This window comes from Taudactylus pleione, unplaced genomic scaffold, assembly GCF_031769625.1.
Source record: "Taudactylus pleione unplaced genomic scaffold, aTauple2 ptg000302l, whole genome shotgun sequence".
Classification (NCBI taxonomy): Eukaryota; Metazoa; Chordata; class Amphibia; order Anura; family Myobatrachidae; genus Taudactylus; species Taudactylus pleione.
The window spans coordinates 5,783,623-5,927,801 of NW_028284703.1; positions in this window are offsets into that span (position 1 = coordinate 5,783,623).

Consider the following 144,179-nt stretch of genomic DNA (forward strand, 5'->3'; position numbering starts at 1 on the left):
AGACCTAGAGGCGTGAACAGACCGCAAACAGCGAACGGTTCATTTGAATAGCCACCCCTATTTTCTGGACGAGCAAGCGCAAATAGCGTCCGGCTCTGAATCAGGCCCAAGGTCTGTAAACTACTCAGTAGACACTTCACAGCATCATTCTGCTACAGCATGTCAGGCAGAAACACTATATTAAGAGTTCAGGAGCAACTACTCATTCCCCTATATATGTGACTGTTCATTAAATGAACAGTACAAAGTGCTTTGAAAATTCTGAGTGAGCTCATAACTTAGCTGTTCTAAGGTAGGAATCTGCCCCACTAAGTTTGAACATCTTGCAGCTCAAAAGTAGAGGAAGTTATTAGAAATTGCTAAGTTTACCTGATTTACTATTTGCTTTGAACATCTGTATAGACTGCAATTCTGCAGGCAGGGACTGCCCTTGCCTCAGTGGCGTTACAAGGGGGGTGCAGTCCGCACCCAAGTGTCACCTGTTGAGGAGTGACACCAAAGTGCTAACTCCCCCTCAGTGACAGGAGCCGGGTGCTGCACTGTAGCATTACATGCAGCACTCGGCTTATGACACAGTGAGGGAGCCAGCACTGCACACAAACTGGTTCCAGTAGTTACTAAAATGGGGGATTTGGGCTGCTAGGCCACGCCCCATACACACAAGGCCACTCCTCCTTTTTAACAGTGTGCTGCTCAGCTGCGCGGATTACTGTACTCTCCGGACTCAGGGCCTGATTAAGAGTCGGACGCTATTTGCGCTCGCTCGTTCAGAAAAAGGGGCCGGCTATTTAAATTGAGCGCTCGCTCTTTGCGGTCTGTTGACGCCTCTATGTCTGAGCGAGCGAGCGAAACGAAACATGTGCTCGCTATTTTGTTAATAGACACCCCCTGGCCGCTCGCATCATACGTCATCTCCGCTATTTATTTGATTAATCGAGTACATCGAAAGGTGTCTGAACTGCTCGCAGTGCTTGTGGTTGGATTTTCCTACCGCAATCATGCGAACAGTTCAGGCTAAGAAACAACCCAGTGACGTGGTCGATGACGCTGCTTTGTTAATTATGCACTCCCTTAAAACGCCCGTTTTGACCGTTTGGCATGCCTGCGTTCGGATCTCCACTCCCCGTTTTCAAGCACCTTCCCCTGTTACCACCCACAAACGCCTCATCCTGTCACTCAAATTAGCAGGCACTCGCAATTTTGCAAACACACGTTTTCCGACCGCACTGACTGGTTGGCGCATGTACATTATGACCCATACGCATTCGCAGATGTGCAAACATCGCTCAGAGCGAACGAGCGGCCGCTTACGAGCGGCTCTGAATCAGGCCCTCAGTCCGCATCGGCTGTCACCAAGATGAGTGACGCCACTGCTTTGCCTGGATGTAAAGCAGGATTTAGAGACCCACACTTAGGTCTATGTGATCTTCAGTAAAGCAAATCTGCTATCAGGCCCGAGCTTGCCCAGCATAGAAATACCAAGTTAGCTACTGTCAGGATACAATGACAGAGTATAACTTACATTAGCTTTACCTTAGTAATTCCTAGAAGGAGGAGCTAATTCACCTCACCTATGTGCACCAAAGAAAGGATCTGGCCAGGACATTCAGTTATAATTTAAAGACTGTTCAGGAAAACATTTAGTATTAAGTTTAAGTACAGTGTTAGGTAAATTGAAATAGTATTTTTGTTTTCTAGTATTGCAGGGGAGTATAACAGGGAAAAGGTTATTATAGTTAAAATAAGGAAGTAAACAAACGGTAATCTACTGTGGAAGGGTGGAAACATGTTATGAATATGTAATTTGTGTGTGCAATTTAAATAGGAACCGTTAACAATATTCACTCCTATAGCACCAGAAGTGAAGAAGTTCCCATACAATAAAATTAGCTTTTTTGTACAGCGTGTGTGTCACCTAATGTGAAAACAATCATTCCTACTTGTCATTGTTTTGCAAAGGAAAACTATTGTTAAGAGAATATCAGGACACATATTGTATTCCTGTTAAGAAACTATATTGCCTTTAAATAAAATAAAATTGTCTTAAGGAAATCTGTAGTTTACTGTGTTTGGGGAAATTATTTTACCTTCACCTCTCACCTCTCTGCCTGAAAAGAAAAATATAGCATTGTCCAGACAACTCCATCCCTCCCATCGGTGAGTGTGACAACTGGGCTTCACATCACCAAGGTTCAACTCAAAGGACTACTTGAGCCCAATACCAAGCTGCACTAATTTGTAAGATGGCACAAATGTGTGTGTGTGGGGGGGTGTTGCACTTTTGGTTGCCTTGGTGATGGTGCAGTCACTGTTACATGGTAACTTTATTTGTTACTGAGGTTACATCCAGCTCTCCATCTGCTGGAGTGCGCATCAGGGGAAGAAGAGACACAGATGTCTGCAATCACATTTGTGGTGGTGTTCTTATTTAAGGTAGGAATTTTGTATTTGTTTTATGTTCCTGATGAAGGTTGTAATAAATCGAAACTATTGAGTAGAATAATGCTTTCTGCCTGACCTTCATTTACAAGTCCGTGAGTGCCGCCGGTTACAATAACATCTCTAACAGAGACATTGCTCATAGAAAACCAACACTGCCTTACTGAAATACCAAAATTATTTTATAACTCAAAGGACCTGATATCAGTCCTCACCAAAGAACTTGAACAGGACTTACCTGGCCACTTCAGAATCCAGTTAAGCAAACAAAGAAGAGACATGCCAGCCTTGACCCTGAAGATGCATAAATCTTCTACTGTTTAATCAGTCTATTCTCAATGTTCAACTGTTTTATTCACCCACACTGTTGCCCAGTTAATTGTTTATTCATTAAAAATAGTTTAAATGAAACAGCCTATTCCAAACTATTTTTATCTACTATTCTTTATTTGTTTCCCCTACATCATTCTCCACACAGAACTATTGAGTCACAACATGGACCATTTTATAAGATAGGCTTACCACCCTTGGGTTTGCAGTCATGCTCTGATATGCACATGCCTTGGGCGGTTTAATGCACAACACCAAGTCCTGCATATATCAGAACGTGACTGTACACACTCTCTCTCTCTCTACCACTCAAGTATCACATTAATCATTCACCTCTTTAGTGAATGCCTTCACTTCTATTGTAAGACATTACCCTCACCTGTGTACTAGCACATTCCACTCCCTCACCTCTGTAGTAAAACATTGTCCTCACTAACCTCTGTAGTAACACATTTCCCTCTCTCACCTTGTAACACATTCAACATTCCCCTCCCTTACCTGTGTATAAATACAACTGGTGTGAGGGAGGGATAATATTTCTACACAGTTGAGGGAGGGGAATATTGAATGTGTTACAACATGGGCAAGAGAGGGAAATGTGTTTCTACAGAGGCGAGCAAGGATAATGTGTTACTACAGGTGTGAGGGAGGGATTGTAACACATTACCCTTACTCACCCCTGTAGTAACTTGTTCCCCTCCCTCACCTCTGGAGTAACATATTCCCCTCCCTCACCTCTTTAGTAACACATTACCCCTACTAGTCCCTGTAGTACCACATTCCCCTGCCTCATCCATGTTCCTTTACCTCACCTTATAGTAACACATTTAACACTCCCCTCCCTCACCTGTGTAATATCACATTACCCTCCTCACCTGTGTATTAACAATTCCCCTCCCATACCTGTGTAGTTACACATTCCATTCCCATACCTGTGTAGTAACACATTCCCTTCCCTCACCTCTATAGTAGCACATTTTCTTCCCTCATCTGTATAGTAACACATTCCCCTCTCTCACCTATGTAGTAACACATTCCCTTCTCACTGCTGTTGTAACACATTTTCCTCCCTTGCCTATATAGCAACACATTTTCTCTCTCACCTCTGAAGGAAGGAGGGGAATGTGTTAATACACCTGTATTAACACATTCCCCTCCCTCATCTGTGTAGAAATATAATCACTCCCTCACACCTGTAGTAACAAATTTTCCAAAACACATTTTACCCATTTGCAGTGCTGTCTGCCTCATAAGCCACATAATGATCATGCAGCTAGTGGTGGCTGCAGAGATGGGGCTACAGTGCAGTCCAGTATTCAAATAGGGGAGCCACACTAACTTCCAGTGATGTTCGGCAACATTTGTGGTGATAGTGTGGCTCCCCCATTTTAATACTGAACTGTGCTGCAGCTATGATGAGTCAGTCAGTCAGGACACTGCACAGGGGGAGAAATCTTTTTTAGCTCTTTTCACCCCTTAAGAGTCGAATATCGAAATGCTCTGCTTAGTGGGCACCTACCTCATAGAAGGAATATACTCCCCAAATTACATGTTTCTAGGTCCAGAGGTTTGGGCTGGTCATTGATGAGTCAGTCAGTCAGGCCATTTGATATTATATATATAGATATATAACATTTACTGGTATATTGAGACCAATCTCACCAACATGATTAGACACACTAGATCATATAACCATGCATTATTTCCCAAAGACTGCAGACCTAACACCTGATCTTCTTCTCACTGTTATAAAACCTCATCACAAAGCAACAGCTGTATCACTCCACAAGTGTAAACAATAACATTTCTCACAGAGACACTGCTCACAGAAAAGCAGCACATTGCTGCCTCACTGAAATACACATTTATGACAGAAAAATTTCAACAAATGCCAAAATTACTTCATAACTCAAAGGACCTGGCAACAATGGTGGGTACAAATGATGATGACTTACCGAGCAGCCACTGTAGAATCCAGCACAGAAAAAAGTGAGTAGGCATGTCAGCCTTGATCATAAATAAGCATTAAGCACTTCCTTCCAGTTCAATTCATTGTTCAACGCATGTTTTCTTTACAAAATGAACCAATCTTACAGTGACAGTAGTTATTAACTGTTTAAACAGCTTTTTCTTAATGTTCAACTGTTTTATTCACTTACACTGTTATCCAGTTAAATTTGTATTCATTAAAAATAATTTAAATGAAACAGCCTTTTTCTGAACTATTTTAATATCCTATTCTATATCTGTTTCACCCTACTCTATCTATCTATCTATCTATCTATCTATCTATCTATCTATCTATCTATCTATCTATCTATCTATATGTTCCAGGAATGGAACTCCACTATACATTAAGCAGTTCTGCCTGACTGCCCACTTACGTAATATCACAACTAGTCCAAAATAGCGGCACTCACGGGACTGTTGGTAAATTAATTTACAGACACATACTGAAGATCCAACGTTTCAGATATAATTCCTGATCTATATACTATTAGTCATCATCTTCTAAAGAATTTGTGATAAAGTACAGTATACAAAGCCATAAACAGTCAGTTGCTAATCTTTATCTAGTTTTGAGGTTATCTGTTTGCGAGGAGCTTGTTAATGATAATTCAGATTATGAACTTTTGCAGAAATGTAAGCACACATGCAAATCAAATCAAAGTGCAAACACAATTGTGCACCATGGAGTGGCCGTTTTGTACATCATAAATAACAATAAGATTATGTACATTTCTTATTAATAGAATGAAATGCAATGTACAATATTTCCATTTTTTATTAAATAAACCGCTAACTATATGTCTTAGAGACACAATAAACATGGCAAGTATTTAACTTGGTGAAATGCATTTCATGCCTTTACAAGTGTCAGAATTTTTCAGTGAGTACTATTCATGAATTTTCAATATTCTAACTTCAATTACTTTATGGGAAACCGACTGGAACTTATTAGCTGCAAAGTGGAGATGTGAATTTTGATTTATTAAATAATTTATGCTTTGCTGATTTAGATTAGGTAGTGTAATTTAATTAAACTAATTCAATTGAAAAGTCAACACTCTTTCCATACAGGAACTCAGCAAAGGCACAGGTACTGTACTTGCATGTTTAAACAGAAATATCTTCATTTTTAATACTTAATAAATGGTGTGTAACTGTGTACATGCAACACTACTCTGTGCGCATAATGCATACAATAAGTACAAAACGCATACTGGTCCATGCAAACCAATGAGACAGATAACAGCAAGGCTTTTATAGAGATGTAGCCAGGGTTACTGTAACTTTTGTTATACATTACCAGAAATGCTTGTTAGTTGCTTTACAGTTCATTAAAGATCCTTAGTGAACTGATTTCTTTCTACAGATAAGAAGCTACGGTTGAAAACTATTGCAAAATAGAAATATACTTAAAAAATAAGTACAAAATCTAAATAATGAAGCCCCACTGATATATTTATAATTCTAAGGTATAACTTGCCTACCTGCTGCATTAGCTGGAATTGCTCTCTGATGCTCCCAAAAAGTTGGCTGCAGTTCTAAGGACAAATAACCACTAGTGTTTAATTAGCATTTTTAATGTTATAAAAACCACGTACAGATTGCAAATGTTTCTGCTAGCATTTTAGAGATCACAGTAGGCTTCCAATGCACTTGCACATGTTTAAAAGCAAACAAAAAGTAATAAATAAAGTAACAGGTAGCATTCCAGAAAACATTAGTGCAACACTATATAATACAAATTACACGACACTGTTTGCATGCATTTTATTTTTAATATTAATTCATGTATAAAACTTTTAAGAAACCCCAGTGGGTATTCACCATTATATTATGATTACGACCAGTGACAACACTTATCAGCACAGAGTAGCATGAACTCAAATCTGTTTGCAGTTCACAGTGTTGGAACAAAATGGGTCCTACCCTAGGGATGGACATTGGAAGCACAGCATTTAATGGTAGCCGGGCTTTCGACATCAGATCATGTGATGTGATGGCTACTAGCTATCAATTCAAATCCATTTGATGGTTTAACTATTGATGTTTACTATGTGCGCATCAGCAGGAGCAGTCGGAGCTTTACACTTGTGCACATACTGTAAGTTGAGCTGCGGACATCACTTCTGGTTGCTCACAGCTTCATACAAGCCTTCCTAGCCATCTAATAGGCATCAAAAGCTGCAACTGATGGGTGGCAACCATTCAAACCCCACAATTATATGGGAAAAGTATTTCAATTAGATTAGGAACAGCGATGGTTGCTAACCATCAGTTTCCAATGTTCAACCCTACCCCACCATATATGTCTAAACCCCACCCAATCCATACAGAAATTTAAAATTCTTATAAACATTTCACCCCAATCAAGGCTGGCGTATTGGTACTGCCCCACCAAAATTGGGACAAATGAGAGGTATGAGTAACCCGAAAATACATGTAACAACTGTTATTTAAATATAAGTAAATTGTATAATGTATAGTAATAGGGTGATGCTGAAAAATAGAAATTTAACTTGTGAATAGGAAACATATACTGTATGTACATGGATAAACATATACACGCGTGTACACATATACACCTGTACATATATATAGGACTGCGCCAAGGTGGTGAATACATGCATCAATTTTTTTTGTGTGGATGTAAAGTTATTGGTTGACTGATAGCAACTTAATATAAGAAGGCTTCTCTTAATAAAATAATAATATATTTAATATCAACATAATACACATAAAAACACAAAAAAACAATACAATACAATTGTTAAGTATATGCAATGAGATAAAAACTATTGCTAGTACCACTTGTGGTTCAGTGTGTATAAGTGGAATAATAATCCTTATTAGTCCAAGAAACCTTTGATCAGGGCCCGATTAAGGGGGGGGGGGCGACAGGGGCAGTCATCCCTGGGCCCCCACACACAGAGGGGCCCCCACTAGCAGCGGTGTGCTGTCTGCGCCCGCCACTAGTGTCCCCTCCACTAGTGTAGACCACGCAGGGAGCGTGGCGACACTACACAGTGACATACACACAGCCGCCGGTGGCAGCTGTGTGTATGTCACAGCAGCCGATGAATGTCAGACTCTTTTAGGTTGTTTCGTTAGCTGTAGGGAGCTGGCTGGAGCTCGCTCATGAGCTCCGCCTTCCGGCTCCCCCCCGCAGCTGGTGATGATGGGAGAGACGTCATGATGCTGAGTCTCTCCCATCTGTGTAACAGAAGAGCCAGGACTAGTGTCAAAAGCGGGGATTCAAGTACGTTTTTTTTGTGTGTGTGTGGGGCAGCACAGTCACTGCATAGGGGCGAGCGCTACGGGCGTCCCTGTATACGGAGGCCACTTCATGAGGGCACTGTATAGGGGTGTGTGCTACTAGGGGCAATGCATAGGGGGGGCTACTACTGGGGGCACTGTATACCGGGGGACTACTACTGGGGGCAGAGCTTGGGGGACTACTACTGGGGGCACTGTATAGGGGACTGCATAGGGGAGATTACTACTGGGGCACTGTATAGGGGTGGACTACTACTGGGGGCAATGCATAAGGGGGAACTACTACTGATGGCAATGCATAGGGGGAACTACTACTGAGGGCAATGCATAGGGGGGACAACTACTGCGGGCACTGTATAGGGGGGACCACTACTGCGGGCATTATATAAGGGGCACTGCATAGGGAAGACCAATACTGGGGGCACTGCATAAGGGGCACTGCATAGGGAGGACTACTACAGGGGGCACTGCATAAGGAGCACTGCATAGGGGGGACCATTACTGGGGACATTGCATAAGGGGCACTTCTACAGTGGGCATTGCAAGAGGGGCATTAAGGTGAATAGAAAGAAAAAAAAACCTAGGGTGATGAGAAACGGTGGTATATAGGGGCCCCCACAAGTTTGTTGCCCAGGGGCCCCCAAAGACCTTAATCCTGCCCTGCCTTTGATCCTTAAAAGTGTTGAGAGTCTCTCATAATAATAGATATGAAGGTATCACAAAGTTTTCAATGTGCTCATTGGCTAAGGTACCTAAATAGTATTGTTCTCTTACCCGGAAGTATACTTGTAAATTGGCAGAGTCTGTTGTATGGTGAGCTGAAACAGCCTGTGTGTACGCTGCACTGGGTAACCCGAGCTGGCTTTATACCATATGCTCCGTGCTCCCATTGGCTGTGTGTTATGTGAAGAGACAGCAGAAATAGGAGCGCCCTCACAGCACAGTTTAATAAAACCTGAAAGAGCATGCACTGGCACTGACGTGTTTTGCTGCTGCTCTTTCAATCCTTGAGTTTGAATAACAAAGTATCACAGCAACAGAATCCATTCATATGTGCAAGATGAGCTCTACTGAAGGTTTCTTCTGTGAGAGTCAAGAAACAAAGCACCACAGAAGTACTCAGTGAGCTCTGTCTGTAGTTGCTGTAAGACTTTGACCCTGGGATCTAGTGTCCAGTCTTTTGTAACATAATTCAAATGTGGCACCAGATCTTGATGCTGTAATGATAGATCATATTGCCAAAGTCTCTGTAGCAGAGAAAATCCAGAGACATGACCAAGAAATGACATCTCAGCAAATGATTTAATGTCCCATTTTGTCATGAATCTAGATTGCAAAGGAGCTACACCAAGTTCACTAATCTAAGGCCACATACACACTGGAAGATATCCATGAAAGATATGAACAATAATGATATCATTGAAATTATATATCATTCAAACCATCCAGTGTGTATGTACTCATGTACGAATGATGCATGCTCCCGCGGGATGATAACGATATCCCCAGTCAGCTGTGCATGCAGCTCAATCTGAGGATATCGTTAATGATGCCATGCTGCCGAATGTAGCATGGCGCCACCCCCTCCCCCACCGTAGTTCATTGTGGCCAGCATCGGCAAGTATGGATGCATTTGGTGATGCCGGCATGCCCGCCGCTGCCTTTAGATACTGAACCAGCCATATGCCCATTAAAGCCTGCCACTCTCTAACAGTAATGCTTCCGAGCAGCTCAGGTTGTGGTGTTGGAACCCAATCATGTTGGAATGCCCAGAGAAGTGCTTGCCCTTATTAGGAAGCCAATTCCAATGGTAAGAGTTCACAAACACAGAGATGACAAACATGTGTCTGACACCACCCTTATAGATCCTAGTCATGTAGTACAATTTGATAGCATTGATTTGCACCAATGAACCTAATACAGTATACTGTATAAACACTCTAAGGGCATACCATGAACATATGTAGCTGTTGGTGGTGGTGGTGGTTTTCTGACTTTTCCTGAAGTTGAACAAATCTGACATACCGTACTACCTAAAAAGGGCATACAAAAAAAATTGCTACACAATCCACCAATAAATTACTAATAATAGTCAACAAAAAATGCTGACTAGATGTCAAATACAACAAAGAGCTATTTAGCTGTCAATTAGTTCAGTTTCTCCCCGGAATGATTATTCTTATGTATTAGATGTGTCTTGAACTGCTATCAGAGCTTTGATATTAAGGAGAGAAGGCATAGCAAGATAATTGCATGAAAGTCAAGTATCTTAAAAATCTTTTCCACAATACTGTAATTGTGTCTTGCATTTGAAGCAAGTAGATTTGTTAGCACAATGTTTTTGTGTTTCAGAAAAAATATCCTGCCCGTGTGTTCGATGCCAATGTACTGATCCTAAGCAGAAATCTTTGTAATATTTGAATGTCAGTGGTAGTTAAATGGCTCATTACAAATGCAATAATTCCTACACAATTCATTGTACAGGAATTAAAGTGGTCTGGAACGGAAGGAATTGCATTTCGTCAGTTCTATTTGGAGGCGGAAGGAGTTCTGCCTCCTTCAGCCCACCTTACATGGCTAGTCAGCCCTGTGCCACAGGGAGGTGCCGGGCTGGAGTCCATTTGCTGGGCGGCCACTGAAATTTTGCTACCAGCAGGTGCCCGGCTCCCAACCTACAGTGGCAGCCGGAGGCTGGAGTTCATTACTGAGCTCCGCCCTCCGGGTCCTGTGGTAGTTGAAGGGAGAAATGTTAGACCTCCCTCCCAAAGTTCCGAGGAGCACTGCATTTGGATGGCAGCGGATGCAAGAGTGGGGCTTAAGGTAAGTATTGTGTGTTTTCTTTTTTGTGTAAGGGGCACTACTACTGGGGGTACTATTAATGGAGGCATTACTACTGGGAGCATTGCCACTGGAGGCATTACTACTGGGGGCACTACTAATGAGGGCACTACTACTGTGGCATTCTACTGGGGGTATTACTACTGGGGCAAAACTACTGGAGCATTACTACTTGGGCACTACTACTTGGGTGCATTACTAATGGGGCACTACTACAGGGGGCATTACTACTTGGGGCACTAGTAATGGGGGGTACTACTTCTAAGGCCACTGCATAGTGGGCACTGCATAAGAGGCACCACTCCCAGGGGCACTGCATAATGGGCACCACTACTGGGGGCACTGCATAAGGGGCACCACTACTGGGGGCTCTGCATAAGGAGCACTACCACTGGGGGCACAGCATAAGTGGTACTTCCACTGGGGGCACTACAAAAGGAGGAACTGAATAAGTGGCACTACTAATGGAGGCACTAATACTGTGGGCACTGCATAATGGGCACCACTACTGGGGGCACTGCATAAGGGGCACCACTACTGGGGCACTGCATAAGGGGCACCACTACAATGGGCATTGCATAATGGGCACTACTGCTGTGGGAATTATGTGTAAAGGGCACTACTGCTGTGGGCATTGTATAAGGGGCACTAATGTGGGCATTGTGTAAAAGGGGCACTTCTGTTTGTTATAACATGAATAAGGGACACAACTATGTGGTGTAATGAATCAGGGATACTATGTGCGGTGTAATGTGAATAAGATTGTGCTACTATGTGGCATAATTTGAATTTGTGACACTATTGTGTGACCATGCCCCTTTCTTTTGAGACCATGCCCCTTTTTTGCCTTATGTGTCTATGCCATGTGCTGTCTATTTATTGAAAAAAGGAGAAAGGGCACATATTTATATATTTATAGTCTGCAGGGGGGCGTTGAGGATGGGGGGAAGTTCCACCATGTCTCTAGGACCTCGTTAAGCACTATTATTGTGTCAATGATTTCAACAGGGCAGTGTAGTGTCACTGATATAGGTGTTGAACACTCCAAGAGATTGTACTCTGAAACACGAAAGCAGTATTTTTACAGGAGGTGTGGAAAACCCTTGTATCTACAGATTCCACAAAGACCAGTTAGTTTGCCCATTGAACAGGTTTCACCAGAAATTAGGAAAATATGCACATAGTCCTAGGGAATACAAAATGTTCAACTGGGTGCTTGCTGGTGTTGGGCCACTTCTTCTCTGGCCCTTTCAGTAGTGTTGCATGGGTTCCACTAATTCTGGAAGGTATGTGGTCTCCTGGAAGTCAGTAAATGAGCTTTATCTGCTGGTGCTTCACATCTGTGGCCCAATGATCTGGCTTCTAGAATTAAAGGCCTAATTCAGCTTTGGGAATAGAGTAGGATATTGCAAGTAACTGTGAACCTGGACAAATCATGTTGAAATGGAAGGGGTGCAAATACATTAAAAAAAATTGTATGTAGGGTAAATACTGCCTGCTTTTGCATGTAGCCCACAAATACTGCACAGCTTTATTTTTACACTACAACTTAGATTTCAGTTTGAACACACCCCTCCCGAATCTAAATCTCTCTGCACATTTTAAATCTGCCCCACCTGCAGTGCAGCATGGTTTTACCAAAATTACTTGCTACAGTTTATCTTACTCTATTCCCAAAGCTGAATCAGGCCCTAAGTCCAGAATAGAGATCAGACATGTTGCTAAATTCTAGTTAGTTAGCAGAGAAGCAAAAGAACAAATAGAGTCTTACTGGTGGACTCTTGATCAAATATTGTAAATAGTCAAAAAAGTGGATAATGAGAAGAATAATACTTAACCTTCAATGTAATTAATGAATAAAATAAAAAGGGGGTGTTTAAAAATACAGTGGGCGAAAATATTTAACTCTAAAGCTGATTCTCCTGTATGAACCATACATTTTTAATTGGATTGATTTTGTAGGAGAATAGAGTTTGTACCCACCTAGTATGATGTGCAATATTTAAATATAATCCTGAATATATAAAAATTCAAATTTAATACATCAATGTCAAAACAGCTGCACCTTGTTGTTTCTGCATATATTTGGAGGTGATTCAGCACATAGGTAAGTAGAAGGGCATGTTTAATTGTTTATCATTCAGTCTAATCGCTCTACCACTTGAAGAATCACTATTCAAAAAACTTTCAGCAGTAATGTAAGCCTTATTGGTCACCATATAAGTATAGAAAAAATTATTCAATGAAGATAAATGTACAGATATGCTGGTCCTACTAGACCATCTTATATGGGCTTATAAACATATAGCAAAAGTAGCCCATACATACAACATATAGATGCCATATATCATCTTAATCATCAGATTGTACTTGAGAAATAAAGATCTAAATCTGATGGATGTCTAGTATTCCAGTACATTCATAGAAAAAATAGGTACACATATATTCATAAGAGGAAGTAATTGCTTCAAAATATCTCCACTGTGATAAGTTCAAACAAATTGGATACCTTCCAATGGTATAAAAAAATCAGATAATGTATCCTTGGAAGGTTAGACACTGTATAGTAATCAATAGTAGTGTTCCCTTTGGATATGGGTGACTATCACAGGGCTGAATAATAGTGTAATGGAATCTAGAAAAGTGTGGAGAAAAGGAATATCACACTCCTTCTGCTTTCCCTTGCCTTGGAATCAAACAAGGGATGAGAGAGGAGTGAATAATATCTCCAGAGAAACAACAGACAAAACACTTCTACTGTCCCCGCTCCTGACAGTGTCTCCCCTCTGTTACTGTACAAGCATTGCAGAGGGAGAGTATCAGTCCAGCTTGGATGAGAGAGCGCTGGAAATAGAAAGGAAAGATACCTTGTTGTTGAGAGTAGAAGTGCAGCTGCCAGTGGTATATCAGCTGGGCTGTTTGAAAACAAACAGACCCATCGAGTGGATGCACATTTCGCCTCAGCAGGCTTGGTCACCTAGTCCTCGTAAGGTAAACCCCTCTCTGGTTCCCTCTTTCTAAGTTAGCTGATCCAATCAGCTACTCTCCTTACTGATTGACACACATAACTGCCAATCCGGGAGCACATCTGCAAAGTCCAAACAGCACAAGTCCCTAAATCACATGGGTGTGGATTCCCTTGTTATTACCATATGTAAACACTGGAGATATGATCATTCAGCAGAACTGTTATATGGATATACCTAAATACATAGATTGGTATGAAAGCAATATAATAATAACAGTGACAGCACTGGTTTCATTCCTGTTAGAGAGCATCTGATTCCAATAAATACAATCCTTGAGACACAGTATGTGTCATTAAGTCATCAATGTACTTAGGTTCCTTCTTTTTATGTTAGCTGGTCCAATCAGCTTCTCACCTCACTGATTGACACACATAACAGCCAATCCGGAAGCGTGTCTACAATGCCCAATCAGCACATGTCCCTATATCACATGGGTGTGGATTCCCTTGCTATTATCATTTGTAAACACTGACTATTTGTAAACAGCAGGACTATTAGAAGGTTGTATATAAATATACAGGTTAGTATGAAAAAATTATGTAGTGATAACAGTAACAGCACTGAATTTCTTCCTATTAGAGTACAGCTGATTAAAATAAATAGATATTATTCTTGAAACACATAATGGTGCAGATGTATGAAGCTCTGGAAAGTGATAAAGTGCAGAGTGATAACCGTCCAGCCACTCAGCTCCCTACTGTCATGTTAAAGGCTGTGTTTGAAAAATGTCAGTTGGGAGCTGATTGGCTGATCATTTATCACTCTCCACTTTATCACTTCACAGACCTTCATACATCTGCCCCAATGTGTCATAACGTCGTCGTTGTACATAAGATCATTACACATAAGATATCAAAACTGTATTCTTGAGAAGCCGAGCACCTAATATCAAATTAGGACCCTCCATTGGTGATAATAAAAATGGTAATATTAAAATATCCAAAAACTATATATTAACCTTGTGCATTAATTGAATCATGTGGGTACCACACTGGATATCAAAATAATTCCTAAAAAAATAAAAAAATATTATATTGGTCTTGTGTTATGTATGCACCCATAGAAAAAAAATGCAGAATGTAAGTCATAGGATCATGTAAAAATATATACATGGTGCATAAGTATAGTGCATGAATAAAAACAAGTACTGTGGTGAACCCAAATCCTCCAATATGTATCATATTAATTTTTTAACCAAGGAACATAGTGCAAGAGTGATTGTGTGATAATTATAAGGACAACAAGAAAAAAGTGACTAAAATACATATCATATATATAATATAATTATATGTACCTAGAAAAAGTTACAGTAGGTATTATTACTGATAAAGGTGAACATTTATGAAAAGTGTAATGTGAAAAATATAATGATGTAATATATTTAATTAAAATAGAGGTGGAAAAATGTATTGTGAGGAAATTATTCAATTTTGGTGAATAGGTGAATATGACAGGATACATACCTGTCAAAGGTGAATATCACAAATACTTGTGAAAAGAAACACAAGAAAGTGTGACCAAACAAAAAAAATAACTAAAGCAAAACAAGAGTGAATATGAATAATGAAAACCTATTCCGTAAAGAAACATAAAAAGTAGAAAATAGAGATATATACTTCAAAATTTGTAGATAAGAAAATATATATTGTATGTTTCTCATAAACTATAGAAAGAAGCACAATTGGTGTCTCTCACAAATATACCATCATAGAGGGTTCTGTCCATAATATCATAATATATATATATAAAGTAATACACATTAGTAGCAAATTGGAATATAAGATGAAAACTAGTCCTCCCTCAATGCTATATATATATATATATATATATATATATACATATACATGTACACAGAAAAAAACATGATAAAAGGTAGCCAGAAATGTGAAAGAGTTGGAAGAAAAGAAAAAAACTCCGTGTAATAACCTCATGAAATAGGGTAAAAAAAAACTCTTAAAGTTGAGTCTGATTGAATTAGTGTTCTTTCATAATGGCACTGTAATTAATATTCTCATTGAGCCCCATAGGCATTAGGGTCCCGAGTTTGAATATCCATTCACTCTCTTTTTTGAGTAATGCTTTATTGAGCCTCTAAGTCCTAGTTTCTCTTTTTCTAGTCCACATATTAGGAATTCCTGTGTTTGTCCTGAATGTTTGTGAAGAAAATGTCTGGCGACTGTAGTGATCTGTTTCATTCTCATTAGATTGCTTGAAGCATTACATATATTGCCGAGATGTTCAATGGCTCTGACCTTTAGCATCCTCGTTGTCATTCCAATATATCGTTGTGGGCAATTACACATGATGCAATAAACCACATTGGTTGTTCGACGGTTAAATAAGTCCTATATTTCTATTTCTTGTCCATATTTATTTGTGATTTTCTGTATATTCGTGATGTGATAGCAGATTTTGCAACTCCCACAAGAATAACTTCCAACTGTGTGGGGATGTTTCTTCCCAGTCTGAAAAAATTGACTTTTCACTACAGAGGCTCTAAGATTGAGAGCTCTTCGCCAGCTGATATTAATTTGTTTATCCAGATCTTTAGCCAGATCTGCATCGGTTAGTAAAATTGGCAAGTGTTATTGTAGAATAGCTCTTGCTTCTTTCCAAATGTTGCAAAAATGCCCTATAAACCTGATAACATTGGTTTGTTATTTCTCATGTTTATCTCGAAAGATAAGGGATTCACGTGGTTTTTTTATCTACCTCATATTTGGCCTTTTTAATGATCTGATTACTATACCCCCTTTCATATAGTCTGAGTGATAGATCTATACATTGATCTTTATAAATTTCTCTGCTGGAGCAATTGCGATGTATTCTCAAAAATTCACCCTTCGGGATATTGAGGATGGTTGGAGGGAAATGTGAACTGCTGCTATGTAGCAGACTGATGGAGGATATCTCATTACAGAAGATTTCTGTATCTATGGTATTGTTAATTACTCTATAAATCCTGAAATCTAGAAAATAAATACTCGTCTTGCTGCTATCATATGTTAGCCTCAGGTTCAATTGATTGTTGTTAAGGGAATTGACAAAATTCTTTAGTTCTTCTTGAGTCCCATCCCAGATAATGATGATGTCGTCAACATAACGCATCCATAGGAGCACATGTTGTGTCTGATCTTCTCTTAATACAACCTCCATCTCCTACCATCCAAGGAAGAGGTTTGCATATGTGGGAGCGCAGGCTGCTCCCATTGCAGTACCTCTCCCTTGGATGTGAAAATGATTGTTAAAGATGAAGTAATTGTGGTGTAACACAAACTTCAAAGGCTCCAGCAGAAATTCTTCAAATGGACCTATTTCTTCCATGGTGAGAAAATATTTCACCGCTTTGATGTCTAAATCATGGATGATAGATGTATACAAAGATTCGACATCTAGGCTTACAAGGAGATATTCTTCATGCAGAACTACATTGTGTACCTTGCGAAGTACATCTGTCGTATCCTTCACATAAGACGGTAGACTCAGAACGTGGTATCTGAGATGTACATCCAGAAAACAGCTGGCTTTCTCCAAGATTCCACCATTTCCAGAGACTATGGGCCTCCCAGGGGGGTTCAATAGTTCTTTATGAACCTTGGTTAGTAAATAGAAAGTTGGGGTTCTGGGATGGGGTGTATCGAGATAATCATATTCTGTTTTGGTAATACTCCTATTGTTCAAACCCTTAGTTATTGTCTTGGAATAGAGATTCTAGAAGTTTTCAGTGGGATCGAAAAGTGTGGTATGGTAGCATGATGTATCGCTCAATTGTCTTTTTGCTTCTTGAAGATACAGATTGAGTGGCCAAATTACAATATTACCACCTTTGTCTGATGGCTTGATCAGTACATCATCCCAACTCCTAATGTCTTACATTGCTTGTCTTTGGATATAATTTAAATTTATATAGGGTTTACGCCATTTCTGCTGTTTGTATAAAATGTCAAAGTCATGTGACACTATGTTCAAAAAACTTTGATTTCTCAACATATCCTCTTAGGTGGAAAGAAGGAGAGCGTTTTTTACAAATGGGATATTGAGGACATGTCCTATCATCTCTTTCCTCAGCCAAATCTTCTAAGGCTGAGAGGGCTTCTTCTTCCATAAGTGACAAGGAGACAGAATCAGATTCTGAAATTGGACATTCAGATTCTCTGGTTTTGGAATTGTGAAATTTAGTTAATAATAATTTTCACCCAAAAAGGTGCAAATTGGTTTCCCACTTGAATCTGTCAAACCTGTGACAATGTGAGAATGATAAACCTCTACCTAGAACCTCTGTCTGTTCTCAAGTTAGAATATGTTCAGACAGATTAATGATTTTTAAAGTAGAGGATGAAGTTGCTACAGTCTGTTTCTTCTTATTGAATATCGTTTGGGCAATAGGGATTCTCATCTTTTTCTTCCTCCCCCATCTCATTTGTTTCTTATGGGGCATCCGTGTGTACCCCTGGTCTCCTCTAAAAAAAATGGAAAATATGAGGGATTTTTTCCTCTATGTGATGATAAATTCCTAAAGTAAGGGGTGGAACTACTGTATTCCTCGGTATCTGAAGCTTCTGTTTCAGAAAAGAATGGTGTGCCTTTCCATTCCAGTAGTGATGTCATTCCTTTGGGGTTGGTTCCAATGGAAAACGTGCCCAGATATGAAATCCTGTTTGTCTCTGGTAAATTTGTTATGCTTGTGCTCAATGATGGTATTTTCATATTCTTCCAGTTCTTTTTTTATTTTAGTGAAACCTGTTTGAAATCCAGAGTTCTGTTCCCATTGTTCTAATTTGGCCCCTAATTGTTCAATATCCTTAGTACAGTCATCTAGAACCAGGTTGTTATGTTTTATTAGAATACTTATAAGTTCATGGGAACATTTGAGCAGGCTATTTTCCCATTCCTTTTTTAGGTTGTCAGTATAGAGATCAAATGTGGTGAAAACTTTGGGTCTTAAACCATGGGTTGTAATCTTTTGTTCGTAATACTTTTCAAGACTGGTCAGATCCCAGTTTATTCTTGTTTGTCTCTGAAGAGTCCATTTCAATTCAATCAGATCTTCTTCCCAGCTTGTATCTGTTGTTTGACTCCCTAACTCCTTGGGGAATATAATGTCAAGGTTGTCTAAACGTCTCCTATTGGTTAATTCTGTCTTTAAATTGAAGTTAGTCATAATAAAATTGCCAACACTGTGGTGGACTCAAGGACAGGGGGAGAGACTAAAAAAGATCCACCAGAGAATAAGGAAATCCTGATACAGTATGTACAAATCAATACCTCAAATGTAAAGAAAGAGGGGGGAAAGAGAGTAAGAATGGAAAGGAGCTAGACGAAGGATTCAAAAATATAGAAATACAGAAGTAAAAGAAAGATTGGTTTGATGTTGCTGTGCAGAGTCCCTATCTGAGAAAACTCAGTTAAGCAATGCTGTAAAAGAAAGTTTTGGTAGAGTCCACACTAGTCAATCAGATTTCTTAATATAGATAAACAAAAATAGTAATGAAAAAATAAGAATCCAAACCAACATAATGGTCTCAGTATGAGACCATTATGTTGGTTTGGATTATTATTTTTCATTTATTATTTTTTCATTACTATTTTTGTTTACCTATATTAACAAATCTGATTGACTAGTGTGGACTCTACCAAAACTTTCTTTTTCATGTTGCTAAACTCCAAAGATGAAGTCCAGAAGTTTAATTGAAAGATACCAGCCCCAGCCTACTGTATTAGTTCTAGACTGACTTGCAGAAAGCTGAGAAGGAGCTAAGCTCACCTGCTCTGGTTGCACATGGACAACATTTTAACCTCTGGATTGATTCTCAAAATTCTTAATCTTCATCCTGATGTCCTCTGTAGAGCCCAGCTCCAGCTGTCCTGATTCAGAGAAATGTACCAGTAGGATTCACTCAGAGCAACCAGAAGACTGGTATAGTATTATAGCAGCTAGACAGTAATCTTTACTGTTAGTAGTACTACTGTAGGTCCTGATGAAATGAGTTTGGTTGTTTTGTTGACATTCATCATGTTGACATGGTTCTAGTGTTGAAATGGTTTGGTTGTTTTGTTGACATTCATCATGTTGACATGGTTCTAGTGTTGACACTGATGAATCTGAACATGCTCAGAATGTTGACAATACACAGCTGTGTCTTCTGGGTCCAGCAGTGTTAGGTGATGCAGAAGTCTGCCAATGTCATCTGATCCAGCAGTTCCAGTGGTGAGTATGCTAACTTCTAACCCTCATCATAACCCTGTTTTTAACCCTTACTCTAACGCTAACCTAAACTTAACTCTAACCCTCCCCCCTCATCTATCCCTCCCCCTACAGTCTAACAATAATATAAGTTCTCTGTTGAATGTCAATATTAATCATGTTGATATTCCAGAAATATCAACTACATAACTGTCAACATCCTGTTGTTGACATTATAACTGTCAACATTTTGAATGTTAACATGGTGAGTGCATTCCTATGAAAGGGCCTGATGATAGCAGCAATACTGTCCTAAAACTGATAATACATTTGTGGGCAATTGACACTTACAGTCAGTGAGAGACTCTTCTGGCCATACATCAATAGCTTAACTCAACACTGTCAGGATGTGGCCTGGGATCGGATGCTACTCACCTCTGCGCTGGCATCCTTGGGCTTAGGTATTCAGTCACTGGCAGTGGAGGTGAGTGGTGACTGAGTATTCTCCCTGGGGTCTGCTAGGGCTTCTGTGCGTGCATCCTGGTGTCCATGGTAGCGGGCATGGGTACAGCCATGTTGGTCCAAATTACCTGACTAGTCTCTCCCAATGGTAATCCTGCGGTCACTCAGCTGATCCTCAGATCCAATGACCAACTTCCTAGGGGTATTTAGGTCTGACTTGTGGAACAGAAAGTTGCCTGATCCACTTCATTTCCTCATTTACTTCAAGTCTTCAGTGTTCCAGTGACTGAGTACTTTTACTTCACTCCAGGCTCCCTGTTGTTTTCAACTTCCAGTGAATTCCAATGATTCCTTCTCCAGTGTGCAGTTCAGCTTTTCTTGCTGAATGCCTGTGTTAAATGTATTTGCTCTCATGCTAAATTCAGGTGTGCTGTCCAGCTCTCTCCCTGTATTACATGCTTTAGTTGTTAAGCTGATTACCAGTATTCTGAGTTTCCCTTCTCATGCTGATTTTCTTGTGTTACATGTCCAGCTCTTTTCCTGTGTTTCTCAGAGCAAGTCAGTGTCTGGATTTCTAGGCACTCTCGGTACAAGCCTGTGTTCACAATTCTCTGTGTTTCTCAGTGCAAGTCAGCATCTGGATCTCTTGTAATTCTCAGTCCATCCCTGTGTCCACATTTCTATGTGTTTCTCAGTGCAATTCAGCATCTGGATCTCTAACAATTCCCAGTACATACCTGTGTCTACATTTTTCTGTGTTTCTCAGTGCAATTCAGCATCTGGATCTCTAGTAATTCTCAGTACACTCCTGTTTCCACATCTCTGTTTCATTACAGCAAGTCAGCCCCAGGATCTCCCATGTCTCACAGAGCAAGCATGCATCTGGTTCATTTCCAGCATTTCCAGTACCACTTTATTTCCAGTGTTTCCCAGTGCCAGCCCATATCCATTAAATCCCAGTTTTGTCTCATTGCTAGTAATCTCCAGTGTTACAACAGCTTTTGTAACTCCCAGTGTTATTACATTTTCCAATAATTCTCAATGTGATTTTCTAGTATTATGTACCTGTCTTCTGCCATTCCCAGATACCTGTCTAGAGGACCGCAACCTGCCCACTTGGTGCAGCAACACCCAAACCCCAATAGGAGGGGTCACTGGTAAAGAGCACCATGTGGCTTAGACTCTGCGCCTCTTTGCCACAATAGGAAGACATTTGCACTGTCACTTCCATCAGTTGCTGCTCCACCACCTTAACCCCCCGGTTCTTGCCCTCAACAGAGGTGTCCCTAGTGGCCGGTTGTGACAAGCACTTCTATTTCTTTCCTTTTTTGCACCAGTGGAAGCAGTCAGTAGCAATCCAGTGAAACCCAATAAAGGGATTGATTCAGAGTTGAAGGCAAGTATGTTTTGTGGATGGATCAACTATGGGCAATTTTGTATCATACGCATCTCAGCTGCTATTCCACTTGTGGCTAAATGGGTGTAAATTTGCAGCAATGGGACATTCATATGTAGGTTAGATGTTCTGAGGTCATGTTGTAAGCATTCAGGCATTGTTGTGGGCTATGTAGATTTGATCATATGCAGCATTTCAGCTTATTTTGGACTGATCTCTTGCAGCAGGTATAAGCTGCAACAAATGTGCACTGAATGGATGATATGTGAAGCACATGGATGAAGGTGAAACAGCTGCATACTATAGGCACATGCATTTCTGCAAATAGGACTGAATTGTTGCTGCCCTTGCAGGATATTTGCTTGCAACTCCGAGTCAGTCCTTAAGTGCATTAGTGAGCAATGGGCCTGATTCAGCATGGATCACTATTGCAATCGCTGCAGCGATTACTCATGGGGGTCTGCTGTGAAAATATACTAATTAATAAAATTGCAAAGCTGTCGCACAGCCAGCATAGAGACGCCCACTACCACTATCTCACATCCATTATACCTTGCAGTCCTGCTTGTACATCAGTAACATTGAGTATGATCGGCAACCTCACGTACAATTACAGCAGGTCTGACCTGCTGCAGAAATTGCAAGTCTTGTTGAACGCAGTGAGTGCTCAAGCTGCATGTGCCGTCTCAGTGGTTAATTTATGCATGCTCAGGAAATGGCATTCAAACGGATAGGCATGACTGCATTTAACCTGACCACTCCCCTGTCACCACCCTCAAATGCTCATAGCCTGTCAGTCACTCTGCGATGGCATTTATTCTGCTTGAGTAATCGCAAAGCGATTGCAATGCTGATTTGTGCACGAGCACTGCTCTGCATATGCATGCGCAGTATGCACCATCGACCAATCTGCGTATGCTGTTGCAATTGAGATCCAGGCTGAATCAGGCCCAATGGGTGTAAGAGTGTAAGTCATCTCATAGAAATAGGTCTCTATTATTTAGATTTAGTTATTGCTGAACTAATCTTTTAACTCAGCAACCCTTCTGAACTATGACAATTTTTTTTTAAAAAACAGCATGACAAGTGATACACATAAGTGATACACATAATAGGTTTTGGCAAATTTATTTCTAACACAACTACCTCAAAAGTCAAAAATAACAATGTGTACTGTATGTTAGTCTAGGTATTCAAATGTTGTTATTTACACTTAATGTATTAGTACATACTGTACATTTCTTTTCCGATATGTAGTTAAGGGACCGGAGGCCGCAGGTGAGGATTTGAACCGGCAGCATTACAATCCCATTTCATCTGTTGTAAATAAATAATGGCCCTATAATTTGAACTACAGCTATTAGAAGTCACCTGGTCCATAGCTCTGTACTTTTTATGGCCTTGAAACTCCTTGGGCATGTCTAGTTCTTATAATTTACATGAAGCATAACATTATTACTGTTTTCTTCCAATTGCTATAACAATGTGTTGCTTCCATTTTTCTACTAAAAGGCAAGAAGGTAAACAAGTAAGTGAAGGAGGGATGCAAAGAGGAAAAAGGAAATATAGACAAAACACACCAAACATGCTTTTGCGGAAACTTTTATACTGAGAAGATGGGGATAATAATATATTTTTTAAAAAATATACACCCTTGTAGGTGGTAGTTGAAGAAAGAAAAAAATTACCTTCGACCAAATTAATTTATCTTGATCCAGAAGTCAAACAAAGAGATTTAAAAAAACACTATCAAAGCACTACAAATAAATGTAAGTAAAATAAGAGTTAATATTTTGTCCAGAGCTAAAGAAACATGTTATCGGGCTGGTGGTTGGTTGCAATGAAAAAGCTCCACCTACAAGGATTTTTTTATAACGTTCAAAGAATCACATGCCAAATATATAGATAACTAACATCCACAGTACTTCCCTCCATTAACAGCCAGTTTGAGATGCCAATTGTGATTGCCTGGCTACTGTTATCATGTAGTAGTAGGCAATTGTAATAAGCAAGGGTATTGTAATGTACTCTTTATTTTTTTATTTTTCACACATGGATTATTCAATTAAAGTTTTTTTTATTTAAATATTGTTTGATTATTTATTTGTATTAAATTCTATTATGGACTTAGGATCACTGAGCTGGAAAATATGCAACTATAGTGGTCCCAATCTTCTCAATTAACCTAGACCCAACAGCCCAGGTGGTCTGGAAGAAACACATCATTATCAGTGCATGGCTGGTAGTCAGAGTGGGGGAGAAGTGGTGTGATGTTTGTGTGTACATTGCCAGAACTGGCCATCTTTGATCTAGAGTCAGCTTTTCCCTATAACAGGAGGACCCCACTCTGTTTAGTGGAATTAGTGAAAACCAGCCAAAATCTTTTTGCTCCTCATCTATATTCTTATTTATTATTTAGAAATGGAGCTTTCCCAATTTTTTCACAGGCCCATACATTTTAAAGATGTTTCCAGCATCTGTTTTATATGTAGAAGCCCCACTGAAATGAGTAGACTATTGAAATGAATAGGAAAAGCAATGCACACATATAACATTCAATTTTTTTGTTCTTTTCACTTATCTTACTGATTTTGGAGTGCCTCAAACCAGTGAATATAAACAAGAAAAAGGGTTTACTTTACTACATATAGGTTAGACATGCTGTTTGTACTGTAAGTATGTTTTAAATGGGATGAAGTTATCATGCTGGCGGACGGGATGCCAGCAGTTGAAATACAGACACCGCTATCCTGCCATGTGGGAATAATGATGATGGTGATATCCCGATGGACATCAGGATACCGGCATCGGCATCCTGACCGACGGAAACCCGAACGTCCGGACAGCAGGTAAGAATGAGTTGAAGTCAGGAATGGGGGTGGTTAGGATTAGGTACCCCCGGGGGGAAGGTTAGAGTTAGGCACCCCCCTGGGAGACTTAGGTTTAGGGTGCTGGGAGGGGGGTTAGGATTAGGCACCACTGGGGGGGATAGGGTTAGGCAATCCCAAGAGAGGCACCATAGGCACCATAGGGCACCCCAGGCACCATAGGGACCATAGGGTTAGGCAATCCCCAGAGAGGTTAGGGTTAGGCACCACTATGGGTGGGTTAGGGTTAGGTGGGGCAGGGTAAGGTTAGATTACTTACCTTAGCTTGTCGGGATTTTGTACTGTCGGGCTTCCGGAAGTGGTATTTGAACCAGCAGCTAAAGAGCCGTTGGCATTTCAATACCATTCAGTTTTAAACATATCATGGCTGTTAATGACACGGGTACAGAGGCATGATATGTTCCTGCTACCTGAATTCTATTGTTTGCAAATCTACATTCTTATCTCACATAAGTTACCCATTTAGTTGTGCATAAACAATAACATTTAAATAGTACTGTATATGTGTACATTACATACACTGTACAGTATAGTCAGCAATATGTTGTATTATGTGTGATGTTGTGTGTGCTTTTTAATCTTTTGTGATGATTACTTATACAGTTGTTGATGTTATGTGATATCATTGCTTGGTGATCTAATAAAGTTTGATTCAAACCATCTTTATCATGGCATCAGTTAATGTTAATATGATCAAAATAGCCTTTGAATAGGTTGTAGTAAGGTTTCACACAACCTTAACAGCCCAATATTAAATAAGACAAAAATGTAATTGTGTTTTAAAATAATTTGTTCAGTGGGCATTTTAATAAAGTGTTGTGAGCTTGTCAATGGAAACAGCTGCATTCACAGATGCACAGCCGCAAGCAAAGAAGGCCATACTGTAGTCATATGGAGAAACTGTCCCTGCCATAGGGTTGGTGTACATTTCCATGGTGTGACCGACGGTGGCATCTAAGAACGTGCCAATTGTTATTGCAGCATGCACGGGCTGAAAGTAGGCATCTCAGGCCTCGCACATTCGGACGCAGGGATATACACAAGGGAAGGATTTTGTAGCGGCATCAGCATAAAGTTGCAAAAGGGCGACCACCAATAACACTGAATAGAAAGAGAGACAGAAGGAAGAGTCTTTATACAAGCTATCATGTCTGGGCAATAGTTAGTGTTAATTGTACAAAGCCAAACTGTTACTATTGCTTTTAAAACCTCAGTTGCTTTTACTTATGCTCTCATCCAGATGGAAAGTTACCATGGCAATGATCTGAAAGGAAGCCGCCAAAGTATAGGCTTGTTGTCTTTTTGCTTGCAGGGGAAGGGATGTAGACAGAATATAAGGGTGAAGTGCATCATCAATGAAATCATTGTATATTTATACATGTTTTCAATATATTTAATAGGGGTTTGTTAAGGTTTATTGTAAGAAAAGATATTTAGCTGAATTAAGATTTGTCATTTAGACAATGGTTAATTATTTACTATGCTTTTGTTACATGCTTTTCTTTGTCTTGACCCTAATTTCTTTCATATTGGAGACATAAGCTACGGGTCACCGATCCCAAATACAAAACTATAGGCTTTTAAGTAGAGGTGAGCAGGTTCAGATTTCAGAGATCCAAACCCACCCGAACTTAGGGGTTCCGAGTCATATCCGAGTCGGCTCGAGTATTCCCGCCTGACTCGGATCAGAAAACAAGGCAAAATGTCATCATCCCGCTGTCGGATTCTCACGGGTTTTGGATTCTATAAAAGGTATTGCGCTCGCCGCTATTTTTAATTCCAGCTGTGGGGATTGAAGAAGAAGGGAGCTGGGAGCTGTGCTGAGGGAGCTGGGAGCTGTGCTGTTCTGCTGTGTATAGGGGCTGGCTACTGTTGTGTCAGGGGCCGGCTGCCTATTATGTCCATATGTGCATAGGGGCTGGCTAGGCTACTGTTGTGTCAGGGGCTTATGTCCACAGGGGGCAGGCAGGGTTGTTGTTTATATACTGGGGCTGGCTAGATTCTGTCCTGTCCACTCCATAGGGGCTGGCTGTTGTCCATAATATCCATATATAGTTATATACTGGGGCTGGCTGGCTGTTCTCCTGTCCACTCCATAGGGGCAGGCTGGCTGTTGTCTATAGAGGCTGGCTGTGCTGCTGTGTTGTCCAGGGGATGTTCTGTCCATCAGGGGTGCTATTAACCCCCAGTGTGAAAAAAATAAAGTATTGTTATTTTTATTTCTGTTTCTGTGTGTGTGTGCGCGCCTGTTATCAGCAATGAAGGTGCACAGGGGTGCTGTGCTGCCTGTGGCTCATTTATAAAGGAGCTGCTACCTCATTCAGGGGTGCTTTTTGTCCCCAGTGTGAAAAAAATAAAATCAATATTTTTGTGTGTGAGTGTTAGCATGCCACACACCACTGGTGTTCAAATAAAATAATTTTTTTGTGTGTATGTGTTAGCCTGCCACACACCACCAGTGTTCAAATAAAAACAATTTTTTTGTGTGTATGTTAGCCTGCCACACCACCAGTGTTCAAATAAAAACAATTTTTTTGTGTGTATGTTAGCCTGCCACACCACCAGTGTTCAAATAAAAGCAATTTTTTTGTGTGTGGTTGGTTGTGTGCATTAGCTGCAACTTAGCTACACTATATTTGCTTGGTGACACTGCAGTAAGACCGCAGTGAGTATGGAGGACAGTCACATGATAGTAGAGCAGGATCCACATGCTAGTCTTGTAGCTGCCGGCAGCAGTCATGATGACGATGCAGGGCTGTCAATGTCATCTATGAAGACCGATGTATCAGGGGTGAAGTCAGGCCAAAAAGTCAGGCTAAAAAAATCAACTTGTACCCTGTTAAAGAAAAAAAATCTAAAGCTAAGTCAGCTTTAGAGAAACAAAAAATTGGCAATATGCTGTTGATGTTAAATAAAAATGGATATGGGTTAAAATGTCTTTTATGATCAGAAAATAAGTCATAAAACTGTCTTTTACTGTGGAATACGTGATATGTGAAGTTGGACGCCTGTCAGACTGTGGTGTGATACATTAGAGCCTATTTTCATGTTTTCTTGAAGAGATAACCCCAACCTTTCAAGAAGATTTCATCTAAGATGTCATGATGACCAGAGCATAAGATGTCAAAGATCACAGACTCATCATCTGATATTAATTACTAATTCACTAAGAAACCCAACCCCGTTACATGCATTATTGTATATTGTCACAACCCTTTCCCTATGCATCAACCAATCAAATATCTTGATTGTAATATACATGTAAACACCCTCTTGTTAATGATTTTGTAATTTATGCAACTATTGTGTCTACCCATATTCTCTGGTAAATTGCCAGAGGGATCTGACTGATACTCCATGTGCTAACTTCCACGTTACTCTGCGCAGAATAGTGGAGGTATTGCTTTAATTAAACCTATAACTGTTTTATCACAAACTGATGGTCTAAGAATTTTCCTTATCAGATGAGTTTGTGTCTGTGTCCAACAATCTGAAGCCACGGAAGCTGGAGATGAAAGCATTGCTGAACTGGTCACGATGAGAGAGTACAGTCCCACGGCTTAAGGTAATATACCTTTCTTTTTTATGTATATTTTTTATAAACAGCATATTACATTATGTTACATAATACGGGTTAAAGGGTTAAGTTAAATTGTTAAGTTAATGGTAAGCTAAACTTTAAGCGTTTAAGTTTGTACTAACCAATCATCAATCATCTGTTTTATGTGTTGTTATATATTAGATATGATTGAAGTATGAGAGATATTCTGTCTGTATGAATTTATCTGTCAGAACTGTGTCTCTATAATAGAGTGTTGTCCTTCGGCTATTGTGAACAAACTGGGACGGACCTTGACTTATTAGCGTGGTGTATACTAGACTGAGTCTTGGTGCGGTCTTTAGGTTCCTTGTGCTGAGTGACGCACAGACGTGTTTCAGGTGCGGAAGAAGTGACACAGGATAAAACCTGGGCCCCCTGATTGTGTAGGTTTTCTACATTTCCTGTCTCGTAACCTCAAGAGATACGGCGGGTCAGAAGGCATGTCTTGTTTGTTATTTGTTTGTCAAAATCATGATACTAACTTGTCCTACTGTAAATGTGTTTGCATAGTCACTTTAAAGTCACATCACTGGGCAAATTTATATTAGGATTAGATGCTTTATGTTCAGGCACACTCAGATGAGGAAAAAAAATAATAATATTGCATTTACAGAACTATAAAATAGAGAGGAAGTCTTCAGTGTCTCTGATATATATCTCTGCCAACATACTGTAATGTTTGTTATTTAGGTAATCATTAATTGTGTATTGCGTTGTCTGTAGTTAGGATCTATTCTGCCGTTGCCATCTGGTGGTAGAAGTGGAGGATTTTTTGTGTATATTGTGTTTTATTTTAATAAGGGGATTTTAAATAGTTTAAAAGTGAGTTAAGAATAGTCCTGTGGATGCACAGGTGGGCTGCTCGGGGAAGCAGCGAGTGCTGTGAGAGACAGCAGGCTAGTAGATTGCTGATTGAGGCAACTAGTCGGAGGAACCTTGTGATTAGGGTTTGAGGCTCTGAGGAAGCCAGACATCCGGCGAAATGTACATAGGTTTTGATTATACAGTGTCATGAAAATGTCAAACAATTGCATGTGAATACTGTATGAAAAAAGAATAGCAACAAAGTATTAATTTCGGAAGTACACGCATCTCAGCTGGACTCGAGCGGCAGAGATCGGGCACTGATTAAATTGTAGTAACGCTGAAGCCCGATCAGTGACTAAGGGTACAGCAGAAAACACACAGGCACAAGTCTGACTAAGGGACTTGGATCCTGTGTTTACAAGCCACATACACAGTAGTTACTGGAGGCGGCCGAGACTCTGGACTCACATGGATACATGGCAGCAGCTCCATGCATAGCCCCAATATAGAGAACTGCATTAAAGCCGAGATTCATACTGGCAGGCAAATAAGGGGAGAATATAAGAGCTGCGAGCAGTATATACAGACGGGACACATCTCCCAGCATTAAAAAAGCAGCCTATATCATATATATATGCACTCCATGCAAAGCGCGAATTCAGAAATCTGTATCAAAGCCACATGTTTTACTGACGGGCAGTAATAGTGAAAAGCACCAGTACTGCTAATACTATCTACAGACGGGACTTATATCCCAGCATTATATTAGTAGCCCATACAATATATAAGACTTAAACAATAAACAAGATCTGATTTATTAACATCACGATTAGAAGGTAAAATACTATTCCTAGCTGCTACAACTCAATATACCTGACTACAATAGTATCCAATAGATAAGAAGAGAAAAACTCTCCCCTAACATTGTTACTATATAACTTGGATACAAACACAGGTGACCAGTCTGAGAGAATAACAGACCGTAAAAAGGAATAAAATAATAAAAAATAAATAAAAAATACAAGTCAGAGGAGATATAAGACTGCTTTGTTGTAATAGAAACAAGAAGAATAATAACAAATAACAAACATATGTATCACATTGCAGTATGATATAAACAAGGACTGAATTATCTTTTTTCTCTAGATTGTTATATCTGTTAATACAAAACACAAGATATAGAAAAAGATTCCAGCAATAGAAATAATGACAAGACACAGTGATCATTGATTTTAAAACGTCACTTTACTTCTTTACTTTCTGTCACAATCTTTACCATTGTCTTTAGTGTTTTCAGTTTGTAATGATTGTAAACTGTTTTAAATTAATACCGAAATAAAGGTTATATTTTATATGGAATAGAAACAGTAAGCTTTTTTCAATCAATCCCCTGAGTGCACCTAGTGTTCTCATCTATTTCTCTTCCTTTTTTCTTTAAGGATAAAATATTTTTGTTATTAGTATATAATGATGAGCATGGTAGCACCACTGAGATTTTCCCAACAAATAGATATAGAACACAAATAAATACAAACTAAAAGCCCACATAAGGGCAATAAAGGGAAACAAGGGGATTTCTATAAATAATAAGTAAAAAGAAATACTAATTAATAAAATAAGATTCTGGCCCTGATTCAGAGCCGGACGCTCTGACAGAGCGCTCGCTCTGAATCAGGGCCGTCCCTGCTCCTTTTTGGAGCGGCCTCCTATAGCGAGCGGCCAAAATGATGGTCGCGATGGTCTTGACCATCGGGCTTGCGACGAGACCCTGCAGTAGGGTCTTGCTGCCGCAAGCCCAGGAGTGCTTTTGGCTCTATCAGAGTCAAAAGCACTCCCACTGACATCACTAGTGATGTCAGTGGGGCCGGACCCAGACGGTAGGCGTTCCCATAGGAACGCCTCCGTCTGGGCAGCAACGCCCCCGGCACGCCCACCAAAGGGGGTGTGCTGTCAATCACCATCAACAGCACGCCCCCTTTGGTGCGAGACCCTTAACGACGGCTTGGCCATCATCATTCGGGTCTCACGCATGCGCACGACGGAGTTGCCTCCATCGTGCGCATGTGCACTTGTGCACCATCGACCCGCTTGCGAGCGCTCAGCGCTCGCAAGCGGGTCGGAATCAGGCCCTCTGTGTGGAACAACCACAACCATATGGTTTGAGTTGTATACAGATTCGGCCAGGAGAGAGGCAGTATATGTGAGGTATTTCATTTGTTGAACAATATGGGTACAGATAATTCTAAATACCCTGAAAATTATGTTGTTTAATACATGGTAGAAAGATATGGAGATAACTGTGTTAAGTACTTAGGTGAATGGATTGATATTGCCAGAGACACTGAATGTCCATTTGCAGAGACTGGGTCATTTGAACCCTTGATAGTAAAGTTCCTTGAAAACCAGATTTTGGAAAAAATTACACCTAAGGACAAGGCAAGCATTGCAGATTCTAGATTTGTGGAAGCGAGAGGGGGATAAATGGAGACCTGAGAGTGCTTCTAGCTTTGTTCCTTCTCCGTACAATATAAGCATTATAAGTGATACACTTCTTCTACCTCCTGTACCTCATACCTCCTTAAATCCTGTGATTTCAAAAGGGGAGATTGAGGTAAGGGACACAGAACCAAGTATAGGGAATCAGGAGCTAATTGATGACATTGAAGATGATGCCTGGTGTTACCATATGGCATCTATGCTCACCATACCTCCTGAAAGTAATGTACAGGGTGGTGACTTGAGTATTGCTCAACCGCAACCTACCTCTACCATTACTCAGCCTAGCATACTTGCTGATGCTGCTACTACTTACACACAAACTCCTACTGACACCGCTCATATTCTATATTCCCCTAGTGATACATCAGCCTCACCACATACACCAAAGCCAAATATATCACAAAAGTTATTTACCCCGGGGATTTTCTCCCCCATTTTGGGTTTGGGGAAATCCCAACGCTACATAATACAAGTACATTATCCCCTATTTCACTTAAAAGTGACACCCTAGTTTGGAATGCAGAGGCAATTTTGGACGACCAAGCCGTGATTGATGATACCTTGGTAACCCAGGAGACATCTATACCAACTTTAAAAGCTTCCCAAACTGGTGTCTTGGCAATGAATTCATGTGTTACTTTCAGATGGTGTGATAGAAAAAAAGACACTACTGAACTTGCAGATCCACAATGTCACAGGTTGTACACACCACTTGCCAGTTTAAAATTCTGCTCAGTTGCAGACATTATGGAGAAGCCAAGCAATATGTAATTAGCAGGTACAGACACAAGGAGCAGCATCAACAAAGGGTGCAGGAACATTTTCAAATATTAGAGTTACAAATGCACAAGTGCAACAACTTATATGTTTCTGAGCATGCGCCTCCCAAGATTCCAATATAATGGACCCCATGAGCAACTAAGTTCTGCTATTATAGAGAGAAACCCAAAAATGGATTTTAAGGAGAAACCAAATGTATGGAAACTTTTACAGAACCACATTTCCTGCTGGGATCTTTTAATCTTATGAGCATTAATATAAATCCAAATTTGACACCGTATCAGAGAATACATAGAAGTAACTACATTATGCCAGCGCTTATTCCAGCCCCAGGCACAATGATTACCAGTGTGCCTGTACCTAGTAAACATAAATATAAGGAAAATAATCAAGAATTAACAACAGGTGTGAGTTGGTATGGGACTAAGTGGTATGCAATTATTAAACATATTCCTCAGAAATTAATATTAGCGTTTGTCAGAAATTAGCCAGTGAGCTAACGCGAGTACACCCCTCATGCTCATCTACCATTAGCACATGATATGGTCTTTAAATCTTGGTTCATATTATTATTATCATATGTCCTCATGTTAAATAACTGTATTTTGTATTTTACAGGTACCTATAGTTGAAAACTATTTAAAAGACTCCATGGAGTATTATAAACCAAAGCACTTCATTTTTCCTTTTTTCTCATTTTTTTTTCTTTTTTCATTTTAAATGATCATGATCAGTTTTTCTAAATGTATGTAGAAAAATATATATTTATCTGTTTTATGAAAATGATGATAACATGAGTGTTTATTTCCCCAGAATTGAAGTAACTATCACTATTTTTTTCCTGGATGATCTCTAATGCTTTCAAAGGGTATCTGGTCTTTAGGTCTACATTGTCTAGATAGACAGTGCTTAGGTAGTCAATGGAAGATAGACAGGCAATAGGTCGACAGGTACTGAAGGTCGACATGGCCTGAAGGTCGATACACTAAAGGTCGACTGGTAACAAGGTCGAAAGGGACTGAAGGTCGACAGGCAATAGGTCGACAGGGATTGAAGGTCGACAGGCAATAGGTCGACAGGGTCAGAAGGTCGACAGGCAATAGGTTGACTGGTAACAAGGCCGACATGTATAAAGGTCGACATGCAGAAGGTCGACATGGTCATTTGGCCGACACACATATAGTCGACATGTAAATGGTCAACACTCATATAGTCAGCATATGAATTGCTGACACATATCGACACATAGTCAACATGCAAATGGTCGCCACATGTCAACACATAGTTGACATGTGAATGGTCGACACATGTTTTTGTTTGTTTTTTTGCCCTAATCTTTATTCCTAACCCTCCTCTTGGTGCCTAACCCAAAGTGCCTAACCCTAACCGTCGGGGTAAGTGCCTAACTCCAACCATTGTGTTAAATGCCTAAAACTAACTATTGGGGTAAGTGCCTAACCCTAACCGTCGGGTAAGTGACTAACCCTAACCGTTGGGATAAGTGCCTAACCCTGACACTGACCCTAAAAAAAATAAAAGTCTGACTATATGGGTGTCGACCTACTGCCTGTCGACCTTCATACCTGTCGACCTTGTTACCAGTCAAACTTTAGTGTGTCGACCTTCTGCCTGTCAACCTTCATACCTGTCGACCGTGTTACCAGTCGACCTTTAGTATGTCAACCTTCTGACCCTGTCGACCTATTGCCTGTCAACTTTTAGTACCTGTCGACCTATTGCCTGTCAACCTTTAGTACCTGTTGACCTATTGCCTTTCGACCTTCAGTACCTGTTGACCTTGTTACCAGTCGACCTTTAGTGTGTCGACCTTCAGACCCTGTCGACATTCAGTCCCTGTCTATTGCCTGTCTATCTTCCCTTGTCTACCAAATCACTGTCTATCTAGAAATTGTAGACCCATTGAACCATACCCCTTTCAAAGTACAGTCTTAAAATTGCATTTCTTGTATCTGAATCACAGAAAAGCCCTTGTCATTACTAATATATTAGATATGAACAAAGAAGTACATCTACATAGTGTGTAACACTTCCCTGCTAAAAAAAGACTTTGAGCATATTATATATTTATTGAACAAGAACGTTTTCTTTGCTTGTACTGTTTACATACAGTTAATGTTTCACATGGTTCCAATATGATTTTTTTTTTTGTCTCTAACAATGACCTATAAGCTAACGGGTTCTCTGCTCCTAAAGGAATGACTTTATCACCCTGTTATAACTCAATAATAAACAAATCCTATCACACTTATACAACACTAGAGATTCAAAGTATAAGGCAAAAAGTATACAATATCCTATTTAAAGTGAGTGTATGCTCTGTAACCCAGTCCTCTTTTGTCAGTGCACATAGATTTATGAATATTCCCTTTTCATGAGTACTACAAATAGCTATGTCACCTCTGTAGTCTAATAAAGGAGGTGGATATATAGTTGTCACTAGTAAGCACAATAACTACTGTCACCTAGACAAGATAAAATAGAAGCAGGCGGTTAGCCGTAACTGAGGGAATGGTGCAATCCTGGGTTTGTCAGTAGCTCTGTTACCTGACATACTTGTATACTGACTGCGTTCTTATACAGGCTCCATTATTATATATAGGCTCCAAGCAGATGCAGGTAAACAGGTTATAATGAACTAAATGTTATGTTATTCATCTGACAGGAATTATCTCCTAATCTGCTGTACTCAATGTGTCCCTGTATGGTTTAGCTGCAGCTCAGCACCTCTCTCAGGTGGGCAGCTCCAGCTGTCGGTGTATGGCAGCCAAGCCCCTCTCCTCACTTATCACTCTCCGGCCAGGAGGAGACACCTCAGCAGCACAGGTCTGTAAACAAAATGGACACCTCAGGAACCCCTTCAAGGGCTGGTCTGTGGCTCCTCTCTCCTCCTCCATGTCCAGGCTCATTAACACAGTGCCACCTGTCACAGCCGCTGGTTCCTGTCAGGGGTCTATTACCAGCACCAACATCCGGCTCTCAGACCGTTACCTCAGACTCACTTTGCCTGACCAACTGCTACATGTCTGACCACCTGACTCCTGACCTCTTCAGCATCTGCAGAGGCTGCTGGGAATTGTAGTCTGTCTGTGTAATGACAATACACATGTGTGTCAGATGTAATACCTGATCTTAAAAGTATATAGCATATTGTGTAGACAGTCTTTAATATCTTAGTTGATGTTCAGAAATATTTTCTAAGTTTTATGTAGTTTAATATATTTACTTTGGGATATGATATAGGAAAGGGATGCTGTGTTTGTTTTGTTTGTGTGTGACAGGATTGTCACAAGGGGTGGGAAGAGTTTAAATAAGAAAAATAGGTTATTTCTAACAAAAGTGAAGTAAGTATGTAGAAGTATAAAGATGTTCTATAGCGTGAAGATGATTGGATCCTGGAATGTGAAGAGTTTTCCTGGGAAAAAAAAATATTTTCAGGGACACTTGTAGAGTTGGAGAGAGGATGAGGAAACTCTGATTCTGAGTAGGATACTTTAATAGAGGCATATTCTGGATATGTTTAGATGTATGTAATATAAATGTGTTTGAATTTAGGTAACACATGACAGCTCAGACTTCAGGGATATTGAATTATTTAATGTATTTGAAACCTTACTCAACACTACTGTACTCTGCAGGTATAGTCCAATGCTTAAGAAAATTTCAAGCTGCCTAAAGAAATGTATCATTGACATGATCCACTCTGATGAAACAGCAAAGCAGGCTGCAATAAGGAGAATTTTAAACTCCTGAAAATAAAAATGTGTGGGTCACGGCAAGGTTTACATCTGTAACTTGTGAAAAATATATTAGTCTTATTTTAAGTAAGAAATCTCCTGGTGGAAGGTATCTGGGAAAATGAGAGGGGATGACCAGTAATGCCACAATCACTACTACCTGGCCTGGAAGAGACAGCCCATAGGTTTATTCACAATGTAAGGGAAGGTATGGTGAGGTATATTGGTGTGATCCAGACTTCTCCTCCTATGGAGATACAGCCCATAGGCTTACTCACAATGTAATGGATGGTATGGTGAGGTATATTGGTGTGATCCAGACTTCTCCTCCTATGCAGGGACAGCCCATAGGCTTACTCACAATGTAAGGGATGGTATGGTGAGGTATATTGGTGTGATCCAGACTTCTTCTCCTATGCAGTGACAGCCCATAGGCTTACTCACAATGTAAGGGATGGTATGGTGAGGTATATTGGTGTGATCCAGACTTCTCCTCTTATGAAGTGACAGCCCAAAGGCTTGCTCACAATGTAAGGGAAGGTATTGTGAGGTATATTGGTGTGCTCCCAACTTCTCCTCCTATGCAGTGAAATAGCAGTTGTCTCACTTGATTAGGAGGAGAACCAAGAAAGAATTGTTCCTGCACCCATTTGACACATCCCGAGTTCACAAGGACCGTTCCTGGCAATACAGACTGACTTCATACAGTTTCCACCCAGTAGAGATGTAAAATATGTATTAGATATTGTGGTGTAAAGTATTAATTATACAGATGAAGGTTTTCAAGCTATTGTAATTTGAGGGTACACATGTCACAGGACAAGTATTTTAGGGTGCACTGTACCTATAAGCCACTAGAAACGTATCATGAATTCTCAAAAGTCACATAGGATATAGGAATGAATTGGGTGAATGTCCTACCCAAGTCTTGCATAGCATCTGAGTTATTCCCAGGTCTCCATATAATTAGTCTCCATATGAGATATTGCTCAGGAAATGCCAACATTTAATCTTAGGTCCAGAGGACAGCCATGATAAACTACTACTACTGTTAAACAAGCAGGTTTTATTTTTACAGCAGAGCATTGTCGCCTCCCATGTCACAACAGGCCATGACATGATGCCTGGTGAGTGTGTGTATAGTAAGTAATTTTCTATGTTTAGGATCATTTATAGATCATACCAGGTGTTCCTAACCACCTCCACTGCAGTAAAGGTTGCTGAGAAGCCTACCTGGATCCATGCTTCAAGAGAGTAGCCGACCTGGCATTTTCCAGCTCTCGAGCAAGAGGCACCTATGAGGAGGCTGATCTGACCCCAGCTTTGGAGGCACTGTTCAAACAGTGAATAAGTAAATAGCTTGGTATGGTAAGGGGGTTATAGAGGAGAGTGGGGCAGGTGAGGCTGTCCTGCTCAACCCAGAACCACAAAGAAGGAATATAATAAATGTTTAGAACTTAGAATGCTTCTAATAAAGTTGTTTTTAGAAAATTAACAGTGGGAATTTTAACTTTCCAACTGGCTGGAGACTTGGAGTCAAGTGCTGTGGTAAGCAGGTAGCAACACCCACCTATGGTTCCTATGTGACACTGCCCATTACCTCATTATCATGAAATAAAAGAATAATAATACATGGCATAATCATTACAGATGCCAGTTGTTATCTGAAGTTCACTGTTGTATATGTAAATATTGAATTAAACTGTATCGCTTCTATAGTTTCTTACGTAAATAGAAGAAACCATTTTCATATTGTGATGTTGTGGGGTAATTAGCTCAGTAGATTAGGGTCAGCGGTGCTGTGATTAGGCGCAGAATTAGAGTCCACACATCGCGTTCCAGTAAAAATAAATGAAACTGGTGCTTTACTGCCAGTATGGAAACCAGTAACAGAAATAAAATAAACAACCTAGCCCTCTCTTAGGGCACTAGTTCACTTCTTGAACCCTCTCTATAGAAGCAGCTAATCTGCATGAAAGTCTCTCACAGTCTCTGAGATTGGTGGTCCTTCCTGCCACATGCAGGACTGGACACTGGCCTCCTGGCCTGGTATAGCTTCCTCAGCTTGTTGGCTGCTGCTTCTAACAAGGACAGTGTCAGAGGTATAGGGATCTCCCTGCCTCCTTTCAGGTATGATCCTGACCACCTGGTCTGCTTCACTCACACTGCAGCCCCACCTGGACTGTCTGACTGTATCCACCAGCAGCCTCCCTCGGGCTCTGGTCATATGGCAGCCATCACACATCTACCCACAATGCTTTTGTACTCTGTGTAGGTGGATCTCTCCTGCCACACACAGAATCTGCTGCTCACCAGCGCCATCTCTGGTGATACTGCCACAATAGTTAGAGATGGTAAATTTAAACCTATACAGATAAATCTGAAAGTTTTCATGTAACAAAATATAAGATATAAGCACAGCCAGAAACAGGGTTGGAATATTACTGAGAGGCTTCTACATCAGCCTTTGGGAAATACTGATAATTGTATAGAGGAGGTCCAAGTTGAATTCATATATTTTACAGATATTTACCAAAGGGTATATTTTTGGTATGTGGGAATAGTGCTTATTGTTACTTTCCATCTAATTCTTCTGGGGTTTGCTATCTAGGACGATTGACATTTCTTGCAGCTCACATCAGCAAAACCTCTTTAATATCTTCAAAATGAGGGAAAAGGTCATTACCTCCAGATTGTAGGCCAGATTTGCCTCTGCTATATGACACACAGTATAAAGCTTTGGGTTTCTCTTTATTGGGGATGCCAGGTCTTAGTGTGTACAATACCAGGGTCATAAATAGTATTGCTTGTGGAATGGCAAAAACTATAAATGCCACTAGCATTGGTATTTCTCTGATTAATCATGAATTAAGAGAAGTTAGAGAAGGAATGTTAGAAAACACAGTAGCCATAGATTACTTGTTACTAAAAGCAGGTAGTGGATGTGAACATCTCAAAGGCATGTGCTGTTTTAATATTTTGGATAATTATAATCCGATTGAGAAGAAAATAAAACAGATACAAGACATACAAGAAAGCATGCACCAATATCAAGGCTGGGATGCTTTCGGATGGATAGGAAAAGGTATAACTAATTGGTTTATGCAAATATCGCATTTCGTCATGATGAGTTTGTTAACAATTGCTATACTATATGTATAAAGTGTTTTCCCACAATGATACATGGATTCAAGAACGTGTGCACCCCAATACCAGGATTCTCAACTACCTATCTTATGACCAGAAAGCCTGTTCTGTATGTACCCGCAATATAAACTCAGCTTATTCATATTACTTTCCCCCCAATATTTTCTGCTTAAATACTTGCATGCACACAAACCAGTTGCTGAAATATATATGGTAACAAGGCTTGTGCCTCAATCCAATGAAGGACTGACGAATCTCTTTACTGTCGCAATTCTCCAGGTTTTCACTAACTCTGGTGTGGGTGGTGCACTCCACACCATTACCAATAGTCCTGCATGACGAAACCAGAGCATGTACTATTTCCCTATATCCTTATTTCCTTTTCCTATCTCACTTATATTTAGAACTGTGTAATTAGCACCATTTTGATTTAAGTATTTTAGGTTTTAATTAGCATTAACAAGTGGTGGAATTGTTGATGTTAAATAAAAATGGAGTCAGTATTGCCTGAAATAAAGGAATTATTAAGGTTTTATATTAATATATGTGTTTGTAGCTTTTACAGTGAATCGGATTGATATGGGTTAAAATGTCTTTTATAATCAGAAAATAAGTCATAAAACTGTTTTTACTGTGGACTATGTGATATGTGAAGTTGGACGCCTGTCAGACTATGGCATGATATATTTGAGCCTATTTTCATGTTTGCTTGAAGAAATAACCCCAACCTTTCGAGAAGATTTCATCTAAGATGTCATGATAACCAGAGCATAAGATGTCAAAGATCACAGACTCATCATCTGATATTAATTTCTCATTCACTAAGAAACCCAACCCCTTTACATGCATTATTGTATATTGTCACAACCCTTTCCCTATGCATCAACCAATCAAATATCTCAAATGTAATATACATGTAAACAACCTCTTGTTAATGATTTTGTAATTTATGCAACTATTGTGTATATGGCAGCACAGACGGTGTAATGGTTAGCATTACTGCCTCACAGCACTGAGGTCGTGGGTTCAATTCCCACCACGGCCCTAACTGTGTGGAGTTTGTATATTCTCCCTGTGCTTGCGTGGGTTTCCTCCGGGTACTCCGCTTTCCTCCCACACTCCAAAAATATACTGGTAGGTTAATTGGCTCCCAACTAAAAAAAAAAAAATTAACCCTAGTGTGTATGTGTGTGTGCATGTGATAGGGAATATAGATTGTAAGCTCCACTGGGGCAGGGACTGATGTGAATGGTCAACTATTCTCTGTAAAGCGCTGCGGAATATGTGTGCGCTATATAAATAACTGATAATAAATAAATAAATAAAATAAAATAAAAACCCATACTCTCTGGTACATTGTCAGAGGGATCTGACTGATACTCCATGTGCTAACACCCATGTTACTCTGTGCAGAATAGTGGAGGTATAGTTTTAATAAAACCTATATCTTTTTTATCACCAACTGACGGTCTAAGAATTCTTCGTTATCAATGCCATTCACAACACAAAGTGGTAAGGAAAAAAGGAAAATATAATGCCTTGGCCTTTACTATTTATGACTGGTGGTTCTAGTGATGATTTAAACCCCTCTGCTTGTAGGATGATCCTCATTATCCTTGTTGTTATTGCCAACTACATAAGTATCCTCATCATCCTCCTCATGCAATTTCACAGAAGTTTTCTTGATTTCTACATCAGCATGTTGACATGTGCTGCTCATTTCCACATTTGCAAATGGTGGAAGGAGGATCCAAAAGGTCAGGCTCACACATGGCAACAGCGGACACACTTGGACTCTCCTTGGGGATTTGTGATTTTTCAGAGCACACAGTTGATGATGATGAGGATGTTTGTGTAAAAACTGTAAATCAGGCAACAGTTGTTACCCATGGTGGGAAAAATCCCATTGTTGCCATGCCTGGGCAAAGGACCAAAAAATCCACATCTCATGTGTGGAATCATTTCCTCCCAAATCTGGACAACTTTTGCCAAGCCATTTGTAACCATTGCCATGTAACAGCAAGTAGAGGAAAGGACCTTAACCATCTTCGAACCTCCTCCCTGTTACGTCACTTGCAACACATTTATCAAATTGGAAAGGGTATAGGAACTTTGTGGTCAAAAAAAGCGAACAACAATCAGTCCAGTGTCACCTAGCTGCTCCCTTCTATCTGGATCCAAGCCCCTGCAATCTCCACCACCAACACCTGGATCATCATCAACACCATCATTCATGATCGGAAGTAGTTCTGCATACAATATCATATGGAATGACTGCTCTCCAGTCCGTTGTTCCTTAGAAGGATCCTTGAGTGTTATGCCTGCTGCTGCTATGACTGGATCTTCATCCCAGGAAGGGGACCAGGAAGAAGACTACTTGTTGTAGTTCAAGTTCAACCAAACAATTGACTATCACACAATCCATTGCTTTGGCAAACAAGTATGACAGCAAACACCCAGTTGCACAGCGGATTATTGATGCCATAACAGCTATGCTGGTATTTGATGTGTGTTCAGTATCTGCCATTAGTGCACTGGGTTTTAGACAGTTAATGGAGGTCTTGTGTCCCTGCTATCATGTCCCTTCTAGATTCCACTTCTCTAGAACAGCAATTCCCAATCTGTACAAGGACATTAAAAAAAACATTATTAATGTCCTCCGAAATGCCATTGTGCCCACTGTCCATTTAACAACAGATATGTGGACAAGTGGGACATGGTAAACTAAAGATTCCATGACTGTGACAGCCCACTGGGTAGATGTATTGCCTCCAACAGTGCAAACAGCAGCAGCAGCAGCATCTAACAAATACCAGCTCATTCAGAGGCAGACTACTCTGTGTATCACCGGTTTCACTAAGAGGCATACCGCTGAGAACCTCAGGGAAATCATTGCAAAATGGCTTACCCCACTTGGACTCTCCACGTGATTTGTGATTTCTGACAATGCCAGCAATATTGTGCGAGCATTACATGTGGGCAAATTCGAACACATCCCATGTTTTGCTCACACAATGAATTTGGTGGTGCAACATTTTTAAAACAATGACAGGGGCATGCAGGAGATGCTCTTGGTGTCCCGAAAGATTTCTGGACATTTCCAGCATTCAGCAACTGTGTGTCGAAGATTGCAGCACCAGCAAGAACTGTTGAATTTGCCCTGCCATCAGCTGAAGCAAGAGGTAGTAACTAGGTGGAATTCTACCTTCTATTTGCTTCAGCGGATGGAGGAGCAGAAAAAGGCCATCCAAGGCTACACTGCGGCTTATGACATAGGGAGAGGAGCGGGAATGCACCTTAGTCAAGCGCAGTGGAAAATAATTTCCGTGCTGTGCAAGGTTCTCAAACCCTTTGAACTTGCCACATGTGTAGTTAGTTCAGACATTGCCAGCTTGAGACAGTTCATTCCCCTAATCAGACTTTTGCAAAAGCAGCAGGAGAAAATGAAGGAGGAGCTGAAATGGAGTGATTCTGCTAAGTATGTCAGACTTGTAGATCAAGCCTTTCATTTGCTTTGACAGGATTAAAGGGTCGTCAATCTCATTAAATCAGATCACTATATTTTGGTCACCATACTTGATCCTAGGTTTAAGTCATACCTTGTATCTTTATTTTCATCGGACATAAATCTGAAAAGATGCAAATTGTCAGCTCAAGCAGAACGTGACACAGCAGCATCTCCTCCTTCATTTTCAACAGCTGCCAGGAAAAAACTAAACTTTCCTAATAGACCCACTGCTGGTGGTGATGCAGATCATTCAGCAAAACCGCATGACATCTGGTTGGGTCTGAAAGAACTGGCTACAATGAGTGACATGTCTACCGTGACTTTGTTTGATATTGTCCCCATTCAGAGAATGGTGGATGATTATTTTAGGGATAGCATCCAAATAGGCATGTCACTCAGTCCCTGTCACTACTGGCAGGAAAAAGAGGCAATTTGGAGTCCCCTACACAAACTGGCATTGCTGTACTTAAGTTGCCCACCCTCCAGTGTGTACTCTGAAAGAGTTTTCAGCGCAGCTGGGAACCTTGTCAGTGATCATCATAGGATGTTATTTCCCCAAAATGTGGAAAAGATGATGTTCATCAAAATGAATTACAAATTCCACGAGGAATACCTTTACCAGCACTTATGTCCAAAAAATACAGAAGTGTCAGTAATGGTGGATTCCAGCGGGGGCGAATTAATATTGTGTGAAGAAGAGGAGGATGCACACACTGATGGGGATGACAATGACAATGACAACATCTAATCTAATGTATTGTAAAGCCAGTTTGTGTATGGGATCATTGCCACCAATGTCCACTGTGCATTGGCAGCTTGTTTTGTGGGGGGTCCAAACAAACCAATAATTTCACAAGTAGCAGTCTCTCCTGCTGAAGTGATTGGTTTGTTAAACTGTGAATGTACTGTTTCATATATACAACATAAGGGTGGGTTGGAGGACCCAAGGACAGTTCCATCTTGCACCTTTTTCCTTTCCATTATGTTCTGGTTGGTGCATTGCTGCCTGACATTTTTAATGTTGTGTTTATGAATGTCCAGAAATTGTAATGGCCACAGACAGCATCTCCTGCATGCCCCTTTTATTTTTTTTAAGAATAATTCTGAACCGATTGCTGCTTGTTGTGTCAACCCGATGGCACAAGTCGCACAACAGTGATATTCAGCCATGGGTTCTCAGCCCTTAAGGCTGCTACACAGCCCAAAGGCTGCATCCTACTTCACGGTCCAAAGGCCACCTGTCATCACTCCTCACCAGCCCTCAAGGCTGTAACAGCCGCAACTTGCCAAGAGTTCTAGGCCTCAAGGCTGTTGCAGGACCGGTTCCTTCCTAATCATAGCTCTGTATTCCACTACTACTCAGCCCGGAAGCTGCATCAACAATTAACTATCAACTATCAATTCTTCAGCCAGTGGCTGCATCAATTATCCAGTGTCAACTCTTTTTACTTCAGCCAGTGTCTGCACCAACCATCAATTCTTCAGTCAGTGGCTGCACCAATTATTCAGTGTCAACTCTTATTACTTCAACCAGTGGCTGCACCAAATATAAATTCTTCAGCCAGTGGCTGCACCAACTATCAATTATTCAGCGAAGGGCTCCGCCAATTTATCAAGTATCAACTCTTCTTATTTCAGCCAGTGGCTGCACCAATTATTAATTCTTCAGCCAGGGGCTGCACCAATTATCATGTATCAACTCTTCTTACTTCAGCCAGTGGCTGCACCAACTATCAACTATTAATTCTTCAGCTAGTGGCTGCACCAAATATCAAGTATCAACTCTTCTTTCTTCAGGTGGTGTCTGTACCAACTATCAATTCTTCAGACAGCGGCTGCACCAATTATCAAGTATCAACTCTTTTTACTTCAGCCAGTGGCTGCACCAACTATCAACTATCAATTCTTCAATCCCCAAGGGGCACCCCAACCATCATCTTTACACAGTCCTCAACTGTATTTATCAATCAGTTTTGAGTCAGCTAGCTGGATGCAACCTTTTGGCCTTAAGTAGATGAAAAAATCAATACAGTGAGCTGTGAGGTGGTGGGCTGGAAATAATGTTATTGCGGTTAATAATACTGTAGGAACAAAAAAAAAGCCTAAGTTATGTGATTTTAGCAGTTTTTATCAATTTAAAAAAAATACAGATCCAAAACCAAAACACACAAGGGCAGTTTTGGCAAAACAAAATCCAGATCCAAAACATGACGGAGATACAGATCCAAAACCAAAACACTGGGGTCGGCTCACATCCGTAGTTTCAACCTACATATGAAAATGATTATCATTATCACCTGTTTGGTGTGATTGTTTAATCATACACCTGAGTACAATCCTACAAAATCCCTGACTTTGTGTAAGTGTACCTAGAAGAATTAATGCTGTTTTGAAGGAAAAGTGTGGTCACACCAAATATTGATTTGATTTAGATTTCTCTTCTGTTCATTCACTTTGCATTTTGTTAATTTATAACAATAAACTATTGACACTAATATTTTTGAAAGCATTCTTACTTTGCAGCATTTTTTCCACAACTGCCTAAAACTTTTGCACAGTATTGTATATCTCTACCTTTGATCTAATGAAGGGGTATTGGCAAATTGAGTTGACAGAGGAAGCTAGAAAGAAAATGGTCCTTTCCATAATTGCAAATTCCTACACTTTCTCCAGGAGTGAGTAGTGTGAACTACAAATAATAAATATTAATAGGTGTTGATTGATTCAAATATGTTATATTGTTTTAATAAAAAATGGTTAGACCTCACATAGGAATATTGTCTGTAAAATTTGGAGGAACCCTAGATAAGCTATAGTTATTGATAAAATATAGATATTTTAAAATGAAAATTGTCTGTTGACCTTAGCAGAGCCAGAAGTATTTTTGCTCCCTAAAGTTTGCCAGAGTAAAAAGATTTCCTGATTATTAATTACTAGTAAAAATAAATATACAAGTATAAGCAGCAATACACAGACTGAATGTTTGTTTTCCTAAAATATCAATTAAAAAGTTATCCCAAACTGGATCTTTTATCCACAAATTAAGCAATTTTATTATTATGTGCTTTAAAGTGAATTTCAAATAAAGTTGATTTTCTTGCAATAACTGCACATTATGTTTAATTAATTTCCCTCTTGTATTTGTCCTTGGTTACTATTAATCGTAAATATTTGCATGTTGGTTTGCCAAAATGTTTAGATTGAATAACTTTTTTATTTACATTTTTATTTCAGTGTTCATTAAAAAATGTATTTGTTCATCCCTGGTTTATATTATGCTGCTGGTGGTCTCTCTCAAGAGTTTTCTATTGGTTTAAAATACACTGGTTCAAATAGAGAGAGTGAGAGACATTTGGTGAAAGATGAGTGATTTATTTCACAGCATGACCATGGGAGACACAGGGCATTAGAGAGAAATGCCCAGATCCAAAACCAAAACCGAAAAATAAAACAATGGAGGTGATGTTTTGGCAAAACCAATCCAGATCCAAAACCAACACCAAAACCAAAACATGGGGGTCAGCGCACATCTCTACTTTTAAGTAACAATTTTGACTGTTACTTCAAAACCAAAATTATATAAATCTTGACATGTGGAAAATTACTTCACTCACCTCTCATCACAAGTGCATTGATTGTCATCTGTATATTTAAAAAAATGTCACCTGGCTTGAGGTGAGTGTGACAAATTATACATTCTAAATTATTTAAAATATGTCTGATTTAAAGTAGGGGTGAGCGGGTTCGGATTTCTGAAATCCAAACCCCCCCGATCCGAGGCCGATCCAAGTCAGGCTCGACTTTTCCCGCCTGACTCGGATCTGAAATCGAGGCAAAACGTCATCATCCCGTCTTCCGGGTCTCGCCGGTTTTGGATCCTATATAAGGTACCCGTGTCGGCGGCATTTTCTCACTCGACTGTGGACAGTGAAGAGGGAGGGTGGGGGTTAGGGCTGGCTGGGCTGTGTAGTGTAGTGTAGTGTAGTGCAGTGTAGTGTTGTGCTGTGCTGAGCTGTGCTGTGCTGCTGTTGTCCATAGGGGCTGTGTCCACTCCTTCAAAGTCCATAGGGACTGGCTGGACTGTGTTGTGCAGTCAGTTGTCCATAGGGGCTGTGTCCACTCCAAAGTCTTGTGCAGTGTCCCAATCCTAAAGGGGTGCGGTAGTGTTGTCCAGGGGGTGCTCTGTCCATCAGGGGTGCTCCCCCCAAGTGCAAAAAATATATATTTTTTTTCTGTGCTTGTGAATTGTGTGCACTGTGGCTGCACGTGCATCAACAAAGGAGCAGTGCCAAGCATGCGCCTGTGACGCATAGGTAAAGGGCCGGCTGGCTTGACCGCTAAAGGGTGCTGTAACCCCCAAAGGGCACTCCAAACAAAAAAATATATATATTTTTTTGTGTTTGTGAATTGTGGGGGTCATTCAGACCCACTCGCGAGCGGAAGTACACTTGGAAGCGGGTCGATGTTCCCCACTGCGCATGACCATGACGGAGGGAGCTTCGTCGTGCGCATGCACGAGACCCGGTGTTGATTGACAGCACGCCCCCTTTGGTGGGCGTGCCGGAGGCATGCCTGCCAGATGGAGGCATTCCCATGGGAACGCCTACCGTCTCAAGCCGGCCCCACTGACATCACTAGTGATGTCAGTGGGAGTGATTTTGGATCTGATAGAGCCAAAATAACTCCAGGGCTTGCGGCAGCGAGACCCTACCACAGGGTCTCCGTAGAAAGCCCGATGGTCATGATGGTCAAGACCACCGTGACCATCATCATGGATGCTCGCTATAGCTGTGGGTGGTCACCCACAGCTATACGAGCGTCCAGGAGGCTGCTCCATTTTCATGGAGGAGGACCCTGATTCAGAGCAAGCACTCTGGTCAGAGCATTCAGCTCTGAATCAGGCCCTGTGTGCGCAGTAGCCGCACGTGCATCAACAAAGTAGTGCCAAGCGTGCGCCTGTGTCCCATAATTAAAGGGCCGGCTGGATTGACTGCTATAGGGTGCTGTAGCCCCCAAAGGGCACTCCAAACCAAATAAAAAAATATTATCTGTGTTTGTGAATTGTGTGGGCTGTAGCTGCATGTGCATCAACAAAGGAGCAGCGCCAAGCGTGCGCCTGTGTCCCATAAGTAAAGGGCCGGCTGGCTCATTTCTTAAAGGGTGGTGTAATCCACAAAGTGCACTAGTCTCCAACAAAAGTAAAAAATTATTTTCTGTGTTTGTGTGCGCCTTAGCAGCACGTATATATCATTATAACATAAATGGAGGACCGAACTTTCTCCGATAAAAATAAAATAGGGAAAGATCAAGAACCACTTCCTCCTAGTGCTGAAGCTGCTGCCACTAGTCATGACATAGCCGATAACATGCCATCAATGTCGTCTGCCATGGCCGATGGCCAATGTCATAGTAGTGGGCACATACAATCCCAAATGACAAAGTTCAGGAAAATGACCTTGAAAAAACATTTAAATCATCTGAAGAGAAACGTAAACTTGCCAATATGCCATTTACGACACGGAGTGGCAAGGAATGGCTAAGGTCTTTCCCTATGTTCATGACTAGTGGTTCAGTTTCACATGACGATGGAAACCCTCCTCCCACTAAAAAAATCAAACAACTTAAGCTGGCAAAAGCACAGCGAAGAATTGTGCATTCTAAGAAGATATCACAAATCCCCAAGGAGAGTCCAAGTGTGGTGGTGGTTGCAATGCCTGACCTTCCCAGCACTGGACGGGAAGAGGTGGCTCTTTCCACCATTTACACGCCCCCTGCAAGTGCTGAAAGGAGCACCGACAGTCCACTTGCTGAAATGCAAATTGAAGATGTCACTGTTGAAGTACAACAGGATGAGGATACTGGTGTAGCTGGCGCAGAGGAGGAAGTTGGCAATGAGGATTCTGATGGTGATGTGGTTTGTTTAAATCAGGCTCCGGGGGAGACAGTTGTTGTCAGTGGGATGAAAAAGCCCATCACGTTCATGCCTGGGCAGAAGACCAAACATTCCACCTCTTTGGTCTGGCAATATTTCTATCCAAATCCGGACAACAACTGTCTTGCCATATGTAAAGGTGAAATAAGTAGGGGTAGGGATGTTAACCACCTAGGAACATCCTCCCTTTTACGGCACCTGCAGCGCATTCATAAAATGTTACTGTCAAGTTCAGAAACTTTGGCTAAGACCGTAAGCAGTCCAGGGACACCTAAATCCCATTGTCCTGTTGTATCCAAGCGCCTGCAAACCACACCGTCAACTCCCTCCTCGTCAATTTCCTCCTTAGTCAGGATCGGAAGTAGTCCTGCAGGCCATGTCACTGGCATGACTGACTCTCCTATCCCGGATTCCTCCAGAGGATCCTGCATTGCTACGCCTCCTGCTGCCGCTGCTGCTGTTGCTGCTGCTGGGAGTCATTCATCATCCCAGAGAGGAAGTAGGAACACCACTACTTTTACTAAACAATTGACCCTCCAACAGTCCTTAGCAAGGAGGATGAAGTACAACAGCAGTCATCCTGAAGCAAAACGTATAACTGAGGCCTTGACTGCTATGTTGGTGTTAGACGTGCGTCCGGTATCCGCCATTAGTGCAGTGGGATTTAGACAATTGATGGAGGTAGTGTGTCCCCGGTTCCAAATCCCATCTAGATTCCACTTCACTAGGCAGGCGATACCGAGACTGTACAGAAACATCAGAAAAAGTGTCCTCAGTGTCCTGAAAAATGCCATTGTACCCAATGTCCACATAACCACGGACATATGGACAAGTGGAACAGGGCAGACTAAGGACTATATGACTGTGACAGCCCACTGGGTAGATGTATCACCTTAAGCAGCAACAGCAGCAGCATCACCAGTAGCAGCATCTCAGAAATGCCAGCTCGTTCCAAGGCAGGCTACGCTGTGTATCACCGGTTTCAGTAAGAGGCACACCGCCGACAACCTCTTAGAGAAACTGAGGGAAATCATCGCCCAGTGGCTTACTCCAATTAGACTCTCCTGGGGATTTGTGATATCTGACAACGCCACCAATATTGTACGGGCATTACATCTGGGCAAATTCCAGCACATCCCATGTTTTGCTCACACAATAAACTTGGTGGTGAAGAATTTTCTGAAAAGCGACAGGGGCATGCAGGAGATGCTTTGGGTGGCCCGAAAAATTTCTGCCCACTTTCGCCATTCAGCGACTGCGTGCCAAAGACTGGAGCGCCAGCAAACACTCTTGAACCTGCCCCGCCATCACCTGAAACAAGAGGTTGTGATGCGGTGGAACTCAACCCTCTATATGCTTCAGAGGATGGAGGAGCAGCAAAAGGCCATTCAAGCCTATACAACCACCTATGACATAGGCAAAGGAGGGGGTATGCACCTGACTCAAGCGCAGTGGAGAATGATTTCCGTGTTGTGCAAGGTTCTCCAACCCTTCGAACTTGCCACACGTGAAGTCAGTTCAGACACTGCCAGCTCGAGTCAGGTCATTCCCCTCATCAGGCTTTTGCAGAAGCAGCTGCAGAAAGTGAAGGAGGAGCTAAGATGGAGCGATTCCGCTCGGCATGTGGGACTTGTGGATGAAGCCCTTTATTCGCTTTGCCAGGATTCTAGGGTGGTCAATCTGTTGAAATCAGACCACTACATTTTGGCCATCGTGCTCGATCCTAGGTTTAAAGCCTATGTGGTGTCTCATTTCCGGCTGACACAAGCCTGCAGAGATGCAAAGACCTGCTGGTGAAAACACTGTCAGCTGAAGCGGAACGTGACACGTCAACAGCTCCTTCTTCATTATCTCCAGCAACTGGGGCTGCCAGGAAAAAACTTAGGTACCCTAAGCAACCTGCTGGCAGTGATGCAGGGCAGGCAAGATCAAGTTTGGACATCTGGTCCGGACTGAAGGACCCGGCAACAATTTCTGACATGTCTACTGTCACTGCATATGATACTGTCATCATTGACAGAATGGTGGAGGTTTACATCAGTGACAGCATCCAAGTAAGCATGTCAGACAGTCCGTACCTGTACTGGCAGGAAAAAGAGGCAATTTGGAGGCCCCTGTACAAACTGGCTCTATTTTACCTGAGTTGCCCCTACAGTGTGTACTCCGAAAGAGTGTTTAGTGCAGCCGGGAACCTTGTCAGTGAAAGGCGTAGGAGGTTGCTTCCACAAAATGTGGAGAAGATGATGTTCATAAAAATGAATTATCAACTCTTCCAGGAAGACCAGCCTCCAGAACGTACAGAGAGACCTGTGGTGGTGGATTCCAGCGGGGACGATTTAATACTCTGTGAGGATGAGGATGTACACAACACTGAAGAGGGTGAGGAATCGGTGGATGAGGAGGATGAGGAGGACATCTTGCCTCCATAGAGCCAGTTTGTGCAGGGACAGATTAATTGCCAGCTTGTTTTGTGGGGGCCCAAACGAACCAATCATTTCAGCCACAGTCGTGTGGCAGACCCTGGCGCTGAAATGATTGGTTTGTTAAAGTGTGCATTTTCCTGTTTATACAACAATTCCAACTTGCACCTCTTTTTTTTCTTTGCATTTGCATTATGTACAGTTTGGGGCCTAGTTTTTCAAACTGCCATCCTGTCTGCCACTGCAGTGCCACTACTAGATGGGCCACGTGTTTGTGCCGCCCACTTGTATCGCTTAGCATAGTCATCCAGCTACCTCGGTGCAGCCTTTTGGACATAAAAACACTATTGTGAGGTTTTCAGAATAGACTGGAAATGAGTGGAAATTAAGGTTAATGAGGTTAATAATAGCATAGGAGCATAAAAACCCACAAATTCTGTGATTTTAGCTGTTTTTATGCTTTCTTTAAAAAAAAATACAGATCCAAAACACAAAACCCAGAACCCAAAACACAGAAGGGTGGTTTTGGCAAAACCAATCCAGATCCAAAACACGAAGAAAGATCCAGATCCAAAACCAAAACACAAAACACGAAAAGTGGCCGGTGCACACCCCTAATATAAAGACATCCACAATGATTGGGAACATCTGTCCTTTTTTCTGAAAACTCTGCTTCTGTGCCCATCAAAGGTTTTCACAACTTGTAGTATATTCGTTAAAACTTGAAACAGTTGGCCGCTTCATCATCACTAAATGACCATTATACATGTGGAAATGCTAGTTACTGCATATTTAAGGTAATGGGCCATTCATCATCAGGGGTCCGATAGGACCACCTGATATTCAGCAATCTCCTAAAACCTAAATATTTAGTAGTCTCCCTGCAAGAACAAACACTATCTCCAGATGACGTTTGTTGATGGAGCCCCACTCCTTCCTATGGGAAGTAGTTCCGGGAATGCAAGGAGGTGTCCAAGCAGATCCCTGTGCCACCTCCTCACTGCCTCCCCAGCGGCTGTGCACATGTGTGACCTCTGGTCACACATGCACAGAAGCTGGCCACAGGGTAGGTAAGTAATGCTGATACTTCTGTAGCAGTTTTACTAATCATAGGAAAGCTGCTTTTAGGAGCAGCTGTCTCCATACCGGAGCAATGCTGAATTGCTCCAGTGATAAGTATACCCAATGATGGTGTATCCCCAACATCCCCCGATGATGAATAGACCGCTTAGTATCCACATTGGAGCCACTAAGCTAATGCCTAAAAATCTAAGTATCACACACACTGGCTAACAACATCTACCTCAGCCCTAATCTTCTGCCTACTTGCTTACAAAATGAAAGTGAAAAAAGAGCATAATTTAGGTAATCAACTTCTCGATGTATTAGTTACAAATAGAATATAAAAAGTCCCTGTCCTCTGCAAGCAGAACATATACATTTAGAAGGAATAACTTACATGTGGTTCAATGTTCTCTTACTATAAACACTTTAAAGGCTCTGAAAAGTGCAGCTTTAGGGGGAGATGTCCTAAGCTCTGGAAAGTGGAAAACTGCCAGCCACTCAGCTCCAAACTGCCATGTTACATACCTCTGTCAATCAGGCAGAAGCATAGCAGGGGCTGCGTGTGATCATGCAGGACCCGCTCTGCACATGTGCAGAATGGGTCCTGTGCATATGCAGATTCCCGATAATCAGGAATCTGCGCTCAGCATTGCACTTACGTGCATTGCTAAATCAGGCCCTATGTACAGTTATAGTTAAAGAGAAAGAGTAGTTTCCCTTAATTTACAAAATAAATAAAATATACCCTAAAATATACCCTCATAGGAATGTATGTTCACCTTGCCTTTCTGATAATCTATGTCATATTGCTGATTGCCTAATTATGAAGAAATCATGGGTACTACCAAGAATGCTACATACTAGAAAAGAGGTTATTCATTAGAATTAGGGGTGTGCACCGGCCACTTTTCGTGTTTTGGTTTTGGATCTGGATCTTTCTTCGTGTTTTGGATCTGGATTGGTTTTGCCAAAACCACCCTTCGGTGTTTTGGGTTCTGGGTTTTGTGTTTTGGATCTGTATTTTTTTTTTAAATAAAGCATAAAAACAGCTAAAATCACAGAATTTGTGGGTTTTTCTACTCCTATGCTATTATTAACCTCAATAAACTTAATTTCCACTCATTTCAAGTCTATTCTGAACACCTCACACCTCACAATAGTGTTATGTCCAAAAGGTTGCACCAAGGTAGCTTGATGACTATGCTAAGCGACACGAGTGGCCGGCACAAACACGTGGCCCATCTAGGAGTGACACTGCAGTGGCAGACAGGATGGCAGTTTGAAAAACTAGGCCCCAAACAGTACATAATGCAAAGAAAAAAAAGAGGTGCAAGATGGAATTGTCCTTGGGCCCTCCCACCCACCCTTATGTTGTATAAACAGGACATGCACACTTTAACAAACCAATCATTTCAGCACCAGGGTCTGCCACACGACTGTGGCTGAAATGATTGGTTCGTTTGGGCCCCCACAAAACAAGCTGGCAATTAATCTGTCCCTGCACAAACTGGCTCTATGGAGGCAAGATGTCATCCTCATCCTCCTCATGCACTGATTCTCACCCTCTTCAGTGTTGTGTACATCCTCATCCTCACAGAGTATTAATTTGTCCCCGCTGGAATCCACCACCACAGGTACCTCTGTACGTTTTGGAGGCTGGTCTCCCTGGAAGAGTTGATAATTCATTTTTATGAACATCATCTTCTCCACATTTTGTGGAAGCAACCTCCTACGCCTTTTGCTGACAAGGTTCCCGGCTGCACTAAACACTCTTTCGGTGTACACACTGGAGGGGGGCAACTCAGATAAAATAGAGCCAGTTTGTACAGGGCCTCCAAATTGCCTCTTTTTCCTGCCAGTACAGGTACGGACTGTCTGACATGCTTACTTGAATGCTGTCACCGATGTAATCCTTTAACAGACAGACGCATGCTTGTAGCTGCTGCTTTGAGGATGCAGGTGCTGCTACAGCCCACACAATTCACAAAGACAGAAAAAAAAGAAGAATTTTTTTATTGTTTGTGGAGCGCACTTTGAGGGTTACACCACCCTTTAACAGACAGGCGCACGCTTGTCGCTGCTGCTTTGAGGATGCAGGTGCGGCTACAGCGCATACATTTCACACACAAACACAGAAAAAAAGAAGATTATTTTATTTTGGTTGGAGCGCACTTTGGGGGTTCACCACCCTTTAACAGACAGATGCACGCTTGGCACTGCTGCTTTGAGGATGCAGCTGCAGCTACTGCACATACATTTCACACACAAACAGAAAAAAAGAAGATTATTTTATTTTGTTGGGGCGCACTTTGGGGGTAACACCACCCTTTAACAGACAGAAGCACGCTTGTCGCTGCTGCTTTGAGGACAGTATCATATGCTGGTACAGTTGACTTGCCAGAAATTGTTGGCACGTCCTTCAGTCCGGACCAGATGTCCAAACCGGCCCTTGACTTATGACACAGGCGCACGCTTGGCGCTGCTACTGTGTTGATGCATGTGCGGCTACATCACACACAAGTCACAAACACAGAAAAAAAAATTGTTTTTTATTTTTTGGAGCACTTTGGGGGTTACACCATCCTTTAACAGACTTATGGGACACAGGCGCATGGTTGGCGCTGCTCCTTTGTATGATGCACGTGCAGCTACAGTGCACACAATTCACAAAGACAGAAAAAAGAAGGATTTTTCCATTGTTTGTGGAGCGCACTTTGAGGGTTACACCACCTTTTAACAGACAGACGCACGCTTGTCGATGATGCTTTGAGGATGCAGGTGCGGCTACAGCCCACACAATGCACAAAGACAGAAAAAAAAAGAAGAAAGTTTTTATTGTTTGTGGAGCGCACTTTGGGGGTTACAGCACCCTTTAGTGGACAAGTCAGCTGGCCCTTTACTTATGACACAGACGCATGCAGTCGCTGAATGGCAAAAGTGGGCAGAAATTTTTTGGGCCACCAAAAGCATCTCCTGCACGCCCCTGTCGCTTGACAGAATATTCTGTACCACCAAGTTTATTGTGTGAGCAAAAAATGGGACGTGCTGGAATTTGCCCAGATGTAATGCCCGCACGATATTGGTGGCATTGTCAGATATCACAAATCCCCAGGAGAGACTAAGTGGGGTAAGCCACTGAGCGATGATTTCCCTCAGTTTCTCTAAGAGGTTGTCGGTGGTGTGCCTCTTACTGAAACTGGTGATGCACAGTGTAGCCTGCCTTGGAACGAGCTGGCGTTTCTGAGATGCTACTACTGGTGATGCTGCTGTTGTTGCTGCGTAAGGTGATACATCTACCCAGTGGGCTGTCACAGTCATATAGTCCTTAGTCTGCCCTGTTCCACTTGTGCACATGTCCGTGGTTAAGTGGACATTGGGTACATTTTTCAGGACACTGAGGACACTTTTTCTGACATTTCTGTACAGTCTCGGTATCACCTGCCTAGTGAAGTGGAATCTAGATGGGATTTGGAACCGGGGACACACTACCTCCATCAATTGTCTAAATCCCACTGCACTAATGGCGGATACCGGATGCACGTCTAACACCAACATAGCAGTCAAGGCCTCAGTTATACGTTTTGCTTCAGGATGACTGCTGTCGTACTTCATCCTCCTCGCTAAGGACTGTTGGAGGGTCAATTGTTTAGTAAAAGTAGTGGTGTTCCTACTTCCTCTCTGGGATGATGAACAACTCCCAGCAGCAGCAACAGCACAAGGTAGAAAGTTTGGTCCTCCATTTATGTTATATTGATATATACGTGCGGCTAAAAATATTTTTTTTATTTTTGTTGGAGAATAGTGCACTTTGTGGGTTACACCACCCTTTAAGAAATGAGCCAGCCGGCTCTTTACTTATCAGACATAGGCGCACGCTTAGCGCTGCTCCTTTGTTGATGCACGTGCAGCTACAGTGCACATAATTCACAAAGACAGAGAAAAAATAAGTTTTTATTCTTTGTGGAGCGCACTTTGAGGGTTACACCACCCTTTAACAGACAGACGCACGCTTGGCGCTACTGCTATGAGGATGCACGTACAGTGCACACAATTCGCAAACACAGAAGAAAATATTTTATTTTTGTTGGAGTGCACTTTGGGGGTTACACCACCCTTTCACAGACAGACGCACGCTTGTCGCTGCTGCTTTGAGGATGCAGGTGCGGCTATAGCCCACACAATTCACAAAGACAGAAAAAAAAGAAAAATGTTTATTCTTTGTGGAGCACACTTTGAGGGTTACACCACCCTTTAATGGACAAGCCAGCCGGCCCTTTACTTATTACACAGGTGCACGCTTGGCGCTGTTCCTTTATTGATGCACGTGCAGCCACAGTGCACACAATTCACAAACACAGAAAATATATATTTTTTTTGTTTGGAGTGTACTTTGGGGGTTACAGCACCCTTTAACGGACAAGCCAGCCGGCCCTTTACTTATGGGACACAGGCGCACGCTTGGCACTATTTTGTTGATGCACGTGAGGCTACTGCGCACACAATTCACAAACACAAAAAAATATATATTTTTATTTTGTTTGGAGTGCCCTTTGGGGGTTACAGCACCCTTTAATGGTCAAGCCAGCCGGCCCTTTACCTACGACACAGGCGCTATGCTTGGCACTACTTTGTTGATGCACGTGCGGCTACTTCGCACACAATTCACAAACACAAAAAAATATATTTTTGTATTTTGTTTGGAGTGCCCTTTGAGGGGTACAGCACCCTTTAAAGGACAAGCCAGCTGGCCCTTTTTTTATGAGACACAGGCGCACGCTTGGCACTGCTCCTTTGTTGATGCACGTGCAGCCACAGTGCACACAATTCATAAACACAGAATTTTTTTTTTTCTTTTCGCACTTGGGGGTAGCACCCCTGATGGACAGAGCACCCCCTGGACAACACTACAGCACCCCTTTGGGACTGGGACACTGCACAGGACTTTGGAGTGGACACAGCCCCTATGGACATCTGACTGCACAACACAGTCCAGCCAGCCCCTATGGACTTTGAAGGAGTGGACACAGCCCCTATGGACAACAGCAGCACAGCGCAGCACAGCACAACACTACACTGCACTACACTACACTACACTACACAGCCCAGCCAGCCCTAACTCCCACCCTCCCTCTTCACTGTCCACAGCCGAGTGAGAAAATGGCGCCGATGCAGGTACCTTATATAGGGTTCAAAACACGCGAGACTCAGAAGATGGGATGATGACGTTTTGCCTCGAATGTCAGATCCGAGTCAGGCGGGAAAAGTCGAGCCTGACTCGGATCGGCCTCAGATCGGGGGAGGCTCGGGGGGGTCGGATTTAAGAAATCTAAACCCGCTCACCCCTAATTAGAATTAAAATGTTTCCTGTTCCAAAACATTGATTTAATTAATTCCCTGTGGTATTGTAGCTATAGCATGCAGAAATTAAGCAATGAAGTAATAATAATGCTGTTGTGTCAACAAAAGTCTTTCCTCAGCCAATAGCAAACTAATAACCTGTCTGATGCATTACAGGAATGCTCCTACTATGCAGTTTAGGGTATCCGGACTATAGATTGACAGTAAAAAGGTCGACAATGTCTAGAAAGACACCACATGTTAGACAGTCAATAGGTCAACAGGGACAAAAGGTTGACACACTTAAGGTCGACATGGAAGAAGGTCGACAGCTACATATGGTCGACATCTGGTGTCTATCTAGACATTGTTGACCTTTTTATTGTCTATCTTTTATCCCATAACCGCAGTTTAGTACCCAGCATGCGGTCTGGCATTAGATGCACAGGAATGTCAACTTAAGTCAGTGGTGGTATTGCAGTGTGCATGTGGATCATAAGCTCAAGTTTCAATGATGATGTGAGGTAGAAGCCTAAAAAGGCTCTGGGCCTGATTCAGAGCCGTACACTCTGACCAGAGCACTCGCTCTGAATCAGGGCCCTCCTACCTAATATTGGAGCGGCCTCCTGGCCGCTCGTGTAGCTGTGGGTGACCACCCACAGCTTATGCGAGTGGCCAAAAAGATCACGAAGATCACGACCATCGGGCTTGCGACGAGACCCTTGTGGTAGGGTCTTACTGCCGCAAGCCTGGAGTGCTTTTGGCTCTATCAAAAACACTCCCACTGACATCACTAGTGATGTCAGTGGGGCCGGACCCATACGGTAGGCGTCCCCATGGGAACGTTTCCGTCTGGGCAGCCATGCCCCCGGCACGCCCACTCGTCGCTCGCCGGGTCTCGCGCATGCGCACGACGGAGCAGCCTCCGTCGTGCACATGCGCATTTGGGTAACATCGACCCGCTTGCGAGCGTACAGCGCTCGCGAGCGGGTCTGAATGAGACCCTATGTGTCAAACATCCCAAAGTGGCTTACACATGACATGAACACATGCTCACTGTGCCTTTGTATCTGCCATGGTTGTTGCTACTGCAGGCAGTGCAGGTGGGTGATGGCAAAGTATTACAAGCAGTGCCACTTGGGCAAAAGAATTCTATTTGTCAGTAAAATGAGGGAGGAGGAAACACAATTGCAGTTTTTTTTTAGTTGTCGTCTTTAATCTTGTTTAATGTTAGTGAAAAGTGTATAATTGTATTCATGTCATATCAAGAATAATTATTTAATTCTAATAAGATAAAATAAAGTAAAACTATTGTAGACATCATGGTATAAAATTACAGTACTAATTGTTAAAGTGTCAATCACAATAATAAAAGTCATAAGCCGAGGCTTTTGTTTATATTCATTTTGAATGTGAAGCACACATTTGCTGTTCGGTGCAATTAACAAAAAGTAGATTAAATATACCTCTATAGAACTGCTGCATTAATCTTCTTTATTTTTGTACTATGACTGTAAATACAAGGCTTGTAGAATTTTGGAAGCCGTGACGCTGCCCTGCAAGCTTAAACGTTGTAGCCAAAATATGAACTAATTTCTCATGCTTGCCCCTTGCTAGACACACAGATGTGTAATGGTGTAACGGTGACCAGTGCAGACAATTATTTCGGTTTTGTATTAACAAATGGCATTATCGCCATGCAGCTGATATTATGTATAATGCAGATAATACAGGCTTATCTCTTTCATCACAGTAAATAGCACATAACTCACCCTAATATACGGCTAAAATGACATAATGAAACCACAACAAAGGAAAGAAGCATTATTAGCTGGAGAAGTCAGTCCTCATAAAGGGAAATATGTACTAAGCCTTGAAGAGAGATAAAGTGGACAGAGATAAAGTACCAACCAATCATCTCCTAACTGTCACAATTTAAATGCAGCCTGTAAATTGACAGTTAGGAGCTGATTGTTTGGTACTTTAACGCTGTCCACTTTATCTCTATGGCTTAGTACATAAACCCCTAAATCTGAAATGTTTAGTTCAGACTGAGTTTCCCAAACTCTGCCTTAACAGTGCAGGTTTTAAGGCTAACCATGCTTGAGCACAGGTGACTTAATAGCACCTCATTCAATCTGATTTAACCATGTGGACTATCATGGATATCCTTAAAACCTGGACTGTAAAGGTGGAGTATGGGAAACTCTGATCTATTTGTTAGTGCCAAATGCCATATTCATCATCAATGCATTTCATCGCACCAGCTCTCCTGCACCTGCAACAGTTACTGTATGGCTCCTGACATATTCATCTCCATGCCACAAACACAGCCATACTGTTTACCTGGACCTTCCCTCCCGAGTTCTGCTACCAGCTCTGCATATGGAAGTCATTTTTTCTGTGGCAATGAGCAGAAACAATTTGCATAATTTATCCTAAACAAATGGATGTAGGTACAATACAGTGGCGGATACGAGGGGGGGGGGGAGCAATCAGGGTGATCGTGCCCCCGTATCTCCTGCACCTTCTCCTTGGGGGTGACTGTGACCTCCCTCTCCTCTCCTCACAGGCACTTGGACAGCCTAGCATCAGTCTCTGGGGTAGATGATCTAAGCCTAGTAGAGAGATAAAGTGTAGAGAGATAAAGTACCAACCTATCAGCTCCTAGCTGTCATTTTTCAAACACAGCCTGTAAAGTGACAGTTAGGAACTGATTGGTTGATACTTTATTTCTCACTACTTCATCTCTCTCCAAGTCTTAGTACATCTCCTCCAGAGTCTTTTGGTGGCATTTCGATATTTCAAATCCCAAGCACAAGGGACATAACAAGCCTATTCTATACATATAACGTATTTACTTACATTTTCTTTTACGAGTAAACATCTTACAGAGTTCCTTTTTTTAATCTATTAATGTATTAATCTAATTATTTTGCAGTGGCAATGATTCTGTAATCAGGGATTTTAGTAGGCGAAAATGCTGTGTATGAATATTACATTCCGCATAAATAGTTCATGTGTAATATATATTTAATAAATAAGACATGGAAATATTTAACTGATATATTGTGCAAAAATATCTGCCTAATAAATAATTTACATGTTGCAGCATCACTTAAAATTGTAAATTTTGTTATGCAGAGTATGTGTGTAAAGCAATGCTGGTAAGCATTTAACTAATTTAGCAGGATCTGAAATTATCCTAACTATCCCTTTAAGGAGGATCTACAAATCATAGTGTACTGCTAGGTAAATACTATTAACAATGAAAGCTTACAGATGTTGCTGCTGCACAAAAGTTCTGTCTCAGCTACAGTAATAAAGCTGAATTGAGTGTGTTTCCGTATGCAATGAATTTGTAGGTATGCCTTAAAACAAGGAAATATAATAGTATGTGACGTGAGTGAAGTGAAAATAATGGGTTGCTACAGGCAACCAAAAGTCTCCATTAAGACTGCATTAACCAGATGAATTTATGTTCTTATTCAGTCTGAAGCTTTAATAAATAAAACTTGTAATGCATGGTACAGTATACTCTTGCTAGTTGTAGTTCAAGCAAATGTGTATGGCAATTCTTTATTTCATGCGATATAATGCCGGATATTATTACCATATACTTAAATTTAGCTACAACAAACAAATACAGTAGTTGAACTGTATTTTATTAAAAAAAAAACCCCTGTGTTCTAAAGACAGTTGTTTTTTTGTTCAAAAATTCAATAAATTAAATAAAAAAGTAACAGCATGATGCCTGATATTCGTCCCGCTGTGCCATGCAGGGATGAAACAATAATTTCAAGCTCTGTTAGGGCATGTTCATATAGGCATAAAGCAGATAAAATAGACCAACGTAAAACAGGCATTGTTTTGATGCATTTATAAACAGGTATGTACACTTCATAAATATTGTCATCATGTTCAGATTAATCTTACTATGTAAATTATAATATGATAGGAAACAAAAAGCATAAACAGAGATATAAATATTTTAAAATACCGACTTAAACAGATCCTCTGAGAAGATAAAAGCAAAAAGCAATTGTTTTCTTTACTGAAATCCTTGTACATTTCTGTAATATGGGCTGTATTACCTATCATACTGCTTGGCAAAGATTTAATATATGTGCTGCCCCTTAGTTATTTAGTTAAGGAGATATTATAATTTTTGAGAGTCATATACAGTGACTTTGGGGTCATACTATACGTCAAATAATATGGCACCCTCAACATATTAAACAGGTGTATTCTCCTGTAACCATCATCCTATTCGAACAATGGGCTGGATTCAGACCGGCTTGCTAGATGCGTTCGCATGCTAGATGCGTATGCAAATTTCCTCAAGGCAAGCGATCGTACGGCAAGGCATTAGCAAGCCCACTACGTCTCAGCGTGCGATCGCATGGTGTATGCAGACGCCCACCAGCCTGTCTTAAGACACCCACTTGCGAACGTCATCTCCAGGAAGTGTATGCAACCATCAGTACATCGAGTACCATCGCACCCGTACGCAGAGCTTGTGGCTGACCATACCTTACCACAAGCACTGCGAGTGCTTCAGTGTGAAATACAACCAAGTGACGTGTACTATGACACTGCCTCTTAATTATGCACGCCTCTGAAACGGCATTAAGACGGTCGGTGTCCTAACCCTTTCCCTCTCTCTACCCTAACCCTAGCCTCCCCTCTAGTGCCTAAACATAATATCCCCCTTCCTGCACCCTAAACCTAACCCTCCCCCCTTAGTGCCTAACCCTAATCTCTAACCTTACCCCTATAACCCAGCTATTTACCTTCAAGATGCCGGCGGTTGCGATGCTGGTGTCGCGATTCTGATAGGTGTTGGGATTCCGGTGTCGGCATTCTGACTGCCGGAATCCCCTCCATCTGTATTTTAACCACATCCCCTATCAATCTTGGGTCTATGTTACTGGAAAAATGCACACAGAAGAAGGGATAGGTACTTGTCGTGTGAGCAGCAAAAAATAATTCCCCCACACAGAGTACTGCAGAATATAAATACAAATAAGTAACAAATTTAAAAAGAAGGCAGTATGCCCACTCCCCAAATATACCACCTACCCCAGCTTTAGAAACCTATTCTTGTTTACCCTGTAAACACTGAGGCTATAATGCAGGGCAGGTGCCTCAATCATGGAGTCAGCTCCCTATTTAAGACTAGTGGCTACCAGCTGTTACTTACAAAGTGATGAAGTTCTTCCATCATCCATTGGCTTTTGAGGACAGGTTCCCAGGCCTTTGCAGATAGAGTCCCAGTATAATATAAAGAGGTCTTGGTAAATCATAAATATAACATATAAAAAGGGTATGTCACTATAATTACTAAATGAATACCTCATTGTTAAGAATCAAATATTATTTGAGCAATTACTTGGCTTTAAATGTGTTGACATAAGAACTGAGGCAGTAAATTGGTTGTACATTACTTGAAAGAACTTTGCAGGAAAAGATTATATATTTGCCTATATCATACTTGCCGACCTTTTAGCTGCCCCATCCGGCCAGGTCGGGCACTGTGGTGCTGCAGAGGTGGGGGGGGGGTCAGGGGTGTGATGATTGTCATTGTAGCCCCATCCCCACTATTCAATGCTGGTATTGTGAAGCAGGGGGTGGGGCGACGATGACACGATTTGCATCATCGGCAGGAGGGCAGAATGTATTATACATCGTGTTTTGGATGCGATGCATCCCGCCACTGATCACTTTCATACTACTGTTTAGTAACATCATATGTACAGTATGAAGATTTAAGCTCCTGATAAGAGCTGTCATTTGTGGTGTGGGGTTTATGAACCGGGAGACCTTTTGTTTTGCGCATGTGCGGCTGTCAGCTAGCACATGTGCGAGCCACGGGGGACCCTGGGAGGGATCCTATTGGATCTCTCAGGGAATCGCCTATAGATGGCATTTCCTAATGGGAACAAGCTAGGTGCATACAGTAATTGCAGTCAAATCTCTGAAAGTGGAATTTTCAGAGGTTTAACCATATTTTTAATATTGATGCATCCCACCCAAGAACTGGAATCTTTATTAATACATCAGTGTACTAGTAAGCAATTTGCAGCATGAATGTAAAGTCAATGGTTGAACTGGGTTATTATACTTATGTAGTACACAATATACTGTAAAAAATCAAATACTTATACAGTATACATACATTACACACAAATAAATGGGTAATTTTTCCATATTTTTATGTTTGTATATATATATATATATATATATATATATATATATATATATATATATATTGTTGCACTCACTCCCTTAGAAATGTATCTATCTATCTATCTACCTACCAGTGAGAGGCTGATGAAATATGAGTCAGTTGCTAGTCTCAGTCTTTCACTACCTGGGGAACAGCTCAGAGGCCTGTTGAGAGACACTGTGATTACTGGCTGTAAGCACTGTGCTAATACAGTTGTTTTGTGAGAGGGACATTAGGTCCCTCCACTCTGAGAGTGGGAATCATTTAGTTTAGTTAATGTCTAAATGGCAAAAGAGGGATGTGTGTGGGAGTTGTTTTTTTAATAAATTTATCAAAATAAATGTATACAATATTTGGTGTATTCGGTGTGTGAGTCTCGTGTTTATTTATTTTTATTTTTTTACATACGGGCTATAAGTGCCAGAAGGCCCTTATTGTTGAATGCCTGTAAAGAACAATATTGACTTTTTCATTACCATTATCCCCAAAACCCACATCCACCAGGGGTGCAAGGAAACCCAGGGCTGGTTGTCCCTCAGGAAAGGGAGACCCCTTTTTTGGGGGGGTCCCAACTTTCTTAGGGATTCCAGCCCTGGGCTGATCAGTTTGAGGCTTGTTAACATTATAGCAGGAGTAACCCACTCTGTGTCTTCCTGCTATATTGTTGCCATTGTAGTTTTGTAGGACAGCAGTGCTGCTTTGGTTTGGGGCCTGCCTTTTGCGTGACTGTACTTGGCAGCGGGCTTCACCCCTTATGGTATTCCATTAACCTTAGTCGAACATCTGCCTGTACTGGCCCTATTGGTTCCTAGCCTAATGGATTGTTGTAGTGTAGCTGTACCTTCTCCATCCTGCTCTACAGTATAATCGTGTACAATTCTTTGCAGTATGCTGCATTATGTGGTGGCATTTTTAGATTGTTTACTTCTACTTTCCTCTTGGTTTCCATGCGTTCATTAGCATAATGATGTAATCCTGGGTGGGTTTGTCGCAGCCTATTGCCCTGCCACTTAATAAGATTATTCCACTGAGGTCTCTTCCTGGATGCATTGAATTTGCTGGCTGTGTGCTTTCATATACTGCCCCACTTCTTGTTGATGTTTCTGTACAGACTTGTGTTTTTTCCTTCTCTAAGGTTTTTCTTGTGAGGTCTTTCTTTTTTTTGCTGTGGTCTTTAGGGCCTGTGTATGCACTTGCCTGGCTCATAATGTTTAAAATTTTACTTTCCTCTACTCTTGAGGAAGACCAACCCATATACATTGTATGTATTGGTATATGGATCAGCCTAGTGTTGTTACCTTCACTGCGCTAATGAGGCAGCATTGGGGGGTTTGTTTGCTGCTTTCATTGTGCCTGCATTTCACTGGCTTTTATTGAGTGCGTGCTTTGGTGGTACAATCTAAGACTGTGGTGTTCTGCCACCTGTTGTTCTCCTAGACAGACCAACGCAGTCCTTTAGTATATTTCAATGTCCTGTGGCAGGCTGATCGCATGGGGTCTATTGCCCCTCTCCTGTGGGTTGTGGAACTGACTGTATCTGATCACATTTGGATCTGCATGATATCCTTGGCTGCATTGATCTTTGTCTGGCATCCGGGAGGGGTTTAAATACAAGTGATCCAGGTTGGCAACCCCCTCACTTGCTATTTAGTTCTCATTGCTTGTTCTACTGCTTTTCACAAAGTGACTTACACTTTCTGAGTTCCGAGTTCTCTTGCATATGTGGTGAGCTGCTCTCAGCATAACTTTTGGTTCTTTGAAACTTAAATTGCTATTTGCATTATGTTATTTTCCCAATGCACCTGCAGCTACCCCATACGTTTAGACATGGGGCTGCTGCTACCCATCACTAGTTCGCATGAGCTTCTGACAGGGGTATTGAGGGATTTTTACCTGTTTTTTTATGAGACCACAATTCAGCCTCTGTATTACCCCATTTTTCAGGAGCTTTTCATCTCAGATAAGGTCCCTGGCTCCTTTCCCTTCCTGTTTCTTTTTCCTTTCCCTTCCTTTTTCTTTTGTGGTTACTGTTTTTCCCCCCTCCATGACCTCTTCCTTTTGTTATTTTGACTTTTATTTCATATTTGTTACAGTTTTGCTACTTGTTTTGACTGGCCTTTTCATTTTGCAGTTGATTGTATTGCTCTCAGTCCTTTTTTTTGTTTTCTAGTTGGCTAGTTCCCTGATTCCCTCAACCAATGCCTTCTTCTCCATGGCTACTTATCTCCACTGGTGAGGCTACAGTGGGTTGTGTTGGGAGTTTTGAATGTTTTGGGGTAATTATGGTCCATATGGTTTTGTCCATATGGGGTTGCGATTTGGCGGTGTATATGGCATGGATCATTTTTGTGTTATTCTATGGTGGTTGAGTTGTGCACCATGACTTGTTCTGATACAGTACCGTCCTGATGAGTGCTCTTGGCAGGGGTGCCGAGAGGGGGAGGGAGCTGGTACAGATTACCCAGGCCCGGGCTTCCTGAGGGGCCCGGCGGGAGCTCGGGTCCAGCACTGCCCCCTCACTTCAGCCCAGCACACAGCGTGTGCAGAGCTACAGTGGGAGACTGCTCGTGGCTGCTGAGCAGCAGCCACAGCAGTATCCTATGCCTGTGGGGGGGAGCAATCACACTGATTGCGCCCCCTGGCTTTGAGTAGGACTGAGGGGGCTCAGAGTGACCCCCTTCCCCAAAGCTTTTTTTTCTTTCCGTAAGGGGGCGTGGCCATGCCTCCCACGAATAGGCCACGTCCCATTACCCGGGCCCACCACTGCTCTTGGCGGGCCTGGCTCTTGGTTGATGAGAGGCTCTTATTTGGGTGGGGGATTCTTTAGGTTTTTGTTGTAGTGATGGTGCAGGGCTGTGGCTCATAGAGCGAGTCTTGTTGTAGGTGGAGGGGTATGGCAGATTAAATAATTTGTGGTACACAGCAGGTACACTTTCCTAAACAGTTGAGTGCCATCTGTTCCAAGACCAGCGACTCTATCTTACCAAATACAGTAGGTCTCACCTTAATGGTGTGGATATGGTGGAGATGTTTCCTTATAGCTGTGCACATTGGGGCTAGATGATTGCACCCCTTTTAGACATCCTAAGGCTACTGTGGTTGTACAGCCTTTAGCCTGATTATATGGGGCTGGGTGATTACTCCCCATTTCACATATTAAGGCTAATGTGGTTGCAGAGCCCATAATATTACCTTACTATATATTGATCTGCCTGCCTCCCTTGCCACCATTTTCTTTGTTTAATGTTATCAATAAATTGCTGACCAATTTTAACCCCACATACATTTGTTGAGTCTTTATTTATTAAAGTTAAGCTATTATTATGGTTAATAAAGGTATTTTTGATAAGAGGTACAAGCTAGCTTTTGCCATCAGTAGTAACACACTATATATCAGAAAGCAATAAAACTGATATTTGGACAAACCGATATTCAATAATTGACCCCTGCATCTAAATTTATTTTCAGTTCATCTGAAAAATATCATAATTAATAGAAAAATAATAACAATTGCAGCAAAATAGTTTTGAGGTTGTGCTGCTTGCAAGGTAAAATCAGCGTGCTGTTCAAAAGATTTCAAAACACCTTTCTAATGAATGAAGAGCATAGAAACATTGACATTTCTGAATTGTAGTCTTCAGTAGAAGGTTAAAGGAAGAAAGTGCTAGACGAAAAGGTTAATTATAAGCACTTTTAAAGGCATTCTTGCTTTTGTAGTATAGAACACTCTCGCCTTAGAGCATGTCTCCATAGAAACATATTTTCTCAGGTTTGCCCTTACACCATTAGATAAAGCTACTAAGCCAATGTAACATTGAATGTGTAAAATGTACAAGTATATTGAAAATATATCTTCAGCCTATTGCACAAAATATAAAAGGAAGCTTTCAGGATGGAGGACAGGGGTTTTATATATGATTTAATAGATATAGCAGTAAATCTAAACTTGCATGTATTCTTCAGAACTATATAAATACTGTTTTAATGCTTGAAATCTCAGGAATCAATTAAAAACAATGAACTTATAACATATAGTACTATAGTAGTCGGAAGAGAAGTAGGGTTTTGCTTTATATGGAAAGTTGCAGTAAGTAAATGTATTTGTTCTAATATATTTCAAATGAAGACCATACTTTACATTATTTTAGTATATTACTAAATTTCTGTTACTCAATGAAGAAGTTAATTATCAGCTTGAGTGATTGTATGCATCTGCCCATATCCTTTTTCATAGGTAAAATGAAACAAATAAAACTGTTTTATTAGGGTTCTTTTTGTTTGCAACCTTAACTACAATCTGACCTCCCAATCATCATAAAACTTTAATTAACTACTAATTCATCTACCATTTGTATAAATAGTAGCATCATGGTTGTGGCTGTAAGAACTGTATTAATAATAAAGGCTGATACTGTATATGTTCATCTATAAAATAGTTTACAATAATATGCATCATTACAATGGTGCAATTTGGTATTTAGGGAGGAGTGTGAAGCTATTTCATCATGATATTGCCATAAAATGTAGTTTATTCATAAAAGTGGTTACATTTTATGCATTCATTATGAGCCATATCTTACAGTTTTGCTGTACACCTGGTGAAACTAAAAATATTTAACTGCTTTGTGAAGTATTATTATTATTATTATTATTATTATTATTATTATTATGTATTTTTGTATTGTAAGTGTATTAATGATAATAATTCTAATAATAATAATAATAATTGCCCCAAAATGAATTGTCTCGTTCTCCCATTGTATATACTTTTGTAAGGTATGATAAAAATGTATGACCAGGAAATAGAATATGTATTTAACCAGAAAACATAAATTAGATTTTATTATTACGGATGTTTCATTTGTTTATTTTTAACCAGAGAGTATGCCTAATTGCCAGAATTAGGATATATGTTGTAACCTGAATCTAACAGCAGCTACAGGAGCATGTCAGGCAACGTTAGATACAGTACAAGTTACACTGAATCTGTCAGTGTTGGAAAGTATAGTAGATCACTAAACTACTATTCTTGAAAACCAAGATGACACAATTTTTTATGTTGCTGGTTGCGTTTCACCAATATGAAAGCTGAAGCATCCATGTTCAGGGTACCCAGCGTTACTTTTGAATGATATATCAAGCAAATGGCCAGCAACTCAGAGTAATTGTTCTGCATGCATCACAGGAATTCACATTAAAAAAGCACAGTAACAGAATGTACAATAAGCTATGTATTTCCTTGGGACATAAATTGCAGAGCTGTATTTTTTCACTCAATACAATTACAAACTAGACAGAAATACCTAGAATTTCAAACACTAGAATATTAGATAAACCATATTTATATCTCTTGTTTATCTTAGAATGTCACAAACCAAATTTTCATAGTATTCATCTACCTTTGAACTGCTGAGACAGACTGTTTTTTATCCTAAAGGCTCTTACTGTGTGTCATATATCTAATTCCTTAAACTTGTCAAAACTTGGAAATATTAGGCGAAGCTCAGTGAATTAATGAGAAATATATGAATAGATTGAACAATAATGTTTGGATAGTCAAAATTCTTTTGATTATATGTATGTGTAGATATTTGTAACCTATTTATGTCAATACAACATTTACCTTTTGTATTGCTAGTATACCTACACATACTTTTATATTTTACAGTAACTGTCACTGGAGAGAATTAAAAGATTTGTTATAAATAAATAACCCTCCTTTCTTGAGTTTGTATAAATACTGTGTTATGGCAAGTGACAGCAGAGGTGCCTAAAAGTATGCCAGGTGCATCTGCTGCTGCAGGCATGTAGATGGGTCACAGCCCAGGCACCTGGTCCTATGAGGCCCAGTCACAAATACCATCACTATAACACTGAACTTCCCCCAATTTGAAACTTCACTCTCCAATCGCTGTCAACAGATTATGTGGTAAATTTACTAAGAGTTGATTTGGCATTTTGAGTGATTTGGCCTGCGATTTTGCATTTGGGTATTTACTAAAGGCCAAATCGAATGTAAAATCAAATTTCAAATCAAAATTTTAGTCAAATTGACCTCAAATCAAACATCGGGAAAACATTGGTACTTTTACATAGACCAACACACAAATCCCTGATTTACTATCATTCAATTTGAAATCGAACACAAAATCAAACTTCAAATCCCCAAATGAATAGACCTGCTTCATACTTTCGATTTGAGCATGAGCAGGTCGAATTGACACAGATACATGCAGACATCAGTGAGATGCCTGTATGTATCTCACTGTAAAAAGCAAATAAAGAGTTAAATGTAAAAAAAAATGACGTGAGATACCCCCCCAAAACAGAACCAGCCCTGGGCTTTGCAAAGCCAGTGCTGGTTGTTTAAGTACAAGGAAAAAAATACATAGGGTTCCACTGTACTTAATACAACCAGCACTCTGCTCTGGGAACCAGTCCTGGTTCTGGAATTAAAGGGAAAAAATTGCATAGGGTCTCTGTAATTCCCAGAACCAGCACTGGATCCTTTCTAGTGTGGGACTGATCCCACAGCCAGGGGAGCCCTATCACCGGGCCCCCCAGCCACAGCATCAGCCCAGACCACTAGTCAGCCCAGGCCAGGGATCCCTGGGAAGTTGGATACCCCCCAATAAAGGGGTTTCCCTCTCCAGGGCACCCCTAGCCTAGGCTGATAGCCCGGGACTATCCCCGCCACTCCTGGGCGGTGGGTGGCGAGTTTATTGTGTAAATGTAGTGTAAAAATAGAAGAATAAAAACACTGTCTTTACAGTAGAACTGCAGGTCCCAGCAAGCCTCCCCCGCATGCTGGTACTTGGAGAACCACAAGTACCAGCATGTGGGGCATTTAAGGCCAACTGGGACCTGTAGTTCACCTGTAAAGAAATGTTGAAATAAACACACACGCCATACACAGTATACATTTAATAAACATACATACACTCACACATGTACACACACATACACACACATGTACACATACTCACCTATGTATCCCTGTAGCATCGGTCCCCTTCTCCAGTAGAAATTCCATAGGGAACCTGTTGGAAAAAAAACATTCTCACCGTCTCCTATGTGTGGTTCTGTCCTCTTCAGTCCAAAGTAGGCATCCATGGTCTTCTTAAAATAAAATAATGAAAAACCCGCCCAGCTGAGATCAGGAAGTAGGCAGAGTTATGAATCCTTATAAAAAATGAATCCTTTTCTAACTGACACACACCTTGAAAAAAACCTATTGCAGATTGAAACATGTTGGTGGAGTGAATGGTGGCAGCAACAGCCAGATCCAATAGAAGAGAAGGTACAGCTCAGTAGTGGGAGCTAATGTAGATTTCCCCTACATGCATTATTTTGTACCTTTTCCAAAAAAGGATTCATATGGTATGCACAGTGATATTTCTAGTGAGAAGGGGCTTCATGTGCAGTCTCCATCACAGGCCCCCTCCATTCGGCAGCCGTCAGTGCACTAAGCTGTGTGCAGCCAGCGCAAGAGTTGTAGACTCTGGGCACTAGAGTGTGCCCAGAGTCTATAGTGCATGCGCAGGTCACCAAGAAAATGGCCGCAGTGCCATTTTCCCTGTACTACACATACGCAAGCCATTTTCCAGATGTTTTCACAGTGCCGGACCCCCGTACTGACATGGGACTCTGGAGAGGTAATTATATTATGGGTGCAGGGTGTGTGATGCGGGGCCCATGTGCCAATTATAGATACGCACCTGGGTACACAGTAACTTGTTATGTGTGATTTTATCTGAAATAAATACTATTTTACACTATGGATGTGTTCCCCTTATGTTTTCTATGTTAACCCTATGAGGAACAGTAGGACATTAAGGGACACATAGTGTGGAGAATATTGTAATTACATTGGAGGTTTCAGGAGTACCTAATATTGGATCTGTTGTGGAGACTATTTGAAACTATTACTTAAATCATCATTTATGGAGATCATCCAGATGAAATTTTCTTCCTCAAAACACGATACTATTAAGAAATTGATATTATTTTTAATAATATTATTCCTATATATGTGCATTAAGATTTTGGATGTACCTTATTTATGATTCTCACCTGTTAAATCGGGTTTCTATTATAATTAAATACATGTCTAATTAAAGATAGAACTATTTTTTTTGATCCAGCAGAATTTCTTATCCTTTTTATACAAGCCAATAGGAAGCAGCCACAGTGAGCCAATTGTGGCAAGCAGCCTCATGGTTCAACCCACCCAAGGCATCTGACATCAGACTCCACCAGGCGGAAGAAATAGTACAGAGAAGGAGGGAGAAGAGAACGGATGTCACTGCAAGAGATCCTGCCACCACAGAAGAGGCCAGAAGATGACACAGTCAAAGAAGAAGATGCCCAGTGGTGGGTGGAAACAGAGAAGAGGAGGTGCTGCAACTCACCAGGATGGGCCAGTGGCAGAAGATGGAAGCTGGGGACTGGAGAATGCAACTAGTAGGGGAAGCAAAATAGCTAATGAAGGTCCCCTCTGCAGCCTCTACCAACTTACAGGTAGGCCCTCTGTGAGGCCTTCCTGTAATTAACCCCTCCATAGACTAGTTGTGTATTTGGGCACTAAGTCCATAAGTGTAGTCAGGCCTCAGGCCTGTAGGGCATGTTAGGAGGGTAGAGATCCCGTGCCATTGGGATGTAATTTTAATCCCAGCTGTTAAGATGGTGGTGCTAAGATAGCCGGTGCCAGAATCCTGACACCAGTCAGAATGCCAGAGCCACCATCACAAGCGCCGGCATCACAATGGTAAGTAGTGGGGTTAGGGGATGAGTTAGGGGTAGGCACAGTTAGTTAGGCTGTGGGGGGAGGGATAGGTTTAGACTGTGGGAGGGAGGGTTATGGTTTGGGGTAGGGGTAGGATACTTACCACCAGCATCCTGTACTCAACTCGTGCCATTGATAAAGTGACCCTAGAAATTAGGCCCAGGTCACTGCAGAGTAGGCAGGCCAAGGTCTGAGCCCCTGTAAAATGTGCCTGGGTATTAGGCCCAGGGCACTGTAGGTATATTTTGGCAGTCTGATTGCCTGAGTTTGTTAGTGACCTTGGGCATTAAGCCTAGGTCACTGGTAAATGATTAGGCCCCTGTAATGGGCACCTGGGTATTAGGCCCAGTGCAATATAGGTAGATTTAGACAGGCCAAAGGCATGAGTCCTATTAGTGACATTGGGTATTAAGCCCAGGCCAATGGTGAATGATTAGGCAGACCTGAGGCACATACATAAGTAATTCTGGGCCCTAGGACCAGGTCACTAGTATAAATAGGCAGGCCAGCAGCATGAGCTCCTGTGAATTGCACCTGAGCATTAGGCCCAAGGCAATATCTGTCTGATTAGGAATAGCCAAGAGCTCTTACAATTTATTTGGATATTAGGCCCCGGTCACTTGGTATGAATTAGGTGGGCATAAGGTCTCAGCTTCAGTGAGCCCAGGTTATTTACTGTAAGTAGATAAGACCCCAAATAGGCAGGCACAAGGCCAGTGTCCATTAAGGCAATGTTTAGGAAGTGGAGGGCTGTCTGATCCCCACTGTAAAACCCTGGTTTTCCTTTGCAACTATTCCCCACCTAAACCCTTCACATAAGAGAGTAAAGGGCACTAGGCCCTTGATTAGAAAAGGGCTGGCTGCCGGCTGTAGGTAGGGTCAACGAGAGTAGAAATAAATATTCTAGAAATATTGATATTCTCTCATGTTGTGATTTGTGTGTTTTGCCTTTATGTCACTGAGCAGGAGGATAAAAGTAAAATATAGAAAGTGCTCAGGTTCTAGACAGTGCATCACATCTATAAGTACAAGTGTTTTTTGTTCCTTTAAGCCCGTACAGGGTGCTGTAAGGTCTACAGAGTCAAAGTGAGAAGAATAATCACTGACGAGACCCTTCCATGTCTGTGTGTCCCTCTTTCCTACCTTTCTTTTTTCTGGGTGCAAGGTTGAGTTTTCATCTTGTGCATGAGTACCTTTAGGTGAAATTCAGGATCTGTGGCCAAAAGTGCCTTTGATGATCTTCACTTTAACCCAAATCCCTATTTTTGAGCAGTTTCCAGATCGTTAGGGCATGTCGGGCAGCTTGAGGAAGGACAGCTCTCACATCCTTTCCTTCCTCTTACACCTCATGGAAAATGTCCATGTCCAATATGTTTGCCTGGACTGTCTGTTACCCCAGAACCTTAAGGTGTGAATGATGCAAGGTAACACTTGCATGGCAGCAGGAATCACCATGCACTGCAACCTTCTTACACCTGCATTGAATATTCTGCTGTTCACTTGTATTACAGTGTTCCTCCAGTCATTGCTCCTGCAGTGAATCTCCTGTTGAAGCTTACTTGGATTGCAATATTCCTCCAGTCAGTTACTCCTGCAGGGAGTCTCCCGTGGCTGCTTAATCACACTTCAGAATTCCACATGTTCTTGTATTTATTGTTTCAACAAGTTCTTCTCCAGTTGCTGCTTATCCAGACTGCAGTTCCTGTATTTACTGCCTCTAAAGTTCATCTCCACTTGCTGCTTATTCTGACTACATCCTACCTCCTGTTCCTGCTTTTATTGCTTCTGATTATACATCTCCCATTGCTACAAACTCTGATTGCAGTACTACAGTACAGGTTGCGTCTCCCATATCCAAATATTTAGAAATGTATTCCAAAATCTGGAATTTTTTTAGCATGACTGAGATAGTGAAACCTTTGCTTTTTGATGGTTCAAAGTACACAAACTTTTTTTAAGGTGCAAAATTATTGAAAATATTGAATAAAATTACCTTCAGGCTGTGTGTATTAGGTGTATATCAAATATAAGTGAATTTCATGTATGTACACAAATTTTGTTTGAGCCACACAATTAATGAAAATATTGTATAAAATTACCTGAAGGCTGTGTGTATATGGTGTATATAAAACATAAATGCATTCTGTATTTAGATTTGGGTCCTTTTCCCAAGATATTTCATGATGGTATTATTATTATTATTATTATTTTTATTACCAGTTATTTATATAGCGCACACATATTCCGCAGCGCTTTACAGAGAATAGTTGGCCTTTCACATCAGTCCCTGCCCCAGTGGAGCTTACAATCTATGTTCCCTATCACATGCTCACACACATACACACTAGGGTTAATTTTTTTAGGTTTTGGAGCCAATTAACCTACCAGTATATTTTTGGAGTGTGGGAGGAAACCGGAGTACCCGGAGGAAACCCACGCAAGCACAGGGAGAATATACAAACTCCACACAGATAGGGCCGTGGTGGGAATCGAACCCACGACCTCAGTGCTGTGAGGCAGTAACGCTAACCATTACACCGTCTGTGCTGCCCGTCTGTGTGGTATGCAAGTATTCTAAAATACGGAATATTCTGATATCCAAAATAGCCCTGGTCCCAAGCATTTTGGATATGGGAGACTCAACCTGTACAAGGAATAGCATTCCCCCCAGCTGCTGATCCCATACAGTACATGTCTCTCAGAATAGTGATACATAAAATGCAACCTGTACTTCATTTCAAGCATACTCTGTCCTGTAGTGCCACTCCTTCTACAGTATATGCTGCACCTGCACATTTAATTTCCTTCAACCTACCTCACTCTGTGTTACCCTACGGGGCTGTGACCTGCAAGTTCTCTGCAGCAAAGACCATCCTGCTCTGTGTCAGTTCCTTAGCGAGTACCAAAGTCCAAAGTCAGCCATACCAAACAGAGTAGGGTAGGGCACGAGTCCAAAAGGCATCCCTGTGTTGTGGCTCCTGTCTGGTAGGCACAGGACTGTTTTATTCTGTGACCAGATTTATTATGTATATGCTGTTTTACAGTATGTGTTTATAATATAAGTTTGAATTCAGAAATATTTGTGTATATTTAATGAACATTTAAAGGGTATAGCATCAGGTATATTTATTTGCTATTCTATATAAGAAGAATTATTTTGCAGTCTAATCAGACTTTTTCAGTGATGAAAAAGAAACCTTTATTTGAGTCAATTTGTTCTATATGATATAAGGGCACTACAATTGGGGCGAAAAGAGGTGCTGGTGTAATCTCTTAGTTGGAAATTCATAGGATTCCCGTTTACAGTATCCACTTCTATACTGTACTTTAACATTTTTAATAGAATTATACTATATTGTATTTTGTTTTTTCCTTTATTATACTGTATGTGGACTATCTCCTATTTAACAAGATCCTCATCATTTGAAGACAGAATCATTGTACTAGTATTCTGATTTCAAATAGTGAGTTGCAAGTGAATACAGTATATACATGTGAAAACATTTTTGGTGAATTCAAAAGTATATGTAAAATTAATAGCAGCAGGTAGTTTCAAGGTAATTAATGAAAAAAATCATAAAACAGAACCAACACAAACTAGTGAAACTGCTCTAACCAATACAGAAAACCCATATGAAAAATCATTAAATACCAGTATGGCAGAATAAGTAATGGTCAAGACACACCAATGCAAAGTAAAATACAGATTAATACAAGATACACATATACAATATATAAAAAATTAAATATAAAAAATAATTACAGTATATTGCACTTGAACGTAAATTATCCGGCTCACATATATGCTGGTAGAGAATAATATAATTTGAGCCATTTGTTTAGTTAGCCCCAATAATTTCAATTCATATATTGGAAATAGAAAGAGCCTCCTATGGCTAGAAGTGTGTTTGTGGAGCTAGACGTCCCAAGAGTATGTAAATAGTCACAAACCCAATAAATAAAGAAAGCTGATATTACCACAATTACATTATATTATATTATTCTCTATTTTACTTCGCATTGGTGTGTTGACCATTACTTATTCTGCCATAACGGTATTTAATGATTTTCATATGGATAGTCTGTATTGAATACCACAGTTTCACTTGTTTGTGTTGTATCATCATAAAGGCCCAAAATGTACGTTTTCCACTAACTATAAAAATTTCATAGAAGTGTTATAAAAACTCTGCAAATGTTAATAAACAATTATAAAAAATATATTTTTATGTGTCACAAACTGACAGGCTAGCATTGCTTTTGCCATGAGTGGCTACGGTATATTCAAATGGCAGTCTATTAAAAAATTTCAGATGTCTACATCTCCATCGACCGTATAAAAAATGACATTACTATGAAGAAATCAAATTAATTGCTAATTGATGCACATCCTATATTTGAAAAAGGGATAGGAACACTCAAAGGAATGAAATGCACCTGTAAATAGATGTATTTTGTCACCTGTGAATGGAGTGAATACTCCATTCCAAAAGTTCCAGTTTGAGGAAAGGTAATTCTGTATTTGGAGACTTTAAAACAATGAAATATCCAGCAATACACACAGTACAATATCTTCTACCAAAGACTGAGAACATCTTTGCAGCTCTGATGGGAGAAGTCTAGATTTAGAATAAGTTTATTTTACAGTACAAATGGAAATTGAAGATATGTGAAAGTAATACAGTACTTGACAATCAACCCACACAAAGGTTTAATTCAGTTCAATCATCTTGTCTTTGTAACAGATTCAGATCCAGCAATTAATAACAATGATGAAAGTGATAATGTGTCCTTTTCAGTGTACATTACCCATCTAAAGAAAATAATTGTTACTAGTATTAAGGATGGTGAATGCACGCTTTCACTTGCTGTCTCATCCAGCTTACTCTCTCACGCACTCTTACTGTAATTGTAGTAGCAGATTGCAATTTATTATTAATTGCATATTCTACCTGGTTTTATACAAACATCGGAGACATTATAGATAAATATTTTACAATAAAAATATGTAACTAAAAGTAACTAAACACTAAATTTTGGGGGGGATTACAGTAACTAGTAAACATTTAAAGGTAGGTAAGAAGCTCTATATATACAATAAAAAATAAGCTCAGCACAATAATAAACATTAGAAATGAATTCAGAGATTTTAGCGATATAAATGGAAGTACTGTAAGTAATGCTGAAAGTATTTGCCAACTTATTTTTTTTGTAGGGGAAGGTGGGCTAGTTGCAGGGAAGTAAATAGATCTAGGGGGCCCCATAGCAAAATTTTCACGGGCCCCCTAGGTTCCCGGCCCCCACCCTTGCACCGTCGCCTTCCCCTCTGCACACTACTCACTCCCCTCTCTTTGACTTACCTGCTCCGTGGTTGCGCTGCTCAGGGCAGATGCACCTCCTCTCTAAGTTGGCTCCATCTCTCCTCACTAGACTGATGCTGGGAGGAGGGGGCCACGCCTCCCAGTATCAGTCAATGTGGAGATCCAGAGGTGGAGCCAACCGGGAAAAAGTGACCATGGAGGGGGGGCTGCGACCAAGGAGCATGTAAATCGAGGAGAGGGGAGTGTGGAGGGTGAAGGCATGGACCAAGGTATGGCACCTACAGTAGTTATGCCACAGGCTAGTTGTAACAGAGGCAAGTTGTTACAATGAAGCTAAAACCACACCAACGTCGTTCCGCATCTCGTGCGACTGGGAACAAGTTTGAACATGTTACCATCAGAGCTCAGCGAAACGACCCTAACACAGATGTGTTTATATAATAGGTGCCTAAACAAACTTTTTTTTTATTCCAAAGTAATATTTTTCAACTGGATTTGAAGTTGTATCTTGGCTGGACTGTTAAAGGTAAAGATTTTTATCATTAATTTTGTTAGAATCATAGACCATTAGTTTATTTATTGTCTGTGCTATAAACGTGAATTGAAGCACATAAATCAAACTATGGCCATCTTGGTTATCTGACATCACTTGGGGCAAGTAGTTACACAATATCGGAGGCAAGTTGTTACAAAGAAACTTTGAGTTTTGAAGACGAGTGTTTCTGTATAATGTGTGCTAAGAGTAACAATGTGTCGAAACCTGGCCAGGAGTGGGTCCAGGGTATTGCATGTAAAGGATGGGCTCATATTGCTTGCATAAGAGGTGATGCAGTAGCATTTACTTGCACTAATTGTGAATCAGAAATCGTCAGTGAAGAAAATGAGTGATGTCTGTCATTGTCATCAGGCTATATACCAAATATATGCCAAATGTGATTTTGTGATAAACATACAAACTTTTCTAGTGAATGCTTTTTGTATTAAGATTTTGTATAAATTATGTTATTGGTAACAATTTGCCCCAACCCTGTAACAACTTACCCCCATTGGGGGCAGATTGTTAAGATTGTTTTTGTTCCAAAAGACATTTTTTTTCTGTGTTAATAATAATTATAGGATGTAACTTACACCCAATATAAATAGAAGAAAGAATACTGTTTTGTTTGTGATTAAAGATTTTTGAGATATTTGAATTTCTGTATTTTTGTAACAGCTGGCCCTCCCTTCCCCTACCCTATATGCACACAATTGCTGGGGCAATTCCACCACAAGCAGTTCGCTTCTTGTTTATAGTAACTTGTTCTTTTGACTATCTTAAAGGGCCAATAAATACACTATATTGTTTATTTTTTATCCTCCGTCACCATAAATATAACACTGGGATCATTAACAAACATCTTCACATACAGTACTTACCTTCAGGATCATCCACAGGTATGTAGCATCTACTTCATGCCAGAACAGTGGGCCTGATTCATACCCACTCACAAGCGGGTCAATGGTGGGGCACTGCACACGCGCCACGTGTGCCGTGCATGTGCGCAAGCTCCGTAACAAGTGAGAAATTCACTCGATTTGGGGCTCGCTACAAACATGGGCGACTGTCGATGTTGACCCCGTTTTGTAGGCAGTGAGGGGGGTTGGCTGGACAAACGGAGGCGATTCTGAAGGAATGCCTGCCATATGTGGGCGGCCCTACTGACATCACTCGTGATGTCAGTAGTGAGCTTCCTCCTCTATTAGAGCAGGAAGCTCACTGGGGCTTGCGGGAACGAGACCCTACCACAAGGGTCTCGTCGCAAGCCCGATGGTCGCGATGGCCACCATCACTTGGCTGCTCTCAAAAGCTGTGGGTGGTCACCCACAGCTTAGCGAGTGGCCAGGAGGCTGGGTAAAAAAAAAAAAGCGGCCGCCCTTATTCAGAGCGAGCACTCGCTTTTTGCGAGTGCCTCTGAATCAGGCCCAGTGTTACGATACACAGCTCTCCCGGCAATGCATTGACTTTTGGTTTCTTCATGCAGTTGTTGAAATGCATATGTTCGTCCTGTACAAGGGACCTGTAACGGAGGGGGTTCCTTCAGATTGTTGTGAAAATAATCCCATATGACTCTATAGAGAATGCACAAGCTCCAGGAAGAGTGATGTATCACATGCTGTAGGGGATACCTTGTACTCTGGGCAGAGCCGTAACTAGACTTTTTGGTGCCCTGTGCCAGAGAGAGCATTGGCGCACCCCCCAATATATTAAATAGAGACATAAGATAATGCACCTGAAAAAGGGCCATGGCCTCATGGGGAAGGGCCAGGGAAGAGATAGTAGATCCCAGGAGATGTTGGGGATAAAAGAAGAGGAAGCTACAAGTGAGAATGATAATAAACAGGAAAATTGACAGGTCCAAACAACGCCCCCTGCCCTGCGGTACGCTCTGCCATGGCACTGGCCGCACCACCCTAGTTATGGCCCTGACTCTGGTTTACCTCAATGATATTGATATTACAGGAAATGATGATGAAGATCATATAAATAATCTTAAACATGTGCTCATAAGATTACATAAATATGAGCTGAGAGCCTTTTGCAATAAATGTGAGTTCTTTAAAATAGACATTTCTTACTGTGGACATGTAATTAATATAAAAGGTCTGCAAAAGTATTAAGACAAAACTGAAGCAAATCTGTTAGGACTAGTGAATTATTATCACGAATTTGGGACACTAATGCGCCATGATGGTTGCCCAAAAGCCACCTTTTTCTTTGTACTAGGAGCTAAGTACTGTTTAAGAGCTATGTGTTTATATTTCTACAAATCCTTGTACTCCAGATGTACTGGCAGCATAAATCCAAGTAAATTTAAGTTAAAGGCTTCCAGTGCCGGAAAATTGTACCTTTCCTGTGAAAATATTAACACATGGGAACTCTAACGAGCTGATACATTACCCCCTTCTATACAGTAACAGCTGCCAGGTGAATTGGAACATGTGTGAATATATTATCAGTAATTTGGAGAAATGCATCTGATAAAAGCAGACATGGAAAGCATGACATTTTGTTCCGGAACTAATATTATTAATGGTAATATTTAAAAGATGTTAACTCACTAAAATATCATATTTGAAAAAAGAATGGTTCAACATCAGGACGAAGGAAGATTACTGTATGAGATTATTTTAATCTTCCTTCCACAGAAATTCAGCAAGTAAATCTCTAGATTTGGGTACTTAGTGATGCTTTTCCCTTTGGCAAATGCAAACCTCAGGCCTCTATAGTTCTATATTTACACATAGGACATATTTTAAAAATAGAACATCTTCCACAATACTTTATTTGCTATATAAATGTAGCTAAAAGTGAAAAAAATATATATATACAATAACTGGAAAGATACAGTATAAATATTTTTATTAATAATGTAAAAGAAAGGAAACATTCAACATAAATAAGCTATGATGTGTATTTTGTTTTTCTTTTGATACATACATTTTATGTAAACAATATCATGTCTTACACATGCATTATGTTTAAGATAATAAGCACTGAATGGAATACATTTAACTTTAAAACTATGTAATTTTAGAATATTTTAAATATTTTACATCATGCGAAATGTATTAGTAGGATTTTCTGTGTTATGTTTTTGTTTCAGACCAAAACTGGTTGTCCTTGTGGTGGGGGGGACCCAATTTTTTGTGGGTCTCCACTACCTTAGGGATTTCATCCCTGGGCTGACCAGTTTGGGGCTGGTGGCTGTTATGACAGGGGGACCCCACTCTGTGTATCCCCCTGCTATAGCATCAGTTGCCCCAGCTAGTTCAGCCTGGTGCTGGTTATTGGAAAATAGCGGGGACCCACAATGTCCCCCCACCCCGTTTTCCAATACCAACCCAAGCTCGGGGCTTGTTTTTGTTTGAGGGGGAGACCACGCACTTTTTTATATTTATAAACCATATTTCTAAAATGAAGCCGGCGCAGATAATGATCTGTGCAGCGCTGCACACTAACCCACCTGCCAGAGTCAGGTTTATTATTTGGGACGCATTCTACACCCGCCGCTTGGTTCTTCTAACAGAAATATAGGGCCTGATTCAGAGCCGGACGCAATTAGCGCTCGCTCGTCCTGAAAATAGGGGTGGCTATTCAAATCAACCGTTCGCTGTTTGCGGTCTGTTCACGCCTCTAGGTCTGAACGAGCGAACAAAACTTGCTGTCGTTTTTTGGGAAACTACGCCCCCTGGCCGCTCGCATCCTACGTCATGTCCGCTGTTTATTAGATTAATCGAGTACATCAACCAGGGTATGAGCTGCTCGCTATTCTTGTGGTTGGTTTTTGGTACCACAATTTTGCAAGCAGTTCTGGCTATAAAATAACCCAGTGACGTGCTCAATGACGCTGCTGTTTTAATTATGCACACCCATAAAACGCCCGTTTTGACCTTTAAGCACGCCTGCGATCGGATCTCCACTCCCCGTTTTCAAGCACCTTCCCCTGTTACCACCCACATACGCCTCATCCTGTCACTCAAAGTAGCAGGCATTCGCTATTTTGCGAGCACGTGAATTTCGGCCGCACTGACTGGTTCGCGCATGCGTATAACGATCCGTACGCATGTGCAGTTGGGCCAACATCGCTCGGAGCGAACGAGCTGCCGCTTACGAGTGGCTCTGAATCAGGCTCTTAGTCGATAGTTGGTCTGATGATCTATTGCCATCTAAAGTTGGGTTTTTTTTCTGCAATTTTCCATTAGATTTACCTTTAATATTTCTCAGATTTGCAAATACAATGAAAAATCTCAGAAAAACATACACCCGATGCTTAGTAAATTTACCCCCAGGGCCGTAGCTCGGGTAGTGCGGCCGGTGCCATTGCACAGGGCACCACAGGTCAGGGGACTCTGTTTGGGACTGTCAAATTTCTGTTTATTGTCATTCTTGCTTGTAGCTTCCTCTAATTTCATCCCAGGATCTCCTGGCCTCTTCTATCTCTTCCCTGGCCCTTCTAGTTACGGGTCTGTTTACCCCCATGGCTTGATACACCTACCCTATTGTATAAATCTTCAATTTAAATTTCTCATTATTGAATAAGTGTTAAGTATCCATGCCAGCTTCTTTTCTCCTAGTATCCTGAAACCATCCTAGTATCCTGAAACCATGCTTTTCTCACAAGGAAGTCAAAAGTATCAATAATTAAAATATTATTTTGGTACCCATTCATATTAATAAAATAATATCGCTCCCATAAGAGTATTATTTTTTCCTGCAGGAGGTTTGGCCTTCTAACCACAGAAAAGTTATTCATTGATAATAGATGGTAGGCTTAAATGCCACCAAACTACTGTTTAGTACCCCTTAGTGTGATGCATAATGGGTGGGATTGCAGTTAAAATTGCATTGGACAATGGAAAATCTAAGCAATTGTAACTTGAAATCTGTAAAGTCATTAGAAGGCTGGGATACATTTACTCAGCAATCCTGGTAAGATCTACTGTAATTTTGTTTTCCTTACAATAAATTGAAAGTATTTCTGGATATCTGTGTTAACTCTCCAGGTAAGCATTGACTTTTAGTCTACTTGTAAAAAGTAATTGGTTGTTTAATTTTCTACTCCTTGAAGCGCATATAACAGGTAGTGAATTTAGCTATATCAGCACTGTTGTACATTTCTAAGCACTATCTAGACAAAACTGTATGCAATCATTCATGTGCCTTGGGACACATCCGACATCTTTGATTTCCCACATAGATTATAATGGTCTGAAGCAGATGTGTCTTAAAATAAGAACTCATCAAGCCATGAGTGTTATCATTCTGACTGCTTCATCTTAACTCATCCCTGCAGTGCACACCTGTGGTCAAACATACATCATGTACCTTTTGCAGCATACATTAGACAACCACAGTAAAAATAAATCAGATTTTTATTCCTATTGTGTGTTATTAAATGCATAATTCCTGAGTGTTTTCATTTATATGGTTCACTGGCCTTATAAATAACATTAAGTTCATATAATTAATAAGCTATAACATATAACATTTTGCTGATGTTCTATAAGACCCTTTTAACAGTAATGATATTATAAAGAGGAGATGTACTGTATAAACCTTTCAGAGAGATAAAGTAGAGAAGATGCCCATAGCAACCAATCAGCTTCTAACTATCATTTATCTAGCACAGTCTATGAAACAATAGCTAGAAACTGGTTGCTATGGGCAACTTCTCTACCTAACTGCACCAATTAAAACTGATTTTGGACTTTTTCTAATAAAATAAATTGAGGTTAGCTGCAACAGTCATAATATCTGCCCCATGGAGTATTACAGAAAGTCCGAGTTTTGTACTTAGTCAGAAGTGTCATATCAGGCACAGAAAACATTTTAGTTTTTCTGTGTGACCTCATAATTCATAGACCTTCTGTAACTTTAAATAATTCTGCAGTTATTCTCTTTGAAGTAGTTGACAAATCTTTCAGTAAGACTGTAACCTTAAACGGCACAGAGCCCCAAAAGAGACTGTCTCCCTTGTGTGACCTTAGGGCCTGATTCAGACCCGGTCGCAAGCGCTGAGCACTCGCAACCGAGTCGATGTTTGCCCACTGGGCATGCGCAAGAGGAAGTCGGCTCCGTCGTGCACATGCGCGAGACCCGGCTAGCGACAGGTGCTCTGTAACTCCGGGTCTCGCACCAAAGGGGGCGAGCTGTCGATGGTGATTGACACCTCGCCCCGTTTGGTAGGCGTGGCCGGGGATGGCTTCACAAACGGAGGCATTCCCAAGCGAACGCCTGCCATTTGTGGGCGGCCTCACTGACATCACCAGTGATGACAGTGGGAGAGCTTTCGGCTCTATTAGAGCCAGAAGCTCTCTGGGGCTTGCGGCCATGAGACCCTACCACAAGGGTCTCGTCGCAAGCCCAATGCTCGTGATGGTCTTGGCCATCGCGACCATCAACCTGGCTGCTCGCTATAGCTGTGGGTGGTTACCCACAGCTATGCGACGGCCAGGAGGCCGCTCCAAAATGTAAAAAAAATGCCCTGATTCAGAGCGAGCACTCTTTCAGAGCGTTCATCTCTGAATCAGGCCCTTAGAACCTTCAGTAAAAGAGGTAAGGTTGTCGCTGAAGTGGGTGGTGCCGGGGGAGTGGTGATGCAAACACATCATCTGGGTCCTGTGTCCACTAGACAATGACGACATTACCAGCATTGTATAGCTGGGGATGGGGACAAGATGACACGATTCACCGCAAATTGCTTCATAGGGAAGACTAGATGGGCCAAGTGGTTCTTATCTGCCGTCAAATTCTATGTTTCTATGTTTCTAATGTTCCTAAGTGGGTGGCTGCGGCTGGGATAGCAGCCAGCACTGAGACTTGAAAAAAGAAAGATGATAAGTGGCGCTAATATCACACAGCAGATGGTATAAAAATGAATTTTTTTAATAAATACACATAGCCGTAATAATACGCATATGCATAAAAATAGGTAATCCCTTAATAATTCCCAGGAAAGGGATATAGCAATACAATACACAATAAACAACTAACATATAAAAAACATAAATGAAGAAACATATACATAAACATGCATGTAAGCATAAATCAGCATAAATTGAACAGCTGGTGGTAAATGGTATCCAACATCCTTTAAAATATAAATGCAAGTGTTCCTCTCCAAGTAAAACGGCAGAGATCTATGCACAGTGGCAGCTCTACAGAAAGATATGTAAGGAATAGAATATTGAGTAACTGTAGCAGCAACTGCCAGGTAAGCCAGAGAGCAACAGTTATTGCAACATTTGTATCCAATGTGATAGACGCTCCAGCACAGGCAGCAGATGGAAATATATGAAGGGAATATCAGAGTGGTACTAGAGCCTCAGTGTATGTATGTGCTCGTAAGTACTCACAGTCTTCCTTCAGTGTGAGCCGCTCCAGCAGTAATCAATCTGTAGCCCCCATATCTCTGATATATCCTCCGGAGATGAAATAAGGAACCAATCTCCTCCCGATGTTGCTCCAATATTAGTGCAATGAGCCTCACTCTCCCCCACAAATCCAAGCACACTGAAGGAGGACTTTCTGTAGAGCTGCCACTGTGCATAGATCTCTGCCATTTTACTTGGAGAGGAACACTTGCATTTATATTTTAAAGGATGTTGGATACCATTTACCACCAACGATACCATTTACCACCGACTGTTTAATTTATGCTGATTTATGCTTACATGCATGTTTATGTATATGTTTCTTCATTTATGTTTTTTATATGTTAGTTGTTTATTGTGTATTGTATTGCTATATCCCTTTCCCGGGAATTATTAAGGGATTATCTATTTTTATGCATATGTGTATTATTACGGCTATGTGTATTTATTAAATATATTCATTTTTATACCATCTGCTGTGTGATATTAGCACCACATATCATCTTTCTTTTTTCTTTCTGATTGCTGGTGGTTTGGCAAGACCCCCGTTAAGTGTGCAACTTTGAACACCAGCAGAGTGAACTATACACCTCTACTGGCGCCCTAGCTATCTTTTGGTTAGCACTGAGACTTGGCTTCTTTTCCGAGTGGCCAGCAGCACCACCCAATTTTTGGGAGCCTTCCGGCCATTCTGATAGAGTAGGCAAGTATGATTATATTATTATTCTAACTAATAACAGGAAAGCTTGAGGTACCTGTGTGGGAGAGAGCATACATCTCTTGCAGAATGTGAGGAAGAAGGAGGTGATGGCCAAGGGAAGTGCTGAACTGTTGGAGACAATAAAGAAGCTTTTCCCTCTCTGAATAATAGAGCAGAAAAGATTAAGGAACATGTAGGAGCTGCCCATGGTACACAATGGCTAAGAAAGCAACTAATGCCGAGTACACACATAGGACCTCATTCAGGGTCGGTCGTAAGCAGACGCTCAGTCGTACGCCTAACAATCGAGAATCAGAAAAAAAAACAACCGCACGGCCGGGCGATCGCAACTAAAGTGACGCCCATACATAAACAAAGTGCCTCCTCTAGCTAGCGAGTGAAAGCAGATAGCGATCGAGTCAATCTTTGTCAGTCGTTGTCAGTCGCTATATGTTAATTTTATTCTGATGGGTGCGGCCGCTTGTGTTGTGTGCAAATTACATAAAAAATTCAGGGTGTGCAATCCAGGAATCTTTCCTATATACTCCATTTAATGTGCTTTATTGCATACCTGAGGGAAAGGAGATGCCTTCAGTCTGGATTAGCACCCCTTCTTTATTGGTTTAAAAGCATGGAGTCAGGTAATGTATATGCACACTAGTATTAGGCACAATTCTAGGTAAGTCCTGCAAGTTATATACTGTAGTGCAACTTTGGTTCATTTTTGGGGAGTGGGTCCCCCTGGATTGCTTTGGTTGATCTGTTTCAGGGTACCGCATTATAACACATTTTTCTTTTATAACACATTTTAACCCTTCACTGTTTGTTTATTATACATGTACTTCACTTTTTAATTTTCATTCTTTATATGCAGCTGTGGCTGCTCTTAACTATCTCTTTTACACTGCACTTCCCTTACTATGGTGGTGCCCTGGGGTGGCTTAGCTGGGCTAGTTTGGGGGTGTCCTGCATTCTGGATTTGAACCCTAGTATGATAGAGACCTACCCTAAAGAGGTTACCTGGATATGGTGGGTAGGCCCATAACCTTGGCCATGATTATGCTAAAAACCTCTATTGATTGCAAAATTGTATTGAATTTATATATTATCAGTAATTTGGAGTTGTGCATCTGAGATTTGTCTGTTTCTGTACATAAAAAGTCACTGTCATGTTCAGAAACTGTGGCTAAGACCGTAAGCAGTCCAGTGTCACCTAAATCCCTTTGTTCTGTTGTATCCAAGCAACTGCAAACTACACCAGCAACTCCCCCCTCATCAGTTTCCTCCTCAATCAGGATCGGAAGTAGTCCTGCAGGCCATGTCACTAGCATGACTGACTCCTCTCCTAACCGAGAATCCTCCAGAGGATCCTGCATTGCTACACTTACTGCTGCTGCTGCTGCTGCTTGTAGTCGTTCATCATCCCAGAGAGGAAGTTGGAACACCACTACTTCTTTTACTAAGCAATTGACCGTCCAACAGTCCTTTTGGTGGAGGATGAAATACAACAGCAGTTATCCTGTTGCAAAGCGGATAACTGAGGCCTTGACAGCTATGTTGGTGTCAGACGTGCATCAGGTATCCGCCATTAGTGCAGTGGGATTTAGACAATTGATGGAGGTAGTGTGTCCCCAGTACCAAATCCCATCTAGATTCCACTTCCCTAGGCAAGTGATACCAAGAATGTACAGAGATATCAGAAAAAGTGTCCTCAGTGTCCTACAAAATGCGGTTGTACCCAATGTCCACTTAACCTTGGACACATGGACAAGTGGAACAGGGCTTACTAAGGACTATATGACTGTGACAGCCCATTGGGTAGATGTATCACCTTATGCAGCAACAACAGCAGCGTCACCAGTGGCAGCATCTCAGAAACACCAGCTCATTCCAAGGCAGGCTACGCTGTGTATCACCAGTTTCAGTAAGAGGCACAACATTGACAACCTCTTAGAGAAACTGAGGGAAATCATCGCCCAATGGCGTACCCCACTTAGACTCTCCTGGGGATTTGTGATATTTGACAATTCCACCAATATTGTGCGAGCATTACATCTGGACAAATTCCAGCACGTCAAATGTTATGCTCACACAATAAATTTGGTGGTGCAGAATTTTTTGAAAAATGATAGAGGCATACGGTAGAGGATTTTGGTGGCCCAAAAAATTTCAGGCCACTTTCACCATTCAGCAACTGCGTGTCAAAGACTGGAGCACCACCAAACATGCTTGAATTTGCCTTGCCATCACCTTGAAGCAAGAGGTTGTAACGCTGTGGAACTCAACCCTCTATATGCTTCAGAAGATGGAGGAACAGCAAAAGGCCATTCAAATCTATACATCCACCTATGACATAGGCAAAGGAGGGGTATTGCATCTGACTCAAGTGCAGTGGAGACTGATTTCTGTGTTGTGCAAGGTTCTCCAGCCCTTCAAACTTGCCACATGTGAAGCCAGTTCAGACACTGCCAGCTTGAGTCAGACCATTCCCCTCATCATGCTCTTACAGAAGCAGCTGCAGAAAGTGAAGGAGGAGCTAAGACAGAGCGATTTTGCTTGGTATGTGGGACTTGTGGATGAAACCCTTCATTCGCTTTCCCAGGATTCGAGGGTGGTCAAAATGTTGAATTCAGACCACTACATATTGGCCACCGTGCTCGATCCTACATTTAAAGCCTATGTGGTGTCTCTTTTTCAGGCGGACACAAGCCTGCAGAGGTGCAAAGACCTGCTGGTGAAAACAATGTCAGCTGAAGTGGAACGTGACATGGCAACAGCTCCTTCTTCATTTTCTCCTGCAACTGGGGCTGCCAGGAAACAATTTAGATATCCTAACCAACCCGCTGGTGGTGATGCAGGGCAGGCAGGACCAAGTTTTGACATCTGGTCCGAAATGAAGGACCTGCCAACAATTTTTGATATGTCTACTGTCACTGTATATGATGCTGTCACCATTGAAAGAATGGTGGAGGATTACATCGGTGACAACATCCAAGTAGACATATCAGACAGTCCGTACCTGTACTGGCAGGAAAAAGAGGCAATTTGGAGGCCCCTGTACAAACTGGCTCTATTTTGCCGAAGTTGCCCCCCCTCCAGTGTGTACTCCGAAAAAGTTTTTAGTGCAGTCGGGAACCTTTTCAGCGAAAGGCTTAGGAGGTTACTTCCATAAAATGTGGAGAATGTGGAGAAGATGATGTTCATCAAAATGAATTATCAATTCTCCCGGGAATATCAGCCTCCAGAAAGTACAGAGGGACCTGTGGTGGTGGATTCCAGCAGGGATGAATTACTTCTCTGTGAGGATGAGAATGTACACAACACTGAAGAGGGTGAGGTATCAGTGGATGAGGAGGACGACGACATCTTGCCTCTGTAGAGCCAGTTTGGACAGGGACAGATTAATTGCCAGCTTGTTTTGTGGGGGCCCAAACAAACCAATCATTTCAGCCACAGTCGTGTAGCAGATCCTGGCACTGAAATGATTGGTTTGCTAAAGTGTGCATGTCCTGTTTATACAACATAATGGTGGGTGGGAGGGCCCAAGGACAATTCCATCTTGCACCTCTTTTTTCTTTGCAGTATGGCCCTGATGTAGACCCGCTCGCTGCCGAAGGTAGCTCTCAGGTCTGATGGGCATTTTTTGGGGGGGATCCGGCCTCCTGGCCACTCGCTAAGCTGTGGGTGACCACCCACAGCTTTTGCAAGCGGCCAGGTGATTGTCACGATTATCGTGACCATCGGGCTTGCGACAAGACCCTTGTGGTAGGGTCTCATCTGCTGCAAGCCCCAGTGTGCACTGCCCAGCCATCGACCCGATTGCGAGCGCTATGCGCTTGTGAGCGGGTCTGAATCAGGCCCTATATACTATTTGGGGCCTAATTTTACAAGCTGCCATCCTGTCTGCCACTGCAGTGCCACTCCTTGATGGGCCACATGTTTGTGCTGCCCACTTGTGTCGCTTAGCATAGTTATCCAGCTACCTCGGTGCAACCTTTTGGCCTAAAAACAATATTGTGATGTGTTCAGAATAGACTGGAAATGAGTGGAAATGAATGTTATTGAGGTAAATAATAGCGTAGGAACAAAAAAAATATAAAAAATTCTGTGATTTCAGTTGTTTTTATGCTTTTAAAAAAAAATACAGATCCAAAACCAAAACCCGGAAGGGTGGTTTTGGCAAAACCAATCCAAATCCAAAACACGAAGAAAGATCCAGATCCAAAACAAAAACACAAAACACGAAAAGGTGGCCGATGCACACCCCTAGTCAGAACCAAACATACACTTTATGATAATACCTACAGTATACAACCATAATCCTTTAACAGAGTTTCATATGTTTATGGTTAATAGCATTGTGGAACAAATCATAACACCCTTAGTCACTATAGCCATTAAAAACACTGCTAGCCAGTTATAACTAGAGATGAGCGGTTTTGGTTCCCAGAGAACCAAACCCACACGAATTTAGCATATCCGAGTTGAATCCAAGCAGGCTCAGAGGTTCCCGCCTTACTCGGTTCTCAAACCGAGGCAAAACCATAGAGACGGAAATCTCGTGGTTCGCGAGCATTCATCTCTATGATCAATGTCGTATATAGGGACGATGCGACAGATGCCATTTCACTTCGGCTGTGGAGACTGAACTGGGAGGGTGGGTAGTGTAGGGCTGGGAGAGGTGCTTTCTGCTGGGAGAGGTGTGTCCTGGGCTGTTGCTGATCCATTCTGGTCTCTGGTCATGGTGCTGTCACTGTCGTCTCCTGAGTTCTGATCCATTCCGGTCTCTGGTCACGGTGCTTTCACTGTCACTGTGCTATCTGCTGATCCATTCTGGTCATGGTGCTGTCACTGTCACTATGCTGTCTGCTGATACATCAGGGCTGTCTGCTGTGTCCTGGGCTTGTGCTGTGTTCATCTCTGGGCCCAATTTCTGGACTCCAAAAAAAAAAAGTAAAAAAAAGAAAATCAAAGTGTCTTTATTATATATTTCTGTGTGTGCTCATAGGTGTCAGGTTTAACTGCAGTAGTGCACAAGAGCCAGCCAGTGCTGCCTGACTCCAGTCATGCTCAATCAAAAAAAAAACAATACAAGTGTCTTATATAGTTATATTTTTTCTTCTGTGTGTGCGTTTGAGTTAGGCTTAAACATAGTAGCGCACAAGATCCAGCAACTCCAGTCGTGTTCAATAAAAAAAAAACAAGTGTCTTATATATTTTTTTCTTCTGTGTGTGTGCGTTGTGTTAGGCTTAACCACATTAGCACACAAGATCCAGCGACTCCAATCATGCTCAATCAAAAAAAGAAACAATTAGAGTGTCATATTTTTTTCTTCTGTGTGCTCGTGGGTGTTAGGCTTAACCGCAGTAGCGCACAAGAGCCAGCCAGCAATGCAAGTTGCAACCTTGCGCTGCCCGACTACAGTCGTGCTCCAAAAAAAACTCTGGGGCCAAGTTCTTCTGGAGCTGACAAAAAATAAAAATCATCATTTGTCTTTTTTTCTAATATTTTTGTGTGTGCGCACGACTGCATGTGTGTGAATTTTGTAACCGCACCTTGGCAACACTATTGGTAATTGTGACACTGCTTCTAGACTGCAGAAAAAATATGGAGGGCTGTCACATGACAGGAGAGCAAGGCCAAGAACCACATGCTGAGGCTGCCACCAGCAGTGCAAGGCCATTTACTTTGGCCCCAGGGCTTAAGTCACATCACATCATCGATATGGTAAAGCAAGTTTTACTGAAATTAAGAAAAAAAATTGAAAGGATATTTGCCTTTAGATAAACAAAAAATTGACAATATGCCATTCACTACACAAAGTGGCAAGGAAAGGAAAAGGGCTTGGCCTTCTTTGTTTATGAAGACTGCTGATTCTGATAGACCTACTTGTAGTAGTAGTGGTGGTGGTCCAATTAAAAATGTGAAAGTTGTTAAGACAGTTCCGGAAAAACCAACTGTGAGCCCTGAGAAATTGAAATCACAAATCCCCGAGGAGAGTGCAAGTGTGTCTGCGGTTGCCATGTGTGAGCCCGACCTAAATACTAGTGTACTGGAGGATCCTCCAAGTTCCAACATTTGTGTGCCCTCTGTAAATGTGGGGAAGGGCAGTCAACATCTTGCACACGTAGTCATTGAGGATGCTTCTGTGAAATTGCACATGGAGGAGTAGGATATTTTGGTGGATGAAGGCGCTAAGGATGATGAGAATGTTGATGATGAAGATGTTGGTGATGAGGATGTTGATGCCAAGGATGTCCTTTGTGTAAGCAAGGCAACAGCTGTTGCCCATGGTTTGAAAAAGCCAAAGCCCATTGTTCTCATGCCAGGACAAAAAGCAAAAAAATGTACTTCACACGTGTTGAATTATTTCCATCCCGATCCGGACAATAGTTGTCAAGCCATATGTGCCCCTTTCCATGCAAGAGTGAGTAGAGGGAGGGACCTAAACCACCTAGGAACCTCCTCTTTGTTACATCACTTGGAGCGCATTCATCAAATATCAAAGTGTATGTCGCCAAGTTCCAAAACTCAAAACATAACAAGTCCATTGTCTCCTACCTGCTCCCTCTCTGTGAGATCCAAGCGCCTTCGATCTTCAACACCAACACCTGCATCATCACCTACATCCTCATTTGTGATCGGAAGTAATTTAAAAAAACAATTGACTATTAAACAGTCCTTTGATAGAGGAATTAAGCATAACAGCTGTCACTCAGTTTCACAGTGGATCACTGATGCCATGACAGCTGTGCTAGTATTAGATGGTGAAATAATAAAAAATGAGTGTGGAGGAAGTACAAAAGGAGGATGAGGGGGAAATTTGTGTCCTATCTGAAGCTAATGTAGATGTTGATGATAAAGATGTGATTTACGCAAATCAGCCACCAGTGGCAGCAGTTCTTGCTAGTGATAAAAAGAAAGCCAGAAAAGCAATGTCTTGGGTGTGGAATTATTTTAAATTAAATTCTGACAACAGTTGTGAAGACATCTGTTCCATTTGTAAAGCCAAAGTTAGCAGAGGAAGGGACATTAACCATCTAGGCACCTCCTCCCTGTTACGTCATTTGCAGCAAGTTCATGCAATTTGTTTAACAAAATTATAATTTGTAAATTAATAACAAGCAGTCCAGTATCAGCTACCAGCAGTTTGGACCATAACAAGCAATCTCCACCACCAACACCCTCATCATCAACCTCCTCCTTAATAATTGCAGGTAGTCCTTCCAAAAAATGTTTTGTGGGGCCCAAACAAACCAAGGAGTTCAGCCATGAAAGTGTCAGTCCTAGTCACTAAAGTGCTTGGTTTGTTAAACTGTGCATGTCCTTTTTAATATTCCACATAAGAGTGGGTGGGAGGGACAATTCCATCTTGCACCTCTTTCCTTTACATTTTGCACTTTTTGGGGCATTGCCTACTGACATTATTATAGTTTATTAAACTGCATCCTGTCTGCCACTGCTGTGTGGCAATGTTTCATAGATGTCTGATATTTTTTTAAACTGCCGTGCTTGTGCTGCTGCTCTGTTGCTTACTTTAGCCAGCCAGCTCGCTGCAGCCTTTGGCCTATATTGATGAAAAATAGTGAAAACAATATTGTGAGCTGTGAGGTGGTTAAAAATGCCTAGATATGCTTGAAAATCATTGTTATTAAGGTTAATAATACTGTAGGAAGAAAAACAGCCCCAAATTATGTGGTTTAAGCTGTTTTTATGATATTTTAAGAAGAAATCAAGATCCAAAACCAAAACCAAAACACGAAAACAAAACACGGAGGAAAAAAATCCAAAACCAGATTCAGATCCAAAACCAGGCGAGATCCAGATCCAAAACCAAAACACGGGGGTCGGCGCACATCTCTAGTTCTAACTAGAGATGAGCGGGTTCAGATCCCTGAGATACGAACCCACCCGAATTTAGCATATCCGAGTCGGATCGAAACAGGCTCGATTTTTCCCGCCTGACTATAATCTCAAACCGAGGCAAAACTATAGAGTCTGAAATCTCGCGGTTCGTGACCTTTCATCTATATGATCCATGTAGTATATAAAGGACTACGCGACGGACGCCATTTCACTCCGGCTGTGGAGACTGAACAGGGAGCGTGGGTAGTGTTGGGCTGGGAGAGGTGCTGTGCTGTTCTGTCTGCTTTGTCCTGTTCTGTCTGCTGTGTCTTGGGCTGGTGCTGCTGATCCATTCTGGGATGGTGTTGTGTTGTGCTGTCTTCTGTGTCCATCTGGGCTGTTGCTGCTAATCCATCAGGGCTGGTGTTGTCTGCTGCATCCATCTGGGCCCAAGTTCTTTACCCAAATAAAGTGTATTTTTTTGAGTAATATTATCATCAATCTGTGCTCTGGGCCCAAATTTCTGGAGCAGAAAAAAAAATTTTCTTTTTTTTCTAACAATTGTCTCTGCATGTTAGACTTAGCCGCACAAGATCTATCAAGTCGGCAATGCAAGCTAGTGCTACCCAACTGCAGTCATCATCAATCTGTGCTCTGGGCCTAAAGTTCTGGAGCAAAAAAAATAATTAAAAAAAACTTATTTTTTTTTCAAATAATTATCTGTGTGTATTAGGCTTAGCTGCACAAGATCTATAAAGTTGACAATGCAAGCTAGTGCTGCCTAACTCCAATCGTCATCAATCTGTGCTCTGGGCCCAAAGTTCTAGAGAAGAAAATTAAAATAAACGTGTCTTTTTTTTTTCAAATAATTGTCTGTGTGTGTTAGGCTTAGATGCACAAGATCTAACAAGTCGGCACCGCAAGCTAGTGCTGCCTGACTCCAGTCGTCATCAATCTGTGCTCTGGGCCCAAAGTTCTGGAGCAGAAAAAAAAAAAACATCTTTTATTTCAAATAACTGTCTGTGTGTGTTAGGCTTAGCCGCACAAGATCAATCAAGTCAGCAACGCAACGCTTCAAGACCGCCGAAAATATGGAGGGCTGTATGTATACCTAATTAAAACCTCTATGCAATCCTGTCTATACCTTCTAAAATCCTGCCTATACCTTCTAAAATTGTCGCTATTTAGCGCAATGAGTCGCACAGTAAATAAATGCTTTCAGACTGAATGTGGTTCCAAAGCACAAAAAAGTTATTATTCAATATAAAAACAGATGGTTACATGCTGTGATCTAAAGACAATTAGCACAAATAAATCATACAGACCCAAGGTACAGTTGTTATATACACATGCGCTCTGGGCCCATATACCGGCATCAGCATTAGAAACCTCCGTCAACAGCACAGCAAGAAGACTCAAGACTGGGGTCAGAGAGCGCACATATATACTCTTACAGGGATAGGCAATACAATAGACAAGTTTGACATGATTCCATTGGTTCTTCTTAAAGGTGCTTCTGTTACAGGATAGTTCATAGGTCAATTAGAATGGACACAAACAGCCTCTAACAACCCTTTGTGCCCTTTTTCCCACTGCAGGCTAATCTAAGATGCTAACATTGCAGAGTACATTTTAATGTTTTAACTTTCTATAGTGCATACTTTGCAGATGCATGTTGCGATCTTCTCACCGATCTGTGGAGACACAGTGGATCAGTACAACACCAAACACGGTCTGCTTACCATGTACTAAACCTTAGATATCAAATAACCTTTATTACACAACATTAATAATTACAGCATAAACCTTGGATATTACACTTTAATGCTAGGGAACCTTTTATGTAAGTGTGCAGTATGTAAGTATTGTGAAAAGACGTTAGCTAGCGTTGTGTGACTATGTATTTTGTGGAGTACACCATGGTATGTGTTTTGCAGGGATAATCATTTTATATGTTTTAATGACTGACTGTATTTGTATAGTTAGGACCTTTAACTTCTTTCTATTGCGTGGGAATCGCACAACGCTAAATAATAGCATCACCGTATGTACTTATAGTGGCAAGTTTCACTAAAATGATGCTGGGCGGCCAGTCGCAAAATGGCGTCTCATTGTCATTTGAAAAATGGCGTCACCCCGATCTAATTTTACACCGATCCTGTCTCAGTCAATTATCTGGCTTCGACAGCTGTCATATGACAGGAGAGCAAGGCCAAGAAGAACCACATGTTGTAGCTGCCGCCAGCAGTGCAAGGCCATCAACTTCCTCATCCTCTATGAAGGCCCATGCCCCGGGGCTTAAGTCACGCCATCGATATGGTGGTAAAGCTACTTTTACAGAATTAAAGAAAAAAAATTCAAAAGGCAAGTTGCCTTTAGATAAACAAAAAATTGGCAATATGCCTTTCACTACACGAAGTGGCAAGGAAAGAATAAGGCCTTGGCATTTCTTTAGGAAGACTGCTGATTCTGATAGCCCTTCGGAAAACACAACTGTGTGCCCTGAGAAATAGAAATCACAAATGCCCGATGAGAGTTGAAGTGTGTCCGCGGTTGCCATTTGTGAGCCAGACCTAAATACTAGGTGTACTGGAGGATCCTCCCAGTTCCAAAATTTGTGTGCCCTCTGTAAATGTGGGGAAGGGCAGTCAACATCTTGCAGACATAGTTTTTGTGGATGCTTCTATGGAATTGCACATGGAGTAGGAGGAAATTTTGCTAGTTGAAGGCGCTAAGGATGATGAGGATGTTGATGATGAAGATGTTGGTGATGAGGCTGTTGATGCCAAGGATGTCCTTTATGTAAGTAAGGCAACAGCTGTTGCCCATGGATTGAAAAAGCCAAAGCCCATTGTTCTCATGCCAGGACAAAAGTCCAAGAAATCCTCTTCTCACATGTGGAAATATTTCCACCCCAATCCGGACAACAGTTGTCAAGCCATATGTGCCCATTGCCATGCAAGAGTGAGTAGAGGGAGGGACCTAAACCACCTAGGAACCTCCTCCTTGTTATGTCACATGGAGCGCATTCATCAAATATCAAAGTGTGCATTGCCAAATTCCAAAACTCAAAACGTAACATGTCCAGTGTCACCTACCTGCTCCCTCTCTGTGAGATCTAAGCGCCTTCGATCTCCAACACCAACACCTGCATCATCAACATCCTCATTCGTCATTGGGAGTAGTCCTGCTGCATCCAATATTGGTATTCGAAGCATGATTGACTCCTCTCCTATCCGTGATTCCTTAGAAGGATCCTTGATGACTATGTCTGTTGCTGCTGCTGTTGCTGTCAGTGGATTTTAATCCCAGAAGGGGACCAGGAGGAAGACTACCTGTAGCGAATCCTCCAAAAAACAATTAACTGTTAAACAATCATTTGCAAGGGCAAACAAGTATGACAGCAATCACCCAGTTGCACAGGGTATTACTGACCTTATTAATGTCCTCAGAAATGCCGGTGGACCCAATATCCACTTGACCACTGATATGTGGACAAGTGGGACAGGGCAAACTAAATATTACATGACTATGACAGCCCACTGGGTAGGTGTAATGCCTACAACAGCAACAGCAGCAGCAACATCTACCAAAAGACAGCTGATACAGAGGCAGTCTACTCTTTGTATAACTGGTTTCACTAAGAGGCATACCACTGAGAACCTCTTACAAATAATCAGGGAAATCATTGCTAAATAGCTTACCCCACTCTACTTGGGATTTGTGATTTAAAACAATACCATCAATGTTGTGAGAGCATTACATCTGGGTGAATTCCAACACATCCCATGTTTTGCTCAAACAATTAATTTGATGTTGCAACATTTTTTGAAAACTGACACAGTCGTGCAGGAGATGCTCTCGGTGGCCCACAAAATATCCGGACATTTTAGACATTCAGTGACCACTTGTCAAAGATTGCATGACCAGCAGGTACTGTTAAATTTGCCCTTCCATCAGCTGAAGCAAGAGGTAGTAACTTGGTTGAATTCTACCCTCTATATGCTTCAGTGGATGGAGGAACAGCAACAGGCCATCCAGGGCTATACAATGGGCTGTGACATAGCTGTGGAGGGGGAATGCATCTTACTCAAGAGCAGTGGAGAATAATTTCTGTGTTGTGCAAGGTTCTCAAACCCTTTGAACTTGCAAAATGTGAAGTTAGTTCAGACACTGCCAACTTTAGTCATGTCATTTCCCTGCAAAAACAGCTGGAGAAACTGAAGGAGGAGGTGAAATGGAGCGATTGTGCAAAGTTTGTCAGACTGGTGGATCAAGCCCTTGATTCACTTCACCAGGATCCAAGAGTTGTCAATCTATTGAAATCTGAAAAATATATTTTGGTGACCATTCTGGATCCTAGGTTTAAGTCCTACCTTGTGAGTTTTTTTCCAACAGACAAAAATCTAAAACTGTGCAAAGAGATGTTGGTAAAAAAAAAATTTTCAGCTGCAGCCGAACGTGAAACGTCATCATCTCCTCCTTCAGTGTGCAGCTGCCAGGAAAAAGATTTTACTTACAGAATGCCTGCTGGTCATGCAGATCATTCACCAAAAAATTACATCTGGTTGGGCCTGAGAGAACTGCCTACTAGTGACATGTCTTCTACCGTGACTATGTGTGATACGGTCTCCATTCACAGAATGGTGGAGGACTATTTCAGAGATAACATCCTAATAGGCATGTCAGACAGTCCCTTTCAGTACTAGCAGGAAAAGGAGGCAATTTGGAGTCCCATACACAACCTGGCTTTGCATTACTTAAGTTGACCACCCTCCAGTGTGTACTCCAAAAGAGTTTTCAGTGCAGCTAGCAACCTTGTCAGTGATCGGCGAAGGAGATTACTTCCACAAAATGTTGAAAAGATGATGTTCATTAAAATGAATTACAAATTCCATGAGGAAGACCTCTACCAACAATTACATGAAAAAATTACAGAGGCGCCTATGGTGGATTCCAGCGGGGGCGAATTTATATTTTGTGAAGAGGATGTACACACTGATGGGGATGATGAGGATGACAACAACTAGTTATGTAAAGCCAGTTTGTGTATGGGATAATTTTAATTTCAATGTCCATATCACATTGGCAGCTTGTTTTATGGGGGTCCAAACAAACCAGTCATTTCAAGCACAATTGGCAGTCCTTGTTGCTGAAATGATTGGTTTGTTAAACTGTCCTGTTTTGTTTACAACATGAGGGTGGGTGGGAAGGCCCAAGGACTATTCCATCTTGCACCTTTTTCCTTTCCATTATGTGCTGGTTGGGGCATTGCTGCCTGATACTTTAAATTAATGTTATGGTTGGTTTAGGAACCAATGATTTATTTTTAAATTCATTTATTATCAATTTTACAGCCAGGGGCTGTACCAATGAATTGCTTTTTATTAACTATTCAGCCAGGGGCTGCATACTAAGCCTTGAATGGAAATAAAGTACCAGCCAATTAGCTTCTAACTGCCATGTCACAGGCTGTGTTTAAAAAATGACATTTAGGAGCTGGTTGGTTGGCACTTTATCTCCGTCCACTTTATCTCCATCCAAGGCTTAGTAAAATGTGTCAATCAGTAGACAGAGTGGAGGACAATAGACCTGGGTCTACTGAAACTTCAACTTGTACTTACAGTTTTATAACCATTTTCTTAACCTCATTGCAGACTTTATAGGATGCAATAATATTACAGTCTAAGTTTAGGCATGAAAGGATGTGTATGAGGGTGAATATGTTTATGGTGTATCCAAGAGTTGGAGTTTACAATATCTGAGTTCTGTTAACATGGAATGGAAAATCCATAGGACTAACAGTGGTTAGTTGTAAGTGTACAGAACAGATTTTCTATGGATAATAACTTAATAACTGGTTAGGGGAATTAAACTGCAGTGAGAGTAGGCATTAATAAAATACAGTATTAGTCTGTAATGGTTATAACACTCTCCAAAAGGGATTTGTTTCATTTAAATTAGTACACAATTGTTTACTTCTTACATGCACTGAATCTTAAATGGGTTTTTCCTGTAGTGTACCCAAGCATAATATTCTACTAATTAATAAAGGTATGTATCTATCAACACCAATATGTCAGATTAAAGGAAGAGTATTATTTTAGAATTCATATATAAAGTTAGCATTATTCTTTTTTTAAATAAAAGGTTCTCTATCTCTCTTGGTGGGGTTATTCTTCTGCATTTTGTATCTTAGTACTGCATTATTGGGAAGTGAGGGTAGTTTATCCTCTACTCCCTATTCATAGAGACTAAGGGGTATTCCCAAGCAAACCCCTAGTGAACTTTCCTCTCTACAATCAACATCATGAAAGACTGCTATGAGGAGATCTCATTAGTGTGTCCCTTCTAGCAAGATGATATCAGAAAAAGTATTATCTGTGAAGTAACATCACTGGGCATGTGGTCTTGGGAAATGGTGAAAGACTGTGGAATGTAACAGAAGTAGGCTGGAGGCCTAAAGGTGCAGGCTTCCCCCCTTTGCTCCATTCTACCACCTTACTGCATTGTCCTCACCTCATTCTATCACAATACTTGGACCGTACTTGCCTACTTCTGAAAACTAGTTTCAGGGAGATTATAGACTTCAGTAGAATACGCAGAGCGGCGGGTGGGGGGGGGTGCCATCGAGGGGGCATGGCCAGCTCCAAGCCCAGGGTGTGTCTAGCTTCACTTAAGGGGATATCTATTCCCACTAAGGGGGTTGCACTGCAGTGGCAGGTGAGACCTGATTGTGAAAGAGCTCAAAATCTAATGGGAAACAGAACTGGCACAAGAGAAGTGTAACTTTTGCTGCACTATGGGGACAGTAACAAGGGTGCACCAGTGTCAGTATAGGTGGAAGAATGGTAGACTGTTGTAAAAAGGTGGGCTAGTGAATGTGAGGGAGTTCAGTTTGAGGCTGGGGCTGTCTGTACTAACTGAATTGCCTTATCTTGCAGGGATATGATCTCATTAGACAGCTCTCTGGAATGATAGGCAGTCTGCCATCCCAGTGGGGACTTGCAGAGTGCAGACTGCCTGTAATTTCAGATAACTGTCCACAGAGATCACAACCTTGCAAGATAAGGTAATCCCGACCTTATCTTATGCCTCAATCCTTCCACAAACGGGAAACCATATACGCAGAGCAAAGCAAGTAAACAGAGCTGCTTAGTCAAGCTCTGTCAAATAGTAAACAAAAGTCCCGAGTCCCTATTACTCACACTTACCTTTTTCTAGGGGAGTAGTTTAGAGCTACCAGGGGAAGGATGCTGTTGCTGCCTCCAGTCACTGCCCTGCCATGAGATTCCAGGGGGGAAGTCACTGCAGAGTGTCTGACTCTGCCTGATTATGAGATAGACAGCCACCGCTGCTCTGCTTACGGTGGCCAGCCTGTTGCACTGCAGCAAAGTCCTGCTGTTACATCCTGGAGCACCAGCCCTATCACATCTGGACTCGTGCATGCACAGTCTCGACTTCAACTGCACATTGAGGAAACCGGGAGGTTCCCATCACTTTTTCGGGTAGCAGGAGCTCCCATTTTAAAACGGGAGGCTCCCGCGGAAATCGGGAGGTAAGGCAAGTCTGACTTGGACCCAAATAAGGATTTAACATTTTCACTGTTACAGTGCTAAAATACCAATTATGAAAGTACAGTTGTATTAGGTAGTTATATTATCATTTCATTATCAGCCTGAAAGTGGGCATCTCAATGCTCATACAGTACACTCCATCGCACAGTGGTGCACAAAGGGAAGGCTGAGATTCGCATTTGCATATTCCCACAACCGCTATTGCGAGAGCTGCTGCGACTGCAGTTGCATTAACAACCATCTCTAAATCAGGCCCAATGTTCATTCCAATGAGAAAGGAAACTGTTAAAATATGAATCAAATAAGGACACCATCCTGAAAACCAACTTTCTTTCCTAGCAACATACTTCCAAACTGTCTTGATTTCCCCAACCCATTTTACATAATAGAGCAACATTGAATTGGTACCATGTGCACTATCCCAATGCATTGAGCCTAAATGTAAAATTTGGCAGCAGGAGCATGGTCTCTAAAGAGCTTCTGATAGACTGTATGTTTAAAGTTCTGGCAGCTCCACTTCTAATTGTTACATGGACAATGTACTTTGCATTATGGGTCTGTTTGCTGTCAGTTTTTCCTGTCTCTTGGATATCCTGATTTCTACCTGTTCCTGTTTCAGGTACTGTGGATTGCTATCTGCCCTTACCTTTTGCAAGTGTGGGTACCTTCATTTCTTCTGTAGCCATATTTGTATGTTTTGCATTTGTTCTCATACAGATGTTCCCATTATCTCTGGTGCCAGGTTCCATCTCAGAATAATAGTCTCCTACTGATTCCATAAGACCTTCGGGGTAAGAGTGTGCTATTATCGTGTCCAAAGAGAAAAACCAAACTAGTTACCTCCTAGAGGTTTATTATGGGGATTTTTTTAATTCAACATCCGGCATCACAGGTTGTGCCCACTTACTCTGAAAACAATTGTAGTTCACTATGTGTACATATCAGTGATGTGTGGTGAGGTAAATGGCTGGGGAGGCACTGGGTAGATTTGGAGCCAGATTTACAGATATATACTGTATATGAACCCAAGGGTACATGTGGGCATTATACAAAGGTGCAGCTGTATATAGTGCTGGAAATTTGGTGTGTTTTGATAAGAGATGTGCAGAAGGTAGACAGGGGAAGCAGTGCCTCACCTGCCATACACTTTTTACTCAATAGTTTTGACTCTAAAAATGATTAGAATAATACAAATAATATACAGACATTCCTCACTTAGCGATCTACCTATTTAGCGACCGTTCAGACTTACGACTGGTGCTCCGACCTGCTTACTGTGACTTGCAGTGATAAAAAAAGAGACTCTGCTGCTAGAGGGGGCCCTGGCTGTGGCGCTGCACACACAGGACACCTTGCCTCCCATGAGGGAAAGGACAGACGGGATGCGGCATGCTCTCAGAGGAGGTGGGGCACACACAGGCATATGTCACCCTCAGCCTGGTCCTGATGCTTCCCGGCCACTATACATCCTCGCTTAATGACCGATTCATAGGAATGGAACTCGGTCATTAAGTGAGGAATTATAATATTTTCTTTAAATGTTTCTAAGAATTTTTATAGTCAAAATTCCAGAGTATACCTAAATATGACAGGAAAGGCTCTGTATCACCTGCCTCACCTGACTGCACATCATTAGATATGAGCGGCTTTGGTTCTTTGAGAACCGAACACACTCGAACTTACAGATCAGAGGTGAGATCCGAGTCTTGGTCGGGTTTTTCCACCTGACTCGGATCTCAAAGCGAGGCAAAACAACATCATCATCCCGCTGTCGGATTTGTGCGGGTTTTGGATTGTATAAAGGTTCCCGAGCTCATCGCCATTTTCGTTCTGGCTGTGGAGAGTGAAGAGGAAGTAGGTGCTGTGCTGTTGCTGTGCATAGGGGCTGGCTGCTGTTGTCATAGGGACTAGCTGCTGTTGTCCATAGGGGCTTACTGGGCTGTGCTGTGCTGTTGTCCAAAAGGGCTGTGTTGTCTATAGGAGATGTGCTGCAGACAGAAGAGGGGGGCTTCAGTTTCTCCTGTGCAACTGCAGTCCATAAAGGGGTGATGCTGTGTTGTCCAGAGGGTGCTCTGTCCATCAGGGGTGCTCTTCACCACCAGTGTGAAAAAACTAAAAATAAAAAACTGTTTTTTTTCTGTGTGTGTGCTCTTTAGCCACACTTATCAACAATTTAGCTGCGCCAAGGGGCTGTGGCCTCGTTCAGGAATGCTCTCCCCCCTAGTGTAAAAAAATAATAATAAAAGAGTTTTTTTTTTCTGTGTGTGTGTGTGCACATTAACCACACTTATCAGCAACGTAGCTGCACAGGGATGCTGCCTGTGTGTAGTTTATCAAGGGGCTGCTGCCTCATTCAGGGGTGCTCTCCCCCACCAAGTGCAGAAAAAATATATATATTAAGTGTCTTTTTTCTGTGTGTGTGTGCGCATTAGCCACACTTATCTGCAAAGTAGCTGTGCAGGAGTGCTGCCTGTGTCATTTATCAAGGGGCTGCTGCCTCGTTCAGGGGTGCTCTCCCCCCCAAGTGCAAAAAATATATACACTGCTCAAAAAAATAAAGGGAAGACTAAAATAACACATCCTAGATCTGAATGAAAGAAACATTCTTATTAAATACTTTGTTCTTAACATAGTTGAATGTGCTGACACCAAAATCACACAAAAATTATGATTGAAAATCAAATTTATTAACCCATGGAGGTCTGGTTTTGGAGCCACACTAAAAATTGAAGTGTAAAAACACACTACAGGCTGCTCCAACTTTGATGTAATGTCCTTAAAACAAGTCAAACTGAGGCTCAGTAGTGTGTGTGGCCTCCACGTGCCTGTATGACCTTCATACAACGCCTGGGCATGCTCCTGATGAGGTGGCGGATGGACTCCTGAGGGTTCTCCTCCCAGACCTGGACTAAAGCATCTGCCAACTCCTGGACAGTCTGTGGTGCAACGTGGCATTGGTGGATGGATCGAGACATGATGTCCCAGATGTGCTCAATTGCATTCAGGTCTGGGGAACGGGCGGGCCAGTCCATAGCATCAATGCCTTCGTCTTGCAGGAACTGCTCACACACTCGAGTCACATGAGGTCTAGCATTGTCTTGCATTAGGAGGAACCCAGGGCCAACCGCACCAGCATATGGTCTCACAAGGGGTCTGAGGATCTCATCTTGGTACCTAATGGCAGTCAGGCTACCTCTAGTGAGCACATGGAGGGCAGTGCGGCCCCCCAAAGAAATGCCACCCCACACCATTACTGACCCACTGCCAAACCGGTCATGCTGGAGGATGTTGCAGGCAGCATAACGTTCCCCTTGACATCTCCAGACTCTGTCACGTCTGTCACATGTGCTCAGTGTGAACCTGCTTTCATCTGTGAAGAGCACAGGGTGCCAGTGGTGAATTTGCCCATCTTGGTGTTCTCTGGCAAATGCCAAACGTCCTGCACGGTGTTGGGCTGTAAGCACACCCCCACCTGTGGACGTCGGGCCCTCATACCACCCTCATGGAGTCTGTTTCTGACTGTTTGAGCAGACACATGCACATTTGTGGCCTGCTGGAGGTCATTTTGCAGGGCTCTGGCAGTGCTCCTCCTGTTCCTCCTTGCACAAAGGCGGAGGTAGCGGTCCTGCTGCTGGGTTGCTGCCCTCCTACGGCCTCCTCCACATCTCCTGATGTACTGGCCAGTCTCTTGGTAGCACCTCCATGCTCTGGACACTACGCTGACAGACACAGCAAACCTTCTTGTCACAGATCCAATTGATGTGCCATTCTGGATGAACTGCACTACCCGAGCCACTTGTGTGGATTGTAGACTCCGTCTCATGCTACCACTAGAGTGAAAGCACCGCCAGCATTCAAAAATGACCAAAACATCAGCCAAAAAGCATAGGAACTGAGAAGTGGTTTGTGGTCACCACCTGCAGAACCACTCCTTTAGGGGGGGTGTCTTGCTAATTGCCTATAATTTTCACCTGTTGCCTATTCCATTTGCACAACAGCATGTGAAATTGATTAGAAATGGAAAATGTGAACAGCGCTCAACAAGATATTTATTGTTTTAGGGGGCTGCTTGGTACTGGAGATGTCCTGTCTCCAACAAAATTATACTGATAAAAATAGATTTGGTACCATGCGCTCACCTTGTCTATATATCATATTATAGAAAATGTAGCTAAGGTAAAAAATGTGGAGATGACAACAGATCTAATGAATGTTATAAACAATCTTTTATTTATATAGACACCATATACCAATGCGTCTAGTGATATGGATGGCTATTTTAGACTCTTATATGTCTCCTTTCTGGTAGTAGGAGTATGATGGTAAAATAATCTAATAAAAATTATATATGATGATTAAGTCCTATATGGAAGGATCAAGGTATGTCTGGGTGGCAGGTGTGCCCTTTGAGGGGGTTACCTTTCCGTAAATATATACGGTACCCTTATGTTATAATATCAGCTCAGTATTTGTCCATACCGACTAGTAGCCAAGAAAAAGTCAGCCAATAGGACTGATCCCAAGTGGGTAAATAATGTCCGGGTGGTAGGTGTGCCCTTTGAGGGGGTTACCTTCCCGTAAATATATACGGTACCCTATGTCTAAAAAGACAAGTATGTGTATGTCCCTTTGGCTACTTGCAATGTGCTAGGGAAGTGAGGGTAACCTTATGTAGAAAGGTAGCTCTCCGTATGTGGATATCCACGTACGTGTCCCTGCACTGTCTGAAGCAATGTCCCGGTGATAGAGTGAGCCATGCAAAGTGTGACTGCAGCGTCCCGCTAGCGGGGCTTACCGGTCGGCGTCTTCACTGAATGTCACGTGTTGCACTGTCCATGTGGTGTGTGGAGGAGGGGAGCAGTGCGGTATGATTTCAATTGCCGCAGTCAGTCCAGCCGGACCACTCGCTCAACCCTCTGCTTCTAATGCACGCTGCTCTGTAGTATGGCAGAGGAGGGTGCTGTTTCCTGCTGTTTCCTGTTAGGAGGATAAGGAGTAGCAGCGTGAGGCTGTGCACAAGGCTCTCTGCTTCCTTAGTCACGTGTGTGGAAAACTGGGTGTCGACGCGTTTCGGCCAATCAGGCCTTCTTCAAGGATGGGTGTGTTCTGATGCTGGCTGGTTAATATGTTATCAGGCAGCCAATCATCTATGAGGTGGGAGTCTCCCTTAATAATAGGTCTGATGACTCAATCGTCTGTGTAAAAGCATCTTTGGGCTGTTGTTCTAACTTTATAAAAATATATAGTAGAAATCTGATATAAATGGTTAAGCAGTCGCTCAATATAGATCACATAAAGAAAAAGAAAAAGAAAAAAAAAAAAAAAAAAGAAAAATTGAATATATAGACATGCAAGTGTGAAGATTGAGGAGTCCACAACATACTATTTTAAAGTTGTGGTGTGTCAGACTTTTTCTTTTTTATGGTACTGTGTCCAGTCTCTGAATTTGTCAGATTGTGTTATGCAAGGATAAAAAAGGGGGGGGGAAGGGGAAAAGGAACTACTCTCTCTATGAATTCAGATATATTAATCTTCAACATATATATCCTACACATTATCTATGAATCACTAATCCATAAATCTAAATTCCTATCTTTAATCCATTTCTGATGCACATGAGCACTCAAAGTTAGGTAAATTGAATGATTAATTTAAAAGGAAGAGAATCCTTATATGTTGGTGTTAATTAATTAATTAATATTCTGTTATTGAATTCAATATTCAAACCTTTGGGGGTCATGGTGTGTAAAATGAAAACCCATTTCATTTCATTTTTATCTATAATTCTAAGATGATCTCCCCCCCTCCAATTGACCTGCGGTTGTAGTATGGCCATGAAGAATAAATTGGTAGGATCCGAATTATGTGCTTCTTTGAAATGTTTGGACACGCTATGATTCTCATAGCCAATTTTGATGTTCCTGATATGCTCGTAGATACAATTTTTAAGAGGTCTAATCGTCCGACCCACATATTCGAGGCCGCATTCGCATCTTAAAAGGTAAATCACCCCCCGGGATTCACATGACATATTCTGTCTAATTTTAAAGTTCTTGTCAATTGTTGATGAGTGGAAATGTGTCAATTTTTTACTGATACGGATGTGTGTAACTTTACATAGAGAGAGTAGTTCCTTTTCCCCTTCCCCCCCCCCCTTTTTTATCCTTGCATAACACAATCTGACAAATTCAGAGACTGGACACAGTACCATAAAAAAGAAAAAGTCTGACACACCACAACTTTAAAATAGTATGTTGTGGACTCCTCAATCTTCACACTTGCATGTCTATATATTCAATTTTTCTTTTTTTTTTTTTTTTTTTCTTTTTCTTTTTCTTTATGTGATCTATATTGAGCGACTGCTTAACCATTTATATCAGATTTCTACTATAAGTTAGAACAACAGCCCAAAGATGCTTTTACACAGACGATTGAGTCATCAGACCTATTATTAAGGGAGACTCCAACCTCATAGATGATTGGCTGCCTGATAACATATTAACCAGCCAGCATCAGAACACACCCATCCTTGAAGAAGGCCTGATTGGCCGAAACGCGTCGACGCCCAGTTTTCCACACACGTGACTAAGGAAGCAGAGAGCCTTGTGCACAGCCTCACGCTGCTACTCCTTATCCTCCTAACAGGAAACAGCAGGAAACAGCACCCTCCTCTGCCATACTACAGAGCAGCGTGCATTAGAAGCAGAGGGTTGAGCGAGTGGTCCGGCTGGTCTGACTGCGGCAATTGAAATCATACCGCACTGCTCCCCTCCTCCACACACCACATGGACAGTGCAACACGTGACATTCAGTGAAGACGCCGACCGGTAAGCCCCGCTAGCGGGACGCTGCAGTCACACTTTGCACGGCTCACTCTATCACCGGGACATTGCTTCAGACAGTGCAGGGACACGTACGTGGATATCCACATACGGAGAGCTACCTTTCTACATAAGGTTACCCTCACTTCCCTAGCACATTGCAAGTAGCCAAAGGGACATACACATACTTGTCTTTTTAGACATAGGGTACCGTATATATTTACGGGAAGGTAACCCCCTCAAAGGGCACACCTACCACCCGGACATTATTTACCCACTTGGGATCAGTCCTATTGGCTGACTTTTTCTTGGCTACTAGTCGGTATGGACAAATACTGAGCTGATATTATAACATAAGGGTACCGTATATATTTACGGAAAGGTAACCCCCTCAAAGGGCACACCTGCCACCCAGACATACCTTGATCCTTCCATATAGGACTTAATCATCATATATAATTTTTATTAGATTATTTTACCATCATACTCCTACTACCAGAAAGGAGACATATAAGAGTCTAAAATAGCCATCCATATCACTAGACGCATTGGTATATGGTGTCTATATAAATAAAAGATTGTTTATAACATTCATTAGATCTGTTGTCATCTCCACATTTTTTACCTTAGCTACATTTTCTATAATATGATATATAGACAAGGTGAGCGCATGGTACAAAATCTATTTTTATCATGTGAAATTGATTGTCAATCAATGTTGCTTCCTAAGTGGACAGTTTGATTTCACAGAAGTGTGAATGACTTGGAGTTACATTGTGTTGTTTAAGTGTTCCCTGTATTTTTTTGAGCAGTGTATATTAAGTGTTTTTTGTTCTGTTTGTGTGCACGTTAGCCACACACGTAGCTGCGCAGGGCTGCTGCCTGTGTCGTAAATCAAGGGGCTGCTGTGTCCATACAGGGGATGCTGTATCTATCCAGTGGTTGCTGTGTCCATCAAGAGCAGGGGCTTAAGTGCCTATCCAGGGTCTGCTGTGTCAACCCATGGGCTGCTGTGTCCATCCAGGGGCAGGGGATGCAGGGGTGTATTCATAAAAAATATTGACACTGTTAGTGGAAATGCAGTGTATTCATAATTAATATTGTTACACTGTAAGTGCAAAATGCAGTGTATTCGTAAGTGGTAGCGCAGTGTGTTATTCTATTCTTATTCATAAAAAAATCTTGTGACACTGTAAGTGGAGACTTTACAATTTTACAATTTAATAACACAAAGTTAGCAATAAAAAAATTCAATTTTTCACTTATTTTCTCCATCATGAGTAATGATTAGTCTACACGCCGACAACAAGACCACAACAAAGTGCTAAATAATGTGCATTATACTGTATATTAAACATAATGACATCACAAACGCCTCAGCTGACATTCACATATACATATTTTCAAAGGGTGAAAATAGAGGATATGGTTTAAAAATGGAATAAAGCAGCTAAAACTGCATTCTCTGATTATATTGTCCCTACCCATGGCCCCTCTACCTGAATTTCAGTGAGTCAGAGGGGCAACTCCATGCAAGCATATTCCAGAGTGCAGCTGCTCCTCCTGTAGCCCAGGTCAGAAGATGTGTAGGGGGTGTGGTGATGATATGGACTAAAATGGAGATCACATCCACTAAAATGGACAATGAATCCCCAATCTAGCAGGGTGCACAGCTGTAATTTATACACAACACAAGATGGGATAACAATATAGGCTTTAGAATCTGGGGTGATGTATACATCATCTTCACACAATATTAATTTGTGCCCACTGGAATCCACCATTATATGTTCCTTTGTACTTTTTGCATGTAATTGACGGTAAAAGTCTTTCTCATAGAATTTGTTGTTCATTTTGATGGATATCATCTTATCCACATTATGGGGAAGTAGTCTCAGGCCATCACTGACAAGGTTCTTGGCTGTGCTGAAAACTCTTTCTGAGTACATACTGAAGGGTGGGCAGCTCAAGTAAAGCAAAGCCAGTTTGCGCAAATTACCTTTTTTTCCTGCCAGTAATCAAATGGACTGTCTGACATGCCTATTTGAATGCTATCATTAAAATGTTTTAAATAGTCCTCAACCATTCTTTGAATGGTGATCGTATCAGATGGAGCCATGGTAGAGGTGTCATTAATTGTGGGCAATTCTGACCTGACCAAATGTCAAAACTTGGTTGTGTTGACTCAAATGCATCACCAGTGGGTGTTTTGAAAGTTTCTTTTTTCTGAGCAGATGCACTTGCTGGAGAAACTGAAGGAGAAGCTATCACAGCATCATGTGCCACTTGAGCTCTTCAGATCTTTGTCTATTGGGAAGAATAAACAATGTCTCCATCCCTTTTGGGATGAAAATCCACTCCCAGTAGCATGCATGCTGCACAAGGATTCTCAAGAAAGACACAACGTAAGACTTAAATCTTAAATCTGAAATCTTGCATTTGCTCTGTTCTGCTTGGCCACATATATGTCCTGGTTAAGTGGACAGTGGGTACAATGGCAGTTTGAAGGCCACTAAGTAACTATGTTTTTTTGTTATGTTCCTCACAGGTTGGGAAAAAGTTTAAAGTGGAATCTTTGAAAATAATTATTTAGCTGTCAATTGTTTCGGAAAGCACTCTTCCTGGTCCCCTTCTGGGATAAAAATCCACTCCTAGCAGCAGAAGCAGGCACATGATTCTCAAGAAAGACACAAAATAAGACCTTAAATCTGAAATCTTTAATTTGCTCTGTTCCGCTTGTCCAAATATCTGTGCTGGTGCACAGTGGGTACAACGGCAGTTTGGAGGCCATTAACTATGTTTTTCTTAATGTCCCTTTACAGGTTGGGAAACGCTTTTCAAGTGGAATCTTTGCAAATGATTATTTAACAGTCAATTGTTTTGGAAAGCATTACTAGAAGTCTTCCTGTTCCCCTTCTAGGGTAAAAATCCACTCCCAACAGCAGGCATGGTGCTCAAGGATTCTTCTGGGGCAAGGACTGATGTGAATGAGTTACATATTTTTTTGTATATGCCTCCCCTCCCCTTCTCCCTCATAAATTTACTTCAGAATCAAAAAATGAAATTAATTGTACTACCAATCAACCCTACCTGTCCCTGCCTTCAACTACATACATACTCCAACTCCCTCAGGCCTCTTGAATAATAAAAACATTTGTTTCCTGATGTGCCATGTTGGAAGTTGAACTGCCACATGTTTGTGCCGCCCACTGCTGCCACTTAGCTTAGTCAGCCAGCTAGCTGGGTGCAAATTCTTGGCCTAAACTGGATGAAAACAATATTGTGAGCTATGAGGTCAAAATTGACTGGAAACGAGTGGAAATAAACGTTATTGAGGTTAATAATACTGTAGTAACAAAAACAGGCCCAAATTATGTGATTTTAGCTGTTTTTATGATTTTTAAAAAAAAATAGAGATCCAAAACCAAAACATGGAGGTTGGTGCACACCTCTACAAATCACTGGTACAAATCATGAACAAATTGAATGGCAATATGGTAATTGGCAAACTGGTCTGTTCTCTTGAAGACAATTAAGCTTTTTGAGATCAGTATAAAAAAAGTTATGTTAAACATGGCTGCTAATCGTGCTGTTTCAGTGCAGTGCAGTCTAAGATATTGATGCTGTTCATAACTGTATTGTATGTTTGTCATATTGTAGGTCATGATTTATCCTCATCCAACCTAAATAACAATATATTGGGCACATAGTTAGCTGATGAAAGTGCTTTAATTACCTCATAGCCCAAATTATTTCTGAAGATGTTAAACTGCAGATTAAGTACTTAATGTGCTCTAACTCTCTTTTAATTGACTCAAGTTTGTCTGATGTCCATTGCAGGTGACAATGTAAAAGATCCCAGTACAGTACCTGACAATTAGTGTTATAGTATCACATGCGTTGCTGGAGTTCCGTAATTTCTCCTATAATACCAATCTCAAGTTTAATACCTTATACCAAGTACTTGGGATATAAGTGTACCTATGGGCAGTCACAAAGGGAAAGACAGTTAGGTGCAGAAGCTCACAGTGCCTGGGAACCTTGTTCATGTTGAGTGAATACCTTGGTACTGAATTAGAGCGGCATGTGATACAGATGTTGACACAGTTGAGGGATTTTTTGCAACTGCGCAAAAATTCCTAAAAACTCATACAGCACAAATGTCACAGAGTGTACTCACAAGGGAACTGTTGTGATCAGGATGCATGGTATCAGAAATTTTGTAGAAAAGTGATGGCCCATCCTGGGTGGTGACAAAGAGGTGGCGAGAAATGCAAGCAAAAAATGGTCCATTTAATGGGCGTGTTATGGAAGTGTCATGGGTGTGCCAGTGAAAGCAGCTGCATACACAGATGCACAGTCTCAGACATAAGAGGCCATAGTCAGATGGAAAATCTGCACCTCCCATAGGGCTAGAGCAAGTTTTGATGGTTCGACCAATGGTGGCATCTAAGGACGCAGCAATCGGTATCACTGCATGTACAGATGCCTGACAGTGGGAGTCCCAGTCCTCGCACATTTCACTGCATGCATGTACACAAGGGAAGGAATTTTTAGCTGCATTTGCATAAAATTGCAGACAGGCGCCAATAGATGCTGTGTGCGCTTTTGCACCAACCTCTGAATCAGGCCCATTATGTCTATCCTGCAGCTTCTTTTCCATTTTCCTTTATTTGTTTGTGCCCAGTAAATTTAACTATTTTAACTGTGGCATTGACATTGGCCAATCTGACCATGATCTTTTTGACTACTCTCAACTTTATTTCTTTAACTTCTCAACCTACCCAATTGTTTGTCATTGTGAATATAAGTGTATTCAGCCCACATTTATACCCCATTCTCACATACATCAAAATCCTGGGTTTTTGCACATGAACGAGCATCGATATTGGTATGTGTGAAAAGAAACAACCTGTTACAAAATCCTGGGTCCACGATCCTGCTTCTTACCAGGGTTGGACTTAGACCTGGGAATTTCTCAGGTTAATAGACCCAGCAATTTCTGAGATCTTAACTCTAAAAATGGTATTAGATAGATATCCCACAATTCAATTACTGTAGCTCTACCAATCCAATGATACAAAATGTTTATATTCATTTAGGTGCAACAATCTTGAGTCACAGGTCCATGCACATCTAGTGAAATCAGACACATTTGTACAGAAACAGGCATATACCATCACCACAGTAAACACAATGATCATGTTATTCCGCTTTCACACTACTAGCAATAACCTGGGTTATTGCACGTGAACGCGCAGCAACCCGGGTAACTGTGCAGTGTGAAAAGGCCAGGTTGAAAAAAGTCAGGCCGAGCAACCTGGCATTTCAACCCTGGTAATGAGCAGGGTTGAACAATCATTCAACCCGGCTTTGATGCAGTGTGAACGGGGAACCCGGGTGGATGTAACCCGGGTACCGTTCTCAGCATAGCGCTTAGAGATGATCTAATCTCCAAGCGTTGGTTCAGCATGTGATGGCGTTGAAATCATGTACCCGGGTCTCTGCCGGTCACACAGGGGATGAACAAAATCCTGAGTGCAACCCGGCATTACGATGTTAAAGGGGTATAAATAAATGACTCTTGCTGTATTTATCTAATTTATTTAATTTCCTTGATCACCCCTAATTAAACATTTGTAGTCAAAACTTGCATGCAAGATAAATATCAGAATGAGACTTAATATTAGGCTGCCATTAAGAAAAATATAAAAAAAATTAAATCTTTAGTATAACCATATTATTTGGAATGTGGTGTTTTCATACACTAATAATACAGGAGAAAATAAAAAAGCACATTACATTTATTGTACATTTTATGGTGCATGTGTTGTTTATTTTTAAAGCTATTTTTCAGCAGTGAGACCTTTAGGATTTTGAAAATATACAGCCGACAACACCTGGAACAGCAATTTCCCAAAAGAAAGATGATTTTATTGAATTACCAATGTTAGTATAGCAATTTATATAGGTAATTTAAATTTCCATAGCCATTAAAACTTTTTTGTACTTTGTTTGCTGCTCATTAAACCTTCATTTGCAATGTGCAGCTTTACCTAATTTAAAATTCATCTGTTAATTATTCACTCATTTATTTAAAATTGATTTATCTTCTAAAAAGTGATTAATTTTCTTAACCTGGAAACTATTGATTGATTTAAAGTGAAGTTAGAAATCACATTCAAAGAATAGTGCCTTACAAAGTGTAAAAATATCAAGATAATAAAAAGCTAAAAAGTAAAATATATATTAGTATCTAGTTTATTTTTCATTGTCAATGAGCTTATAAATTTATGATTACTATTTTCGTAGAACGTTTCATTAGTATGTAGTACAGAATTTAATTACACATCAATCATTTGTGCTGCAGAAAACTTGCTAAATCTAATTTTATGATGGAATCTAATTAATTTGCTGCTACAATTTTTAACACATGCTTCGTAAAAGTTTACAAGTTGTTGTGCTATGGTAAGTATTTCAAGACTATCTGCTAAACATAATAAAATGTATTTATAAATTTATAACGTACATGGAATGTGTTGTATACATTCTGTAACATTTTTCGGAAGAGTGAGGAAGTTTGTAAGACGTAAAACTATTTGAAATGCTGCTGCATATAATGAAAATGATAATATCACAGTTCAATAAATCAGTAAATATAATAATTTGAACAAATTTTATATCTATTATGCTTTTAATTTTTTTAATTTAGCGTTTTACAAAAATATTCCACTAGTGTGTAAGGCTTTAATTCAATATTTTAGTGGTAGTAGTTTCCATTCCCATAGAAAATGAGTATGTGAAGTTAAGTGCAATCACAGCACATACAGATGGAGTATTATTCATAGCTAGCCCCCAAAAGAAACTAAAATATTGACAAATTATTTGTAACACCCTCTCCCCATGATTTGAGGTTGTTAGACAATCGGGGTCACAAGTAACTGACACTGTTTGCTTTTCAAGTATAAATGTTATCTTGTTGGTGCCTCCACCTGTGCCTTTGTATTCTTTCCAGCAAAGTGCTGTATTCACCAATAGTCAGCTCAGGGTAACACCTACAGCCTATGGTGTAAGTGTGATGATACTTGTTCCCTCAGTAGAGCAAACAGGTACATAGAGTAGTAGAGAATTATGTTTTTCATTTTATTTAAAAATTAATAGAAAAATGTTATTGCAAATAAATACCAGTATCAAATAAGCATTACTTAGAGTACTTATCCAAAGCCATTATTAACTATATAGCGCTCTAAGGCTGACTATATGTACTAAGTAGATATAGTATATGAACTACAAAACAAAGAAATTTATTGTGTACGATCTCAAGAATGTACATTAGGCAATAATGACTAAATGTAATCAACACATCACTAGCAATATCTATACCCAACTATATTATTAGGCCATATGTACATTAGTAAGTTCCTTCCCCTATAGCATATTCTAACCAAGAATATCCCAAATTCACAATTTCATTTATTTAAACCCTGAATCCAATATTAATCTCTAATTCCTAAACCCTTACACTCAATCCACACAAATTCACACTCTTATTAATAATGATAAACTTGTACTTTAGAACAATATCAAGTCTCCTAAAATCAATTTAGTTTATGGTCATGGCTCCATTAGTGCACTTGAAGATCGCTTGGACTTGGGTCTGAGCATACTGAAAGAAGACACTTTGGACTTTACTTTAATTATCAGAAATATATGGGGGGTAAAAACTATATCTGAACTGACCTGACTCTCTACTGCAATAATCACTTAAGGTTTATAACTTAGTAAATCAGTGGAGACAGAATGGATGATGTAATGTTACTTTCTATTTTGGAGTAGTACTTTTCCTCTAAACACAATATATTGTACTTTAGTGGTTGCCAAATGCAAAAGCTTGTACCTTACTAAATATTTATTTCTCTAAAAATAGCAATTTGCATATAAACAGTGTACACTTAAGTGTCTGTAGAGCAGAGAAACTTGTACCTCAATAAATATATCTACCTCTTGAATATAGAATATAAACAGCACATAAACCGAACATACTGAAGCAACTGCAGAGCAAAATATCTTTACTTCACCAAATGTCTTTACCTTGTGAATATATCATTTGCGTAACAGCTGGGTACACTTAAGCAACTGCAGAGTGGATTCTCCTGTGCATCATCATCCTGCTGATGAGGTTTAATTGGTTATATACTAAGATGAATACTCCTCGGCTGATTTGCTCTGCTCAGCGGTCAGTAGCTCCTGCATCATCTTTTGGCCCTAACACCATTCACCAAGAAGCTGCATACATCAATTCTTGATGTAAGTAGCCATCTCTGGTTGTCTTATTTGCTGCCTACTTCATTCTCTGCACTTCAAACTGATCAAGGTAATTTTTAGTAATAAGTCTCTATTTTGATGGCAACTCAATTTGAGGTGCAGTTCTTGACCCCCCACATTGACAGGACATCTCACTCTCACTAAACACTGACTGACTGAAAACTGATGTAGTCCTTATATCTTAAGCTGCCTTGTGCATCCTGACTTTTCCTTTCATCCTGTAAGCCATGTTTTCCTGGACCCTTCTGGACCCGAGGAGATATGGTTTAAAATTGCGTGCTGCTACTCATAGGCATCACAAAGAATCTGCATTGCCATGACTCCCTGTGAGAGATTCATACACAAGTCAGGGCTCTGTACTAACCCCATCCCTGCTAACTATGATTCATAATAGACAGCGGGGTTACAGACTGATTTTCTGAATGTATTTCCAGGATAGATTTCTCATCTCCTCCATGCAGATCTGTAACTAGACTTTTTGGTGCCCTGTGCCAGAAAGAGCATTGGTTAGCCCCCTCATTTTTCAAAGGGACATAATGCACCCAAAAAAAGGGGAATGGCCTCATGGGGAAGGGCCAGAAAGAGATAGGGGAGGCCAGGAGATGCTGAGGATGAAATAAGAGGAAGCTACAAGTGAGAATGATAATAAACAGAAATTTGACAGGCCCAAACAGCGCCTCCTAACCTGTGGTGCCCTGTGCGATGGCACCGGCCGCACTACCCTAGTTACGGCACTGCCTTCATGGAACTACATTTAAACTCTGTTCCTTTATAAAGAAAAAAACTAAAATTTATAAACCTAAAATATAGACACACTCTGATGTAAAAGTGGATAATCCAAGTGGCACATTAATTTGATGGCCTTTTATATATTAATTATTATTGATAAGGTTCCAAAAGAGTTCCATAGTTATGAACAGGGGTATACAACTGGCAATATGCTATATGAGTACAAATTAGTAAACAAATTAACAGTTTCACATAGATACATAATTACAGTATGCACTTAGCATAATTATGTAGGTTAGACAAAGGGTAGCAGGTCCTGTTCCTGCAAGCTTACAATTTAAAGATTGCAAGCAATTGTAACCTAATGTCCTGACACTGATAACTTAAGTAGTGGTTTATATACAGCAAGTTTATTCTCTGTTATGATACAATATGTGCAAAGTCATTTAACTGCAAGATGATAAATTGATAACAAGAAGATACAAAATATTTAAAAAGTCACATGCCATGAACAATACATAGCATTATATCTGAAGACAATAAAACAATATGAAAATATCTGGATTCAAATGACATAAGCAGGTTCAATACAATCCAAGGTGAATAACTGCATTGTTAACTAAACATTTTCATTGACTCTTAAGCAGGGTAATACATCTGTTTATAGTTCCAGAGATAGTTGGGAGCAGAGCTTAAGTAGGTGAAAAGACTTTTGCCATGCACATGAAATGAGGGCATGGCCACACATCACATCCCTAATTTATGTCAAACTGGTGGTGTGCAAATCACTTCCCTAGCCTATAGTAGCAAGTGCGAGATTCTCCCTACCATTTTTCCTACAATGCAGGACAGTCCCTCCAAAATTGGGGTGGTTGGGTGAGTATGCATACATAATCAGACACTTATACACATACATATTGTCACATACGGAATCAGTATGAAATACTGATGGCTGAATAGCCGCTGGTTCTCATACTGATGCTGGAAGCCCGTAGGGAGGATATCTCGACAGCGGCAGGTAAGTGCTCCAGCGATCCTCTCCCCCCCCTAAACCTTACCCTCCGTTTGGGGTGCCTAAACCTAACCTCCCCCCAGTGGTGCTAAAACCTAACCTCATCCTGCACCCAAAACCTAACCCTCTGGGGGGGTTCACAACACTAACTTCCCCCTTGGGGTGCCTAACCCCCCCTTCCCCTAACCATAACCATCCCTGAGGGGTGCCTAACCCTAAGTCTCCCCAGGGGTGTCTAAACCTAACCCTCCCCCTTCCCTGTAGCTAGAAGCTACCTCTCCCCGGCTTACCTCATTTGGGATGCTGAGTGTTGGGATTACGGCATGGGGCTACAGATAGGTGTTGAAATGCTGACACCTATCTTTAGTCTCGGGCTGGCCTTTTGCCATTGGGATTGCGATGGCCGACATTCCAGGTCACATCCTGTCACACACATAGTCATGCACACGGGATACAGGCTATAGATCTACAGTAAAAAGGTCAACAATGTCTAGATAGACACCAGATGTTAGACAGTCAATAGGTCGACAGGGACAAAAGGTTAACAGCTAAAGGTCGATAAAAAGCAGCTGTCCCAGTGATCCCTAACACTACTATTGAAGTTGAAGTGATACTTACCAGAGCTGTTGACCTGGCCAACTGCGCATGCGTGACCTAAATGAATGCATGTGTGCAGCCAAAGGTCTTGCAGTGTGGAGGTAGCAGAGGGATCTGCTCAGATCCTTCTTCACAATCCCAGACCTCTTTCTCATAGGAAGGTGTGGGGCTCCAGGAATCAATCTGAAGATGATGTTGGTTCCTGCAAGCAAACTACGAAATACTTAAAATTTTTGAGTTTGCTAAATACTAGGTGCCCCATCGGAACACTAAAAATTAATTGGCCCATTACAAAAACTATGCAGAAATGTTAATTTCCATAAGTGATAATGAATAGGCCCCTTAGAGAGGTAATGAGGGAGTTGTTGAAAATTAATTCATTGAAATGGGGATGATGAAATTAATGATTATAAAGTGGTTAATGATGTTGAATGAGCTTGTTATGATGATGCTGATTGTGTTAGTGATTTTGGTTATTTAATGATTAGTTGGGTTATAACTTGGCCGATCCAAACCTATTTTTTGGTAAGCAAATATAAATTTTTACACCCCCTGGTGGAATAAACAATATCATACACAGATAACGTTAAAGCAGTAGGGAGCCTAGAAGGGAGCCTATTTATCAAGGTAGTTTTGCCACACATCAATGCCCAATACACAATATGTCACACATCAGTGACCCAACACATACTATGCTACACATCAGTGGCGAAACACATAATTGTACCACACATCAGTGCCCCAACACATTTTTGCCACAATACACAATGGGCCTGATTCAGAGTTGGGAATAGAGTGAGATATCTCTCTCAACTGTGAACTTGAACAAACCATATTGCAATGCAAGGGGTGTAAATCCATAAAATGTTTTACATGTGGGGTAAATACTGGCTGATTTTGCATGTAGCCCACAAATACTGCACAGCTTTATTATTACTCTACAATTTACATGTCAATTTGGAAACACTCCTCCAAAATCTAAATCTCTCTGCACATTTTAAATGTGCCCCACCTGCAGTGCAGAATAGTTTCACCAAGATGATCAGTTGAGAGATATATCTCACTCTATTCCCAAGTCTGAATCAGGCTAGTATGCCATATATTAAGTTCCCAATACATTATTGTGCCACACAGTGCCACAATACATAATTATGCCACACATCAGTGCCACAATATATAATATGCTACACATAAAAAAACTAATGGTAAGCAAAGCATGGCATCCAAGCCCAACCCCCAGTCTCTCACTCACAACTTTCCTCCTACAACTCGTGTCCGTAGCTACAAAAGGCATCAGGGTGCATTTTTCCACCTGAAAAATGGGCAGGGAGCAACTCCATGCTAAGCCAACCTAGCATTAACCAACACATCACACATCCTGTCTTTAAATCTATTAAACACCCAATATGCCCATTCTCTTTCATCTCCATTTACAACCCCATTTATCCTCAGAAACCCATTCACACATCCTGTCAGCACCCATTAACCAATTAAGCAACCATAACCTTCTCCCCCACCAATTATCTATCCCCCTCAATAATCCATGAATCATAACCTATTTCTCTCCATTCCATTATTATTTCACTCTCCCAAAACTGTATTAATACTGTTTTCCATCCTACCAGCTCTTATAAAGATCTCCCCACACATCACCCATTACACTATTAGATAATTAACAACCCCATCCAACACCTAATAACTACACCCAACCCAGCACTGATTAACCCATTCATTAATCATTTCACCCTCATAGCTTTTATTAATGCATTCACTCACTCTGTCAGCACTCATTACCCCCACACACACATATACTGTATACTGTACACACACATACATTCATACACATACAGAAGACATACAGTACACATATACACACACTTACATACACACATACATACATACATATATAACCAGGCCAAATCTAGGATTTTTGTCAACCTGGGCAAGGCAGTAATTTGGTGCCTCCCCACCATAATTAAAAACTCTGCTCTTTCATAACCCCACTCTGAGGTTAGGAGGAGAATACCCAAGGATAGGGAAGGGATGGTCACCACACTGTCTGCATGTTCCATGTCACTGAATGGAGATACTTCACAGCCAGAAAGGTTCTTCTAATAAGTATCCAAACCTCCCCCCACACCACAACACTCTACTGCACCACACTGCACTGCAATCAGTGACATGGAACATGCAGGCAGTGTGGTGTCCACCTTTCCCCTCTCCTCAAGTCCTCTCCTCCTGCAATGCTCAGACTCCCAGCCTGTTAAAGAGACCGAGTGTACTCTTTACTGTGGCGGCTTACTTAGCTCCATACCTAGTGTAATTGTAGGACTGGCTCTGGGTGATAATATGTTGCAGTCTTAACATGCTCTTTGTATCACATTGTGGGTACTAAATAGCTCTCTGTATTGTACCCTAGTCACTATTTTTGCTATGGATCATATGGTGGTCCCTATATTATATTAGTACTCACTGTATTATATTATGATCAATGTTGCTTTCTGTAATACAGTATATCGTGGTCACTGATGCTCTTTGCATTATGTGGTGGTCACTGATGCCCTCTGTATTTTGTGGTGGTCACTGATGCTTGCTATATTATATGTCAGATACTGATGCTTTCTGTATTATATGGCAGTCACTGATGCATTCTGTTGTATATGGTGGCCACTGATGCTTTCTGCATTATATGGTGATCATTAATGCTGTATTATATGCCGGACACTGGTCGTTAACAGGCTGGGAGTCTGAGCTTTGCAGGAGGAAAGGACTTGAGGAGAGGAAAGAGGTGGCCACCACACTGCCTGCATGTTCCATGTCACTGATTGCAGAGATTGCAGTGCAGTGTGATGTATGCAAGTGTGTGTGTGTGTGTGTGTGTGTGTGTGTGTGTGTGTGTGTGTGTGTGTGTGTGTGTGTGTGTGTGTGTGCTTGTATGGTGTTAATGTGAGCATCACCAATCTTTTTAAAAAGTTGGCTCCTATTCTCACCAGTGTCCTATAAAGTCAGTATACCAGTTAATTTACAAAAAATCCTTTTAAAAACTATACTGTATTCACTAGGATGTAAATCCAGTTTTCCTTATGTAGTATAAATAACATTGGCTTAGAATCAGTTAGTAATCTCATTTTAGAGTTTAGAAGACCATTCTATTATTAACTGACAGTATAGAGGAAAACAAGATGCAATTATATTACCAAACATTCAAATCAAGTAAAACTTTCAATTTTCCACTAATTTAAAATGTGAAAACAATGATCAAAGGACTTTTTCCATATAGAAAATATATTAAAAATAGAAAATAGCACAGAAAGATGATTATTACAGAAGTTTGCATGTTGTTATACCAAAGACAGGCTTCGAATATAATCATTAGTAAACTCTCTGGTAACTGCACAGGTGATCTCAAACAAAAGAAGGATCTTCACATCGGTTTGGTATCATTAACTCAAAGGAGACACTTGATTTATAAAATGCGTTTTAGTTTGACATACAATAGCACAAATGACATTCAATTTAATGAGAAATTTAAAGTTTTTTTTTTCTCTTTAATGTTTAAGACTCATCACTGGATACTACAATAGCTACAAGGAAAAATTACGGCTGGTAAGCAAATTCTCTTTAATTAAACAGAAGAAGCATGAAAGCTTTTTTTAAAAAAAAAAGAATTTAATTAAAGATACTTGATTAATTTAAAACAATGTGTTTGATGATCTGGATTGATCCCATCTGCCAGTAAAATTACTTAAAAAGTAACGTGTACAGTATTTAGATAGATGGATTGATAGACAGACAGATACACAAAATGCTTTTGAAAAATGTGCTCTTCTGTTATAAGGATATTTTTACTCCAATCACATAAGACTTCTTGCAAGATAAATAGCAAATATTGTATTTTAGGGCATAGGGGTCTATTTATCATCAGAAGACGGATGGCCCTCGATGAGTAAGTATTCAACTTGCCACAAGTTGGGACGGTGGATAATTAATTACAGGAGCAATTCAGCATTGTTCCGGTGAGGAGACAGCTGCTCCAAAAATCAACTGTCCCCGTTACCAGTAACCACTGCTACTTCAGTACCAGTGATACTTACTGGTGTCAGGTCTGCCCTGTGCGCATGCATGACCTAAGGTCAAACATGTGCACAGCTGCAGGTCACCCAATGCAGAGGATACAGAAGGATCTACTCTGATCCCTCTTGGCAACCCCTGGTCTCCTTCCCATGGACTGGCTCAGCACTGCTACTTCCAGTGGAAGGAGTTGAGTATTGGCAACCGGGACTCCTTCCCATCTGAAGATGGCAATGGTTACTGCAGTCAAGCTCTGAAATATTTAGTATTTTAGGAGCTTGATGAATTTAGGTTACCATGTTAGTGTATGGGGACTGTGGGCCAGATCAGGTAAGCAGTAAGATAAACAATATGATGCCTCCCCCCTCTCACCATGCAGACTGCACTGTCTGTAGCAGCTCCCTTTCCTCTCTCCCATGCTGCTGTACAGTGCTGTGTAGCCCCACCCCCTGCTTCAACTTCACTTCCCTTTCAGTCTTTTCTTCTACAGCTCAAAACCCTGCAGTGCAGTTCTGCTCTGCACTTCAGCTGAAGTCAATGACTGGGGGCTCCTGAGAGATGGGGGCCTGGGGTGACATGCCCCCCAGTGCCCCCCCATAATTAATCTGGCTCTGTTTGGGAAATATGTCCTCCTTAGTTATAGTAAGGAGGACATATTTCCCAGTAAGATATCAGTGATATCTCCTTTATATGAATGGCTCCAATACTTAATTACCACTTAATTAGGTGAAAATTTAAATTTTTCACCTGCTTTTGAGCACTATCTGCAATTTACTCTGTCACACTTTGCAATTTGTCCAACATTTTTCTTTGAATAAAGTTTTTTATTTTTAAATACTTTAAAACACATTTCCAGTTACAATCTATTACAGATTTATTTTTCATGTTTAGTTTTATATTGTTTATACATATAATTGTATGCAAAGTTTGAGTACACCTGCTAAAGTTGTTTCACTGAACCTGTAAGTAAATGAAGAGAACACAATCTATGCAGGGCGTACACTTAAAAAGGACATATTTCTGCACAATTTAATGTACAATTAGTATTTATTTGAGAGATTAAAAGAATAGTAAATGTGAAACGTGTAAGAGTCTGGGCACCTTGCCAGCAGCATTCAGCAATACCTTCTTTGGCATGAATAACAGCTTTCAAATGTTTTGTGTAGCTGGCTAAGGGTCTGTTTATCCTTGCTTTAGTATTCTTTATTCTATTCCTTGGTTAACATTTCCAGTTCAGAAATATTTTTAGTTCTACTTGAATGCTTGTGCTGATCTTGCACCATACTGTATTTTCAATATTATTGAAATATTGATATTGTGAAGGGCATGGCAATCCTTAATCTTTCACTTTTGTAAGGTGAAAAATTAAGAAAGCTTTGAAAGAGATAGAGTGGAGAGAGATAAAGTACCAACCAGTCAGCTCCTATCATTTTTCAAACACAGCCTCTAAAATGACAGTTAGATGCTGATTGGTTGGTAGTTTATCTCTCTCCAAGCTTTGATAAATCTCCCCCTAAGTGCTTAATTTTGACGTATGTTTTGGATTGTTATCATGATAAAATATCTAACCTATTGGTAGCTTCTCTGTTTTCATGCTTCATTGATATTTAGTTGAATAATTTCTTCACTCTACCAAGACAAAACTTTCAGGTATGCCATTCACATACAGTATGTGCGTAACTTTGAGCAATTTGGGTTGATATGCAAATACAGTAGTCATCCAGCCAGTACAGCTAGTAATGCAAAAATACCTGGTTTGTTGTTGCCATGAAGCACTGTTGTTCTGAGTGTTGGTTTTGCTTGTTTGCTGCTGGTCATCCAATCTGGTTGAGTGAGGGAAAATATTGAATTACTATTGCTGAGGTAAAAAAGCCAAGAGTCTTAAATGGTGACAGTTTATTTTTGAAAGGTGAAATTGCAATTTTATAGCCAAGAAGTAAAGTGATTTACTCTTCCCACTGTTGCCTCCGGGACATCATCCATGCTGCTTCCTGTTATGATTAACTGTTTGATTGAAATGACTTGTTGAGGAATCAGGAGTATGTTAAAAGAGATGACCTTTATTTCTACACTAACATACTGTTGCAAGGAATTAGTGGAGCCCTGAGGTGAAGCACAGCCAAAATAATAATCATGTATAGTCCTGGATAAAGTCTCAGAAAGCAGAATACAAAAACAAACTAAAGATATGGCAGAATATGAATGAAACACAGGTTGGGTATGCCATGATAAGCATGACTCACAGTCTCTGGATAGTACACTGAACAGCAGGACAAATACAGAAGAAGCTAAGCACTTACAGTACAGAGGAATGCATAGCACAGGTTGATGTTATAAACTTAATACAGGAGGATGCAGACAAATTGTGAACTTAAAACAATAACAACAGCTAGGACCATTGTGCTTGGATATGCTGCAAACCAGTATTCTGTTTATGCCAATCCTGGGCCTGGAACATATCAGAACATAGTACATTGAAAACAATTAATGATCCGCAAGATACATAGTGAGGGGTGGGGATATCAAGTCTGGAAAGCAAATGCAGGTGTCTCCTACAAGTAACCCACAAATACCCCACTCATTCCCACCATTGATGTCTTTGGATAAGCATTTATTGGCTGAGAGCTGGATGCTTTGTTCTCCAGTGAATCAATGGTCTGCCCATATATTTCTTTGGAAAAGAACGTGGCTGAAGCTTTATGGTACAGTAATACTATAAGTCCGGTGGGCACTGGTTTTTCATTTTTTTTTCCAAGACCTATGGATGTTCTACATGGACCAAAGAGGACCTGAACCAAGGGGATGGTATGTTTTTTTTTTGGCCAAGGATGCTACTTGGAGAAAAGGACCAACTGTTGCGAAGTATTTACTGTGTGTGCATGTGTGAGACTGTTTATCAGAAAATATTACATCACTCAGTGTGCGTATAGTGTTGTATAGTCTTAATTGTAATATTTCATTTACACATACCAGTGGGCCCTTTATGCACAAGCTTGCTGGCACTTGTGATTCTCCAAGTGTCAGCAAGTGGGGCAGGCTTGCTGGGGGCTGTAGTCCTGTAAAGGACAATATTATTTATATTTTTGACTCAATCAACTCCACATCCACTGCCCAGGAATGTAGAGGATAGCTTGGGCAGACCCCTTTATTAGGGGGTTCACACTTCCTGAGGATTCCCTGGCCTGGGCTGACTAGATTGGGGTTGTGAATACTTTGGCAGGGAGATGCTGAAAAGTTTGTTCCCCTGCTGTGGCATTTGACCCCCCGCAAGAGCCCAGTGCTGGTTGTGGATAATATGGGGGACCCCTACTCATTTTATCACCATTATTTCCACAATCAGGACTTACTCACATACCTTGGTGCTGGTTTTGCTTTTGGGGGGGACCCCATGTTATTATTTTCCCCTTTTATAACACTTTAATTCACTTTCAACACACAGAAGCCTGCATACATCTCACTGATCTGCGCAGGCTTCTACCAAACATGCTGCTGCCAGTGGTTATGCCAATTGGAACTTGCATTTCAGATTTACTCACACTTTCCAGCTCACAGGCTATTACATACTGTGAGTTTCTGTACAAACTCACATCATACAGCAAGATGCCGAGAGTCCATACTCGCACAAAAACTCAGAACCTATTACATGTAAAGAGAGAAAAGTTGAGGTACAAGAACAGAACCAAGCCAAACTAGTTAAAGGCCTGTATTCAATTATTCGTGAAAAGTTGGAGACTTTCCGCCTATTGTACTTTCCGCCGAATGTGCCTCTTTGGGATGCAAATTCACCGCATCCCTGCTATTCACCCTATTCAATTACAGAACAGGTGAAAACACAAATAGGTGAATGCATAACAGGTGGAAAGGACTGAATAGATTGGGGGAATCAGTCTGTACCCCAAAATAAGATGTATTGACACTGGAAATCATAACAGATGTGTACTATTAGCCCTAATAAACGTACTTTGTGTCCTTAAGTTGTGTTAAAGGCTGTCTAGAAGCATATTTTTAAAAATGGTGAAAAATTATAGAAAACAGTATTTGTTGGTGAGATTAAATAGTCCAGTCAAATTTGGGTTACTTGAAAATGGATCCTAACATATTTTTGTGTTTCTAAAGTCCACTTCTAAAAAATTTTAAAAATCCAGCTGCTGCATGAACCTGCAACCTTAAATACACCTGTCCCATCCATATAGCCCCTCAGAAACCTATTTAGCTACTCTTTATCCTTGTCCTCCCACTTTTTTCTTTTTTCCCCAAAAATGACATGTCTTTTTTGGGGTGTTCTGAGGTAATTTTTTTTCTGCTATTTTGTCAAAAGGGTTCTCAATCAATTCCCAACATTTGCACCCCAAAATAAAGATTTTGCTCTTTTTTCCACCTGCTATTCATTGGAGAAACTTTTCCGCCTGTTTCAGTGCATTGAGTTTCCGCTTAGGCAATTACATCCTGGAATTGAATTTGGTGATAAGACGCAAACAGGCAAAAAGCGCAATCCGCAAAACTTTTTCGCAGATTTCAGCTATTCACGTCTAATTGAATCCGGCCCAAAAGGAAATAAAAAGAGAGAACAATCCTGGGAAGGAAGGGGGAGGCAAGGAAAAAAATAATATGAGTCTTGTTTTGGGATTTTAGATCGTGTCAGGATCTATGGACTAGGCTGATGGGCTGTAGGAGAAAAGTGGTGGTAGGATCAGTCTACTCATGTGTGAAACCCAAGTGGTAAATGTCTGGGGCCTTCAGATAGGTCATTGATTTCTGCAAGGCTCCCAGTCTGCCCCTGGAACCAATTGAGTGGAACTCAACCTCTTACCATGAATATAGGGTGGGTTAAGGGGCTGGAACCAGTGATTGAGAAGGCAGGGAGAGGCACAGTGCGTGATTGGGGTAATCGGTAGTCCACCTGGAATTTGCTAATAGATGCTGCAGACTGATTATCTGAGCTTGGACACTGGAGCCTAAATCCTCAAAGAGGAGCCTATATCCAGCACTCAGTCACAAACAACTGGAATGAACACTGTCGCAGAGACTCAGTACAAACCCCAACACTCTAAGAGAGGACCCACAGGAGAACAACCACCATCGATAGAGGTACCGATGGTATGATAAGTAGTGAGTCCTAGAATAGGTCAGGAGCTGCAATGCTGAGTAAAAGCAGTGTAATGCAGGATAGGAATCAACTGAGGTTATAGTCCACTTGAACCTGCAATATACTAAGAAGACTTGCTTGTAGATAAGGTTACTGTGGCAGAATACTTTGAACTGGAAGCACTAGGAGTGTCTTGAGATAATCAGGAGACTTCAGAATACAGAACTGAAGAATAACTTGCAGACTTAGGGGTAAATTTACTAAAGTGAGAGTTTTTAGAAGTGAGTTTTAAAAGTGATGTTGCCCATAGCAACCACTCAGATTTTACTTAACATTTAACTATCACCATCTAGAAGATAACAGCTAGAATTTGATTGGTTGCTATGGGCAACATCACTTTTAAACTCACTTCTAAAAACTCTCTCTTTAGTAAATTTACACCATAGACTGTAGATAACCTGGATAAGAACTGGAGGTTGCAGACATGAAACCAGAATGGAATGAGAGAATTGAACTGGACTGGGACTAAAGGCAGTAGCAACCAGTTAGTGTAGAACCACAGGTTTGAAATGGACTGGAACCCGTGGTAGCAGCAGAGTAGCCGGAGTGGAGGCTTGAACTGGACTGGGACTGGAGGTATGTGCAGCATAGCCTGAGTGGAAAAGGAGGCTTGAACCGGACCGGGGCTAGAAATAACTGAAGAGTAGCCAGAAAGGAACCATTGGCTTTAACCAGATGGGGACCAGAGAGAGTAGCAGCAGCCAGATGGATTGGGACCACAGGCTTTGACCGGAGTGAGACCAGTGAGAGTAACAGTAGTTGAGCCAGACTGGAACCAGTACTTGAACACAGGTTGGTAGGTGCAGGCTTGGAAATGGTATACAGAGCAAGACTGCAGAGTAGATGGAATACTCATAGGCATCAGCTTGTAGGAATCCAGTAACACAGATTCATGCAATGGAACGGAGGTAGCACTTACTCACTTTTTAGTGTGACCAATGGATTGACAGCACACTGGAACAGAATAGCCCTACTAGGTAAAGCACAGCTGGACAGGGTAAAAGTGACTAAGTCACAGTTTTTGTGACAATAAGATCAATGGTTTAAATTGGGGAAGTGTTATCAGCTACTTTTTGCAAAATATATCTTCTTATCTAGAAGAATAAATCCTGTTTTGCTGTTCTAGTTTAATGATCCTCCATGGCTTTCTCCAGGTATCCTAACTACAAATAAGCATCACTGGTTATGCTAAACACATAGGTCAATCTTTGAGAATGGTTGAGAGATAATCAGGAGATAATCCTGATTTTCAGACCACTACTCTTACATAATTGTCCCCAACCCCTTTCACCATTATCAGGAAATATAAGATCATTGGATAATAGATATTGCAATTATATAAAAAGACAAAACATTTGGTGATTCTTATCAGTAGCCTTGCTTAGAATATTACCAATTCCACATGATACAAGTATCAACACTAAACTATTTTTGGACTTTTAGTATGTGACAATATTAATAAGCAAACATATTTAAAAACACCATATTTATAAAACTGAGGCATTATTTTCACATCACAGATCCTCCATCCCCTTTTAGTGTAAGTTTGGTAAACCCCATTTTATTTAGCACCCTGCTATTTTGGAAAGAATATGAGCATTTGTGTTGTCATTTTCCAGAGCAGAATGACTGATCTTTATTATATATTAGATGTGTCCCTGGCACTGCCTGTTTTCTTTTCTTTCTTTACACTTTTGGATGTTGTGATGTTGTTATTGGGTGATTATCAGGAATGTGGGAAATAACCAGATTTTTTGGTACCATAACTCTCGGTAAGTAACTTCACTGACACTGGTGGGTGAAGTCTGTGTTCAGATCAACTGTCATTATATTCCAAAATGATTACATCATTCTGTATCAACAGTTGATTTTACTATATAAATGCCATACATTGAATTTAGATGCTACTATACTTATTTGCATTGAATGTGGATACTTGGTGAAATACAATGCTGTAATTCCCCTAAATGTAATTCTGTGCAGTGTTTTACCGTTCTTGGTGTACCAATGACAAATGTAGCATATTTTTTATAACTGTGTTATATTGCTTTCTTATTATTTGTGATATGTTGCTGTGTACTGTATTTAAATGCCTTTCAAAGTGTACATACAAAGCTCATTAACTGTAATGCAGCTCAGGTATTTAAAGTAGTATTCCCACAATGGATGAGTTCAGTATAATTATCAGAAAATATTGCGGATTTTTTTTAAATCTTAAAAAATATTTCATTATTATCTTTGTTCCTACAAAGAATGTTCTTTCATTTCCTGTGTCTAACGATGTGAATTTATTTTTAGTAGATAAGAAAATGTGTGATTTAAAAAAATCTAAAATAGTTCATTGGTAGGCTGAGTGCTTTTCCAACAAATCATGGCATTTTTTGCCTCACTACACTGTTGTTTAATAGAGCACCTGGCCTATAAAATGTAAGGTAGAACCCTCCCTTGTGTACTTTGCAAGAAGAAAACAGAATAAAAAATGAAAGAGATATTCAGTCTCAATGGAGCTTACACAGCTTTATTTTCCTCTTTCACCATCTGTTTGCCTGAAATAACTATGGGCACCAGAGTGTATAACTAGTGATCATGTTTGTCCAACTAAAGTTTTCAGTCAGCAACTTAATTTCGATTTTTGCATTGTAGGCAAAGGTTAGTAAGCTGGCATAAAGCAAACACATCTTCCTTTACTTGTATCATATGTTTTTATGCCAATTTAAAATAAATGAACTGTATCATTGTTATTAAGAGCACCTTTATGCAACACAGAATGTCAGGATCAACTGCTTAAGCTTAACATAACAGTCAACAGTGAAGTGTCTTAATGGAGCAAAACTAGATTTGTAGATTTGTAAATGATTCCTGCTATTTGTCAAATACATCCATAGAGGTGAATCATAAAAATACTTAAGTGATTAGAACAAAACAAGATCTTTTCTAGAGTTGATAGCAAAAGTTACACACCACAACAACCCTTCTAGGGTACTCATCTCAAGCTATACCAATGGATCACATTATATCCAAAATGTTGCATCTACATAAATAAACTAATGTTTATTGCAAGGTATGCGCACCCTGAAAAAAGTAACTAAAACGTTGAGATGTGTGTACTAATTTGTAGTAGGAGTTTAAAACAGTAGACACTATTGGAATTAATATGTAGTGGACGCGACAGCCAGGTTGAACTTAACCATGGGCTTGGTTTATTGTAGTGCAGACAAGGTATTGTACAGCCGTACTCACTGTTATACACATACTGTACATATCAGAGATGGAACAAAGCTAGAGCAAAGCTTGTGCGAGGCAGAGAGGACCAGCTTGTCATGTATGAAAGCAGGTAATCACATGTAAGTGCAGGTATATTCAGGTCTCTAACTGGAACTATGTGGAGCATGTCCATGTCCCACTGTGGCACTATAATACAGTTTCTAATATGGTGCAGCACATGCACAGAAGACCAAGCAGCTACCATCTTGGTAAAGGAAGATGTTTCACTAGTAAGCATCATGGAGTAGCTCACTCAATATTCCAACACCCCCTTGCTGCAATCTCTCCAAATGTTACACAAACATTTTTGCATGAATTTTGCTGCAACCGAAAATGTAAAAGAGGGTTAACACAAACAACAACATATCAACATTCAGGTATATTCTAGTCCACATTTACGTACAAAGACTAACAACTGTGACATCATCCCTTTTGTGAGTATATCAGCAAGATTCTTCTCACTTGCTCAATGGACCACCACAACAGGTCCACTCTCTACTAGCTCTCAACCAAAGTAGTGTCTGATTTCAAGGTACTCAGATCATCCATGGTGCTTGGTGCTTTTTTATAAGACAGATCAATTGTACCATTATTGTCACATTTCATGTTGATTGTGTCATCTTTGTTTATAATTGTCATGTCCTGACACTGGTTATCCTCAGCTAGAGGTCTAAGAGGCGGGGGGTTAGGGTGAGCAGGAAGCAGCAAATGGGGTGGCTGTATATATGTCTTCCTCATAGGCCAAACCCAGGTGTTGGTGAGACCTGACCTGAGGTGCGGAGTCTAATCCACCTGTTACACCCAATTGAAGTGAAGTGATGAGTTCTTACCAAGTTTACCAGCTTTCTTACCCCTGCTCCGGTTCAAGTACAGTAAGATTCGGACATTTAGGTTACCGACTACTGTTTAAAGAACAGTGTGAATTTATTCACAATTTTCAAGAAAGAGCAATTTTGCACAATAAGTAACACATTAACAAGGTACATTACAGCAAGTTGCATACATCAGAATACAATAACACTGTGTTCCCAGTTGAAGTTTATTAATCTGGAACGCTTCTTTCTTCAAGCTGGGAAGAAGATAATTCATTCATACATGTAACACAACAAGCAAAATTTCCCAAAACATTAGCGACAAATGTAATACCCTGACTCAATATTGATCCTTGATCCTTAGCCCAGTCAGTGTTCAGCTACTATTGCATGCAAGCAACAGCCTAAGGCACCCCTAATTTCTGTTAGAGTTCTGTCCAGTACTACCTACATTGGTGCATGTTTTTAGGTGATAGCTGCTTAGTCACTATATCTCTCTGATCCCTGATGGTACGTATGTAGACTGCACTATCTCAGGTGCTGCTAATGATGCTGATGCTTGTATGTGGTAAGCCTGGGCCTGTGAATTCTTTAGGTAGGTGTTTGTTGTCCCTGATGTTGACTGACACCTACGACTATGAATATATTCTTGTGGTAGATACTAAGGTGACGATCCTGCCTATACTTGGCATAAAATCCTGTTTTAGCGCCTGGTTGATTGCTTTATATACTGAATCTTGTCAGGTTCTCCCTTATTCCAATGCCTTTAAATTATTACAGTCCCTTGCTGTTATAGATATGGTGCCTGCGTTTTCCTTTCCTGTCAGTCTCTCAGGCTATGCAGACTAAATGTCCCTTTTTCTGTAACTGCAAGAATTTTTATTATGCTAACTGAGGTGCCCTAGTTTTCTCTTGGCTGGGACCAAGGAGTTAACAGCTTGAACTGCCTAGTTAATACCTGCTGATACAAGTTCTATTTTAATCCTTTACTGGAATATAGAGCTGCTAACTGTAATGTATTGAATTGCAACTTGCTGCATTACTGTAATAACTGATGAGAGTGTGTTGTAGTGCAGCTGACAGACCTGCGTCCTGTAGCTCAGGATAGTGGGTTCAGCACCTTGGAGGAGGATAGCAGGCTCTCTGCCTCACAGGCTCCCGGCTGTCAGTCACTGTCCATGGGGGAGGATTCTGGGTGGTCCTTCACACCGCTTCCTCCTGAACCTCCCTCCTGCCCAGCTTCCTGCTAGTCCTTGTCCCAGCAGTCTCCGGGCTGCGGCAGCAGCTCCTCACAGCGCACATCGGTGAGAGACCCACTCTCTCCACCTCAGGCTCTCCTCTCCGGCAGCTTCTCATGTGCCCCAGGGCTGTTCCGAGTGCCGGACGTCACAGCTGAGGATCTGCCGCGCCTCTGAGGTAAGAGTCCCCTAACACAGGGAACTCCTACCAGCTGACTGCCTCAGGCCCCTTCTCGGCTCCACCTGACACCTCAGGATGGCCATGGCTCTTCACAGCGCCACCTGGTAAGTCTCACTTCTCAGTTCCCTCAGACCGCTCTCTCCCAGTGGCCCCCGTGGGTGCTCCTTAAAATAAACAGTGGTCTCATGCAGGTCCAATTCCTGCCACCCGCATGCGCCACTTTAGCTCATCATTAACATACTAGCCTTGTTATGTGGGGCAGTTTTCTCCTATATAGCGGCTGCATTCAGACGTCCCTGCTGCATGCCCATTAATGCACATAGTCCAGGGAGGGCAGGCTGCTCCAAGTTACCTTCTAAGATGGGGGTTGCACACATAAATAAAAGAAACTGGCATTTCTACCATTCAACACGGTGTAAACACATGAATAAATAAACTGGCCATTCTGCTTCATCATACCCCTTGTGGTCTTCACAAGTGACCCTTCCATTTGGGATTTGGTTTCTCCACACCAGGTGAGCAGGTCGCAGCCCTCAGGCCAGGTACCTGGGAATAGCGAGGAGATCAACACTGAAGAAGAGACTAGAAAGCTTCACGGGAGAAGAACACTGAAGAATATATTTTGCAAATGTGATTTGGTGATTAAGAGGAGGAGATGTGTACTCCGGCTGGCACTGTGAATAGTACTGGAGACTTGTATGCAGTTTTGCACTGTGGGCAATACAGAGTATCCAAATGCAGGTATGCGCTGAGCGGTACAGAGGATGTTCACCATGAGCAGTACAGAGAATCCAGACGAAGGTATGCGCTATGGGCATTACAGAGGACATGGATGCAGGTGAGCACTGTGAACAGTACAGGGAATCCAAACACAGGTATGCACTGTAGACTGGAGACTTCTCTGAAGATCAGTTCACTGTTAGAGGAGGATGCTAGAGAATGTCACAGGAAATCCGTAAACCGACTGTAGGAATCACTAGAGAAAATCACTGGAGATCCTGATGCAGATGTGCTCTGAGAGAGAATACTGGAGTCGATCACTAGGAACGAGCACAGTGAGGAGCCTGGGACACTGTCATAGGAAACAGTCACTGTAGTAGCGAAGTTGTACAGGCAACTTCCTGTTCCTGGAGTCCAGCTATATACCCTTAGGTGGATGGTAATTTGTAAAAGGAATCAGCTGCTGGACTACCATTGGAGGTAGGTCTGGTCAGGTGATACAGACAACATGGCTGTGCCCATGACTGCAGCCATGGGAAATTCTGCAATGGAGTATCACACAGAAGTCTTAGCAGACCTCAAGGAGAATACTTAGCACACCACCCACTGCTGCACCTGGTGTCTGACCATCTGAAAGATCAGGGGAAGCCAGCGCTGCAGTGAGTAGCGGCCAAATCCAGGCTGCATCCTGACAAAAAGACTTTGTTCACGTAAAGCCTCTTTATGGTGTAATAGTTTCTCAACTACAGTCCATGTATTATAGCCATTTGGTGATGTCAGTTCCTTGTCTATTCCTGACTTCCACTCACACCAGTCATTATTTGACTTTGCCTCTTTGATATTCTGGAGTTCACACAATGTGACATTTGCAAACTCATCATGTTATCTTCTAAATGGTTTTCTACTATTTGTCCCTGCAGTAGTTCTTTTCTGTGGTTGGCTGTCCATGCTGATTGTTTCTGGTTCAGACCGGTTTCCAGCTGCTGTCATATCCAATATCACATATTTGCTTTCCACCTCTAATTCCAGCTTTGTTTGAAGTGGTGCTGTTTTTTAGAATATTACATTTCTTGATATAACGAGTTTTCCTCTTTTAGGATTCCAAAGTCTGTATCCTTTCTCTGTTGGCAATATCCAACTATGATATACTTCATAATCAAATCTATATATTTTCTCTTTGGAGATATGCACATACACAATGCATTCAAAGACTCTGAGATGATTGATGCTTGCTTTCTTCCAGACCATGCCTCTATTGGTGGTTGATTCTTCAAATACACTGCTGTAGATACTGATTCTGCCCCAAAACAATTGCTTAGGCTGTCATCATTTAGCATAGTTTGAGCTTTCTCCACTCTGGTACCATTTGCATGCTAACTTACACCATCCTGTCCTTGTGTGTAGGCAAAAGTCAGTTGATGTTCAATGTCATGCTTCTTAGAAATATTTCAAAATCTCTGTTTAAATATTCTTCTGCATTGTCAGATCTCAAGACCTTCATCTTGTGTCCAGTTTGAGCTTCTACTGATCTCTTGTAGTCTGCAATGTTGCTCATCACTTCATTAGTTCTTTTGATAAAATAAATGTATGTCATTCTAGTGAAATTATCAATGAAGTTATGAAGTATCTATATTCAATCATCAAATTTGCTTCCGTTCGATCACACATGCTCTGCTTGCTGATTTTGGAAATGGGCAACAGCTTTGCTTGCATATTATACAGCTTTCAAATATTTGTGTTGTCCACAGATATTCCTGTAACCATCCCAACAATAACTTTCTGAACACTATTATATCCTGGATGATCTAATCTTCTGTGCCAGCATTTCATAGATTGTGAATTAGAAGCCATCATTGCATAACACTATTACAGTTGTCAGCACCAGGTACCTGTTGTAACACAGATCCTATTCTATTCCACACATGGTATTTTCCTTATACTAATTGTATTCTGTATCCTGTTTGCTGTAAACCACATATGACTATGATGTTTGTCCCCATATCTATCACATACAGCACTTCCTGGATTTCTGCACTTTCTGCATTTTTAGATTGGTTGTGACTGTTCCACCTTTTGTAGCTGTAAGTATAGTATGTTGTCTCCTATTCCTGTGATCAGTAAAGGATCACACATGTTCAATGTAGTGAACCATTTTTTATTACAATTGAAATGTCTTGTGGCACCTGAGTCAATATACCAACAATCTATTCTGCAACTGTCTGTGACACTTAAAGCTAACTAATCTTTACTGTTACATCTACATTTTTCAGATTACATGTTTATGCTTATGTCCTACTTTATGACATACATACATAGCACTTGTACTTGCATTTTCTGTTTTTTTCTTCTTTAGTATAGCAATCTCCTTGGAATTGACTCAGACTCCTGTAGATGTTAATTGCTGAGATATGAACATCATTTTATCAATGTAGTTACTCATACATTCATTCAATTTAGTATTAAACAATATGGGCCTCAGATTAATTTTTAGCATTAGACCTTTTTCCTCATTTACTGACTACAGGGCTGGCTACATGCACTTTGCTGACATCTTACCATGTAAAATGGAATAAAAGTGCTATATTTAACATTCAAGCCTATGATCCCCATGACTTTTTTTATATCATCTAGGTTTGTACTGTCACTTGAATCATTATTAACTTTCCACAGCCTCTGAATCCTATTCAGCATTTTCCATTGGAAACTTCTATGTGGTTTTTGAGCCTCTAAGCTTTTTAAAGCTCCTGTGTGCATGCTGGTTACTGATATGTATATGCTGCAGCTTCACTATCTGACTTATGTGACATCTGTCTGACACATGGCATTTGTGTGCCTTAGCATCTAGGTACCTTAGTGCTTACATGCCAGGCCATTTAGGTGCCTGGGCCCATAACCTGTTGAGATGTGTATTCTATTTTGTAGTAGGAAGAGTTTTATCCAAAATGTTGCATCTGCCACTAAACAAACTATTGTTTATTGCAAGGTATATGCACCTTGAAAAGAGTATTTCATATACAGAAACATTAGCTATACACTACATGGTGAGATGTGTGTAGTATTTTGTAGTAGGCAGAGCTTTAAATAGTATAAGAATTAATGTGTAGTAGACAAAACAGCAAGGTAGAACTAAATGATCGGCTTGGTTTATTGTACTGCAGACATGGTATTGAACAGCTGTACCCATACACTTTAGAGATGGATCAGAGTTGGAGTGAAGCTTGTGCAGGGCATACAGAGGACCATCCAGTCATGTATGAAGACAATTAAGTACAGATATATTCAGGTCTCTAACTGAAGCTAGGAGGAACATGTCCATGTCCCACTGTGCTGCTCTCACACAGTAACTAAGATGGAAACATGCATGTGCAGAAGACCCAAAGGTGGCCATTTGGTATGGAAGATGTTTCACAAAGAAACATAATGGAGGCAGTGCAGTATGGCACTCCATATTCTAACACTACAAACAACTGTATTTATTTGTGAGTGCCACCACCTGTTGAAAATGTGTTTATCTATGCTCCCAATGGGGGCTAATTTGGAGGGCACCACTCCTGTAAAAAAATCAGCTTCCAACATTAAATCTACTAAATATTACTGTAAGTTCTGTAAAATGCAAAGGAACTCAGGCTTCTTGGATGTGATGTGGATGATATCATTGTCAAGGACGTGTCACCAACGTGTTTTGCTTTTGCTCTTTTGGCAGCAATACATGTTGAATATACACTATCGTTCAAAAGTTTGGGGTCACCCAGACAATTTCCTGTTTTACATGAAAACTGACTTTTATTTATCAAATGAGTTGCAAAATGAATAGAACATTTAGTCAAGACATCGGCAAGGTTCGAAATAATGATTTTTATTTGAAATAATAATTTTGTCCTTCAAACTTTGCTTTCGTCAAGAATGCTCCTTTTGCAGCAATTGCAGCATTGCAGACCTTTAGCATTCTAGCTGTTACTTTGTTAAAGTAATCTAAAGAAATTTCACCCCATGCTTCCTGAAGCACCTCCCACAAGTTGGATAGGCTTGATGGGCACTTCTTGCGTACCATACGGTCAAACTGCTCCCAAAACAGCTCAATGGGGTTGAGATCTGGTGACTGCGCTGGCCACTCCATTACAGACAGAATACCAGCTGCCTGCTTCTTCCCTAAATAGTTCTTGCATAATTTGGGTCATTGTTCTGTTGGAGGAGGAAATTGGCTCCAATCAAGCGCTGTCCACAGGGTATGGCATGGCATTGCAAAATGGAGTGATAGCCTTCCTTATTTAAAATTCATTTTACCTTGTACAAATCACCAACTTTACCAGCACCAAAGCAGCCAAAGACCATTACATTACCGCCACCATGCTTGACAGATGGCGTCAGGCACTCTTCCAGTATCTTTTCACTTGTTCTATGTCTCACAAATGTTCTTTTGTGTGATCTAAACAACTCAAACTTCGATTCGTCTGTCCATAACACTTTTTTTCCAATCTTCCTCTGTCCAATGTCTCTGTTCTTTGGCCCATATTAATCTTTTCCTTTTTTGGCCAGTCTCAGATATGGCTTTTTCTTTGCCACTCTGCCTAGAAGGCCAGCATCCCAGAGTCGCCTCTTCACTGTAGACGTTGACAATGGCGTTTTGCGGGTACCATTTTGTGAGGCATCTATTTCTCAAACTAGACACTATGAATGTACTTGTCTTCTTGCACAGTTGTGCATTGGGGCCTCCCACTTATTTTTCTACTCTGGATAGAGCCTGTTTGTGCTGTTCTCTGAAGGGAGTAGCACACACCATTGTAGGAAATGTTCAGTTTCTTGGCAATTTCTTGCATGGAAAATCCTTCATTTCTAAGAACAAGAATAGACTGTTGAGTTTCACATGAAACTCAACAGTCTATTTGGAGAGTATAATCGAACCCACAAATGTGATGCTCCAGATACTCAACTAGCTCAAAGGAAGGCCAGTTTTATAGCTTCTCTAATGAGCAACCCCATTTTCAGGTGTGTTAACATAATTGCACAAGGGTTTTCAAGGGTTTTCTAATCATACATTAGTCTTCTAACATGCTTAGCAAACACAATGTACCATTAGAACACTGGAGGGATGGTTGCTGGAAATAGGCCTCTATATACCTATGTAGATATTCCTTTAAAAAATAGACGTTTGCAGCTAGTATAGTCCTTTACCACATTAACAATGTATAGAGTGTATTTCTGATTAATTTAATTTTATCTTCATTGAAAAAAACAGTGCTTTTCTTTCAAAAATAAGGACATTTCTAAGTGACCCCAAACTTTTGAATGGTAGTGTATATTAAGAATATGTGATTGGATGAATAGTGAAAGTCAGGCCCACATGGAGGATAAAAATGGTGCAATGAATAGTTGCATACGGAGTTAGTAACATGGAAGATGGTCTGCTTACACTAAAGAGATGCATTAAATTTGGCTTAAGCTACCCAAATATTATAAATCAAATAATGATTTTATTTAATAATCTGAGTTTATTTATAGAGTGTCAAGTACAAAAAGGCAGGAAAACCTGCATTATAAGTAAAATAGAATAGTCAAATAGTTAAAAATAATAACATAAATGTTGAATGGTAAGAAAAGATAAAGACAGTACTCAGTAACAACACTTACTCAAATTGAACCATTTTGATACTGTATGTGGGCAAGAGGGAGAAGGATGGCAACGTTGAAATCTGGATAAGAAGGTGAAAAAGGATAAGAAGGTGGTAGAAGGAGGGAGAGGAAGGAAGGGGTCATTTCAAGAGTTAGAGGAAGGGGGATAAAATAAAAAAGTGGAATGGAGTTGAGCATGAGGAGTTTCCATATGTAAATAAGTGTCAATAGAAACAATATTTTGGAAAATGAAAGGAAAAGTGTTGTGGTGGATTCTGCACATACTGTAAAGGTATATTCCGTTTTATATACAGTATGTACCAAATTCTTGGAAGGGTTGCATTAAAAGAGGGCGCTTAAGGAACCTTCAAGGCTACAGCAGTTTAACATGTGACAACTGAAGAAATGTTACATATTCATTTGCACTGATAGTTGGAGACCCCAGTATCCTGAATGGCAGGAGAAGGAACCTGAATGGGATGACAATACCAACTAAGAAAGTAATTAAATTCCTGTTATCCACCCAGAAGGGGCGGAGTTAGGGAAGAACAACTATATAACACAATACTTAAAGATTAAGATATTCATTTCATGATGATAATTCTTCATAATACTGTGTTGTATCATCCAGTATTTCATATCAATATTAATGCACTGGTATAACCATTGTCCAGCACTGCACAGCACTTTGTTGTAAATGCTAAGAGTGGACTTCTCTTGAGTGCCTGGTAGCACAACAGGACCTGAATCAGTCTGTTACTCTGAGCACTATAAAGTCTGCTGTATTTTATGTATCAGATCCTCCATATAAAGAAGGAAGAACCAACTGACCAGAGCATCCCCCCCTTAATCAGCTCATTTTATTAAGTTGTTGGAACGTACTGTACTACCATGCATATAATAGTTTATGGACATTTACATTGATCCATACACAAATCAATGTGGAGGATGCATTTGTACAGATCTATACCCAATTTTTTATCATCCGATATCTCCTACCAGGCCAAATCATGAGGGTCTCTATGGATTGCTAACAAGTACTAAAGCTTCAAATAGAAAATAGACACAGAGTGCCAAGAGCAAGATTTGAAGGTGGGTATGGGAGACTGGCAGTCAGGTTGCTGGCTGTTAAAAGACCAACAGCGACATCCCGATGCTGAGAATCCCAGTATACTAACCCTCCCCCCTTCACCCCCAAACCCTCTCTTCCTGCACCAATACCCATCACCCCCCCCTCTGTCCTCTGGACACCAATGTTCATGTTTTTACATGCATTCTACATAAACTGATTTTTTGATACTTTACCTGGTGTGCTGGTCTCCCCATTCGTGGTTACCATTATGCAATTTCATATGTCTGTGCACCCAGCATTTATTTATTATCATTTTTGAGAGTGCAGTGCTTCTCTTTATATATATATATATATATATATATATATATATACATACTGTACCTATTTCTAAAAGTTGGAAGAACAAGTAGCAACTATGCCAGGCTAGTGGTTAAATATGAACTACACTATTGGTCATAAGCAGGAGTGTGTATTTTGTTGTCCCAAACAAATAGTCATTTTCAAAAAACCTAAAGAAGATTTTAAGGCTGAGTAGTAAACTGTAAGTTGTTGGGGAATTATATCCCTTTCACTGCGTCCACCCTTTTTCTGGGTACAGGTTGAGTCTCCCATATCCAAATATTCCAAAATACGGAACATTCCGAAATACAGAATTTTTTTGACTTGACTAAGAAAATGAAACTTTTGATTTTTGATGGTTCAATGTACACAAACTTTACCTAATGCACAAATTATTAAAAATATTGTATAAAATTACCTGCAGGCTGTGTGTATAAGGTGTATATAACACATAATTGCATTCTGTGTGTATAAATGGGTCCCATTCCCAAGATATTTCATTATGATATGCAAATATTCCAAAATACGGAATATTCCATTATCCAAAATACCCATGGTCCCAAGCATTTTGGATATCGGGGACTCAACCTGTATTTTTTGTCCTTGCTTTCAATCATGTATTAGGGCAGTAGTTCCTATACTTTCTTGAATCACGACACTCTAGAGTAGCAGCATTTTTTTAATTACACCTCTAGGACAAAAATTGATTGGCAAATTCAGAAATGACTATTAAATTAGATAAATTGTGCTAATCCAGTGATCTGGTGGTGGACATGGTTGCACTTTTGTTTGTCCACATAATTTATGATAGGCAAAATCATTGCTGGTGGCTGCCAATCACATTGACCATAAATGTGATTTGGTTTTGAACCACCAACCTGAGGCACCCCTGGAAGTGCCCCGTGGAACCCCAGGGTGCATTGGCACCTAGTTTGAGGACCACTTTCATAGGGGAAGATTTATCAAATCTTCTAAAGAAGACAGATGTAGGTGTTACTATCATAATCAATCAGATCCTAGCTATAATTTATCTCATATTTTCTATAAAATGATAGCTAGGATCTGATTGGTTGCTATGGTTAACACCTCCACTAGTCCTATTTAGAGGCTTTGATACATTGTTGTACTATTATGTGGTTTACCCAGTTTATATCATTCTCTCAGTCGTGTCTGTCTAATATTATCCTAAGCAATTGATTTGTATGTGTTTGCCTTATTCAATTATTGTTGCTGACCTTTCCTTATTTCTCTGTCCTCTTCCTGCGACACTCAGCATTTCTTGCTATATTTTTAAACTTCCATGTGCTTGGTACTGGGGCAATCTAAATACCCGAGACAGGTTCCAATAGTCTGGAAAGCAACCATCAAATTAAACAGACCCATAGCTTGAGATAATGCAAATCCCAAGGTAGAATATGACAGCAGCTGCTGCTTCATTTGTGTTTGTTTAACAGAACAAATCATGAAGCTTTCCAATACTAACACCAGTGGAGTCAAATCCATTGTGGCAGAATAAGCAGCAATGAATTTATTAGCAGTGTCAATGTCACTGCTGACAGCAATGGTCTGGAATTCCATCTTCCTTGTGTTATTCCTGCATTAGTCTTGTCCATAATTTTTGTACCTGTGTCATGTTTTTGTTAGCATTGATTCGTTGTCATGACTCTTAATCTTGATTGCTGTATCTCTCTTCACTATGTGAATGAGCCTTTTTTATATACAGTAATATCCAAATTACCCATCTAACGTTATTTATGTTAATTCCTGTCTTATATTTCTGATCTACAGGTGTATCTCGTGCATTGTTTGCGGCAGCTGATCTGTCAGCAAGGACATCTTGGAATCCAGAGGTTTTTTTTATTCCGTTCAATTATTTCTGAAGATGAAAAACATTAATAGCATATGATAAGTTAATACCCCGTATATCTTTGCACTTCCATCTGCAAGTATTGATTGTCTGAAGAATAAAAGAGAAAGCTAAAGAACTAAATATGAAAAAGAACTGAAGTAGAGGAACTGTCAGATCACATGATCGTTCAGGCCCTCACTTATCCTGTATGTGGGGAACTGACATGTGTCTTTTAGCTTCTGATAACTCTTTGGAACAATCCTCCTTACTAACATCATATAGCTGTACCATTGCCACTGGAAAAGGATTTTGTATACCTGC